At 53.0% G+C, this 125474-nt stretch overlaps 35 protein-coding genes across 35 annotated transcripts; 17 read left to right on the top strand and 18 right to left on the bottom strand.

The window, feature by feature from the left end:
* Nucleotides 1-3971: 3971 nt before the first annotated feature.
* M406DRAFT_47721 (family 27 glycoside hydrolase) lies at nt 3972-5540 on the top strand (the record flags this gene model as incomplete). The annotated part of the gene is made up of 4 exons (XM_040924345.1): nt 3972-4151; nt 4216-4471; nt 4552-4854; nt 4963-5540. 4 exons carry the CDS (start codon nt 3972-3974, stop codon nt 5538-5540), a joined length of 1317 nt encoding a protein of 438 aa, XP_040772192.1.
* A 2992-nt stretch (nt 5541-8532) lies between these two features.
* On the bottom strand, nt 8533-10255 carry M406DRAFT_268155 (MFS general substrate transporter; the record flags this gene model as incomplete). Its single annotated transcript, XM_040917916.1, has 2 exons — nt 8533-9993; nt 10088-10255. 2 exons carry the CDS (start codon nt 10253-10255, stop codon nt 8533-8535), a joined length of 1629 nt encoding a protein of 542 aa, XP_040772020.1.
* Nucleotides 10256-10893: 638 nt separating this feature from the next.
* On the bottom strand, nt 10894-12553 carry M406DRAFT_296579 (uncharacterized protein; the record flags this gene model as incomplete). Its single annotated transcript, XM_040919257.1, has 2 exons — nt 10894-12204; nt 12311-12553. The coding sequence occupies 2 exons, from the start codon at nt 12551-12553 to the stop codon at nt 10894-10896; spliced, it is 1554 nt and encodes a 517-aa protein (XP_040772021.1).
* Nucleotides 12554-13342: 789 nt separating this feature from the next.
* M406DRAFT_296580 (Arginase/deacetylase) lies at nt 13343-15324 on the bottom strand. Its single transcript, XM_040919259.1, has 6 exons — nt 15162-15324; nt 14871-15061; nt 14461-14774; nt 14091-14393; nt 13820-13935; nt 13343-13742 (listed from the first exon to the last, which is right to left on the bottom strand). Exons 1-6 carry the CDS (start codon nt 15297-15299, stop codon nt 13611-13613), a joined length of 1194 nt encoding a protein of 397 aa, XP_040772022.1. The 5' UTR covers nt 15300-15324; the 3' UTR covers nt 13343-13610.
* A 9430-nt stretch (nt 15325-24754) lies between these two features.
* M406DRAFT_334659 (uncharacterized protein) lies at nt 24755-25114 on the bottom strand (the record flags this gene model as incomplete). The annotated part of the gene is made up of 1 exon (XM_040920963.1): nt 24755-25114. One exon carries the CDS (start codon nt 25112-25114, stop codon nt 24755-24757), a length of 360 nt encoding a protein of 119 aa, XP_040772023.1.
* A 682-nt stretch (nt 25115-25796) lies between these two features.
* On the top strand, nt 25797-27184 carry M406DRAFT_358457 (endoplasmic reticulum vesicle protein 25). The gene is made up of 4 exons (XM_040923902.1): nt 25797-26049; nt 26243-26366; nt 26466-26769; nt 26858-27184. Exons 1-4 carry the CDS (start codon nt 25834-25836, stop codon nt 26874-26876), a joined length of 663 nt encoding a protein of 220 aa, XP_040772024.1. The 5' UTR covers nt 25797-25833; the 3' UTR covers nt 26877-27184.
* Nucleotides 27185-27793: 609 nt separating this feature from the next.
* On the top strand, nt 27794-28730 carry M406DRAFT_48358 (uncharacterized protein; the record flags this gene model as incomplete). The annotated part of the gene is made up of 3 exons (XM_040924361.1): nt 27794-28052; nt 28174-28454; nt 28539-28730. The coding sequence occupies 3 exons, from the start codon at nt 27794-27796 to the stop codon at nt 28728-28730; spliced, it is 732 nt and encodes a 243-aa protein (XP_040772025.1).
* A 622-nt stretch (nt 28731-29352) lies between these two features.
* M406DRAFT_267487 (uncharacterized protein) lies at nt 29353-31161 on the bottom strand (the record flags this gene model as incomplete). Its single annotated transcript, XM_040917882.1, has 4 exons — nt 29353-29794; nt 29856-30042; nt 30113-31029; nt 31067-31161. The coding sequence occupies 4 exons, from the start codon at nt 31159-31161 to the stop codon at nt 29353-29355; spliced, it is 1641 nt and encodes a 546-aa protein (XP_040772026.1).
* Nucleotides 31162-31989: 828 nt separating this feature from the next.
* M406DRAFT_83788 (uncharacterized protein) lies at nt 31990-34525 on the bottom strand. Its single transcript, XM_040926038.1, has 3 exons — nt 34247-34525; nt 32965-34141; nt 31990-32900 (listed from the first exon to the last, which is right to left on the bottom strand). The coding sequence occupies exons 1-3, from the start codon at nt 34308-34310 to the stop codon at nt 32588-32590; spliced, it is 1554 nt and encodes a 517-aa protein (XP_040772193.1). The 5' UTR covers nt 34311-34525; the 3' UTR covers nt 31990-32587.
* Nucleotides 34526-37944: 3419 nt separating this feature from the next.
* M406DRAFT_267478 (uncharacterized protein) lies at nt 37945-39050 on the bottom strand (the record flags this gene model as incomplete). Its single annotated transcript, XM_040917881.1, has 2 exons — nt 37945-38856; nt 38946-39050. The coding sequence occupies 2 exons, from the start codon at nt 39048-39050 to the stop codon at nt 37945-37947; spliced, it is 1017 nt and encodes a 338-aa protein (XP_040772027.1).
* Nucleotides 39051-40872: 1822 nt separating this feature from the next.
* Nucleotides 40873-43042, bottom strand: M406DRAFT_93902 (uncharacterized protein). The gene is made up of 3 exons (XM_040926260.1): nt 42388-43042; nt 41781-42291; nt 40873-41673 (listed from the first exon to the last, which is right to left on the bottom strand). The coding sequence occupies exons 1-3, from the start codon at nt 42757-42759 to the stop codon at nt 41003-41005; spliced, it is 1554 nt and encodes a 517-aa protein (XP_040772028.1). The 5' UTR covers nt 42760-43042; the 3' UTR covers nt 40873-41002.
* A 10191-nt stretch (nt 43043-53233) lies between these two features.
* On the top strand, nt 53234-54199 carry M406DRAFT_47618 (uncharacterized protein; the record flags this gene model as incomplete). Its single annotated transcript, XM_040924342.1, has 1 exon — nt 53234-54199. A coding segment is annotated over one exon (966 nt), but the record flags the coding sequence as incomplete, so codon positions are not given.
* A 10-nt stretch (nt 54200-54209) lies between these two features.
* M406DRAFT_64108 (uncharacterized protein) lies at nt 54210-54473 on the bottom strand (the record flags this gene model as incomplete). The annotated part of the gene is made up of 2 exons (XM_040924867.1): nt 54210-54377; nt 54420-54473. The coding sequence occupies 2 exons, from the start codon at nt 54471-54473 to the stop codon at nt 54210-54212; spliced, it is 222 nt and encodes a 73-aa protein (XP_040772030.1).
* Nucleotides 54474-54976: 503 nt separating this feature from the next.
* On the bottom strand, nt 54977-56366 carry M406DRAFT_358459 (MBF1-domain-containing protein). Its single transcript, XM_040923903.1, has 2 exons — nt 55891-56366; nt 54977-55736 (listed from the first exon to the last, which is right to left on the bottom strand). Exons 1-2 carry the CDS (start codon nt 56044-56046, stop codon nt 55425-55427), a joined length of 468 nt encoding a protein of 155 aa, XP_040772031.1. The 5' UTR covers nt 56047-56366; the 3' UTR covers nt 54977-55424.
* A 387-nt stretch (nt 56367-56753) lies between these two features.
* M406DRAFT_267821 (uncharacterized protein) lies at nt 56754-58684 on the top strand (the record flags this gene model as incomplete). The annotated part of the gene is made up of 2 exons (XM_040917893.1): nt 56754-57278; nt 57335-58684. 2 exons carry the CDS (start codon nt 56754-56756, stop codon nt 58682-58684), a joined length of 1875 nt encoding a protein of 624 aa, XP_040772032.1.
* A 1407-nt stretch (nt 58685-60091) lies between these two features.
* On the top strand, nt 60092-61493 carry M406DRAFT_358460 (uncharacterized protein). Its single transcript, XM_040923904.1, has 2 exons — nt 60092-60352; nt 60982-61493. Exons 1-2 carry the CDS (start codon nt 60232-60234, stop codon nt 61269-61271), a joined length of 411 nt encoding a protein of 136 aa, XP_040772033.1. The 5' UTR covers nt 60092-60231; the 3' UTR covers nt 61272-61493.
* A 399-nt stretch (nt 61494-61892) lies between these two features.
* Nucleotides 61893-62128, bottom strand: M406DRAFT_324621 (uncharacterized protein; the record flags this gene model as incomplete). The annotated part of the gene is made up of 1 exon (XM_040919893.1): nt 61893-62128. A coding segment is annotated over one exon (236 nt), but the record flags the coding sequence as incomplete, so codon positions are not given.
* Nucleotides 62129-64055: 1927 nt separating this feature from the next.
* Nucleotides 64056-65727, top strand: M406DRAFT_334671 (FAD binding domain-containing protein; the record flags this gene model as incomplete). The annotated part of the gene is made up of 2 exons (XM_040920964.1): nt 64056-64230; nt 64352-65727. The coding sequence occupies 2 exons, from the start codon at nt 64056-64058 to the stop codon at nt 65725-65727; spliced, it is 1551 nt and encodes a 516-aa protein (XP_040772035.1).
* A 481-nt stretch (nt 65728-66208) lies between these two features.
* On the top strand, nt 66209-66544 carry M406DRAFT_343175 (nucleotide excision repair, TFIIH, subunit; the record flags this gene model as incomplete). Its single annotated transcript, XM_040921846.1, has 2 exons — nt 66209-66227; nt 66345-66544. The coding sequence occupies 2 exons, from the start codon at nt 66209-66211 to the stop codon at nt 66542-66544; spliced, it is 219 nt and encodes a 72-aa protein (XP_040772036.1).
* A 254-nt stretch (nt 66545-66798) lies between these two features.
* M406DRAFT_296604 (ClpP/crotonase) lies at nt 66799-67912 on the bottom strand (the record flags this gene model as incomplete). The annotated part of the gene is made up of 3 exons (XM_040919260.1): nt 66799-66937; nt 67024-67407; nt 67540-67912. The coding sequence occupies 3 exons, from the start codon at nt 67910-67912 to the stop codon at nt 66828-66830; spliced, it is 867 nt and encodes a 288-aa protein (XP_040772037.1). The 3' UTR covers nt 66799-66827.
* Nucleotides 67913-70988: 3076 nt separating this feature from the next.
* M406DRAFT_282987 (uncharacterized protein) lies at nt 70989-73183 on the top strand (the record flags this gene model as incomplete). The annotated part of the gene is made up of 3 exons (XM_040918497.1): nt 70989-71148; nt 71459-71602; nt 71836-73183. Coding segments are annotated over exons 1-3 (1545 nt in total), but the record flags the coding sequence as incomplete, so codon positions are not given.
* Nucleotides 73184-73380: 197 nt separating this feature from the next.
* On the top strand, nt 73381-75107 carry M406DRAFT_358464 (uncharacterized protein). Its single transcript, XM_040923905.1, has one exon. It carries the CDS (start codon nt 73605-73607, stop codon nt 74490-74492), a length of 888 nt encoding a protein of 295 aa, XP_040772039.1. The 5' UTR covers nt 73381-73604; the 3' UTR covers nt 74493-75107.
* A 1285-nt stretch (nt 75108-76392) lies between these two features.
* M406DRAFT_93912 (uncharacterized protein) lies at nt 76393-78946 on the top strand (the record flags this gene model as incomplete). The annotated part of the gene is made up of 3 exons (XM_040926261.1): nt 76393-76992; nt 77056-77352; nt 77555-78946. The coding sequence occupies 3 exons, from the start codon at nt 76393-76395 to the stop codon at nt 78944-78946; spliced, it is 2289 nt and encodes a 762-aa protein (XP_040772040.1).
* A 464-nt stretch (nt 78947-79410) lies between these two features.
* On the bottom strand, nt 79411-80679 carry M406DRAFT_343178 (retinol dehydrogenase 13; the record flags this gene model as incomplete). Its single annotated transcript, XM_040921847.1, has 4 exons — nt 79411-79556; nt 79623-79748; nt 79823-80012; nt 80128-80679. The coding sequence occupies 4 exons, from the start codon at nt 80677-80679 to the stop codon at nt 79411-79413; spliced, it is 1014 nt and encodes a 337-aa protein (XP_040772041.1).
* Nucleotides 80680-83757: 3078 nt separating this feature from the next.
* Nucleotides 83758-84752, bottom strand: M406DRAFT_324625 (alpha-acetolactate decarboxylase). Its single transcript, XM_040919894.1, has one exon. It carries the CDS (start codon nt 84559-84561, stop codon nt 83836-83838), a length of 726 nt encoding a protein of 241 aa, XP_040772042.1. The 5' UTR covers nt 84562-84752; the 3' UTR covers nt 83758-83835.
* Nucleotides 84753-84990: 238 nt separating this feature from the next.
* M406DRAFT_348405 (acetolactate synthase) lies at nt 84991-86789 on the top strand (the record flags this gene model as incomplete). Its single annotated transcript, XM_040922386.1, has 1 exon — nt 84991-86789. One exon carries the CDS (start codon nt 84991-84993, stop codon nt 86680-86682), a length of 1692 nt encoding a protein of 563 aa, XP_040772043.1. The 3' UTR covers nt 86683-86789.
* A 1656-nt stretch (nt 86790-88445) lies between these two features.
* M406DRAFT_334678 (uncharacterized protein) lies at nt 88446-89420 on the top strand (the record flags this gene model as incomplete). Its single annotated transcript, XM_040920965.1, has 3 exons — nt 88446-88448; nt 88493-88501; nt 88539-89420. The coding sequence occupies 3 exons, from the start codon at nt 88446-88448 to the stop codon at nt 89418-89420; spliced, it is 894 nt and encodes a 297-aa protein (XP_040772044.1).
* A 290-nt stretch (nt 89421-89710) lies between these two features.
* Nucleotides 89711-90463, bottom strand: M406DRAFT_268342 (alpha/beta-hydrolase; the record flags this gene model as incomplete). Its single annotated transcript, XM_040917929.1, has 1 exon — nt 89711-90463. The coding sequence occupies one exon, from the start codon at nt 90461-90463 to the stop codon at nt 89711-89713; it is 753 nt and encodes a 250-aa protein (XP_040772045.1).
* A 1023-nt stretch (nt 90464-91486) lies between these two features.
* On the top strand, nt 91487-93322 carry M406DRAFT_334680 (cytochrome P450; the record flags this gene model as incomplete). The annotated part of the gene is made up of 4 exons (XM_040920966.1): nt 91487-92155; nt 92253-92409; nt 92514-92970; nt 93103-93322. The coding sequence occupies 4 exons, from the start codon at nt 91487-91489 to the stop codon at nt 93320-93322; spliced, it is 1503 nt and encodes a 500-aa protein (XP_040772046.1).
* A 4941-nt stretch (nt 93323-98263) lies between these two features.
* Nucleotides 98264-99297, top strand: M406DRAFT_47283 (family 16 glycoside hydrolase; the record flags this gene model as incomplete). The annotated part of the gene is made up of 3 exons (XM_040924327.1): nt 98264-98423; nt 98544-99146; nt 99215-99297. 3 exons carry the CDS (start codon nt 98264-98266, stop codon nt 99295-99297), a joined length of 846 nt encoding a protein of 281 aa, XP_040772047.1.
* Nucleotides 99298-100615: 1318 nt separating this feature from the next.
* Nucleotides 100616-102147, bottom strand: M406DRAFT_24731 (uncharacterized protein; the record flags this gene model as incomplete). The annotated part of the gene is made up of 3 exons (XM_040916460.1): nt 100616-101064; nt 101187-101823; nt 101914-102147. Coding segments are annotated over 3 exons (1320 nt in total), but the record flags the coding sequence as incomplete, so codon positions are not given.
* A 1969-nt stretch (nt 102148-104116) lies between these two features.
* Nucleotides 104117-105006, bottom strand: M406DRAFT_267358 (uncharacterized protein; the record flags this gene model as incomplete). The annotated part of the gene is made up of 2 exons (XM_040917874.1): nt 104117-104616; nt 104697-105006. The coding sequence occupies 2 exons, from the start codon at nt 105004-105006 to the stop codon at nt 104117-104119; spliced, it is 810 nt and encodes a 269-aa protein (XP_040772049.1).
* A 316-nt stretch (nt 105007-105322) lies between these two features.
* Nucleotides 105323-105960, top strand: M406DRAFT_324626 (uncharacterized protein). Its single transcript, XM_040919895.1, has 3 exons — nt 105323-105479; nt 105570-105619; nt 105689-105960. Exons 1-3 carry the CDS (start codon nt 105342-105344, stop codon nt 105693-105695), a joined length of 195 nt encoding a protein of 64 aa, XP_040772050.1. The 5' UTR covers nt 105323-105341; the 3' UTR covers nt 105696-105960.
* A 285-nt stretch (nt 105961-106245) lies between these two features.
* Nucleotides 106246-107390, bottom strand: M406DRAFT_296617 (GroES-like protein; the record flags this gene model as incomplete). Its single annotated transcript, XM_040919261.1, has 2 exons — nt 106246-106700; nt 106779-107390. The coding sequence occupies 2 exons, from the start codon at nt 107388-107390 to the stop codon at nt 106317-106319; spliced, it is 996 nt and encodes a 331-aa protein (XP_040772051.1). The 3' UTR covers nt 106246-106316.
* Nucleotides 107391-119679: 12289 nt separating this feature from the next.
* On the top strand, nt 119680-119919 carry M406DRAFT_225075 (uncharacterized protein; the record flags this gene model as incomplete). Its single annotated transcript, XM_040915716.1, has 1 exon — nt 119680-119919. A coding segment is annotated over one exon (240 nt), but the record flags the coding sequence as incomplete, so codon positions are not given.
* Nucleotides 119920-125474: the final 5555 nt, after the last annotated feature.

Raw genomic sequence — 125474 nt, forward strand, 5'->3', positions numbered from 1 at the left:
GCTGCAGATGTGTGGTGAGGCGTTGAAATGTGTCTCGTCGGCATAAAGACGCCGTGATCAAAGATCTTAGAGCTCTCTTTCATGTTCGGGCCAAGAACGACCTGTCTCAGGATGGCAAGGGGGTGATATCCGAGATCATGTTGCTCAAGGTGTGCGAGACAGTTGCAAAAACAAAGCTCACGCAAGACACTTTTCAGCCACGTGCTGACTGGTGCCCGATACCCTGTGTCTTGCCTGATGTGTCCGTTATATGTAGATGATGCACACTCTCGCCTAATTTCTTGTCTGAGGACAGATGCGGTGTCACGAGCTCAGGATTCGTTCGTATCACGGCACGAGAGAAAGAGACTGAGGAGACATGATATATCTCCCTTCGGTTGGTGTGACAGAACTGTGATCATGGTGTGCATGTCGTGTGAGATTAACTTTGTACATTTTCATATCATGATCAGCCAGAAGGTGAGCAACACTCATGTAATTTCACATTGCGTTCACAGGTTTCAGTCCCTATAGATGAATCGTCATGAGAACGATCAACGATCAGGCCGACATACCAAGCTGAGAAAGGCTGACCGATTGTCATCATCAAGATTCTAATTAACTAGTGTCCCCATATGAAGTACAATCTATCATTATCTTCAGCTTTCCCTCCACATTACGCCTCGATGCCTACTACGCCCCAGCAAAGCCAAATCTCTAATACATTCTAGCTCATTTCCAAGACTGTTCAACGACTTATCCACCACCAAATTAATTACCCAGTCTCCTTCCCTCCAGCACATCTCACCCGAACTTCTCTTTCGAACATCTCCATTAGGGCACCTGCTTTCATTACAGCATGGCAGCGGCTATGAACCCGATCAGACCCAGGCCAGCACCGGCGTGGTTCGCAACAGCACCAGCCGTAGCATAGGCTGGCGTTGTACCGGCAGCACCGGCAGCGGATGTGGCACCCTCGGCACCGGCAGCAGAGGTGGCGCCAACAGCAGCGGCCGCAGAGGTGACGGCAGTGGTGGCTGCTCCCGTGACGACCGACTGGATGCTGCCCTCGGCGGCCTTGGTCACCGTGGTCTGGGCGGATGTGGTCGCGCCTGCCTGGGAAGACGTGGTGATTGTGCAGGGGCAATTGGTGATGGTCAGGGTTTCCTGTTGGATACATGTCAGGTTGTGTGTCCAATATCTGACGAGAGATTCCCTCTGGCGCGATCGGGATTTCAAGACTTACATCATAGCCAGTGGCAGTGTAGAGGACACCCTCCCAAGTAATAACGGTGGGGCTGGGACAAACAGTGATGAATTCGGCGACAATCTCGGTGTACCAGATCCAGGCTGTGAAATATGTGTTAATTACGATGCTCTTTCTGTGTGTGTGAGAGACGGATATATGGGTGGGAGAAGACAAATGTCTTTCCCAAAGGGGTACGGAAACACCAGTGGTATATAGACTTACTGCTGTTGGTAACGGGAGTCACAGTGCTGCTCCAGCTGGAAGTAGAAGACTTGCTGTGCGAATGTGTAGTGCTTGTAGTAGATGTAGAGGTAGAGTTGAGAAGTTGTCGGCGGGCAGGGTTCTCCGCCGAAGCCAGGCCGGCCAAGGCGGCGATAGCAAGTGTAAACTTCATTCTGTTTAATTGGGTGGTGGGGTAGAAAGATATCTTTTCTTTTATATTCTTTGTTTGCTTTGGTTTTTTTTCTTTGCTTTTTCCTGAACGAGTGAATTGAACTTTCTCAAGATACAACGAGAGTATTTTTGGAAGACGAGATGGCTAGAACAAACATGATCATTCCAAAGATGTCTTGGAGGACTGTCAGTCCTTTATAGGCGAACACTAACTGGGCATTCCGTTACTCCGTTTGCAGGAACCTCGTCTAGGAGGCGAAGTCAAGGTGTAGGCAACAAGAGTGTTGTGACGGTGAAAACGTAGCTTGTGGCCGGATGTAGATGCAGCGAGGGCGGATCTATCTCGCACGAAGACGGGTACTATAAAATTTCGTCAACAGGCTTCAGTCAGTTGCCTAATCCGGCATACCTATACCCCAAGGCTACTCAAGTAGGCATGAAGTCACTATTCGCCATGTTAATCACTAATATGCATTCCAGCACAACTAGTAGGCTCCGTGGCAAAGTTTTGGTGAGCCGAGATTCGAAATCCAACACTCGACAAGGTTTAATCTGACGGCTTAGAACCATGCAGGTTGATATCCCACAGTAATCCTTTTCGGTTTCAAACATTAATAGTCGCATATATACATTGTCCAATATGAACCGAGCTGCTCTTATACCCATATTACAATTCTGCGTGAACTGAGCCCTCGAAAGTCTACCCAACAAGACTCACGTGCTTATATACAACCTCAAACCGATGGTGTTATACTCACCAGATAATGTCGAGTCGTTCTTCCAAAGTGATGTCGTGATGAGGTGATGTCTCATGAGGGTCTCCCGCTCTTAGACACCGGTTCCATCCCGCCACCCGCATTCCAGAGTCGACCACCTTTCGCAGCTGCTAGCGAGAAAATAACAATAACAAAGCGCTGAAATTTCTTCAGGCGGCAGCACATGTGCTGATCCAGGAACCCGTGCACGCCATGTCACTAAGAATAGATCATCGTCGTGTGGACTTGTTCCATCACTTAACCAAAAACAAACAAAAGAACGAGTCATCCAGTCCTAGTAGAAAGCGCCCCAAGATGGCTCAGGTCCAAGAAGAAAAATTCTTGAGGAATCTAAGGTTAAAATGGCACGTTTCATCGTCTCCAACCCGCTTCTGGAAACGTCTCGTTGGCTGCCAAGTGCCCACGAGTGATGAAAGCGTCAACATCACAGCCTTGCGTCCCGCTGCTGCTCAGCCACAATCTGGGTGAACTCATCACTGCAGGGAATATCGTAGTTCGAATACAGGGTAAAAATTCTTGTTAAAATTTTGAATGCTTGAACAATGCTCTGTTTTATCCCGGGGATCTTTTACACAAGGTTTTGACTATGGTACCGATGAGAGTTCCCGTTCACCCTACGATCCAATGCTTCGGGTTCCGGCCCCTTGACTGCTTCTTCTGTTAAGTGGCATCATCCTAGTTAATAAACGCTATCCTGGGCTCGTCGCTGCAAAGGAGGAATCCGGGCACGTGCCAAAGGTACATGACAGTAGACTTGGACCACCAGGCACCACGGTTTAATTAGTGTTTTTATGGATACATAGTCTTCGTTGAAACCATAAACACACTGATATTTGTTTGATGATATTATAGCTTTCGAGGAATCTTGGTCTCTACTGGGCATTTTCCAAACTTGAAAAAGTAATTATCAGAAAGACTATGTAGGTCCCTTGAAACCAGATCTCCTCTCTCTCTCCAAGATTCCGTGGGCAGCTAAACATCCAATAATTTGACTGAGAAGAGTATTTCTTTTATCCTTCGAGAAAGCTGGAGCCAGATTTAAGGCATATTATATCTTATTGTCTAGCTCTCAGAAGCCATCAGGCCGCTTTCTAGACTTCATATGTTAAGACCCAGTCTCCTAACATGTCAGTCGGTAGCTCTGACTGGTTGTTAAATTCAAGTCACGTTTAGTTAGACCTTTAGCAAATATAGCATAATTACAATATAAGGGCTTTGTCCGGCCAGGGAGGTATGGAAGAAAGATTTGTACATATAGATCGGGGCTTTGTCATCATATACATAAGTAACTTGCTAGAGGAAGAGGACAATGCATTGTGAGAGAAATAGACTCGGCACCTAAGTCAAGTACGCATCTCGGCCATTCTTTGCCTAAATGGGGAGTGAATACAAACACAAAAGGACATTAGATCATCAAAGGGCAGCAACAGAGTTTTAATCCACCAGGCTGTGTCGGAGGCGAAATTTTACCACGACCTCGTCTTTAACCCACCATGCACGAAGGAAGTTTGTTACCAAGTATGATTGAAACTGATCACTCGGAATTCCCAGTCGGCTTCTGAGCGCACACAAATATGAGACTTATACGAACTACTTTGGCCGTTTTGGTAGCCATAACAGACGCCCTGGTCTGGGAAGATGGAACTGGAAAGCTACCTGCCATGGGGTGGAACTCATGGAACACTTATGAATGCAACATCAGCGCTACGCTTTTCCTCGATCAAGCTCAAGCCATGATTGACCATGGATTCCTGGTAGGAGGGAAATCTTGTGGACCCATTACTTTTCGGGTTTAACAGTGGCTGATCTGAACACTAGGATAGTGGCTACAATTACGTGAACCTCGACGATTGCTGGTCTCTCGTTACCGGCCGCGACAAGGTGACCAAACAGCTGGTTCCAGATCTTGACAAGTTCCCAGATGGGATTTCAGGTCTGGCAGATCAAATTCATGATATGGGCTTCAAGATCGGAATCTACAGCAGCGCAGGAACGGAGACCTGCGCAGGATACCCTGCTAGCATCGGATACGAGAGCATCGACGCAGCATCTTGGGCGGCCTGGGGCATTGATTGTGAGTTTTTGCTTTGAGAATCGCCTTTTGCATGTGATTAAGGAGGAGAATCAACATTGCTGACTCGATGTTAATCCCAGACCTCAAGTACGATAACTGCAATGTACCGGCCGACTGGACAGACGAGTGTCCAGCCTGTGTCGCCAGCATGGCTTATCCCCAGCTCTACGGCAACGGGACGTGTCCTTCTGAAGACGATACATGTCCCTCCGGCTATAACTACACAGCGTCCAAAACGGCCGAGAGATACCGGGTCATGCGCGACGCCCTCACAGCCCAGAATCGCACGATCCAATACAGTATTTGTGTATGGGGCTATCAAGGGGTAGAAGAGTGGGGAAACCAGACAGGTAACTCTTGGAGAATCAGTACCGATATCGAAGGTCAGTCAGCTGTATTGTCTGTTTCTCTTCTTGGCCACTTGTCTAGGAGGTGGGATGCTATCTGAGAATCCATTCGAGAGAAAGCAAGCACAACTAACAACCAAAAAGCGAGATGGTCCTATATCACTTCTATCCTCAACATGAACACCTTCCAGATGGACCGAGTTGATTTCTGGGGCCACAACGACGCAGATATGCTTGAAGTCGGTAACCTTGGACTCACTTACGCAGAGGCTCGCTCACACTTTGCGTTCTGGGCTGCCATGAAGAGTCCTCTGATTATGAGCGCAGACCTCACGACCATGTCCAAGGAATACATCGACGTGCTGAAGAATGAGTACCTGATCGCCTTCAATCAAGACGACGTGTATGGGGCGGCTGCAAAGCCATACAAATGGGGGTATCTGCCGGATTACACCTGGAACGAGACATACCCGGCCCAATACTGGGCTGGCGAGAGCAAACAAGGCACACTCGTCCTCATGCTTAACACGCTAGATGTTACCAAGGATATGACGGTTGACTTCAGCGAGGTGCCGTATCTCGAGGCCAACGGAACCTATCATATTCTTGATGCTTGGTCGGGGGATTGTCTCGGTTCATTTACCAACAGCGCCACGGTCCCTGTTGCCTCACACGACACAGCTGTGTTGGTGTTTCAATACTGTGGCAAATTTTTATTATAATGATGTGATGGTATTTCTACACCGCTTAGGGGTCATAGCTGATTGGGGATCTGATTTTTGTCTATGATCAGATGCTACATCATTTTAGCTGAGTCGAGCTTGTCCCAAATATTTGCACCGTAGCACGGCCCAAGACAGCCTGTTCCTATCCTGTACATAGCTCACCCCGGTGTAGGTATGACAGAAAGCATAGAAGTGTACGAAATAATCAGGGATGTGGTTTCAAAGCATGAGTCAATTCCGAATGCTGTCTGAGGCGTAGTAATGATATCAATCAAAGTCTTCATGCAGTGGTATGTACTTAGACATGAGGCACATGCATCAATAGGAGAGAACCCTCATCCCAAGCAGCCATACGCATATGACAAGACCATCCGATAGAACACACCTCCACTGGCCCCATAGCCAATTCAACCCCAAGGCACATCAACCAGCCATCACACTACGGCCACCATCGGCAGTGACACGGGCACGGATCCGAACCTTGAGCATTCCGTTTCCAAGCTTCTTCGCTTTGCCATTGCGTTGGACATCGAGCACAGCATTCGGGGCAAAAAGCAGTGCTTCTCCGACACCAAGCTCGACAATTTGGCCGATGAGGTCCATCATAGCCTCCTTGTCGCCGCCGCTGCTGCCACACTTAGCCTCGTCTGTGGTCGTCAGTCTCAGCTTCCTGAGGCCCAGTGTCAGCCCGCTAGCGCCCACGCCCTCGCCATCCTCGTCCTCCCACTCCTCGTCGCTGTCAGTGCCACTGGCACCACCGCAGCCCTTCTCCAGCATCTTGGTAGCCTTGCTCACACCAGCCAGGTGCTTCTCCAGCGCCCGCAGCCACTCGGGGCTCGTGAAGCGGTGCACCACCGTCACAGAGCACAGGTCCAACAGCTTAGGGCTGACGGTGGGCTCCTGGGTGGAGATGATGACCCGCGCGCCCAGGTGTCGCTGCAGCCGGATCGTCGAGAGCAGCTGTTCGGTCAAGACGCTGGCCTCTCCGCTGTCGTCCATGTATTTGTGGGCCTCGTCCAGGGCGATGACGCGGCCGACGGCATTGGGGTCCTGCTCGAGGAACAGCGAGAGACAGATGTTGAAGAGCTGACAGGCGCTCTCCGAGTCGACAGTGGGGCAGGACAGGTCGACGATGGTGAGCTGACCTGGGTTGGAGGCCCAGCTGACGCCGGCGGTGGGGACCATGGTTTGCTTGACCTTCGGTTGCGTCATCTGCTGCTGCTGCTGCTGCTGCTGCTGCTTCCGAGCCATAAATGACTCGAGGGTGTCGAGGCGCTGCTCGAGGGGACCTCGCTGGCCGTCCGTCAGATCGGCCATGTCGATCATGGCACGGAAGCTATTGTAGCTAAAATTCCTGCCCGTGGCTTGCTGCTCGAGGCGCAGGTCCCTCAGGATACGCTTGACCACTTGTATGTACAGGGGCATCGTGTTGCCCGCCTTGACAGCCATCATTTCCATCATACGCTTGGTGTTGAGGTCCTTCTCGTCGATGCGCAGCTCCTCGACGGTGACATTGGGGAAGCGGGCATAAGTAGCCTTGATGGTGGCGATGTTGGTAGGCGCGCAGAGCACGCGAACGTTGATCTCGGGCCGGTCGGACAGGAAGGCTGCCTCGCAGGGGCTGCCACCTTCGTCGCCGAAGAAGGTGTCATAGTGGAAGACAATGCCAGTGAGCGGGTGCGGCAGCTCGCTGGCTTCAGAGGGAAGAAGACAGTTCTCCAGGAGACAGGAAAGCGTGTGACTCTTGCCACTGCCTTGACTGCCACAGACGAAGATGCTGGAGGGAGCAGCACTGTTTGAGCCTTTTGTTTCAGTGATGGCTCTTTTCTCATGAAGTGTAAAGGCTGCTCAAGGAGAGCTGTTGTCATAACCTCTGAAAGATGGAGCAGGAGGGATCGATCATGTACTCACACGTTGTAATGAATGATCTCTTCATTGGACTCCGCATCGCCGATGCCAGCAAGGAGACCGAACTGAGAGAATGCAGCATCGTTGGCCTGAGCAAGCTTGGAGCTGTTGACGCGGGCAGCCTCGGTCAGGATGGGGGCACCCTTGATCTCATTGATGTCGTCCTGCTCTCGGTCGCGTGGCTGGAGCAGGTTTGTCCATCGGTTGATACTCTTGCCATTGGCCATGGTGCTTAGTGGGGGTGAAATCACGACGATGTGTTGAGCGATTGGGGATGGACAACAGAAAAAGTGAAAGCTGGATAGAGAGACTGGCACAAGTATTAATGGTAGTCTGGGTAATGGAGTTAAGAAAGCAGTCAAGAATCTGTCTCGATGTACTGACCAAGAGGTTTCTTGAAAAAAAATGAAAAAGCAGATAGAAGTACGCCTTGGACTTTAGCAGGAAGTCTGCGTATTGGCTTTGAGGCTTCTTGAGCTGCAGGACTCAGCCAAGTGTGAATGAGGCGCGTTGTCTATGGGGGAAAGCAACAAAGCGCGGCAGACAGTAAACACGCAGACGCGTTTTCAGTGGTGCTTCCTTTTTGCCTGTCTTTGAAGCTGGCTCTCTGTGATGGAGTGGGCCGGGTATGGGTTCTTGAGTTACAGGTCATAAAGACAAACTGCCCAAATCAACTTGAAGGCAGAACAAATGTTCCAACCAAGGCAGCAAGCAGGTCTTGGGGAGCAGTACAAGAGAAGAAGAAGGTACACGATAGCCTCAGTCCAAAATAATTTCATAAAAGATTGATCCACTTTATTCAGAAGAGGATATCCCAAGTGCATGTTGTAAGGAAGGGATAGGCCAGGCTGGCCATGCTCGAGAGGATGGGGGGGTTTATTGGTAGCTATATGTAGCCACTCCCTTGCTAAAGTGTTCAGGCAGTTCTCCCATCAAGCAGATTATACTATGCATCAAACAGCTGAAGAATATTTCAACTTCCATTGGGATAGCTTCACATGAACAGTAGCATACAGTGGCCACCAGAAAGTGTCTGACTAAGTACTTCCTGAAAGAAATCTGCTTACCAATGGCTACCCGCTTACTGTGCCAGTCCTTGTCTACCCACATCATCATTTTCCATGGACAGCTCTTGAATAGAAAGTGAGACAGCAAACCCAACAACAAAAAACCCCGTAAAGACCAGCCAGACAACTTGAAAGGAGCGCGTGTAGACGGCAATTACCGCACTCATCGTTTCCCAAGACACCACCCCAGACAGTTCCCGCAGGTGCGGGATGAAACCAACAGCCTGGCTTGCGTCTTTAAGAACCTCCAGAGAATCAGGCAGTGTCATGGCCGCGGTAACAGCGTTCATCCTCTGCTGAAAGACGGAGCTGAACACTGTCGACGCCATGGTCAACCCCAGCAGTGCTCCAAAGAGGCGAAAGATGACCAGCATCCCGGCCGCAATACCTACGTCGTCGACATGGCTGACACTAGCTTGTGTAGGGAAGGCCGTGACTGTCAGGACCGTACCGACGCCGACGCCCATGAACGCTTGGTAGATATAGGCCTCCGTGGTGGACGTGGTTTCGCGCACCAGATAGAGCAGGCCGATGAAGATTGTGCTTAAAATCCACCCGACCCAGAGAACCAACCGGTACTGGCGGATCTTGATGACGACGACCCCGGAGATGGCACTGAAAACGATCGTCACGCCACAGTATGGCAGTGTTGCTATGCCTGTTTCCAGTGGTGTGTGGAGATAGACGGCTTCGTAGAAGAGAGGTAGGTACTGGGAGATGGTGTACATGAGCAAGCCGTGGATGGTGCCAGAAATTAGGGCCGCGTTGGCGGTTCTCGTGCTGAATATGCGATAGGGGAAGACTGGCGATGCAGGTCTGCCCTCGTACCAACCCAGGATGCCGAGGAGCAGCAGGCCTATGATCAACGGGAAAAGTGTCTGCCATGCAGACCAAGGGAAAAGGGCATTGGCCCAGGACAATGGCAAGGCCAGGCACGTGCCGCCAGTAGCGAACAGCAGCATGCCGATCCAGTCCAGGCGCTCGAGCTTCTGACGGAGGTCTGAATTGATGGCCTTGATGTTCAGGAAGACAAAGGTGAGCAAGAAGCAGATGGCGAGGAAGGGGAGGTTGAACCAGCCCAGCCAGCGCCAGGTGACATATTCACTAAACGTGCCGCCCAATATGAGACCGAGGACAGCTCCGGTGGCATTGAAGACGGCGTTGACCGCCATGTAGAGCGGGCGTTCCCTGAGGGTTGTCACGTCTGAGAGGATGATGACCTGCAGCACATCCAGGCCTCCGCCGCCGAGACCCATCAGGATCCGACCCAGGATGGCGATACCCATACTTTTGGCTGAGGAGAAGACGATGGAACCGATGGTGAAGAAAAAAAGTCCGGCATATAATGGTATCTTGCGACCAAGCACGTCCGAGACACTCGAGTATACAGGCTGTGTGATGGCCACTGCGAGTGTAAAGGCAATACCGGCCCAGAAAGACTCAATCGTTGTGCCATCCAGCTCGTTTCCTATGACCTAAATAAAGGTTTTCGTGTGGGTTAGAATAGAAAAGGATAATACCATCGTCAGAGTCAAGGAGATTGGTTGACATAATTAGAGCAGAACATACCGGAATCGCTGTGGCTAAAGAGGTGGCATCGAGCGCCACAAGGAATCCAATGAGCCCGAGAAGCAGGATTGAAAAGTGGAATGATGGTGACTTTTTCCGGGCCTGTGCTGCGACACTCCCTGGTTCTTGTTGTTGTTCTTGTTGCTCTTGTTTCTCTTGATCAAGCATCAGGTCGTGTCTGGTTTCGATCTTGTTTCTCTCGGTGATTTCTTCAAGCTCAATGGAGGCCGGCCGTATTCATCTTTACTGAAGTGTCTTGTCTGGAATTTGTGTAGATGTATTTGATATTTTCAAGACAGTCGTCCGCAGGTACACCCTCCTTCAGTTCACATGTATTCAGCATGTGAGCATGAAAATTACTCCTTTGAGATACTCGTTTACCCAAATACGTCAGTAGGACCCGGCACAAGCTGTGGGAAGCCAATGATGACAAATGCGTATAAGAGAATCAACAGTCCTGGCGATTGGCCAGGACATGGGAATACTTATCAGTGTACATTCAACCCCCTGTTTCCTTCTCCTGTCAACTAACACATTACAGCTGCGGAATTGGATTCGTCCATTCTCTCCTCGCTGACGACCGGAGGACTTGCACCGGATAACGAGGATGGCGCCTCACTCTTGCAGGCTGACGAAATAGGTATTCCCCGTTCTGTTACGGAGCCGAGCAATGCAAAGTAGCGGGATATCGTGATCACAGGTTGGATGGCAGTCAAGGCTACAAGAGGCCTTCAAAACTTATCCATCCATCATGAGACTATTAGTTGTAACAAGATTCATTACTGTAAGTAACGTGAGCAAGTAAATCACAGTACAGCGAGCTCCTGTTGGATCATGGGCCACGACTTGGGCGGCAGCATGGCCATGATCCAATAATTACCACCAGCATCCTTACCTAGGATGTTCACCCCCGTCGCCGCACCGACCTGCCTCGACCTGCCCGAGCCCAGCGGCCTGAGGTTGAGCCCATGATAATACACAGGCCTTCCCGACCCAAACTTTGGCTGCCCAAACGATTTCCCCTTCCGGACCACAGCCGGGCTAAAGTCCACAGCGGCGAAGAACTTGGCCTTGCTCCAGTTGGAGCAAGTAATCATCATACTGTCGGGCCTCATGGCACCGATCCGCCTGCCCGCTGCCGTCCGCTCCCGAAACACGCGCAGCAGCCCGCGCACCTGGCCCTCTGTCGTCTGCGCCGCCAGAAATGCCCTGTACCGCCCAGCAATCGCCCCCAGCGGCGCATGCTGGGCATCACGGGCGGTGAGGTGCGCCCAGCAGGCAAAGATGAAGTTGCCAATGTAGACGGCCCGCTCGGGCGGCTGGAACACGGCGGGCAGGCGGCCGCGGAGCTCAAAGAACTGGACAAAGGTGATGCTGCGGTGCGAGGAGCCGGGCGACAGGCTGCGGGCGGCCATGCGCGTTATCCAGGCGGTGAGGATGTCGTTGTCTGTGAGGTAGACGTTCTGCGGGTGCCAGTCGTAGATGATGTTGCTCGAGGTCACGGCCGCCAGGTCTGCCTTGGCGGACTCCCGGAGCCTGGCGAGGGAGGAGGCCGGGAGGTAGATCATGTGCTGCTCGGACGGGCCCAGGCGGATGGCGTCCCAGATCATGGTCAGCACGAAGCGGAACCAGCCGAACCCGCTCATGATGTTGTCCTTGAGAGCCCACTTTTCTTCGTACTTGTGCAAGGGCCCCGTGCCGACGTCAGCGATGGGATCCTCGTGCACGCCGAGGAGAGGGACCACATCGTCTTCCCTGCCCGAGAGGATCTTGACCCAGTTGTCGACGATGGCCTGCAGGCCGAGCAGGTCACACATGGTGTGTGGGAACGTCAGCGAGACCAGCGTGGCGTCGCTGAAGGAAACGACGTGTAGTCCGAGCTGGGACACGTCACGGGCCAGGAAGTCTCCCAGGCATCGTGGTGCGTCCTCGGGCGCAGCCAGTGTCTCGAATTGGTCTGCTCCTTCTTGTATCGATCCGCTTGTGGTTGGTGTTGGCAGTTGAACCGCGAGTGGGTGTTCTGCGATAGCCATGTCTATTATCTCGTGCGAGAAACGAACGGCAGGCCTTTTGGGTGTGAATTCAGCGGGAATATGGATCTCAAGTTGACCATTCCCCTAGATGAAACTCTCATTGTTAGTCTTTGAAGTTTCCTGCGTATGTATTGAACACTTTCACAAGAATTGAAAACCCATCAAAAAAACCACGGGCCTCTGAACTCACATTCTTCCTCAATCTCCCACCAAGCTTCCTCCAGTCACCAATCTCCAGCAACCGAACCAAGGCAACATGCAGCTTGTCGGCGTCGAGGATGTCGTCGAACCGCAATGTCCAGCCGATGATGATGTCGCGAATCTGTGGGCGTGAGTCGAAGTCGTACATGGGAATAACCTCATCCGTCGGCACGCGGGCTGGCCGCTGGGGCTCCCTCCACCCGAAAAGGCTCTTGAAGAAGTCGAGGGCCATGGTGATGAATGCCGATACTAATTATTCGATTTCAAATGCCTACTCTGTCCGTCAAGCAGCTGGAAGCTCACAGATGACTGAATAGTATTCTTGAGCTCCTAGACATGTCAGGTTTCCGATATTCTCTTGAATGAAGGGGTGGAAACAAAAATGAAAACGAGAGCTTTCTCACAATAAACCAACAACTATATGAATCCATGTTTCTCGGTTGCAGCCCTCATCTCTATGTTGAAGTATATCATTTCGATCCACGTAATGCAGGGGGGGGGGGGGTTCCCTTTCGGACCCCGAGACTGGCCTCCATGAGAGGATCACCCAGCCGAGTCACACACAGTCCCATTCCCTCCATGTGATCGCATAAGTAAAACCGAGTCTTTAAAATTGGATAGACAAAGTGAAAGGGCCCGCCTTCGCTCTTGGGGTGTGAGTGAGACAGGAACCTGCAGTGAAAGCTACGCCAAATCTGGGAGGAGGCTTGAGGGCGTGGAGGCGAGCGAGGTCGGGCTCCGGGATTTGATGCCACCGTTACAAAAAAGTGCCCGCAGCGATCGACGTGGAGCTCGGAATGTTCTAAAGGGGTTCCATGCTTTAGAAGTGCCGTGCCGTCGTAAAGTCTGATCCTTCTTGAACTCTATCTGTACTGGTTATTATTTCCATGACTACTCAGTGAGAGGGGCCTTTGGTGAATAGACCAGCAACGACAAGAACTATGCATTGTGAGGATCCTTGTGAAGTACAAGTGTGTAATATCTTGCCTCTGAAGTTTGTCCCATATATGGAACGCTGCTTGGGTGAAATGGCTTAGTTGGCTGTGATTCGATGTGTAGCTAAAAGATGAATATACTAAGTAGCTAAACTAGAGGCTTGCCTCTCATATGCAATAAAAGTGGGCATTGCACTGCTCAAGTTTTGAAGACTAGAACCTCGTTTTTTCCACTCCTTTTTTCTCTTCTTCCCATTTTTGATCCTGGGCTGTAAGACACCGAGGCCACAGCACCTCTATGAGTTTATTCAACTCACACAGCAGGTGGTCGACACAGACTCAGGTAGGTGGGATTTACAGCTCCTGCTCCTCGCCCTGGCCAGTACTGAGGCTCAGAGGTCCCTTTTTCACCATGATGCTCATGATCTCATAGAGGGCGTCGGCAGCCGCCATGGTGGTGTGCTCGGCGTTTGTGTCGTACGCAGGCTGAGACGAAGGGTTAGTTTTCTCTCCTACATCCAGAAAAGGAAAAGGGAAAAGGACAAGAAAGAGGGAAAACTTACAGCAACCTCCACAACATCGGCAGCAATGAGGTTCAGCCCGTCCAAACCTCTGAGAATGGTCCTCAACTCACGAGTCGACCAGCCACCCGTCTCAGGAGTGCCGGTGGCGGGGGCAACTAGATAAACCCAAGTTAGTAAGCAGAGCTCTCATCTTTTTGTTTCATTTGCCCCTCGATAGACTCTCTCTCTCTCTCTCTCTCTCTCTCTCTCTCTCTCTCTCTCTCTCTCTCTCTCTCTCTCTCTCTCTTTGTTCATGCACCGGATGACTTACAGGCTGGATCCAAGGTATCAATATCCAAGCTCAGGTAAACAGGCTCCGTCTCCCCAACCCTCTCCCGGATCTTCTTGATAATACCGTCCGTGCCGATGGTGTCAATCTCCCGCGCCTCAACGATCTCGAAGCCGCAGTAGCCATCGTTCTCATAGTCCGAGGGACCACTGAGCGTGGTGCGGATACCAGCATGGATGTTGGAGTCGTTGGCCAGCAGGCCCTCCTGTGCGGCGTGGTAGAAGTAGGTACCATGGTTAATACTGGCCACCTCGGACGGAGAACCGCCAAAGACCTTGGGACGCCCTAAGGTTTGGGTAGTGTGAGTAAAAACATTGAAAAGTAGAACAAATATACAAATGGACACACTTACAGGTGTCGAGATGGCTGTCAAAGTGGATAACCCGCACAGGGCCGTAGGCACGGTTGATAGACCTCAGCAGAGGCAAGGTGATGGTGTGGTCACCGCCGAGGGTGATGACCCGGGGCAGTGTCTTGCCCTTCTTCGCGGGGCCGACCTTGTGCGCGTCGGTGGCCGGCTCGCGGGAGAGGATGCTGTAGTGGCCTTCCTCGATCTGGTGCAGGGCCCAGCTGTTGTCGTACGAAGTCACGGGGATGTCACCACAGTCCAGCACGGTGGCCCAGCTGTTGAACGGGTTGGTGTCCAGGGGCACATTGTATCCTCCACTGAAGGGCAGCTCTGGGTCAGAACAAAGAAGGTGGAAGAATTGAAGAGATGGGTCACGATCTAGAGTCTTGGGAAGGTTATAGGGACCAACTCACTAGAGGTTCAGCCTTCGTGAGCCCTGACGGATACCCGAGGGGCCAAAGCGGGCACCTGGACGGTAGGAGGTGCCGGTATCAAAGGGGGCACCGATGAAGGCAATATCGTACTTGGCGTCACTGCTGGGTGACAGGCATTGCGAATAGGGCAGACGGCCAAAGGTCGAGATGCCGGAGAATACGGAGTCGGCCTGAAATATTATAGAGAGATAGTTTCAGCCAAACGTCCAACCAACCAGACTCTTTCAGTCCTGTCGCGTCCAATACGCCACACATAAGGGAGAAACCCACCTGAGTGCCACCATCACCTGGCAGAGAGCTGTACCAAAGTGACTGGTGAGGGCCAGAGATAGGACTCTGACGGCCGTGGTCGCCATGGCCAGCCACCAAGGCCGCCCAGAGCAGGGCAAGTGAGGTTTTCGAGAGCATCGCCACGCACAATTATTTTCCTTTCCTCAAAAAGACAGGATTTTTATCAGGTACAAGCCAACGGAATGATTTGATCAACGAGGGTCCAAGAAGGAGGAGGGAGAAGAGGAGGAGCAGAAGTAGGAGGAGGAAAAGCTTGGCCTCCCGACCTTGCAACTTAATTATATAACTCTAGAGAAAGCACACCCCCCGCCCCCGGCCAGCCCAACAGATAGCTACAAGATGATCCCAGACTTCCCACGTTGTGACGATCGATGGGTCCAGGGGGGGCGGGAAGGAGGGGGAGGGAGGGGAAGAAAAGAGAGCGTGCTGTCATCGGGCAGCTTATCACCACCATATCCAGGGGGGAAAGTGACCACTCAGGATGACCAATTGGGCAATTCTTGACTAAGTACAGCGGTGTAAGCAGAACCAGGGCAACGAGAGCAAAAAAAAAAAAAACCAATCGCCGCGCCCAGCCCGCCCTTGGAAAGTAGATCCCGAAGCTGGTCCGTCCTGGGACATGTTGAGCCGTTGTCGGATACAGTACGCGTTAGAGTGTTAGAAGCTACTCAGTTATTACTAGCTGAGAAGTGGCGGGGTGGAAAAGCCCGCCGCCCAGATGCGGGGCAGTCGAGATAATGCGACGGGACGTTGATAATGAATTGCCGGCGACCATGCAAGCTTGACAGTGACAGGTGTTTATTGTGGGCAGCAAAAAGAGCAATGCTTCTTGTGGGTGTGTAAAGTGGGCGTTGTGTGGGCATTGAGTGTCCTTAATTGTCCCTCAATAGGACCCTGACAGCAGCTGTAGAGATGGCCGAGAGATAAAGGTCATTGGCAGTTGGCCAAGTAATTACTTGAAGTTGAAACACACAATCTTGGGCCTCGGTTCCATATCTTTCTTTGGCGTCGATCTAACGTACGACAACGACGGACTGTCTCGCCAGGAGAATAGCTCTTCCTCCTCAGCAGATAAAACAAAAAAGTGTATGACGTCTATGATAAGGCTCGACGGGGAACAGACGTTGTCGAGGAGCTCCTGACAGGACAGGGGCTATCCATAAGCTTATAAAACTAAGGCCCCCCCCCCCCATGTCCCACTTCGGCAGGCCTGTCCGGCACTTTACGAACGGGGTCTGGAGTGAATTGCAATCGAGAGAGAGGACGAACACTCGGCAATACTATCCTATCCTGGAACGTGACCGTGGCCGAAAGCCACATGTCCAAGATTCATGCGCTCTTCAATAAACGCCGTGGGCTTTTGCCCTCGGATGTGTGGATCCGGTCCGGGATCCGGCACGGGGCGGGATGAACGGGAGCCGGTGATGCTCCACTTCACCGGTTGCTTGTCTGGCACCCAAATGATCTTGCTATGCAGATTGTCTTGCAGTAGAAATGCACAGGCCACTTCATCTGCTAGGGTTGGGTGTGGTGTAACTGTGGATCAAGTATTACGCACTCTGTTGACGACGGGTGCGGTAGAGATTACAAGCAGTGAGTGGCCTTGCATGTGGAATGAGTGAGCATGATCTTCTTTCAAGGCCTTGGCCCAACAAGTGAGATGCTTCAGCCATCGTTGCTGAAAAGACAGTTGTGCTCTCGTCTCTGGACAAGAAACTGAGTTATTCTGGAGTAGTACAGATTATCAGTATAGTGACCATCAAATTTAGGTCATGTGTCCCATATACTAGCACATGCAATTTCTAAGATTCATTCAACTGCCCTTCAGTTGCCAGCCGTAAACATGCCTGTGTAGACAGATAGCTTCACAGTGGCATAGTTAAGTGGTTGACAGATAAGTAAGGGTTAGGGTTCTGAGGGTAGTGCGCAATACCCAGAAACTGATACCATGCAAACACTCCTTCGACTGCATTGCGACATGAAGTCAGTTCCTTCACACACTTGAAACTTGCAAAGGGACCAGCACAGCCTTCATGTATACCTCAGTCCATAGGCCAGCGTGCTTCCAAAGAATACGAATGGGGTCGCGAGCAGGGGAAGCTCTGAGCCCCAAGCCATCCGACAATACTCAGCTGGCCGGCCATCTTGGTCGGCAAGGTATGGTAAAAAACAAAGATTCATGGAGGCAAACAATGGCACACGAGAGGACTGTCAGGTTGTGATGATATTTGGATGGGTAGGAGTGGACGGAAATTTGCGGGCCGTTGCGTAGAGAAGCAGTCGAGCATCTTCTTCGGTTGATGCTGGGAGATCTCCAGCAGCGCCCACCAGATGAGTGTCCCATTCGCATTTGTGTTTGGGGGGGGGGGGCTTGGTAGGTGGCTTCCAAGCTACTATGGTTACATATGCAGGTCTTGAAAAACTGGGCTGCAAAAGGTGGGCTCTCGTCGCTGATTTGCTCTGGTGAGACTGGCCAAGATGCAGGGAGGATCCGTTTCCGTGGCTTATGCTCAACCTAGGGCGGCCAACAGCCGCCGAGCGTTCGTCTCCTGAATGCCTTCTGTGGGGTGAGGGGCTAAGATCTCTATTTTTTCATCATCTTAATGAGGCACTTCATTGCGTCCTGTGGCTCAGCAGATTTCGAACTTGTCTTGAACGTCAAGGTGGAGAGAAGAGAAGACGAATGGTCTGTAGTAGAGTCAACAAAGTATGTCTGGACTGGAGGCATCTTGGAGCCTGGCCAAGCTGCATGAAGCTGCAGGGAGATGCAGAAGCGTCGAACGCGTAGAGAGGGAGAAACTGGGGGGAGGGGGAGGATGCAGACCCAGTGAAGCATGAGCATGGGGCCTGGAGCATGGACAGGCGCATGGACCGGCTGCATGTGTGGGTAACAGCAGCTGACCTGGACCCCCTCTTCGAGCAACTGCGAGCGAGAACCTCAACCTATCTCGGCCTCTTGAAGCAGACAGGTGGCGGAATCGAGGTTGGCGATAATGCTGCAAATGACAACAACAAAGAATGGTCAGGAATGCAGACGTGAGCAGAGGAAGCGTATATTGGAATGCTGGCTGGTCGATCTTGTTGGTGGATGGCCCAAGCTCCCTTCCACCTCACGTTCTAGAACACCCTCCAGCCCATCCTTCTCAAGCATTCATTCTGCATAAAACAGTCTCTTTGGAAAGGATCATATTGTTAGGGACAACACTCACCCACATACTCACCCACGCCTTTTTGAAACACGCCGACACGGGGCCTACATACACCATGTGGACGGTGTTATCCCCCCCCCCCCCCCTCTCTTTCAGGTAATCGAACTTGGACATGTGGTCTTGGATCTTGGTCTTGATCAGTTCAAGTTTGGAAGAGATGGGTTAGGTGTCATCGGTCATCCATCGTCATCAACCCTGCAGCAATCCCAGCCCACCCTCTCCAGCCCATTGTAGGTCCCCTATAGGGGGGGTCCCTTGCCAAACTCGAGTACTAAGGTGTGGGCCAGGTTTTTGTCAGTGGCCATAGTACTGTACAGAAAGGCAGGAGCAGGTGTGTGACCTCAACCTTGACGTGAGTTAGTGGGACCGTAGCTCCGCCTTGACCCCAAGTCCCTCCTCCAAGCAATTCTGCATTTGCCTTCCCCCACCACCAGCAGATGCCCCCCCAGGCTGGCATCCTCTCGTTTCTTCTCTCGTCCCTCCAATCTACCACAATGTCAAAGTCATAGCAGCTACCACTGCTGTGCTGTGTGTACCTGTAGTCACTCTCCACTCCTCCTCCAATCGGCACTTTTCTTTCCATCCGACTCTTTTCATTCTTACCAGCCCCCCAACCACCAGCACCACCTGGTTAATGTTCGTCTGAAGTCATCGCATGTCCACCACAATGCTGATGCTAAGCTTCTGAGAGGAAGGAAGGAGGAATAAAAACTGATCCTCTACCAACCCCCAACGCGTCGCAAGCACTGCTCAGCTTAACCCGTCTGACGTACGGCAGCCTGCAGCCTTGTCTTGGGGGGACTCGAGCCAAATTCCGGCTTCTCTCCCCTGTCGTGTGCATCCGGCCTCGCGCATTGTCAGCCATGCTCAGTTCTGTCATCCCATCTTCATTGGTCTGCACCTTCAACCTGGTGAATCCCTGATTGGCGAACTACCTCGATCTCGACCTCCTACCTCCCTTTCCTCCTGCGCCCGCGTTTCATCAGCAGAACTACCTCCATTTTGTCCCGCGATACCATCGCCCGCCACCCCACCCATATTCCTCGTGGTCGAAGCCCATAGGCAGTCTGCGCGAAGCCCCGTCTGGAGGAGACTCTGACCTGCATTCGTGTGTGCCTTGAAGCGCTTTTACCCACTGACTACACCGTTTGGACCTTTGGCATTGTGCCTCTCTCACAACAGAGTCGCACCGGCTCGTTAACCGCCTGGCACAGCATCCATAGACTGCATACCTTACCACTCAGTACCCTGGCTGGCTTTGCTTGTTTCTCGTCGTCCCCCCCCCCCCCTCTCTATTACTGAACGTCACGTTCCATTTCATCTTTTGAACGACCAAGTATCTTTTCCCAGCCCCTCCTCTTGTCCAATATGCACGCACGGGGTCCAACCACCACCCCCCGATTCGAGAAATAGAACGACAAGCGATCCAGTCACAGCTGACTTGGATGCGCCTGGGACCCGTCTGGCCCGCGCATACAATGGCTGGTCCGGCCGAACCCTCGCCGCCTCTGAGCACCATGGCAGTGCCCGACGTCGAATATATTGTTCCTCGACATGATTCTCAGAATGTTCTCGACGACAGTTCTGCGAGCCCGCGCGCCTTGAGAAAACACAAGCCTCTGCCCCGGGCCAGAAACGGAAGCTTGACTGGGAGTTCGTCTGGCACGCCAGACTCGAGAGGGTCTAGCTCTGGGTCACAAAGGTATGCATGCATTGTAGTTCCTATTTGAATCCTCTTCCTGTCTGAGAACGGGTCTGGCTCACACGTGGCAAGTCTTCATACACTGAGGCATCAACGGCGCAAGATCAGCGGGGGTGAGCTGCCACCTACCCCTCCGGCGCACTCCAGAACCTCGTCCGGCAGCCATTCCGTCAACATCTCGAACCTGAGCCCCCTTCAGACGCCAGCACAGAGCTCCGAGGACGTGCTGTCCAACACAAGCCCGACAACTCCCCCGAATCAACGAAGCCCGCCCACGCCCGAGGTGACCCCTCCGAGACCAAAAACCCGGGGCCGGATATCGATTTTGCGACCAACCCTCTACGACAGAGTCCCCTCTAAGAGCACAACAGACTCTCGGGCCGAGTCCTTCAAAACTGCACTAGAAAGCCCCGAGCAGTCGGATGAGGAGGACAACAGATCGACACTGCGTCCCGCCGCATCGTCAGCAGGAGCTTCGCGGACCGCACTCGATCAGGTCAACGGTTCTCACAAGAAGGCGTACACAGGAACAGATTCAGGCTCAGGTGCCGGACCGAGTCCTCTGGGCGAGTTTGATGATCTGACTCCCACACCAAAGGGCGATTTCAACAGCTTTGACGGGGAGTGGCTGGCCAGCAGCGAGGTAGAACAGGAGTGGGATGACAACCTTGCCAGGCATGTGACCGTGAGGAAAAGGCGGCAGGAGAAACCAGTTCAAGAGGAAAGGCGCGAGGTTCTGGACGATCTTACACCAACGAATGCCACCAAGACCACGCGTTCTGTCCCTCTGCAGGGTCGTGTCTTGACCTACGACGCCCGTGAGCCTCCCAGGAGCTTCACAGCACCCCAAGCCGCAATTACGGGTCCAGCCACCGCCGGTGGGGATACCAGGAGGCTGTCAGGAATGTCTTCGAGGTCAGCAACATCTACCATCGTAGAGGCCATCCTGGTCGAGACGACGACCCCTCGTCGTCACAAAACCCTACGCCACGTCAAGCGCATAGACGCCCTGCGCGACTCCGTGTGGCAGCCCTCGCCCCTCAGCTCCGTGCCAAGCCTTCAAGAGAATGTGGCTCGCCGGCGGCCAGCATATCAAGCTCCGCGCGACAGTTATGCGTCAACCTCGACAACCAACTCTGTGTCCAGCCGCAAAACTCGGCGGGAGGTCTGGAAGAACGGAGGCGTACCAGTAGCCGTCGTGCCCCATCGTCAGTCGTCAAATAGGTCCAACAGCCGTGATCGCTCACCTCGATCTGCCAGCAGTCAGAGATCCAAACAAAGCCAAAGTGTCACCTCCATCCCTCTCTCGCAGGCCCCAACGCAACCTGATACGACAGCCTACCTTGACAGACCGTCGAGACGGACCCGGCGATCTTCAGAGTCAGATGGCTCGGTGCAGGGCGACCAACGTGTTATCAAGGATCCACCTCCTGTGCTTCGGAGGACCTCGTCGTCGTCAGCATCCACCAGCCGGAATGGCTCAAGGGGGGCGTCGCGCAATGATTCTCGCGCAGGATCTTTGACGTCAGAGAGCCTGCAAGCACATAATGAGTCTGTCGCCGCGAACGAGACGCCCCGGCCCTCAGATCGTGCACCAGCAGAACCACCAAAGAGCCACCTGGAGCCACCTGTGCCGCGATTGGCGGAGCATTCTGTTGCGTCTCACGATTATTTTGTGCCGGCTCATGGACAGCTGGGGTCTATTGGCAACCACGGAGACACAGATGATCGCCGCCATACTGTCGATACGCAAGTCGGGAGTCCTCTGTTATCAACGCTGGCGACACCATTTTCTCAGACTTCAGTGGAAACAGCTTTGACCGCAGCCGAGATTTCACAGGCCATGGCCGTGAGACTGATGCCGCATAAGAATCGATCTGTGCTGGTGGTTGATCTTCGGCCGTCAGATAGCTTCGACGGAGAACGTCGGACTCGAGAGATGGAAAGGCCGCAGAGACCAATCATCACTACCACCGAGGTCGATGGCGTCACGGAAGAGCAACCTGTCACCCCTCCCCAGGCATATCCTCCCCTCTCTCTGAACGAAGTCGACTCCCCGCTGCGGAATCCACGTGCTCCACCGGAGCCGCCTGTTCTTCATTTCATTCCAGCCACGCCCTCGGGGCTTACACCCGCAGAGGAGAAGCCCAGGCTGCTAGGCAATTTCTATGAGGAGACCAAGGAGAAGCCTTCCCGAGGTCTTGCCATGGTACGGCGGGCTCTGGGCCAAAGAAGGCACTCATCTTCTGGTCCGTCATCAAGTCGTGAAGTGCGGCCGAATTTCCTGACTCGACGGTTGTCTTTGAACAAAACCATCCGAAAGGAGAGCGCCGAGGACCCGGAGCTGGATCATGATGACGATGCAATGCTGGATGGCGAGCCCAAAGACGAATCTCGGCTTCACCCAGACTGGCGGCCGAGTCATTACCCGGGCTTCTACGAGGGCGACGGCGACGGGGTCTATAATACGGACAACAACGAGGAGGAAGTGGTGATGAGGTATCCAATGATCGACAACCGCCCGCGTCCTCCCAAACGGAGCCTCAGCCAGCGTATGAAACGCACTTTTGCGATCATGCCCCTCCAGGATGATGACGGCCTTTATGGTGGCGAAGACGGGCCGGACCGCCGAACGGTCAGAAGATCCCCCAGCGGAAATCTGCGCGTGGTCAGGCACGGAGACAGCATGGGCTCCCTGCGCAAGCCGCAGAGACATCGCGAAGATACTGATCTGGAGAACCGCCGCGTACCTTTCTTCCCTCGATCGTACAACCTGACCAAGGGCTTTCGCGGCCGCCGGCACAGCGAAGAGGACTTGCAGAGCAATGGCTTGAGGCGGACGTGGTCTTTGACTCAGAGCGTACAGGGCATTCCCAGGCGGTTCAGCGAGAAGAGGCGCGAGAAGCGGAGCGATGAGCTGCGGCAGAAAATCAGTGGGCCACGGGACGTCCGCGATGGCGTGGACGACGTGATCCGACGCGACGGCCTTCGCGAGGCATTCAATCACCCACGAAGAGCCGAGGATGTCACGTGCGGCAGGATCTAAATGCGTTTGGTATGGTTTTGACGATTGGATGGAGTTCCTTTCCTGGTCTCATGACACAACGACGACACTCATGAGGTTGGCGGTCCAGAGATGGACTTTTATGACCTCAACTCTGAACGACGAGTTCAGCTTATGACCCACTACATTCTTTTGACGAATGATGACCACGAGTATCTCACTATACTCTCTATCCAACACGCGCGACATCTTTTCGCATTGTGTAACTACATTGATGGCGGGAAAGATTGCACCAGGTTGGATATGCGAGGCGTTTAGGGTTTTTCGATGTTTCCTTTTGCTTTTTTACGATGTATGATTTCAACGACTCTGGGTACCAAGCAGGGAGGGAGAAGTCGCTATTGTTTCTCATGAGTTCTGGCGTGTTTCTTTTTATCTCTCACGTTTCTTCTGCTTTTTTTTTTTTTTTTTTTTCTCTCTGTCTTTCCGACACGTATGGACCGGGGCGATACAGAAAAGAATTTTGCCATCTTGACCTTTTGCGTCTGAAACTCGGGAAGAAGGGGGGAAACTTTGATGAACGAGGGCACTTATTGGCTTGCATATTGTCGACTGTGTGTGTTGGGAGACGTAACGATATGAGATGATGATGATGGGGAATACGTAGTAGTATTTAGGAGGTCTTGTATATTCCGAGGTAGCTTCATGTACCTGTTATGGTGAGCGCGCTTGATATCGAATGGCTTTTGCATGGTCCCGAGAACCGTCTCCTTCTATTGACTTCGCTGTCTGAGACTCTCGTCAAGTGAGGCAAATGTGCCGGTACCAGATGCCGCCTCCCAGGAGTAAACCGATTCGCCTTTGGCCATAGCTCAATACTGTCCACGTTAGCCCCAGCTCTTCGCCAAATGGGCATGATCTCTTCTCTGGTGGCGGATATGCTCTCTTATCTTCTTTCTTTAATTCTGCGCCTTGACGTGAATGGAATGTCCAGTCTCGGCCATTGTCCCAACCCCCAACTTTTGGTATATATCTCGACATGGCCCCAACGCCGTACGCCGTGAAACATACATATACACAGAGAGACACACCCCGTACCCCGGGCCAAGGATATGCGCAACACAACCATCTCCTAACCCCTATAGGCGGATGTCGACCTCTCTAGACCAATCCATCCATCCTCCACAGATGAGGCGCCGAACACGGCCCTTTTCTCTCTCTCCCTCATCTCCTGTCCCCACCAGGAGGCCCGCCAGCATTGAATGGAGGAGGGATGCCAGGGAATCCGCTCGGCGACGGAAGGAAATTTGGAGGGATGCCGCCCTGTGGAGGAGGGAAGGGCAAGCCGCCCGGGGCACCTGGGGGCGGGGGAGGGAAAGGAAGGCCGCCTGCGCTTCCGGGCGGCGGGATCGGGAGGGGCGGGGTGTTCGTCGAGCCACCTGGGGGACCGCCAGCCGCAGCTGCGGTGTTGAGAGGTGGTGGGAAGGGGGGAGGGATGTGGAAATTGGAGCCTGGCCGTGGAGGAGCTAGAGATGTGTGAAGAAAGAAGTGATATCTTGTTAGCTTGGGGATGATGTTGCTTGTATGCTCTTGTGTCTGGTTTTTTTTCTTCTTTTCTTTTTCCTTCATGCACGCTCGCACAGACAAACACGGATGGCTACAGGGAGGATTGCAAGAACTTACGAATCGCAGGAAAGCCACCTGGAGGACCACCAGGAGCACCACCGGGAGGACCAGGCATGCCCGGGAAGCCAGGCGGCGGAACACCACCGGGGAAAGCAAAGGGTGGCATGCCGGCAGGAGGAGGGGGGAACGCGCCTGCACCGCCCATCCCGCCGGCTGCACCAGGCTGGTTCTGGGGAAGCATGGGGTTGTTGTGGGCGAGGCCCTCGGCGGCGTACGAGGAGGTGATGGAGTCGATGACGGACTGGGCCTTCTCGTGACCGATCTGCTGGTAGTAGTCGATGACGTTGCGGAGGTGGTTGCGGCCGCTGTTGTGGGCCTTGCGCACGCTCATGCTGTCGTGCGTGAGGTAGACATCGCAGTAGTCGCAGAAGACTGTTTTGATCTTATGGTGAGAAGGGGGTTCTGGTTTGAGATTTGCGGTGGTGGTGGTCTATAGGAGGGGGGAGGAGGAGGAGGAGGAGATGGCGGAGGAGAGGAAGGCAGGGAAGGAGGAGGACCAGAGAGGTATGGAGGATTGGAAGAGTCAACTTACACTTGGGCATCTTGACTGACTGCGCTGTTCTGAGATCTACTAGATGACAAGAAACAGAAATGATGCGTGTATCGTCGCCTGGGTGGTTTGGCGTCGCGAATGTTTGGAGGAGGATGTCTCGAAAGAGGTCCAAAAAGAACTGGGGTTCTTTCAGTTGACCTTCGCCTGGGAGCAAGGCTGGAGGGGGACCTGGAGCAAGGCTAAGCTAGCCGCTACAGGGGGGTTATGGCGGGAACAAGGTGGCCAGGGATTTAGCCTGCCGCGGGCTTTTTCGGGGTGTATTGGGTGGGAACATGCACAGAAGCTACCCCCGGCACAGACAAACAGTAGCAACTAGCCCCTAGCCCATTCTCAGCTAAGGACACCTTCGGGTTCGCAGGCGGCCATTGTAGCAAAGTAGTAGCAAAGGGTAAACACCACACACTCTCTCTCTCCCTTCCTCACGATCAGCCGGCCTAACAGAGCCAACCCTCCCAAAAACCACACACCGACACGAGCCACCCTCCAATTTCCGAATCATGGCCTTGCCACGCTCCTTGCTGCAGTACATCTGCAGCCTGGTGTTGTTCGTTGCGTGTGCCCAGGCCCTTAAGTTTGACCTGCAGGCCACATCGCAATCACATGACAGCAAGAAGGAGAGGTGTATCCGGAACTTTGTTGCCAAGGACACGCTGGTGGTGGTCACAGCGATTGTGAGCGGTACAAAGGGCGATGGCATGCGTGTGAACATGCATGTGAGTAATATCCTTTTTCTCTTGCGCAAGAAGACCCGGGGGATTTGGGGGGGGGGGGGGGCAATGCAATTTACCTATCTGGTCTTGCGCGCACCTGCTTGAACAAGGAGAAGCGAGACGGAAAGATGAAGAGAGATGATGAGTGTAATTGATTGACTGACTGGTTGCTCGTCTTTCTTCTGCCAATATACAGATTAGAGATGCGGTAGGAAACGAGTACGGAAGACCACAGGATGTCGTTGGCGAGCAGAGGACAGTGTTCACATCGCATGCGGATGCGGCGTTTGACGTCTGCTTCGAGAACCTCTTGACAGGATGTATGTCTTGACCACAGCTTCCCAATTCCCCCCCCCCCCTTCCCCTACCATACAGACAGACCATAGCTAACCCTCTCCCCTTCTCTTATCCTCCCATAGCCCGACAGATCAACGATCCAAACCGTCACATCGAGCTTGATATCGACATCGGTGCCGACGCCAAGGATTGGTCCGCGATCCAGGCCACGGAGAAGCTCAAGCCCGTGGAGGCGGACCTGCGGCGCATGGAGGAGATGGTGGGCGAGATCGTCAGCGAGATGGACTACCTGCGCACGCGCGAGCAGAAGCTACGCGACACCAATGAGAGCACCAACAACCGCGTCAAGTGGTTCGGCTTCACCACCACCTTTCTTCTGATCGGCCTCTGGGTGTGGCAGATTCTGTACTTGCGAGCATACTTCAGGTAAGTCCGGACTCCTCCACCAACCACACTCCCCCCCCCCCCTTCAGGCTCTTGTGTGTGCTGACCATTTTTCCTCCCCACGGTACAGATCCAAGCATCTCATCTAGTTCTAGCGCGAGAGAGAGCGTGTATATGAGTGGAAACAGAGAGAAAGGAAGAGAAGCTATCATCTTGTGTTTTGTTTTCACCGTCAGTGGGCACGGTGGGCATGGGTGACATGGTCGAGAATGATGTGCAGTTCATGACCATCCGGAGTTCAAGAGGCTAAAATTCGCTTGGCTTGTGCGGAAGATGCGCTTGAAAACTGGGGGGGGGGGTTTGGTTGGGAAACTTCTCGGGATTGCGTGTACGCTTTTTCAGGTCTGCAATGAGCACTCGATCGATGATGAGACGTAAAGAAAGAAAGAGTTCACACAAACTTGGAAATGGTTAAAAGAAAGAAGGCCAGGTGAGCAGAGAGCGCAGGCCATCGTAAGTTAAAGGAGACAGAAAGGAAGAGAACGGGAGCACAGCGTGGCATAATGTTTGTCTGCAGACTTGCCGAGTCTGTCTATGGATTTGTATTTTGGCCAGCAGCAGCAGCAGCAGTGGTCACCCACCCTCCCTTTGGCAATATTGAGTGTGTATTTGTGTATATATATATATAAACAAAAACAGAAAGAGGCACTGGCCAGTGCCGTATCGTCCAAGCCAAGAAGCCTCCACCGAATATACTGCATCCCTGCAGCCCAGACAAACCTGACGACGGTCCATGCGCCGCCCCCGATGCCGAGATCGAGACACGCCAGGCGGGATCCCACAGCCGGGACTTACACTATTAGTAAATACCTGACCTCGGTAATCTATGACGGAACCAAATGGACCCTTTTAAGAAATTCTTACCTTCCGGGCCACTGGGCAACTACTTTACCCACCAACAGCAAATCAACACCCACCAATTGGAAACAATTCACCTTTTCTCCTCCCTCCGCTGTTCTTCTTTAACGTCGAGAAAACGAGATACAGTCTATAACAGTCCCTCAACATGAATCCTCTCCAGCGCGCAGTCCGCCCCTCCACCGTCCGGCGCATCCTCAATGCCAACCTCGTGCCCCTCGCCAACACCACTACCACGCCAGCACGATGGCAGAGGAACAGCAGCAGCAGTAACAACCATGGCGCGCCATACGATCCCGTGTCACAAGGCGAGCTGGGTGTTGGCGAGCTCGAGGGCGCAAAGTTCAAGATCGAACCTCTGCGGCGGACTGGCGAGGACGCCGAGACCATGCGCGCAAGATTGACATGTGAGGTCTACCCCCCCCCCTCCTCCCACCCGTCTTGGACCTAGGGTTTGGGGAAGGCGAGAGAGAAAGATAAAGAACAAGAAATGGCTGACAAGAAAAAAATTCGCTTTTCAATATACAGACCAGTCCCGCAAGCGCGGCACCCTCGAGTCCGACCTCCTCCTCTCCACCTTCGCCGCCGCCCACCTGCCCAGCATGACCCTCGCCCAGATGCGCCAGTACGACCTCTTCCTCGACGAGAACGACTGGGACATCTACTACTGGGCCACCCAACCCACCACCGCCCCTTCCTCTTCTTCTTCCTCCTCCTCCTCCTCCTCCTCCTCCTCCGCCACCAACACCCCGGCCGCCGGCCTGCAGAATTCCGAACCCTACCTAGGCACCCAGGGCGCCGCGGAGGAGGTGCAAGGAGGAGACAGCGCTGCGGATTCCACAGCAGCAGCAGGAACAACAGTGAAGGGCCCCGCGGGCCCCGCAAAGGGCGAGTGGGCGCAGACGGTGGGGACCTTCAAGCCCGCCTTCCGGCCTGTGCCTGCGCGGTGGAAGGACAGTGAGATCCTCGGCCTGCTGCGGGCGCACGTGAAGACGCGGAGCGCGGCGGGCGTGCTGGGGAACCGGCGGGAGAGAGAGACGGCCGAGGGCATGGCTTTTATGCCGCCGCTGGGGGCGAGAAAGTAAATAGACGGAAGGAGGGGGGTTTGGTTCTCAGATGTTCTTACAGAGCGTGCTGGATCTTCTGGATTGCGACACAACTTTGATGATGTGTGTGTGTTTTGGTAGGGACATATTCGACAAATCAGCCGGCCATTGGGACAGGTTGGGACTGGGGAAAACAAACAGAAAACACAAAGGCATATATCGTATCATGGGATCTCTTCGTGTTCGGAGAATTGTTAGATAGGACTATCACGTCCAAGCATTGTTTTGTCATTTCTTCCGTTGACGGGGTATCCAGGGGCAGGTATATACTACAGACGCAGCAAAGTAGTAGACCTAATCACTCGGCTTCCCTCACACACCAGACCATCCCTGGAGGTCCCTCCCCCCCTTTTCCATGCTCCGCGTTGCTTCCAAATGCAGGTATATATCCTGATGAGCTTGACTGTGAGAGCCATGGCCGGGGCCTTACTTCTCACGAGACCTTCTACCCAAGCACTTTGTCATATCCGTCGTCACAATCATTCCGAACCAGCTCCTGCTTCTCAAATAAACAAAACGCTGAGATTGGAGACGCGTCGCCTTTCCAAATGTGTGGATGCAACAGGCACGAAAGCCAGCTCGGATTTGTAAAGGGCTGATGTCACCCGCCGTTCTCGGGTAGGATCCTCCCCAAGCTCCTCAGCACTTCCATCACAGGCATCTCCTTCGTCCCTGCAGCCTCCTTTTCCTTCTCTTCCCGCTCCTTGAGCCTCTGAGAACCAAGAGCCAGTACCTTATCCGCTTGCTTCCCTGCCGTCATTACCCTCATGTTCATCTTATGTATGCTGTCCGCGAGATCATCCACTTTGAACTCGACGACAGACTGGATCTCTTGAAGGCGTGACCTTGTGGTGGACTTGAGATGTGCAAAAGATGATGACGACTCCGTTAGAGACTCGAGTATCTTGGCTTCCTCGGTATCGAGAAGCGAGGACTCGGGTAAAGGCGGCGCCTTCTTCAGGTCGACATCTGGTGGGTATAGCGGCGGTACTTGGGGCAAAAGTGTCTGAAGTGCTCGCCACGATTTGCGCGCCTCTTTTAACCTGCAGACTCGTAAGCTACCTTCATTACATGTTTCAAGCCATAGGCGGGATTATGACCAACCGTTTTATCCGGGCTTCTAACGCAGCAATTTTTTGCTCGTGTTCCACGTTGACGGGATTGGGCCTGATCACCACTGGCCTCTTCGCTTTAGCCGCAGCAGAGGGCTCATCATCTTCTCTGCTGAACCAGTCGGAGAACTCCGATTTCGACCCAAAGTCTTTGAGCAGCTGGTCCTCGATCGCACGAGCTGTATCACCACCACTCTTAGCTTAGTTCACTCGAGACAACAGGATTCCTGGTCTAGAAAGATTACTCACCTCCCAAAACAGCATTGGCCCCAGTGGTTCCGTGCTTGGGCTTCTCACTAAGAGCCCTCTCACCACACCATGTGAGCAACTGCTTCATTCGCCGCGGCTCACTAAGACCTTCTGCCTCGATGTGCTTGAAAAACTCAGACGGGTCGACCTCCCGGTGCGGAATAGCGCTGTGCCCGCTCTCGATCAGAGAGCTCGCCCGCCGCCCGCGCATGCTCATACTGCTCCTCCTCCCACCCCCCGCTCCCGCGCCTCCTTTCTTACGGAACTCTTTATTGCGGTTGTTAATGGGCGTGTCGGAGAACGGGAGCGCTATCTTTGTCACGTTCGAGTCCTTGTCGACGTTCTCAGGGGTTGCTTGGACGTCATGCTCGTCGTCTTCCTCGATCCGTTCGGGCTGCTTTTTGCGCGATGTTTTGCGGCTGGTCTTCTTAACCCCTCCATCTTTCGTCGGCTTGGTCCCGTTCGTCTGGCTGACAGTTCGTGGTTCCTCAATCTGCACCTCATCAGCGAGATCCGCCGTAGAACTCCTCGTCCTTCGCATAGGTCGCTTCTTAGACGCATCTAGTGTTTTATCCTGCGTAGGCGGTGACGAGTCAAGTTTCCTGCGCTGTGGTCTTTTCGATGTGGTCACCGGAGCAGCCTCTTCCTGTTGCTGCTGCTGCTGCGGCGGCGGCGGCGGCGGCGGCGATGCGGCGCGTTTCTTTCCCGTGATCGGCCTTCCCCTTGGCTTTTTCACCACAGGCGCGGGTGCAGGTTCCGGTTCTGGCGCAGGCGGAGGTGGCCCTTTGACTGATGATGTCTTCTCCTTTCCCGTTTTTTGCCTCTTCGAACCGCGCGTAAACAAAAAGTCACCATCTTGCTCGTCGTACGTTGCCGCCGCTACAAAGTCGCAAGCCGATGTCAGTCTCCATCGCAAACTTGGATTAGCACATTCCTGTAGGCCTGTTTCTGTACATACCAGCAAGGCGTTTGCTCTTTCGGCGCGACTCAGACTGGTTGCTCATGCTCAATGCTTGTAGGGGTTGGCGGAGCTGTACGACGGTCGTCATTGATAAGTCGTCTCACGAGGGCGCGCGCACGCATTCGAGTCTGACGAGTGGGAGAGGGGGGTTCGAAGTGCGCTACTCCTCCTCGCTACAAGAACAGGAGCAGCTTGGCGGTCGTCGCGTGCCGTTCTCGTTGTTAGCCGATCGGCTGGTCCGTTGCTGGACAAAACACCAGCACGACAAGACAGCAACCTGCCCCTCGCGCCAGCTGCACCCAAGACGCGTCGAACTTGGCGGAGTGGGCCTCGAAATCTGTAGCATGCAGAGGCGGGTTGCTTTTGCGCGTGAATACGTTTTCTAATTGATGCTGAGAATCGCTCACGAGGGGGTCGTGTTTTTTTGCTTCGAGCCTGGGCGCAAGAAGTCGTTGTTGTTTAGGCACGTTGAGGAAAAAGGCGGAGCCCGTCACTGAGAGTCGAAGCAGGTGCTTGCTTGGCTTTGCTTGCCGCGAGAATTGGGGGAGCCCTTGTCTCCCGCGGCCAATTTGTTTACTGAGAGGAACCACGCTAGTCCCTATCGGGGTGGGCATAGCCATTGAGTGCCAGCACTCGAACCCACCTCAACACCATTCACTCTTCGTCACGGCCACTCTTGACAAATTTGGGAGGGGGAAAGAAAAAGGAAAGACAAGAATTTTTAAGAGGTGTAACGAACCACTATTAAGGCCAAAACTTCTTCAGACATAAGTCAGTCAGTACATTTGTGGGGTGTTTACAGCCTTCTAGTTGATTGTCTTCGTCATACAGTAAACAACCAAGGTCAAATTAACCCACCTCCGTACATGGCAATTCAGTGTACGTAGTCAATTCTCATTAAAACAAGCAAAACGATCAGATTCAAAGGTAGATACTCGATTATGTAGTGCTACAAACAAGATAAAACTCACCCCTTGGGACAGACATGCATTCCCTCTAGCGTTGATACGGCATCCTCAGGAACCCCCGATTCGGATTTATGCCTTGCCATCCACTTCGGTGCATCCGTAGCAGTGAACTAGAGAGACTGCACTGAAACGCGCCATCTGAACGAGATCGCGAATTGTGTCTCTCCGTCGTGACCAGTACTGGAAAAATCCAGTCACAATATCCCCAATGACTCCACAACACGGCGCCCCCCCCCCCCCCAGACTCCCACAAAGACCAGTCCAAAACGCCCAAGTTTTTGCCGTATATATGCTCTGATACCGTTTGGAAAAGAAAAGAAAAATACTCCTTGTTTTCCTTGACCCCCTCCCCCATATTGATGACCATAATGTGTACAACCAAAGTTTGAAATCTTAAGTCATGAGCGATGCCACGGGACAATTATTGTACATCCATCAGCCAGTATTCCCATGGCGGGAGCTTGACTGGTCCCAACGGTGCGGCGGCATGACCTTTGCCGGGTCAACAGTATCGTCTTGCTCAGAAAAAGGGCCGGGTTGGCCGTCCTAGGAATAACGCCGGTCGCCTCCCTGAGCGGTAATCATCTGGTGGCTGGACATGGGCGCGCCCATCCCGTAAGGCATTTGTGCGTTGTACGCATCCATACCTGCGATGTAAGGCTGCGGCATACCGCCTTGCGATTGCGTGACGGGACAGTCCTTGTGTGCAAGGAGCAATGTCTTCAGATTGACAACCTCCTCACGAAGCGCAGAAATCTGTTGCGACAATGAGTCGTTCTCTTGTTGGTAGACATCGACCTTGTTTTGCAGATTGGCTAGCCACTGCTTCTTGCGCTGACGACACTTCAGCGCAGCAACCCTATCAAGGAGTCAGTATTTTTTTTCTTCTTTTTCGTTTAGCGGACAAGACCTGTGCTACTCACCGATTGCGCTCCAAAAAGTTCTTGCGCTTCTCTTCCTCAGTCATCTTGTGCTTTGGCTTATCTGAGCCATTCTCGTCGTGGCCGTCCTCGTCGCCCATATCCTCGGATCCATTTGACGAGACAACGCTGCCAGCGGTCTTTGGCTTCTTGCTCGCAGGCGCCTTGACCGGGGGCTCTTCAGCCTTTCGTCTGCCGTTGGTCGTCGGGGCACCAGCAGCTGAGCCACGTTTACCTTTACCGCGTGTGTTTGGTCGAGCGTGCTCGCTGCCCTCGGATTGCTCGCTCGCGGCTTCACTGACGCCACGCAGGTTCCCACCGCCACGGGGCGCGTTGCCATTCACGTGGGCATCGGGATGCTGCACAGCCGGGGCGGGATGACCGTGGCTGGGTGGTTGCGGTGGCAAGGGATACTGACTCTGCTGTGGGACACCATTACGGCCCTGCGCCAGCAAAAACAAACCGTTGGCGGCATCACTGTCGTGGTTGTCAAAAGCGGCGGACTTCATCTCATTCTTGACAGTAGAAGCACCATTCATCTCCTGGGGCTGCGAGGTGGCAGGCAGTTGTTGGCCTGGATGATCCCGCTGCTCGGCCGCAGCTCTCAACGCAGTTCGATGGAAGTCGACCGTGCCGGGTGTCACCCCACCCGCTCCGAGATTAAACAGCGCAGCCGTGTTTGGGCTGGGAACACCAGTAGGAAACATAGAACCACTGCCTCCAGGGGTCAGACCAGTCCTGAGTGAGGACTCATTGGGTGTCGGGAAGCCGCCACGGCTAAACTGGTCACTAAAGTAATCGGCCTGAGGTGCTGACAACATGGCTGGACTAAGAGGGCCGGTCCTCAGGGAACCACCGCCCCAGTTGAACGGCGTAGTGCCGGTACCTGGCAGTAGCGAGGAGGGCGATGTGATGGAGGCAACGGGAGGCAGCTTGGTACCTCCAGGAGTCTCCGGGGCGGCGTTGGCAGCCAGGGACGGGTCACCGCTACCACCGAAAGACCTCTCGAAAGGATTTGGTTCTTGGTTCAGCGACGCAGCATTCGGTAGGGTGAAGTAGTCGGCGGAGGTATCCTTCGCCTGGCCGGGTCGAGGGGGAGGCGCGAGAGGTTTGGTGGCGACGTCGGCGGCTTCTGTCTTCGCGACGATCTCTGACTGCTCCTTATTGGCGGAGTCGGCATCTGCAGGTGCGAGCGGTTGAGTGTTGGCCTGATGTTTGTTTTGGTGGTTTGGAATTGATGACACCAAGGGTACATGCAACGGCAAAAGGGGAATGTATTACTAACCAGGTCGGGGCGCCGCAGCATTGATGGTTTTGGGCGACTGTTTGGTGTCGCTATCGCGAGCCATTGTGACTGGTGGTACGAGCTTAAGGGATGAGAAGGTGGGAGGTAGAAGACGATGACGAAATGGTGCGGGTTGGACGTTGACGTAGGAATGGGGTGTGTTGACTCGCTGGAGAAGCCCAAAGTTTATGGGGGGTCTCGTAGTGTCAGCGATCGAATTCCCCCTTTGCGGGAAACTGCGGAAAAAAAGAACAAAAAGAAAAGAAAAAAACACAGGCAGCGTGGCACAATAGCGATGTGGCAGCAAAAAGTCAATCAATCACGAACTGAACGTGGCGTTGACTCAAAAACGTCCGTCCAAACAGCCTTTGAGTGATGGTCTGGCTAGACGGTGACGACAGAATGTCGGGGGTACGGGTGTTGCGATATGCAGTTGCAGTGGTGCCGTGAGCCTCGATGGAGAGAGTTGAGAGGAAGAAGGAAAAAAACAAGACGTCACGGATTTTGGGGCGATGACGTGGTGTGGGCGGTGGGTGGAATAAATGGGACAAGCCTGACAAGCCCACCCAGAATCTCAGATAGCAGGCACTAACAGCTCGTAGGCAAGATTCAGACGGAGTCACGCTAACACCTCGGTTGAGGAGACGGCACCCTAGCGTCGTACTTACCCCTTGACGGACGAGGCAAAGGTAGAGTGACAAGACAAGTACCGCGGCAGGTGATCCATGTCCTTGACAGCCCAGGAAGAAAAAAAGTTCTTTTCTCATTACAAAGCAGAGATCAGGTGGAGGAAAGGGATATGTCCATTCGCAGGACTGCTTGCATTTATGGATTTTGTTAAAAGTTTCATCAGCATGGGGATGAACATCAGGCTGATTTACTTGTGATATGAGATCTTGTCTTCTATCTAATGATCAACCTCTCACTATTCTGGGCGTGCGTAAAGGGAGAAAAGGGGCAAGACGAGATAGAATATGGCCGGCATACTATGTTACCGCAGTGTCGCCCTTACCGACAAGTGCCAGCAGTCAGTCGAAAGAGTCAGTTAGTTAGTCACCTTTGTCTGAGACCAATCGCATCCATTCCTGTGCCTGCAGAATTTGGTATTTCCTTTCAGGTTTCTAGAAATCTGGTGGCGCGCTGGAGATCAGCCCTCGTTCAAGAGTGGCTGCTTGGAGAAAAGGCTGCGTAAAGTAGTCCTAACCCTCCGTTTTGTGCGTCAAAGTATAGGTACAAGGTCATGTACCCAGACAGTACGAATCACGTCGCAGTCATAACCCCATACGTCTCTGATGTACTCAGGCAAACGGGCCCCATAAACCCCCCCCCCTTCTCTCTTCTTCCCCTCCCGATAATAAATTCCATCAGCCAGACGCAGGCATCCATCGATCCGTCATTCTCTCCTACTTCGAGTGAGTTGTCCGTCCGCCAACCATGTCTTGGTCGCATGACAGATGCGCGAGACCGTTCGAGACCCGTGGCCATTGAGCAGGCGCGCAGGCGCGTCCATCAATCAACGGCGGGCATCCCCCAGCTGATGGATCTTACAGATCAAGGCAAAGGCTGGCCGATCGTCGATGGGCCAGAACTTGGCGCCGTAGGACAATATAGGACCCCCCAGCCCGTACATAGGAGAGGATTACCGCACCGGGGCACTACCTTACAGTCTGCCGGGCTGGTCGAACACGAACAGCCAAGATGGCAGGATGGATGGCAGACCGTTCTGGTATGTCCCGTAGTGAGGAGACCGTGGTATGCTCCGGAACTCTTGGGCCGGCCTGGTTCTTCCCTCATCGAATGATTCGACAGAGCAACCCCACTTTCTGCATCTCACTCCAGCCAACCCAGAGCCTAGCTTGCTCGCGAAGGTACTGCGCAAATTGCGCTAGACGCTAAGACCAGCACGTCTGCGACCTTCCCAGCAGGGGGATCGAGATGACCTGAGGTGATTCTGTCTCCATTTTGTTGAATCTCTCCTCTACCTAAGAACGAACTCTTTGTTTCGCGCTCACTCAATAACCAACCCACTCCCCGTCCCGTTCATCTTGGTTGTCAATGAGGCGTTTCGCGCAATTTCGTTTGTCCTATTTTGGTTGCTGGCTGCGACCTCTTCCTTTTGATGCCTGGATTCGAAGGAAGTTGCGCTGATGTATATGTGAACATTCTTCGATGGTCTTTGATCTCTTGATTTCTTTAGATTCTAGACCACATGTATGTGAGCGTGGTTGAGCACAAAAAATCCATCCGAGATGGAAGGAGGAATGTACTATGGTACACAAAGCCCAAATTCAACCTCGCACTGTATGGAAACTTCCCGAAGCCACATACGCCCGCATCCCTGACTATGACGCAAGCAGTTTCCTACACCCCTGCTCTTCTTGTGCGTATCATCCAAAGTTTAGGGGGGGAGGGGGCGCTAGAATTTTTAGGGGATGAGCCTTCACCCTCAAAGCAGCCACGCCAGAGCAGGCTTTTTCTTGCGATGCACAACGGAAGAGGAAATGGGTCAGAGACATACTAACGGGCTGGGCTCGTTTTGACAGCTCGGGACCTTAGGGCACAGATCTGTAGATTAGCGACTTCATGGAACCCAGTTCTCCGCCTTCGACCTTTTTGAGGTTTCAAGTGGCGGTAGAGACACCGAGAAGGAATGAGGCTATTCACACCGGTCAGCTCCGTGTCTCAATAGTAGTACTGGTCGGGCTGGGCCTCGCGGTGATAGAACGTGGGCCAGAACTGCCTTGCTCTGTACACGAATCCTGCCAGGGTTTCGAGCCATGCTGTAGTCCGGGGAGGCCGAGTAGAAGGTGCTTGAAGAACGTCTAGAATGGGATGGAGACGTCCACTTCCTCGACGTGACTACAGCGGGTGGGTGGTCTTGACAGAGTCTGTCACCCTGTCCAAAACCAACCTCGAGTTCGAACAACTCATCGCCAAGCTGTAGGGCTCAGCCCGTGGAGACAACCTGTGGCCAGCATAGTACAGCATCCAGCCATCCAATGCGTCTCCAAAGATCTGTAGGGCTGAGAGGCAGGTCACACTTGAATCAGAGACCTTTGAAAGAAAGGGCCGAGTAGACGCGAAACGACGCGCTTTCTAGGGTCGACGCACGTGGGAGCCCAGTTGGATTCGCGACGTCATCGCCAGAGCCACATTGCGGCTCTGTTTCTAAGTTGCATGCAGCGCAATTTAGATCCCGTCTCGGACATGTCAGAACCGAGCGGAAATTGTGGGCTGCCTGCTTCCATCATCGTCACGTTTGATGACAACTCAAGGAGGCTGGCTGCATTTGAGCGTCAAGACCACGCATACAATGAAGCAACGGCGGGTTTTTTTCTTTTTGTTTTTTTCTTTTCTTTCTTGCGCCAGCTTGTAATGTTGTCAACCCCAAAGCCATTGCTTGTGGCAGCGATAATAAGCCTAGGAAGGTGGGGGAAGGGGGAACAGTCGCTGGACAGCTTGGCAACGACTCAGATCTAGTCGCCCAGGCGCATTCAGAAATGGACAACTCTCCCGAATTCTTAGTCAACGTGCCTACTGCTGCTCATCGTCTAACAACACATCTCTCGATGCAATACTAAGCATGGAGACAAATCTTATCAGGAAACTACAAGTAAGCCAGACCGCCAACCATGCAGCGGTGAGCGGTTGCTACTCATGCCGTCGGCCCCCTGATTCAAACGAGTCAACCGTAGACCTCACAGGCGAGCAGCCTGGCCCTCTTTCGCAATCCTGAAGCCATGTCTGGGTGCATGAACCCTGATGGCAGGTGAGCCTTGTACCTCAGCCCTAGTCTCGAAAACCACCTCCTTCTCGTCCAAACCAATCAGGACCCCCGAGTCTTTGTGTGTCATGCCGCTGTCTGTCGGGAACACCACAACGCGGTCACCCTTGGAAAGACCTAATGCCTGGACGATAGGGTCCCCTCCTTGGACCTGTCCGTCCTCGTCGAGAAATGGAGAGCTCAAGATAGCCTGCGTGGCCTCGGCGCCTGCAATGGTAGGGACCTTTCCCAGCCTCGCCGCAGCTGCAGAGACGGCCTTGTCAAACCTCTCGATCCATGCAAACACCCTGGGGAACTGCCTCTCGGACAGCTGGTCCGGCGGCAGCGCGACACGCATCCCCCAAAGCCAGTGCAACGGCCAGACAGCCTCGATGTCCGCCAGGCTCGGCCCGTCCGTCTTCAACAGCCACTCCCGCCCGTCCACGAGCAGCGCCGTCTCCAACAGCTCAAACACCCCGCGCAAATTGGCGACGGCTTCTGCCCTGGCCTCTGCCGGCGCGGCGCCGAAGTTTCTACCACCCACAAAGTCCGACCGGTCCTTGAGCCAGGCCTTGTCTTTGAACAGGGGCATCTGTGGCGGGATGAGCGTCGCCGCCCAAAGGAACGGGCCTGCGTCGACCATGAGGGCTTCGAGCAGGCGCTCGATGGCGCGGTGGTCGCCGGCTGCGGCCCCGAGCTTTGGCGCGGGGGCGGGGAGGGTCTCGAGTTTCTGGAGGATGAGGCGGGTGTCGAGGTACACGTCTCGGCCAATGGCGAGGATGGGAATCCGGCGATATTTGATTCCGAGTGCTGCGACGTCCGGACGTGGCATCATATTCGGTTGTTCCTGCGGGGCTGTTTAGCAGGTAGGTCATGGTGAAGAAGAAGAAAAGAATGAAGAAAGCTGCTTGTGACGTTCTGGTTCTTGCCACGCACTGTCTGCTTGTATGGTATGCCACGAAGTTGCAGATACCACTCGATCCTCTTCGCATAGGGGGAGAATTTGTATCGGTATAGGATGATGGGGTGCTCTGACGACATGATGGGCTGTTGTTTGGGCAATCCACAGGACGAGTTCGAATACGTTCGTTGAGTCGAGTCTGTCCCGGCTGTAGCTAACTTTGACAAAGTAGGAGCTCGCAAGTCTCGGTATGTTCCAAGGAAGATATCGCGTTGTAATTGCTTCTCAGAAACACGGTCCGGGGAAACGTGTGGGTTCGGACGCTTTCACGGAGCTAGTCTTCGAAAACAACACACTGCGACAGGATGACCACTCTCGAGTATTTTACTCGAAACGTCCGTTCATCTAGGCTCAGACGTAATGGTTTGATTGAAATTCCATGACGGAGATCAATTGTTTGCAAGAAAATAAGGTAGTCCTAGGGGCCCTTCCTGCGGCACGGCACCTTCCTCTCTCCTCAAGAGATGCCTCGGCATGATATCACGGCTTAGAAGGAGAGGCGCGCGTTAGCTCGTGGAGTTACCTTAACAAGCAACAACTATGCATATGCAGTAGCTCTCGATATAGCGACAGCGATGATCTCGAATGCCATCGTCTACACCCTGGTATGTTGTCAAAGGAATCAAATTATAAACACAAGAATAAGAAAAAGCACCATATTTGTGCTGTGGTTAAAGCGCTTGTCTACCCCTTTCAAGAGCGAACCATTTGCACTGGTCAATTGCCTGTCCTCCAGCGCGGCCCTCCCCCAAAACATGCCTCTACCGCGTCCCCACCCCCGCAGCAGATCTAGCTGCTAAGTTCCCGCTGCCCTGCCCGCATTTTCCCCCTCTCTGCAGCAACCAATCCTCTTTCGTGGTCGTCGTCGGCCAAATCTCAGCCGCGCGACGACAGAGAGCAGCATCGCGGACGAGCTCTACCATACACACGCTCTCTCTCATCCTCGTCACATCTCTGAAGATGAAATAGGTTTCTCTGTTCTCCTTCTTCTTTCTTTCAACCGTACACATCAGAACGGCAACCTGCATTTCATGACAGTGTTGCGTTCCATCTGCCACGAAGTGTGTCGTGGATGGACACAGTTCGCGCTGCTTGGGGCACTCGGACACGTCCGCCTGAGGTTGTATGGAGCGCGAACTTCTCCCGTGTCTTGCGGGAACCCATCAGATGCCAGATGTAATGTGTGCTGCGTGGACTTTGCGACCGAGCACGAGAAGAGATGGAGCATGGGACAACACCAGCAGCCGACATGGCGGTAGGTATTTGTGATCCACCCTACCTTTCCGTCTCAAGTGAGCTCAGGTAGGAAGGAAATTGAGGTGCATGTTGTTTTACGTCAGGCTACTATATAACCTTCCTTTCCATGGCTTACTTGTTCTCTGTGCTTGCCGATGATGAGACCATTGTTACCTTCAACCTAGAGTCATAACACCTTCATTGGCGACGATGACATGGTTCAGGATTTTATAGACTACAACGGTCTGAGGCAGCTGGATGTATCACTCCACCCCCCCCCCCCTCCCCGGCTTTCTCAAACCCAGTGTTGCCCAACTTTCTCCTTTCAATTTCGCTCCTTGTCGTTCCTGATGGTCCTGGCTGGGCATGTAAAAAGAGTCTCCAGAGGATCAGACAGCAGCAGCAGCACACAAGCCTGGTCTTCATTCTTGTGATGCTATTGAGGCTGTCTGAAATCTATATCCACCCAGAGCATATTACAGTCCAGGTCTCAACTCGAAGTGACAACTTCTTGTGATTCACCTAGTAGTGAAGTGGCCAGTGATGGAGATTAAACATGTAAGCAGATATGCTCGGCACGAAGGGGCTCTTCTCTAGCGCTTCATCGTGATGCAAGTTATAATACCGTTTTTGGAGATCCTTGGGGATGCTTGGATCCCATATTATATCGTTTGACCAGGCAGAACGGCCATTATTACTACATATGCATATGTACGTGTCTGTATATGAAACAGGTATACACATATAGAAATGGAAGAAATCGGCGTCATTCAGCTCTCGCAACAACTGCGGATGCTTACTTGCCGGTGTACTTCCTCTCCAGATACCTCGCAGGCACATAGACCACCAGCGTGAAGACCAGCGCCAGCTGGTTACCGATATCACCGCCATAGTCGCCAATCTTAGCGGCCAGGGCGCCGACGTACCAGGTCTCGCTCATACCGACAACGCAACCGGCGATACCAGCGGCAAAAGCAAAGCCGCCGGCCCAGCCAAAAGGCAGGCGGGAGGGGTCGTTCCAGGCCTCAAGATCATAGCCCTGAAAGCCGGAGGCGCCGCCGCGGTAGAGGTAGTGCTCGACGAAGAGGATAACGAAGAAGCTAGTGTTCCAGTAGCCGAGCAGGGAGAGGAAGTTCTGGAGGAAGGTGAGGAGCTTGTCGCGCCCGACGAGGGCGAGCAGGATAATGAGGACGAACATGACGGCGGTCCAGACGAAGCGGGGCACGACGGAGAGGGGGCGGGCGAACTGCTGGACGGAGAGGCCGGCCGAGTAGAGGGCGATGGCGTTCATGGCGATGCCGGAGAAGGCAAGGAGGACGAGGAGAAACTTGGCAAAGCCGACCGGGTGCACCATGGTCTGGATGAAGAAGCCGATGCCGGTATCCCAAGCGTCCAACCAGTCGGTTTTGTAGTTGAGGGCAGAGCCGCAGAGGGCGCCGAGGATCATGCCAAGGCAGGTGGGGAGGCCTAAGGAAAACTGGTAGTCAGTCGACGCTGTACGGTCTTCTTTCTTACCAGTGCTTCTTGGAGGTTCGAAGCACAAGGGAGGAGGGGGTTCTCCATTGTGGACATACCAATTCCAAGGGTGGTGTAGACAAACACCTTGACCTTGCTCGTGTTCACGGGGTACTCGACATAGTAATCACTGACGATGGAGCACCACGAGGCAGACGAGCCGTACAGGACGGCAAAGAGGGTGAGCGACATGCCGGAGAGGGTGGCGCCGGTGACGGTGGGCGGGGTGCTAACGTCTGCAAAGTGGCCGGCATAGCCGTACATGATGACCATGATGACGGCGATGATCATGCCGGCAAACTTCTCGTAGGTGAAGACGGCCTTGAGACCGACAAAAGAGACGATAAAGCCGCACACGGCAGCGATGATGACGCCCAGCTCGGAGCCTAGGGTGCCGTCCGACACGGCAGACAGGGCCTGGCCGCCGGTGATGCAGCCGACCGAGGACCAGCCGATCTGCTCAATCACGTTGAGCAGGGCAATCACCTTGGAGGGCCACCAGCCCATAGAGTAGCGGGAGATGGAGACCTGACGGAGGCCTGTGCCAGGACCCATTGTCGCGCACCAGCCCTGTTGCAAGCAATTATCTCTGAGTCAGCCACGCATGTCTCTTGATAAGACAAAAAAAATACAACAGGCAGACCAATCAGTAAGATGGCAACCCACAGTGACGGCGCTTCCGATCAGCGAGCTGAAGATGATAATGACAATACTCCTCCACAGGTCCAGGCCCAGCTCCCAGCCCAGGAAGCCGGTGGTGAAGCAACTCAGGTTGGTGGTGGCGCTCATCCACATGAGGAACATGACGGCCTGGTTGGAGAAGCTGGCGTAGTTGGGATCACGGTCCTCGGGGCGGCGGCGCTCGATGCCGTGCGTCTCGACGCCGATCTTGCGGTCCATGGCATCCTCCCAGCCACGGAGGGTGGCGAGGATCCCACTGCCGCCGCGACTCGGTCGAGACGAGACATCGTCGTCGCCGGAGCCGTAGGGCGAGGTGGCGATCTTGGACTCGACGGGGTGCTTCTCTTCGTCCTGCATCTTGCTGGGGGTGTGTTGAGAGACACACAGAGAGAGAGAGAGAATGAGAGGGGGGAGGAGGGGATCTCTTCTTCGACCAAAAGAAGAAGAGAGGGGAAGGGGTAAGAAAGTCAGAAGAGGGGGGAGGGGAGGAGAAGAAGGTGTTCAAGAGTAAAGAGGAGAGAAGTCAACACTCTAGCGCTTTGTGGGCTGTGAGGCGATATCTTCAGTTTAACTCATCTGGTGGCGCCGAGAGAGGGGCCGGGGTCGTTATCTTGGAGGGGAGGTAAAATAATCCCGTAACCCTTCGCACGAAATTGGGTTCGAAACGAGGACAAGATGAAAGGGTCTCTCTACCGACCAAGAAGTTAAAAGAAGAAGAGCAATAAAAGAATGAAGCTTTTTGAGGGTCACGCGGTCATCATCTCACTTTCAAATTGCAGTGATAACCGCAAAATACCTTTTAAGGCATTGTCTATTACTTGAAAAGTACTACAGTATGTTATCGAAAAAAAGGGTCTCGACCCTTTCCGGCTTCAACAGAAAAACTATCCTGTTGCCGAATTTTTTTTTTCTTTTTTTCTTACTTGCCCTCCCCTAAGGAATACTAACTAAGTTATCGCCTTATCGAGAGCAGGGAGCACCGTTACCACCACACCACTCACCCTACCGAGCACTAAAATAGGTCAAGGGTATCACCGAGGCACAACCCATTCGTGCCTTCCAGGACTGTTCAAAAACCAAAAACCAAAAACCAAAACAAGTATCCACCCAACAAGCCTCGCCAGCAGGGATAAGCGCAGCTGTCCAGTGTCGACGGCGCCTTGGCTATTGTACAGAACTGGCAGCTGCCCGCGTGGCCCCATGCTGCGGTACCTTATCTTTATGGGAATGTGGGAAAGCAGCATTCCTTCCCGCAGCGAGAGGGATACACGCCCCTCTACCCCTCTGCTTCTCTTCCCCTTGTGCCACTGATAAGCGGCCCGCTAGCGACATTCTAGAAGATCGATGGGGAGGTTGGGGTCCAGGCTCGTGCCTGCTGCGCCGTGCCTGGGCTGCATCGGCGGTACCGCAAAAAGAGGCACTGACTGGTTAGCACTAACCCCATACTTTTCCATTTACGGATTATCCGGGGGGTTAGGGGATTCAATCTCTTCCACTTGTTTGTCACAATTGTGCGTGCGGCAGAGAACATACTATATTGTATGCTTGAAAGTGAAAGAAGAAGGCACCCAATTTGTACATGTACGATAGTAATGCCACGTCGACATGATGGTCGCCCACCAACCAACTATCTTGATAGACGACCCAGCTACATACGAGCCGCCGACACCAAGAGCAACGTACGTGGGAGGGGAAACAAAGCCTTGACGAAAACAAGAGAGGTACTGAGATCGCCCCCATGAGAGATCGTCGTACCAGCACGGTTGGTCAAACTCCCAACACGGTGCTTCTCAGGTATGACCCGTTGTCGCGTGTCACCGTCGCCGCACTGGTGGTAACATGGAGCGAGGAGAGGCATACATGGAGAGATGGATGCCTCTCCACTCTCAATCTCATGAAGCCAGGACCTGGACTGAAGCAGCCATGAGAGAACTCCCAGTTCTCCTCCTTTGGGACGCCTGCCACCAGGCCAGCGCCCCAGCCACACCCACAACAACAGCAGACATCACACACTCAGGCCTCGAACAGTCCAAGGAGAAGGTTGTACGAGGTGGGGAGCCAAGCCAACCGCAACGACGTGCCATGAGAGGCCACCTCCAAGCGAATGAATGGCTCTCCAACGGTGCCCCTGCCCCGTGTGCGATGGAAGTATGCGATGGAGAGGGTAGGAGCAGTAGAGTAACAGTAGCAGAAACGTTGCATTACCCTGTGACACTATCGTGGCTCTGCCCCTTTCATACATAGCCTGTCCCGAGACACGGCGTGTGCTCTCGACGCGCCCGGCCAAGTTGCTTGATTATGTTTCGGGAGCAGGAAGCCAAGCAGCTCTCCCCCGCACGGTGTCGTACAACCGCCGCCTCTCCCTCTCTCTTCCTTCTTTCGGTATCACCGCACGACAGGGAATTCGAGCCCGTAGCGATCGGGAGGGAGAGAATTGGCCCGGCGTCGTGCGAGCCTACGGGGCTTTCGCTGTCTGCTGCTGACCAAGGACCCGGCGAGATTCCTCTCTCATGCCCCAAACCTCATAATCGAGGCATAACGCAAACAGTGAATAACCCCTCAGGTCTCACAACCCTCCCATATGGCTCACCCAAGTGTATTATTTCCTCGCCATGTCAAATATGTATTTGCTGTAGACGTTGAAGTGTGGCGCATCCTTCAGTTGTTACCGTGGTCGCAGTCCTTTTTGTTGTCGTTGTTAAGCCATATCTGCCTCCTGGTTCCGGGTACGTACTCGTAATGTCTCACACGTGCGCTATCCCAAGAACAAACCTCTTCGTCCCCGACTTCTTGTGTCTCACTCCTCGAAATGAAAGGGAAAAAAAAAGAAATTCACCAAAAACAGGGGCACAATCTCTGGATTGTCCAATATCTCTGCCCGTTCCAGAACACAGATGCAGTGTCATGGGGGGAGACCATAACACCAACCCAGACTCGATGATGCTGAGCCAAACAGCAATACTGGTGAGCACGCGTGGCCGACACAAGCGGGCCAGCGCAGACCTTCCTGTCGATAGGAACAGTGCGCGTCCACGTGGTAGGAACGTGACCAGCAGCAATAGACATGCCATGAAATCCCCCTAAAGCCTCGCCAGCCTGGTCTGGAGACCTCGTCCCCCTCAAAAAAAAAAAAAAAAAAAAAAAAAAAGGATGCTTACCCACAGCCTCACCTGGGATAAGTGCCGCGGTGAGCCAGCAGGCCGCAGGCTCTGACCCTGGCCCCCAAAAACACTGACTGACTTGCTTGTCAGACGCAAAGAGTCAAGGGCCTATTCAACGCTGGTTCCTTGGTTCTTCCGGAGCAAATTGCCGAGTTCGTACCTTGAAGGGAAACCAGACTTGGGAACAGCCTTTGCTCCCTGCCAGCTGACAGGATGTCGGCTTGAAGAGGAAAAAGCCATGGGCTGCAGGGGGAAAAGAATGAAAGAAGGAATGGCTCGCGGTCATCCTGTTACAACTTTACCCCCTCTGACGTACAGGAGACAGAGTGATGGCTGTGTGAGCTTGATGACGCTTGTCATCTATACAATGCTACCTATCCAGGCAGGCAGATAGGCAGACAGACAGACGGTGATAACTTGTCTCTTCTTCTTTTTCCTTCTTGAAGAACTGTGTTTCCGAGTTCAAATCATATGTGTACAGAATGGGAAAGAGATGTGCTAACTCAGGACGATCACCACTCATGCCAGGCCAGGCCATGCTCACGGGCCGGTCATGAAACGTCCCAAGAAAAGAAAAGAAAAAGAGATATATTTACAGCGTCCTTTATGGGGGAAGTCTCCAGAGCGGCATGTCTGAAACGTGATTTCCATTAGATGAACTGATGACTGATGATGGTCATCAGTCTCGAAGTGCCACCCCCAAAATGAGGTGTTCCAAGTGGTGGGAACAAAGCCGCCCCCCCAGCTCGCAACGTTCTCCCAGAGGACGGATGGACAGAGCACACACACACACACAAACCCCCCCCCCCCCCCAACGACCCCACGCGGGGTGAGCAAGCGGATAAAGCTGACAATGGCAAGCGACATGACATGCAATCTAACCGGACATGATCCTGCCGACCGCAGCGCATCCTTTTTTTTCTTCTTCCTTTCTGTTTCCCACCCTGGCCTTGTCATGCGAGGAACTATGCACAGTACTACTATATGCTGTGTAGAGCTGAGAAGGTTTGCCGGGAGAAGGGAAGGGGGGTCTGGCGGGTCTCTACCCCGGATTCTGCCCTGACCGATGCTGCTGCAGCTGCAGCTGCATAAGCAGGTTGTCAGTCTGGGTTGGATTGGATGGCTACCGAAATAGAAGCATGCCTCGGGGCGGGATACACATTCATGGTGTGCGCGTGTGGCCTGTTACGGGCACCTGGCAGGATTGGGTCTCCAGACGAGCAACCGTGGTCCGACCTCATCGTCAGCATGTTCAGCCAGTTCTGACGAGGTTCGGTAGATTTATGGTATATCGAAGTACAACTTATTTGGGGGGAGAGTGGGGAGGGGGGGGGGGCGGTTCAAAAAAGTTCATGGGTTTGGAGAAAATAGGTTTGTTTCGCGGCAGAGCGAAGAAGGGGGGGGGGGGGTTGTGTGTTGGTACACCAACTAAAAATGAAGTGAGCTGGCAGAAGCTGGCTGGTTCTGGCTTGCATGGTTCGTTCACCGACGAAAACGTTGGTGTAAGACCAGGCCCGAACCTTACGCGGTGATACCACACCTCTCATTTACGAATCTCGTTAGTGAGAGAGTTGTAATACTCCATGTGGCAGGTAATATATTTGTGTGTCCTACCACAGTATCTCATGTATGTGCGTAAAGGTTTTCCTTCTTTTCGTGTGCTTTTCCGCACCAATAGAAAGAAGAACGTAAGGCAGTCCGAAGCACTGCAGAACAACGGTGAGAGATGGGAGAGGGAAGTCCTAGAAAAAGAACAGAAAAGCTCAGAAGGAAATTGTAAGGCAAGTTGCGCCATGCTGTGTACCGCTCGAGCTTCTTCTTTCTGTTGGTCTGGAATGAGGAAAGAAAGACGACAGGGGGTCCACTGGAGGCTTCTCTTCCCCACGAATGACCAGAATGCCCCTGGCATCCGGGGTGTTGCAGCTGCTGCGGGACCACCCCTCCACCAAGACCCACACTTCAGTGACAAGACCTGGCAGAAGTTTAAAAAAGAAGGAATGAGAGGAGAGAAATAAAAAAGAAAAAGTAAAAAAAAACGAAAAGGAAATTAATAAATAAATAGAATAAGAAACATGGCCAAACATAATCAAGTGTAGTCAGGCAGGGCTGTTCCATCTTGGTTCCTAGATTGGCGAATCCATGCACGCGGTGTGGCCTGGTGTTAAGGCCGACGTTATTCAGCTTGTCTGTCGATCCTAAGGAGGAAAGGAACAAGACGAGGGAGGGGAAAAGGAAGAGTACAGCTAAATTGAGGGATCAGACTTTCAAGATGAGAGAGCCTTAGATCAGACAAGTTAACCAGGGCCACGGAATAGGGCCCCTGTCTTGTCCGTTGTGAGATGATGGGGAGGACGGGATGTTACTGTTGTTGTTGATGTCAGACGGAACAAGGTTTGGGGGGGGGGGGGGATTCATTTCTTAGGCTCCTAGATCACATACAACGCGAAATAAACCTGGCAACCTGGCTGACCTCTTATTTCTTCCACCCGATCCATGCTCCGCGGTGCTTCGTTCAATGCATTGGTAGGGCCGGGGAATACGGGACCGCATAGAAGACGTGCCGCAGGTCACAGACCTTGTTCCCTACACCGACCATCTCGCGCCTTGCGGGATGATAGGTTGCCAAGGGAAGCTTAGAATGGTTGGGAGGGGGAATAGAAAGACGAGGACGAGTCAAAGGGAAGGCAAGGATGAATTATGATGCTCGACAGGCTGCGGCAACATCAAGAAAGCGAATCAGCCGATAGGAGATCCTGGAGGAGAGAGGTGCGTGTGTGTGTGTGTCGAGCTTACAGTACTTGCACCTCACTCGGACCACGAGTGATGTAGTGATCTCACCCTCCTCCTCCTCCTTCTCCTTCTCCTCCTACCCCATGCAGACACTCTGGAGCATGCTAGTTGGCCGCTATTCCCAGGAAGCTGTTCTGACCGAGGTTGTTCTCGTCATCCCAAGGCGTGTGCGTGCGCTCCATGGCATCACCGATCATGGCCAGGTTCCCCTTGCAAAAAGGGGGCCCCCCGGGGATGAGGCGGAATTCTTGGCACGGCTTCCGGATGGCTGCCTCTGGGCGGTCTCAGCAGCGATCGAGCCTTGACCGCACGGATGCTTGGATGGCCTCATCTCTACTCTGTTCTAATGCATGCAGTGTTCTTTTCTTCTTCTTTTCCCGAGCCGCGCTCTGCCGTGTGAGAGAGGAGCTCCAGTCCAAACCACACGAGAAAGCGAACACGTAACAAGAATCACGGCTCGCCACCTCTTTGCCTCCTTGACCACAGGAAAGTGTCCTCGGCATAAGTTATCATGCGACACATAATGAACCGTCGTACTATGTGCTGTAGTTCTACTAGGGCCCTGAAGAGGATCGACAACGTGGAGAAGGCCCTTCCGTGTCGTCTGTGCCGTCTTGCTTTTACGTGTCCCAGTACAATACTTTCACTCAGCTCCGCTCTGCAGCGCCGCATTCCACTACAACTGCAACCCATTCCACCGTGGAAACTACATGCCCAGAGAAACCATCAAACTACACAGAGCTGACGCCTGAAACCTCCACGGTGACCCGTACCCTTCTTTGGTCCTGCGTCTCGGACTCCGGCGTACCTCATCTCCGCCGGTTCCTCAAATAACACGAAACTTACCTGTTGGGCTGAAGAAGGCCGGGGGGTGGGCCAGGTTTGTACACTGTAGGGGTGGAAGAAGTCTTGAGGGAACCCCCACGAATAGATTTGGGGGGGGGGAAGGGGGAAGGAAGAGTCCCACGACATTCAGCCAGCCTGCGAACAGAGGATAAGAGCAGGGGGGGAGGTACCCCAGGTACAGCATAGCCAGGGGGTGGATGAAGAAAAAGAAGACAGAGAGAAAGAAAGGAAACAAGGATTACTAGTAAGAATATATTAATTCTGAGAACAGAGAAGGACAGCTAGGCAGGGGGGGAACTGTACGGGAGCGGCGGGTGAGACCCACCACTGCTCCAGAGCCCAAGCAATACCCCAAGCCCTGGGCTGCTAGAGCCCTCGCTCGACCTTGCCGTGTGCAAACCAACTCATTCGCCTTATTGACTGGACTGATATTTAATATCGTGCCTGCCTCCCTCACTGCTTCTCCCACCTTTTCCTTTTTTTCCCTTCTCCTCGTTCTGTTTTCACCAAACCCAACTTGCCAATGCAGTCAAGACAAATCAAAATCTCAACAGCATCACTTGTTTTCCTGAACTCATAAAAACCCAACCATCACCCACCACCACCACTAGCCAGACACGTCGTCCGCGCTACCATTGCCAACTCAACACCACTTCTCTTTTTAACTATTTTTTTTCTTATCACTACCACCGTCCACATACATAAGGCTGAGAGACCTACGGAACTCCAGTCAGCAGTACATCATCGAAAGAAGAACAAAAAACAAACGGTCAAAACCAGACCAACAACTGTCACCACCCCATCCACATACCGACAAACAAAACAAGAAAGAAAACATGTCTTCCCAGCTGGCGACTCCCCTCCCTATGTCGCCCGCCCGCGGCAAGCTTCAGCTCCTCACCTCTCAGGACTTCGCCAGCCTGAGCGCGACCCTGTCTTCCCAGGGCTCCCAGGACTCGCCCACGCCTATCCACGAGATCTCAGCGCAGGACTACTTCATCCCCGCGCCGCCTCCCCCGAGCCCCGTCAGCTTCCGCCACGAGAAGCTGGGCGGTCGCCGCTGAACAAGAGACAAGATATACGAAACCAGACAAGCCCATCCACCATCCTTCGCAGAGGGCCGGGCACACACAACCGACTTTCCTTCCTTCTTTCTCTTCTTTACTTCTCTCAACAACGTTATTATTCTTTCTCTTCGATTGGCACTTCTTCGGAGTCACACTACATAGGGGTACAAGGATACCAAAAAAAACAAAAAAGCGATGCTGTGGAAGCACGCAAACGGGATACTAAACTTGGTCTGCTTTTAATTCTGCATTTTTCTTCTTTTCTGGTCTTCTTTTTTCTGCCGGTGTTTCACGGACGGATATCGGGGTCATGGAACGGCATGGCATGGCGAATAAGGGAGTCCATCTGTAGCACCGCCATCGTACAAAGTCAACGAAACAGGGGCATCACGGAATTACACAAAAGTGCGCTTTTTCTTCCATTCGACGGATTGAGACTGTTAGGCCCTTTTTTCTTTTTTCTTTTCTCTTCTTCTTTCTTTCTTTTCGTCGCATATTCACATGAAGCTGGACATGGGCAATGTGAAAGAGGGAGCCGATCGTGCAGGGCAATGCGGTGGGGTAGGAGGACGGGAAAGATTGAGGCAGACTTGCTGGCGAGGCCCATAGGTTGAGATCGACTCGGCAAAGTCTCCGAAAGTGGAATTTCCAAGAAGCTCGTTCTCAAAACCTTCTAGAACATCCCTACACGTGGGAACTCTTTTGCGATGCAGTGAAGTGACCCTGTCTATCCCCATGATTTACCGAGATGCGTGCATGGACGTAAGCTGGTCCTCCTGGCTTGTATCTGTCCCTTCTTGGAGGTTTTGATTGTGTTTTTTCTTCTTCTTTTTCTCTCCTTTACTTGTTCTCAAAAAAGAATCTCGACTGTGAACCATGAGTGCGTCGAGACGGATTCGATGAGAACGACAATCGGGCTCTTCGACAGCAATGCCCTTCTCCCCCTGGGGGCCCAAGAGGATTAAACTTGGGCGCTGACGATCGGTGGAGACGAATACGACACGCCGCCTGCTGTATCTTTCCAACAGGTCTCAGAGTTTCTCAAGGTGATAGGTGGATCTTCCTCCTTTCCCCCTTCTCCCTTTGGGAAGAGGGTAGGGCAGAGGAGAAGGCGGAGGGAGAAACAAAAAGAGACAAAAATGAGAAGAAAAAAATGAGTTAAATAAACACAAGGGATCCATCCCACGGAGTCGCCGTTGAGCGTGGGCCACTTGAGAGAGTAGAGATGGGGCCGACCTCATGCTGTCTCTGAGACATGTGGGCGGGGGGAACGTGGTACCCTTGAGCTACTGGGGAGAAGACCTAGAGGAGGGTCTGGGGGATTAACCGAAAGGGGGGAAGGGACAACGAGGATGGGGGAAATATTATTCTTCCTTCAATCCGCCGTGTGGTGTTGTTTGTGTATGTAAAGGCGGCGGTCGGGGAGGAGAAAAGTAGTTCTTACGTTTCCCCTTTCTTCTTCTTTCTTTCTTTCCCCTTCTCTCGCTCCCTGGAGATGTGCCCTAATCGAAATGAATACACGATGGATGCCAGACTGCGGCCTGTGCTTCATGATGTGCAGGACACGGAGCAAGGTCCCCCCTCGGTGTCCTATTTTCCCTTTGGGTAAAGTATGGATGAGGTGTCTAACGGGCAGCTCCGGACCTAAAGAGGTCAAACTGCCGGGTTTGGGAGCATGCTGTACGATGTGCAAAATGCTGTCTTTGTCAATAGGAGGACAGTCTTCCGGGCAGGTAACTCTATAGTTCGCGATGGTGACGGTGGTAGACGTAATAATCGCTTAGACTAAGGACATTTAAGTGCCGATATGGTGCCATGCACTTTACTCTCTCTACAATTCATCATCTAGAAACGGGGACTCGGGGCGGGTGGTGACAAAGCCCGACACGTCTAAACAGGGACCCATTGATTCTTAGGCGGGCCGAAGCGCGGTTGCCAACCCACTAAAAGCGACGCGCCAAGTCGCGTCTCACAGAGACTTTTTGGGCGACGTCCTTCATATACTCACGCGACGCGCCTGCGAAGGCCCACTTTCTTCACAGGTGAAAGCCCCTCCTCCAAAGAAAGGACCATTTCCCAATTGCATGTGCACCTGACTTGTGTTGTTTGTTCTTGACTTTTTTTTTTTTTTTTGGTCTACAGGCCGACCATCATCTTTGTTGTTGCGACTTCCTTGATAGCACCACGTCGTCATCCGCTTTGCATCCAAAACTGAACTTATCAGCATCATCATTAGTACTGATTGTCCGTACGCGCCTGCCTTCCAACCTTGTACATTAGTATCGTCCCCAAAGCAAGCACCATCGCCCATCCCCATCTAAGGTCAAGATGGCAGGCGCCACTGGTCGTCCCCGCGGTCGGCCGCGCAAGACCCAGGTCGTAGGTCCTGCAACTGCAACTGCACACATCAACAGCTTTGCCCGCGTCTCGAAGCAGTCTACCGTGGCTGGGAAGGACCTGACCGACAGAAACACCACCAAGCCATGCCACATCACGCCAGCCACCCCTTCTGCTCGCAAGAGGAAGGCAGCACGGTCACCAGAACCAGAGGAGACATCCTCCACCTGCCCCACGACGCGATGCAAGCTCCTCCCTACCACGAGCAGGTCCACCAAGAAAGCCCGACTCCAAACCACCGCTTCCGAGCCTGCTGTCCGAGCTGAAGAGCAGATCGAGACACCTGCCACCCCCCGCGCCGGGCACATCAGAAAGCGCGCCCTCTCGCCTTCTGTCGAGGAGTCTCCTCGTACCAGGGAGGCGGGCAACCTCTTCAAGCGCCTCCGCATCGACGCATCGCCCTTCCCCGGTGGAGCCACGTGCAGACCCTCGCCGCTCGGTCATACCACCACCCCTGCTGTGACGCGCACCAGCACGCCTGCCACCTCCACCGCGCCGGACTCAGATGACGAGGGCGAGGCCGATACCTCCAACGCCACCACGCCCGAGCCCGATATTCCCCTCGCACCGCTCCCCCAGGAGCTGCTCGACGTCGTCTCCCTCTTCGCGGCCCTGCTCGGGACCTTGTCTGTGCATTATGCCCAGAACGGCACCAGTGCGCCTGTCGACTTGCGCCAGATTTCACAGGCCGTCAGCCTCGCATGGGGCCGCCGGCGAATCACCCTCGCCGATGTCCGGCGCTGCATTGGGGTTATGGACACCACCGGGTCCAGTCCGTTCTCCCTCGTCGACTATGGAAATAAGAAATTCTGCATCGAGCTGGGCGAGGGGTTCCGAGACCGGCCGCTGGACGAGGCCGGGCTGATAGACGTGTTCGAAGGGAACCTGCGCGATGTATGGACGACCGTGGGTGATGCTGCAGAGGGGGAAGACTGCGGTGCTCTTGTGCAGAGTCTGCCAAAGGCCGGCGTGCATAGCTGTGAGAGCGTGGCCAAGGCATCACCACTGTTGGCACGAGGCCAGAGGGCCATGGCAGAACTGAGAAAAGACATCGAGACGAGAAAGGACGAGAAGGAGGCCGCTAAAATCGTGAGCCATCCTGCAGCCAACAGCGACGGCACAGGCCCTGGCCAGAAGCTGTCCCTGCTCGAGCGCCTCCGGGTCAAGGAGGCCCATCTCGCCCAGCTGGCGGCCACAGGACCTACGGCTGCTGAGCTGGAGCGCAGAGCCGCCCTTCAGCGGGCCGGCGATGTCGCCGCGGTCATCGCCATGCTGGCCAAGTCGGCACCCGCCGCCGGCATGGGTGGCAGGGTTTCGTTCACGATGGCCACCGTGCTGCAGAAGCTGAAGGACTCGTTACGCCTGCCCATCTCGAAAGAGGAAGGGGCTGCCTGTGTGCGGCTGCTCTCTAGCGAGGTCGCGCCAGAGTGGCTGAAGATCGTGAAGATCGGGTCCAAGGAAAATGTTGTCATGACGGTGGGCCGGGCGCTCAGCTCCGGGGCAGTAGCTGAGAGGGTCAAGATGTTGTCTACTTGAACCAGCACAATTATTTTCTCTCCTTTTTCTTTTTCTTTACGAGCGTGGACGAGAGAGCACTGTGCGAGGAAGAATGTTGCCTACGATCAAAGGAAGAGTATGCATTATCACGGAGCCTGTTTTTCATATATCGAAAGGGGAAGTCGCTCCAAGAGAGGCCATTCGCAGAGAAGACTACCTCATGTATTACCACATTTGCGCAAGGAGCCCGGTGATGGACATATTGACATTGTCGTTCATTCGTTTGGGTTTTGGCATTGATTGCATAGCTCATATTGGCTCAGAGACTACATAGCCACGAGTAGAACAGGGCGCACGGAAGGCGGCCCTTACATATGAAGAACAAAGAGACACTTTTCGTCATCTACTAGAACTACCTCTCCATAGGCATTCTCCCGTCTGCGTGTGTGGTTGTATACGCTGTAGCGTATGGGATGACACGTGTGTGTGGCACCAGTATAGTGTAAATCATCACCAGGTCCTTGGCTCTGCCTCCCCAAGACGCAAAGGAGAAGAAGGAATGCCGAAGGAAAAAGCGATGTATCACGCCTCGCAGATGCCCGAGCACATCCTGACTTCGGCTAGGAGATTCTCCGTAGGAGATCATCAGAAGTAGTATCTCTCTATCAAGAGAAGCACATTTATTTGCGAGAAAAGAGACGTGGTGACGACCCAGACAGATCTAAGCGTTCTGTGACTTTCTCCGTGTGAGGTTGTCGTACCAGAACCCCCGTCTTAAGTACCAGTTACCAACCATACATTGGATGAAAATAACGTGGGGTTTGGGATGATCAAAATTCTATTCCCAGTCTCTTCTAAAAGACCATTCTAGCCTCGGCACTCCGTTGGAAAAAGAATATGCAACGAGGGTTCTACCTCCGCTGTGCTTCAGACTGACCTCTCCCGAGGCAGGCAGGCAGACCTCAATAGAGATCTCCAACCAAACTTCCTTGAACCACATTTGATCCAAGACCTCCGGTTCAGATCTCTCGTATCTCCGTTCCCAGATCATACGCCAAAAATAAAAATAAAACAGGGCAACTCATAGCCAAGCTCTTTGTTCAGCCAGAAGCAAAGCAACCCTCCATCCGACCAAAAGCAGACCCGCCGGCCGCGGACAACCAGGGGACTGAGCCATACTCTCTTCTCTTGACCCACTCCGCTCGATGTGGATGTAGAAGGGGAGGTTTGGTCTTGCAGACCCAAGCAGAGGGGAAACACTTTTTTATTTCTTGTCACCCTTGGGCTTGAACTTGGGCTCCCCGATAGCGGCGCCCCGCAACTTGACGTTGAGGGCGCGCTCGAGGGCGTCGAGGATCTTCTGGTCGGGCTGGGCGGTGCCGGCCTCGTACTGGCCGAGGATGTTGGAGGTGGTGTTACACTTCTTGGCGAGCTGGTCGCGGGTCATCTTGGGCTCCAGCTCGTTGCGCTTCTCCTGGATCAGCTTGCCGACCTTGATGCCGACGGTCTTGGGCTTGATGATGTCTGGGTTCTCGTCGAGCTTCTTCTGGCGCTGGCCCTCGGTGTTGCCCTTGGCCTGTTGTATCCGAACATCCATCATGTCAGCGTTCATGCAGCTCGAACACTTTTCTCTCTTGGGTGCGTCCTGTTATATCTGGGGATGAAGGTGATGAGGAGGAGGAGGAGGAGGAGGAGGATGATGATGTGGTGATTCATTCGTGTGAACTTACGGCATTGCCGACAGCGAATTTCTTCTCCTGGCCGATGATGGCACCGCTGCGCTGGGCGGCGTTCAGAGCGCCCTTGCCTCGCACGACGGTCTCCTTCTGTGTCGCGCCGCCACGGGCCTTGCTACCAATCTTGACGGCGGGCTCCCAGTCAGACATCTTGACGGTTGTGATTTTTGTGATGAGGACTTGACGAGTGTTGTTGTGTGGGCTGTGGGTCCCTGGAGGAGTTGATGACGTTTCGTCTGTGCTGACGCAAAACGATGTGGGTGTAAGGTGCCTTTGTTTTGCAAGAGAGTCGAGTGAGTCGAGTAGAGGGCTCCTTTAGCGATCGGCTCGATTTGTTTGTCGAGAGATTGTTGTCGTGGGGATGACGAGTTTTGCAGTTGGTGTGTATTTGTGGTTTGAGGTGTGCTAATACGGAGGAGGGCTTCAGGACTGACGTTGGCGGGTTAAATATTGCCAAATGGAAGTCAATGGATGGCGGTGGAGGGCTTGGGCGGCTGCTTAGGCGGCCTGAGTCAATCGGGCAGTAGTCATGAAGAGAGGGTTGTGGGCAGTCACTAACAAATGGACACCACATTGGCAAGACTTTCTGTTAGCATCATACATGGGACTTTTCGGGTGGGTCTGAACAGGTGGTGTGGCGGGGTCCAATCCTCCCGGGAAGGGGAGTGTTAGAGGATTTGTCTAGGAAAGTGGGTGAGGCCTCGACGCTCGGAGCACCCGAGGCCGGCTTTGCTTTCTTTATCATCGTCATCATTATCATTAATCACCACCTCAAAACTTCTGCATTTCGAGAACAAAATTAAAAAATTGATGGATTGACCGAGTGCTTTTTTATTTTTTTTTATTTCTCGCTGGATATGAGTCGTGAAGGCCCCGGGTGGCTCTCCTGCGCTGCTACTCTCTTGTTGTTGCATACGCTGGGGCTCGACTCACGAAATGTGAAACAAGTTGTCTTCGGCTTCATCGTGGCTCTTCAGGTCCAGCCAGGGACTTCCAGAGACAGGCTCGTTTACCACGCTATTGGTGTTCTGCAATGCGCAGTATTTATTGCGGCTGTCTTCCTCTTCTGCAGGAGCGTCCTGGCCACCAAGAATACGCCAGGATGGACTGGCCAGGGTAAGGTCTTGTTGTTCCCATGCAAGACGACACATTCGAGGTTCTTCCCGAAGAAGCACTCGTTTGATTATTCGTACCTCGTCGTTGGCATTCCTGTGGGCTGGGAGGGCATATCGGGAGGGCTAGTTTCTTCGTCATCGAAGAAGCAGTCCTGGTTCTCCTCGCCCAAGAAGGGATGGTATCATGTCAACTCGGAGGATTACCTTTACCGTGGAGATGGGCATCTGAGCTTGCGGGACAAGCTAGATGTGTATTTGAAGTCTCAGGTCTGTGTTGATCATGTGGTACGAATTTCTGTTCAGATTGCTGATGAGATCCTCAGGGTGTCGAACCGGCTCACTATCCCCACGCCTATCTAGTCACGGCAGCAAGGTTTCTGGGGTATCACTTTAATCCTGTTTCCTTCTGGTACCTGTACTCAGCAGACATGTCTCTGCGCTGCATGGTTCTGGAGGTCAACAATACTTTCGATGAACGCCGCATGTACTTGTTGACACCTGAAGAACTTGAGGTCGACGAGCTCGAGGGCTCGAGGCCAGATTCTGTGGCAAGCGTCGGGAGTGATGGCAAACCACCAATGTTCAAGCAGCAGTGGCCCAAGGATTTTCATGTGTCGCCCTTCAACTCACGGAAAGGTCAATATAGCCTGTTGGCTTCCGACCCACTCAGGGCCCTGGCCGAAGGTCAAAGCCCGATTGACACAACGATTACTCTCAAATCGAACAAGGGACACAGCAAACTTGTTGCCCGAATTATCTCGGAGGGTCACGCGGCCGACCCTTCGTTTATGGGTCTGGTGCAAAAGGCCAAGTTCCTGCTGTCGTGGTGGTGGGTTGGCTTCATCACTTTTCCCAGGATCGTCAGAGAGGCTGGTCGTCTCTGGTTCCAAAAGAAACTTCATGTGTGGTACAGGCCTGAGCCTCTAAAGGAGAGCATCGGACGCAATGCCGACTCTGCTGAGCAACAATTGGAAATCGCCTTCAAGAAATACCTGCGATATCTGGTCGATCAATCTCAGGCCGCGATCGCTGTCCACTACATTCCTAGTGGAATACCCGATTCCGGGCGAGAGTTGATGCTGTCACCGTCAGCGAAGAGTGGACCGGACAATACGGAAGAGGTGGAGTTCAAGGTTCTGACACCGGCGTTCTACACGCGATTCATCTCCTATGCCCACGATCTTGAAGCCCTTTTCTCCGAACTCCGCGAGAGTTGTACGGTCTGGGTCTCGCGTCCAGACCTGCTGCCAAAGCTTCTGTTCAAGAAACCGGCAGTGACATTGGAGGCCCAAAGTCCACTGGATTACGTCTGTTTTGAAGCAATTCGGTACCTTCGACGACGGCCAGAGAGGATTGTCCGGCCACTGACTTCAAGTCACACCCCTTCTCCATCATCTGCATCCGCCACCGTGGTCGACATCCGAGAGTTTCGAATATCGTCAATGGATGCCTTTATACTGCATCAGGAGGATGAGCAGCTGAGGAGGCAATACAGAAGCCTCGTACTGAGGCTCTTTATCGCAGAGCGGTTTGCCTTTGGGAGTCTTCTGCTCGTCGATGCGACTCTCATCCTGCTTCGGACCTTGCTGGCTTGGACGTTGGCTTTCGCATGGCAAGGCAAGTGGCGGGTCCTCGGGGTATCTCTCGCCATACTGTTCAATGGATATGTTTAGGCGAGTGAGAGCTCCTGGTGCACAGCGGGATACAAACGACCTGAGGGGACAGGAATGCTGCTGTGGTTTAGGGCCGAAGAGGGCCAGAGCGTCGCTTTGTGCGACGTGTTGATAGTAGCTCGCCAATACTTGCCCGTACATTCATCAATTGATTGGCCGCTATCAATTATGTGCTATGTTTCAGCCACCCGCTCTGTGATCGGTCTGACAGATAGAACCTTGTGCACAAACCTGTTCGACCGACATGTGCATTTCATACACAAATACCAACCCGGTTGAAGAAACGTCGAGAAACTTGACGAAACAGAGCAGAACATGCCTCAGCGGGTGATATCCCAAATAGGACGGCTTGAGCCGTCTGATTGGTTCGGGGTACGTAATCTTGGTGCTGTTGGTAGAGCTTCGGCTCCAGACCGCCGCACAGGGTCCTCTTCAGGGCGTCTCCACACTGACCAAACTGAATTCCAAATACTTACCCTGCAGCTTCTAACCCGATGGGATGGACAGAGAGGGAGGGAGAGAAAAAGAGAAAGACTTGTCATTCTGACAGTGGGACCTCTTACAACGGTGACAAATCGGGTAGCAGGCTGTCTAGACCCGCACGAGGTTTGAAGGCAAAAAAGACAAAAAACTTGGAACACAAATTCCAGGGGCTCTGCTGAGTAACTACTGTAATGGCCCTGCATGCCTATCTCTGGTGCCTCTCTCTATTGATCACTCTCCAGAATACGCTATACGATGTTCGTCAGCTTATACACACTATGACAAGTGCATGGTTCTACATACGGGGTCTCGGGGTACTGCCTGATCCACCCCTCCTGTGGACCCTTTTCTTTTCTTTTTTCCTTCCTTCTCACAATTCCAAATACGTCTGGGACACATTCCCAACCCCGCAACAGGGATCCATTTTTGGGAGGCAAGGTATTCACACAAGCCAAAAAAAAAAAAAAAAAGAAGGAAAAAAGCAAATAGGCTTATCAGCAAAACCAAAACTTGCCTGCGTGTCATGCTGATGGGAACTATGCGAGGGTTGCCCAGGGATGGGATCTCAAATCAACCTGTAATTCATCTCATCCTAGCCCTTGGCAATGTGCGCTGCTCAGTTCAGGGAGGAGTTGGTTATCTGGACCACGTCAGTGGATCGGAGCGCCTGTTGGCTGCTTTTCCTGTATCAGTCGTAGCCCTGCCGGAGTGATACCCGCAGGGACTGAGGGAAAATATGTTGCTCGGAGACGTGTCTCTACTATGTGTGGTGGTCCTGGGAACAGGGCGGGCATGCAGCTCTACGCTTTTTCCAAGTATATTCCGGGGCGGCGGGGGTCCAACGGCAAGAAATATAAAAGGTCTCAAGTGCAATCCCTTTTCTTCAACGTTCCGTGACTTGCCTCCCTCACCTGTTCAACCCCTCCCCTCTTTGCGAATCAACTGCCTCCTATTCTCCCTACCTTCTTCAAATCACCCAAACACCAGCAATAAATAAAATCCCCCTCAAATCAACAATCGAACCCCACCAAACTGTATACTTTTCTCCTCCTCAGCTCTCCAAGATGGTTCTCAAGGGTCACTGCCTCTGCGGCTCCGTCACGTACACCGTCGACGTTGACGCCCCCCTCATTACAGGATACGACCACTGCGATGACTGCCAGCGCCAGTCTGGCTCCACATACTGTGAGTATTCTCGCGAAATTGGGTTCTCTCCTATTTCTCTTTTCTTTTGTGACTTCATTTTCATTCGAGTTCAACCGACATTATGATCGAAAGACTCTCTCTTTTGGGGGCTGTTGTGGTGTGGGTTTTCGGTGTCGTCACTATGATGATTGATTGCCCCTCCCCCGCATTTTGATGGAGCCCGCTCGGAGCTGTGCATCTGCTGTGGGTCACCATCGTCAGACATGGGCCCAGCTCCCTGACACAAGTTTTCAGCGAGTTGCTGGCAAGCTTCAGACCTGGTCTTTTGTTCTTCCCAACTTTTCTCTGAGAGAAACAAAAGAAGAAGAGAGAAAAAGAGATACCAAAGCAATATCAGAGCTGTTTTGTCCTTGGGAGCGTTGGCGACAAGTCAATTGAGAGAATCCACAGTCCATGTGGACCTACGAGGAAACCTGCCTCTGCGGGGTGCTTCCAGCGGGCCAATACGCACTCCCTTGGCGTATGCCATAAACAAATCCCCGAGACTCCTTCTCTCCCCCCTCTCCCACCCTTTTACTCACCTCCAGCCAGAAAAGGGGAAAAAATGAACAATAGAAGAAGAGAGAAAAAAACCGTAGCTGATCAAGTGCCCCATCCTCTTCCTCTAGCTCTCGTGGCCGTGGTCCCCAAGGACAAACTCAAGATCACAGGCGAGACCAAGTCCTGGGCGGGCAAGGGCTCCTCCGGCAAGGACGTCCACCGCATCTTCTGCCCAACCTGCGGCTCCCCCATCGCCCACGACCCGGATGCTGCGCCCGAGATCATTGCCCTCAAGGCCGGCACGCTGGATATCGAGATCAAGAAGACGCTGAAGCCCGACACGGAGATCTGGACCCAGTCCAAGCTGCCCTTCATGACCGAGTCGCTGGCCAAGCCTTTCAAGGGCATGCCGGAGTAGATTTGTTGAAAGGGAGATAGAGAGAGAGTGATGAGCTTTGGGAGCGAGGTTGCATTGTTGTGCCGAGGAGGTTGATTGCGGAGTCAGGAGTGGTGTTGGACGAAGTTTGGTGAGCTGCATGGTTCACCAGAAATAAATTTTTGCAACGGTGTGTGCTACGATGAGCATTATGTATTAAACTATTATGCGACCAGTAGCCGCAGTCAAACATCTACTCCATCTAATCTTCATGTTCACGTGTTGCTTGACTCGTCGCCCGTCATGTGCTTCGTCCAAAACCACAAGTTCATCCTGCGCTCATTCTACAGGCCTGCTGCCACAGCCAGACCAAGTCCCAGCAGCAACCCGCCCGCAGCCCTCGTGGGAGCAGCCCCAGCAGTCGAGCTCGTCGACGGCGCTGCCCCTCCACTGGAGGCTGTACCTGATCCCGACGATCCCGACTCCGCACTGGCCGTCGATCCAGACGCCGACGCAGACCCGGAGCCGCTGGCGCTCGCCGTAGCCCCGGACGTCGTCGTCGCCGTAGCTGTTGCGGCGCTTCCGGTGATGGACCCAGGCCCCTGGCTCCCGCTCAGCGTAAAGTACAAGCTGACAGCCGTCTCACTGGGCGCCTGATCAGAACTGACGGTAGCGCCGGTGGTGGGGTGTGTGAGCGTGGCCTCGACCGCGCTGAAGTAGCCGGCAAAGTCGGTCGTGGGTGTGGCGGCGGCGGTGGACGAGAGGAACGCGCAGAGGCTCTGGCTGGCGGCGCTGGCGACGGCCTCGTAAAAGGCCTCCTCGTTCTGGGTGCGCTGGCCGTGGAAGTAGAGGCAGTTCTGGCAGCCCGTCCACTCGGTGAAGTAGGAGCCCGTGCACATGCACTGGGCGTGGGCGGCGTAGTAGATCGGGGTCGTGCCGTTGGGAGCGCAGGCTTCTTCGATGGCCTCGATCTCTATGCAGGGGGGAATGGTGGTGGAAGAAGAGGTGGTGGTGATGTTGGGGGAACAGACCTCGTCGGCGTAGTCGCGCTTGAGGAGCTGGTATGCGTATTCGCGAGTTGAGGAGGCGAGGGTTGGGGGTAGGGTTGACGTCGCCAAGAGGGCGAGGAGGAGGACGTTATTGTATCCCATGATAATTGGTGGGGGAGGGAGGGGAAGAGAGATGTGATTCAGCCTCAAAAAATTAAAACAAAGTTTGGTTGGGTGGCTGGTATTAATTGATTGGTTGATTAATTGATTTGCTTTGATCTCCTGCAAGATAGTGGATGATGCTGGTGATAATGACAACAACGGCGATGACAAAAAAAAAAAAAAAGCTTCCGTGACTGAGTATTGACGCTTACAAGAAAGGAAGTAAAATGAGGAAACCACCTGAGATCCCCAACTTATGCTTAAAAAAAAAAGGCCAAAGGGAAGAACTTTATGAAGGAGCAGTTGGGACCATGCGGCGCAGCAGACAGGAAGGAAAAGGGTAAGAAGAAAACGCACCGGGAGGCATGGTTCTTTCCTCTTCTTTTCCTTTCCAAGATAGCTTCCCTTCCATAGCTCTCTTTTTTCCCCTTCTGCCTTGTTTCGTTTCGATAGTAGTAAGCATCGTGAGAAGCTTCTTTACCGCATCCGGCTGGAATCATAAGCAACCAACCACGTCTTTTTCCCACCCTCCCCCTCTGGTCCTTTCCAGAAGAAGATGTGGGCGGCGCGCTACTCCGCCCGCGTGCTGGTGCGCCGTCGCTTGCCTCGGTCTTCTACCTGTACACTCGCATGAATATGAAGAAAGGGGAAGGAGGGAATTTGCAGTGCTGACTAGTGAGTTGGTCAAGGATAGAATGAACCTCAACCTTATTGTGCTTATGGAAGCAGCCGAATGTCCGTGCTCATGCACGTCTGATGCTGGAATTTGACGGGTTGAACGGATAGTCTCCCTCTCTTCCTACCCCCTCCCCTATCTCTCTCCCTTTCCCCTTCTTTTCTCTTTGTGAGTAGAGGTTCCTGGGGCCTGGCCCTTGCTTCTGTTGTGTGCTGGTACTTCTGGCTGTCTGGATTGTATGAATTTCCACAAATACTATGAAGTAGTCGGTGTCCGTCTTCGGGGAAATTGTCATCGTCTAGTGATGAAACCAGCAAGACTCATCCATAGAAGCTGATTATCGAAACCAGGAAATAGAGCAAAAAAGAAAAGAAAATGACCAACGGTAGGTGGGATAACTACAGCAATTCTCTCTTTACCTCTCCTTTTCTTGAATTCAAAACACGAGTACGAAATAAAACGGTTATGGCGAGCTCCTCGTAGGTAGACGGGTCCTGGTGCCATCTATAATACGTTGAGTCTTCAACTTCCTCAATAGGTAGTTGTTCCTAACCAGTACCATGCACCACCCTTCCCCAGGACGCCCTGCAGAACGTAGACAATGTCAACGGCAATTCTAGTATTCGTTTAGGCAGCCAGGATGATCGGCGCGACAGCATAGACCCCTGGTTTCGCCTCCGCAATTGTGCTGGGAAACAAAACCACCCTGTCGGGGACGCGAGGACTATCACGTTCCGTAGTGACTATGCATTGTCACATCGAACCGTAGTAGATCCTTTGCTATAGTAGTAATTGGGAAATGCTCCTATAGCGAAGCCGAATACGTGAATGAAGAAGATTACCACTGTCGATCCCCCGTAAGACACGGCATAGAAAACGTATACTGTCTGCCGAGGATATATAGATAATGCAGTCCATTGCCATGCAGATCGGCAACTGGAAATTCGTCAAGGCATTCTTGCAGTCTGCTCCCGCTCAACATTGACAAGTATGCACACCATGATCTCTAACAGGAAGACCAACTCCCTCCTCGCCGCGCTGGTGTTGAGCGGCTTGTCGTTGTCCAATGCCCAGGGCACAGCCAGCGTGGCAGCAGCTTGCCAGACGCTGTACAATGCCTACCCCGAGTTGACTTTGTTTTCCAACGCGACTGAGTACACGACGCTGAATGAAGGTGGGTTTGATGCAATTGCTTTCCTCGAAACCCCCCCCCCCCTTCCCCCCAAAAAACCATGAAAGAACCTGTCACGATGCGGAGGCCTTGACACCACAAGCTGACCTCGCAATTGGTGCAGATTACTTCAGCGCCGTAGAATGGCTTGGACCGGCGTGCATCTTCACCCCGACGAGCGCCGAGCTCGTGTCCTTCGGTGTCAAGACACTTGCCGCATCGGAAGTAACCTATGCGATCCAAGGCGGAGGACACATGCCCATCGCAGGCGCGGCCAACATCAACTCTTCGGGTATCCTGCTCTCGACCACTGGGCTGGATCAGCTCAGCATATCCGAGGATGAATCCGTCCTGTACGTCGGCCCCGGCAACCACTGGGTCAACGTGTATGACTACCTCGTGCCGTATGAGAAACTCATTAGCGGCGGGCGTATGGGCGTCGTGGGCGTGCCGGGTTATCTCCTCGGAGGTGGCATTTCGTTCTTCTCAAACGAGTATGGCTGGGCCTCCGCCATGATTGTCAGCTTCGAGACTGTCCTGGCAGATGGCACCATCGTCAATGCCACCGCGGACAACGAGTACTCGGACCTCTTCTGGGCCCTCCGTGGCGGCGGAAACAACTTCGGCATTGTGACGAGCTTTGGCTTGAAGACCATCGACCTGGGCACCGTGACCGTCGGCCAGGTCGCATACACTGGCAGCGACCTCCGCGACCAGTACCTCCAGACGGTGTATGACTTCGCCTATGATGGAACCCTCGACCAGAAGGCCGCGGTGATACCCACTGTGACGTGGTCCCCGGCCACCGGCAGCAACGACCTGATCTACTCGGCCATGGTCTTCTATGGCGCCAACGACACCAACCCTGCGGCGCTGGGTAACTTCACCGGCGGTGCCGCCACCAGCCTGCCCGTCAACAGCAGCACCTTCTCGGCCCGCACCATGTCCGACTGGAGTGCGGAGGTCGACACAGGAACCAGCGTGCTCAAGGGGTGGTACTTCAGTTTTGCCGTCGTCCCGATTCTAGCTGATCTGGACGCCATGGGGATCGTGTTCGACACCTTCTTCAACAAGTCCCAGGAGCTCCTGGCCAACGTCACCTACGGCTCCGCCACCACCGCCGTGATGCCCATCTCCAAGTCAAGCATCGTCAACAACAGAGGCAACGCCTCGGGAGACCCCTTTGGTATCGACGAGAGCAAGGCGCCCTTTGTCTGGTTGGAGCAGACATACATATACTATCTGGAGTCGGACACCAGCTATGTCAACTCGGCCATCCAGGAGATCAATGCTGCGATCGACGCGGCGCTGCCCGAGGACAAGAAAGCTGATTTCATGTATATTAATGATGCCGGTGGCTGGCAAAAGCCTTTCGATACGTATGCGTCTGACAATTTGCAGAGGCTGCAGGAGATCAGGGCCAAATATGATCCCGAGGGCACGTTTACTTACCAGGTGCCAGGCGGTTTCAAGCTGGCCGACGCTTCCGGAGGGCAGTAAACCAACATTTATCTTCTTCGATCTGTATGTATTTCTTTGTCGCTAGTAAACTGGAATCGTTACTTTCGGCGGAATATCAAGTTGAATCCTGCAATTGAGTTTTCGTGTTTGTGTCTGTACCGTGTGTATGTCGATTGGTGTTGAATCAATGAGACCGCCAAAATGGTAGAGCGCCTACGTACTTAAAGGCTCCCCGCGAATGTCTCCACTGAAGAAGCTTCTGCCGCAGCGGGACGCAGCACTGACCGCCAACAGAATTAGTGCTATAGTCGGCCTTCTGCCAAGCGTGGACAGTGGACCTTTGGATTATCGTGCACCATTGATTGTTCAGACCGTCAATTCTTTCTCCTTTGAACGGCCACAACTATCACATCTGTACCCAACTATTTTTACTCCTACCCATACCACCACGGACGCGACCTTCCTGAAAAGAGATCAAGAGCAACATTAAGACGCCAACCCTCACCGACCCGACATCAAGATGCCACGAGCCATTAGAGGTCAGCAGTGCTTCCTCGCTCCTTCGAGCTAGTCCCTTCCACGAGTTCCTCCTTGTGTGCGTGTGCGTGCGTGTGCGAAACCAGTCGAGTCTAACGATTACCACTCGTGCTCTCCAGGTGTCCTCGTCCAGTGCGACGCGTCCATCAAGTCGATCATCGTCAGCATCGACAACGAGCGCAACAACGAGTACGTCATCGAGGTTCTAGACGACCAGAATATCGTAGTTAAGGAGACGATGGTGCAACAACTCAAGGAGCTGCTCGAGGACAGGCTCAAGAACACTACACAGCGCGAAGATGTGGACGACTCCGACTGAAGGACCCGGCTTTGGGATCTAAGACTCGCCGAACCGAGACATCAAGCTGTCTACGAGTCGCACCGAAGCCGGTTTCACGGCGATAGTACGAGTACGACACCATGTCACCATCCTACTGTCAATCCCAACGCACAGCGAAGGCTTCGAGCGGGGTGGGGACCAAGAACGACCGATACGATCACGAGCATGGGATCTCACAACAAGCGAGCGGGCCAAGATGATGGCGCGAGTGATGGTGCTTTCAGTATGCCGTCGGGGAAGAGCATCATGCAATGGTCTATGTCTAGAGCTTTTCAAACGTCGGCTTCCTCTTTTGGATGCCAGACAGCAGCGCCGCCGAGACATCGTCCGACTGCAGCATGGCAGAGTTCCATATGGAGGTGTATCGCAGACCTGTAGTGGGATCAGGGCAGTCAGCAGCGCGCCCACGTGAGCAGATAGGAAGGAGATAAAAAGGTACAGCGCAAGAGAATACTTACTCTCCTCCACACTGTGATCCCTCGCGTGATTCAAGAGCTCCTTGGTGCCCTGGACGGCCACAGGGCTCTTGCTCGCAATAAAGTCCGCCATCTTCAGGCCGGCCTCGACAGCCTTGGCCTTGGTCTCGTGGACCTGGCTAACAAAACCCACCGTGGAAGCCTCCTTGGCGTCAAAAAACCGTGCCGAAAGGCACACGTCCTTGACCCAGCTGAAACTTCCTACGCACTTAGGCAGGCGGCTGAGCGTACCGATGTCCGCGGCGAGACCAATGTCGACTTCCTTGACGGCAAATCTCGAGTCGGCTGCGCATATCCGCACATCGCAGCAGGTAGAGAGGTCGATCGCCAGGCCTATTGATATGCCGTGGAGGATACAGATCACGGCTGAGCCCTCACATTCGTCTTAGCCTTCGTAGTCCCTCTCTCATATCCAGTTTCATCCTTTGTGCCTGCTGTTTCTTTTCAAGAATAGGCCCCCCGGGGGGGGGGGGGGAAGACAATGGAAGCTCCACTCACGCTTCTCGCATTTGTCCACAGCCGAGATGCACTCCTGAAACTCAACCAGGTCCCTCCTCCTGATGGTCGTCTCCCGCGCGACATCCATCTTAACCGCGCCGCCCCCGCTGCCCTGTAGCGTGGCCTCACTGCTGGCTGCGGCCTGGACGTCCAGCCCCGCCGTGAAGGCTCGGTCCCCGGCGCCCGAGAGCACGATGGCGCGCACGTCCGGGTCGACGGAGAGCTGGCGGAAGATGTCGCGCAGCTCGAGCCACATGGCGCGCAGGAAGGCATTGAGCTTGGCGGGACGGTTGATTTCGACGTGGGCTACATATTGAGACGGAGAGGTTATTAGGAAATAGGTGTATTTGCTATAAGCGGCAAGGGGGGCCATGGTTGTTGTTGCTGCTATTGTTGCAGTCGTCTGTGCCGATGTGGCAATGATTTTGTGACGAGGCTTCTGTTGACTACCGTGAAAGGGGTAAGGCCTAAACTGGGTCAAACTGAGAGGATGAGTTTTTGAAGAGTCACTGCTTAAGATTTTGAAGCTCGTCTGAGAGGGAGGGAGTTTTCAATGGATCGTGAATTGGCAATCTGGTATTTTCGGGTTCTTTGGCTACCCCAAGCATGCCAGAAGAGGTGACGCAGGTGAGGCTTGTGGAAATTGCCGAGGCACATCTTTCTCTACCGTGGGCATAGAGCATGTCTCCACACTCGTGCTAGGTCCATAACCGCAGGTGAAAGGAAACCCGCTCGGCTAACTGACTGAACTGACTGATTGACTGACTGAGTGTTTCCTACAAATATCAGTGTTTCCTGCAAATATTTCTCTTCTCCTCGCTCTCTCTACCTCTCTCTCTTTCCTCATGCAATCATGAACCCACAGGATGAAACAAGCGGCATGATCGTGAGGGTGCGGGTGCAGGCTGGGACCCGCCTCCTGCCATACCAAAAAGCGAGCTCGCCACACACGAACGGCGACAGTTGATGGATAAATGGGAAGCCGTGTCTATGTACTATATAGATTGGATACACCGGGTGATCTATCTGCAGCCCACCAACCATCCTCTACAGGCAGCTCGCTGGAGCCGGGCGGTGGGTGCCGGGGGTCGCATGAGACTTTCGAGGGAACCCATGAGCCGTTGAGACTAGGGTCGTTAAGGGGTGTGTGTGTGTGTGTGTGTGTGTGTGTGTGGCGTACAAGTACGAAAGTATAGCATAGTGCATAATTATATTCAAGAGGATATTATACTTTTTTCTTCACGGTCACACGGGGTTTCAGCATGGCATCTCCAGATCATCTGTCCTGCCTGGGCTGAGTCGTCAATGGTCGGCGCATGCATCGTGAAATCGTACATTGACCCTTGTCCTCCTCCCTTCCTCAATCCGATAATGAACAAAAAATAGTGACGGATGGGCTGACAGTCCTTGGCGATGAGATTATTGTTCTAGAGCCACGTTATTGTTATTCCTTTCACTAATGAATTAGCGGAGACATTCGAGGCCTTGGGGGGGGGGGGGGAGCCACAGAAGCAGGGTCTTCCCACTATGGTGCTATGGTGCTTTGGTGCTGTAGGTACGATGCTAAGTACTTCTGTATGTACTACGTGGTCTAATATGTATGGTACACTACCCTGCCGGCAAGGCACAACCCAAGATCACGAACCCTTCTTGGGTCGCCTGGCGAAGCATGGATCCTCCTTGCCTGGTTGCCCTGCTCTTCTTGAGAAGTCGACCTTCACCATGTATATATTTTACCGTTGTCACATTGTGACGGGGCAGCCTAAAATTCCACCAGCAGTGAGTGTAAGTCACAGTATGAGCCATAACTAAATTATTGTTAGGACCTGTCGGTAGTGCCTTGTTAGGCACACCTGGTTCCTCAGCTGGCCCGGGCCTGGGCCTGGCTAGGCTTATTTTTGGGGTGGGCGGGGGCCTTTCGAGATCCTAGCACTAGGACAGGGCCTCTAGGGACCCTGGGGGATAGTAAGCAATCCAACCTTTAGGACCTCTAACTCACCACTCAAACTCTCTCCCACCTGCATGCGGGCTGGGCAGACTGGGCTAGGCGGGGGCGGCGCCCATACCAACGATTCCACCATTCTCTCCTCCGCCGACGTGCATACGATCCGACAGCAGCGCTACTTTTTACGGAAATGCACCATCACGCGCATTTCCACATGGAGCACGATACCTTGCAACGCTGACTATCGTCCGTCTTGTACATACCGAAAGCGCCAATAAGGACCAGCCGCTGGATACTTCTTACTGTGGATTACTCGTCCCGTCCAACAACGGGAGCTGTCCTTTTTTTCCCCTGTGCGACCTGCTCTCGCTCTGATCTATATTTGCCACTGCCACATCTGCCCCTTCGGCTGTTGCTTTAGGCTAGCTTGTCCTATCTTTTCTCTTTTCTCCTCTGATAACTACTGCGAACCGACCCACGCGTCTATCATTGCTGTTCTAGGGACTGACGACTCAGCCGTTGCTTCAAAAGAATTAACAAAGTGGAGGGGGCAGAAAAAAAAACAAATTTATCCAGCCCTCTAGAGGAAGGTTATTCCAAAGAAGCTCGACACAATTCTTTTCCAAACTTGCTGCTCTGGCATGCCGGGCGACTTGAAGGCTTTTACAGATATTATTCCACCTTCGGTATCCGTAAGAAGACTCACAGACCATCACGAACCCTTTCACTCCTGCGTGCTTCATCAGGGATCTGTCAAGGTCTCCACAGTTTCTATCGCTAAGTGGGAGACGACCTCCTGGAAGCGGAAGGGTCAGTGTGGGACATCACTCATCAGCAGCCGGCCCCGTCATATTTAGCATCAGGAATTGGACCGAGAGAGGCGCCTCAAAGGCACGGCAATTTCTTCATCACCTGTCTTGCTCCGTCCCCCAGCTACCCCCCATCGTTAATTTACGGCGGTTCCTGTTCCGGAGCCTGACCTCAGAAGCCTCTCTTAAAGGGACTGAGACCCTCTCCACTCGACTTTCTTCGCCCTGCCAGTCCCCCAGCTCAGCTCTGACCCCGACTGGGCCCGAGCATCTTCATCTTGATCACAATCTCGTTCCACTCTCGGCTCGTTACCGTCAAACCCGGCTGCCAATGCTCGTGGCTCATCCTTGACGCTGCAGGCGCTTGACGATTTGACCGACCCCCAACCCACCGGATATTTCCCACTCTTTTAGGCCTCGAGGGCCGTCAAACTAAGGGACCGCAAACCCCGAATTGCACCACGCAACAAACAAACTTCGACTGAATACTACTGCTCCTCATCTTGCTCCTCCTCAACACAGGCCCCCCGGCCCCCCTCCCCCCCCCTCATATTCAGCCGGCGTGCTGGTGTGCTCTTCCCCAACCAGCATCAAAACGCAGTCTTCTGTCCCTCCCGTCCTCCATCAATCACATCAACCTCGCCATCTCTATGCCTTGTCGCCACTGAGTGGAACGGTCTCTCCGTGGTGTCCACCCCCCTCCCGGCCCGACCCTCTGCTTATCGACATCTTGCATCGAAGCGTCGCGACTGCGCTGAACAGGTGCAAGACGCATCGCGAGATCACAACACAACTCCAGGATGGCAGCCCCGGGAGCAGCAAGGCCCGAGGTGGGCGACATTTTGTTGGTCATTCGTAAGTCACCACTCCAGACCGCAACTGAGCAATCCCACTTGCTGAGATGAGCTGTGGGTTTTCGGCTCTGGGGGGCCCCTAAATGCCAGCAGGCATTGGCCGCGTTGCCCTTGGTCCTCGTCAGGCCTCTCTCGCGCGCGCGCGCCAGACCAGAAAGACTGTTGAGATTCGGCTTGTCGATTTGATGTGACCTCATCCGTCTACTGCATGCATGCATGACGGTGCACGCGCGTCTGTGGTCGATTGCCGAGATTCGAAAACCTCAAATGACATTCCAGTGGCTAACCTTGCTTGTCACATTTTCTAATAGATGACTTCACTGCCCGAAGTTCCGATGAATTGACCCTGGCAAAGGGGGATCGAGTCGAACTGGTCGAGAGGGATGATGAGTTTGGTGACGGCTGGTTTCTGGGGAAGCACTTGACCAACGGGAACAGCGGCCTCTTTCCAGAAGGTATGTCCAGACTTGTTGGTGCCTTCCCTCTCGTGGGATGGGGCACACAACTTCCAATACTTCCAGATCGTGTGGCCAGCCTACAGTCGATGTCCAAACAAGTTCATCATTGCAGACCCCAGCTTTTGACGGCCATACCTTGTGTCGTTACAGAAGCTTTCAACTCCTCCTGCGGCCTGTGCCAGCTTGGCCACCCTGTTACAATTCGCTGACCTTAAATCATCACACTACAGTCTATACTCGCCCTGCGCCTAAGAACACTACCACCGCAATTCCTTCGAAACCACCTGCTAAAGCCCCAGAACCACAAGCCACTCCAACACAACCTACCCCCGCAGCGGTCTCGTCCGAGCAAGCTCAGCCTTCGTCGTTACCGGCCCAGTCAAGCCCAACCCCGCCACCATTGACATCAGTCAGCGTGCCCAACGTCGCAGCCATAAGTAACCCTCAGGCCACGTCTGGGATCGGGCATCCCGCCCTCCACGAGACACTAAACGTTATTGACGAACATATCGACGACTTGCGTTTGGGCCCGGGCAATGGTAGCTCGCGGACGATTAACGACTCTGGGAGCGAATACAGTTCACACATAGGTCACAGGCTATCCTACATCCAGGGCGAGGAGACGGACGAAGAAGAAGAGGGCACTCATTCTCGTCTCGAGGTGGAATCCTGGAATCCCGACCAGGTTGCCGAGTACCTCTTCACATCGGGCGTCGAAAAGCACCACTGCGAGGTCTTCCGAGACCAGGAGATCTCCGGAGAAGTGCTGCTGGGTATGGACCAGACGTCGCTCTTCATCAAGGCCTTTGATCTTGGCTCTGTCGGGAGGCGCTTGAAGACCTGGCAAAAGATCAAGTCTCTACAGGACGAAGTCAGTGGTCTCGTTGGGCGGAGGGGAACGCTGTCCTACGGCAGTGAAGCGGGCTCTGACGGCGGAGGAAGGAGAACAAGGAGTCGAAATAATACGGTTACTGGCTCGATCGGCTCCATCAGCAAGCTACCGCCTATCGACGATAGGCCTCTGTCGCAGCAGAAGCGCCGGTCCATCGCATCAACGCCCAAGCTCGACCCTACTGCCGTGCCCGGGTCTCCAGCGTCACAGAGGATACTGGACAGCCCGACGAGACCCAATCACGAGAAGCGACCGTCGGCTGCCTCTGTCCGCGACCTTCACCATTCGAGGAGGCATTCGTCTACCGAGTTTCGGATTTCCAGCACAGCCATTGGAAATGTTGCCAGCTCTACCCCGAAGCTGATGTCTAGCGGAACTTTTCCTCTGGCAGAGCAGGCTCATAAGAAGCAACCCTCCTTTGACAGGAATTGGACACTTGGGGGTGCTTCAGTTTCAAATAGACCGGTCTCTGGCTCGAGGCCGCTCTCTGGTACTGGCTTCCTAGCAGCCGACGCCGAGCTGCAGGACTCGGCTGTCGATCTCGACCGGGGCTACTTCTCCAGCACGGAGGGTGGAAAGCCCCGGAACGTACTGAAAAAACGTGATAGTGTGGCTTCACACAGCCGCAATACAAGTTACACAGAAGAGCAGAGGGTGAGGAGCGCAACTGCCATGGCGCGGCACTCGAGGTTTGGCAGCTTCGGTTCGGCTCGAGGGGAGCCACTGTCGACAGCGGCGCAGAAGTACTATGGCACCACGGCGGCAGCGGCTGGGAACCATAGGAGGACATTGTCGACAGCTACGACCGAGTCGCTGCGCCCTGTGCCACCAAGCAAGGATCCGCCCCCGACCGTCACAAAACTCGATAACGTCTCCGCCGACAACCTGACAGTGTCGCCCTTGACACCTGTCTCACCAGGGAAGGGGCAGGGCACGGATTTCAAGAGCCCGCTCAAGGTCCCCGGCTTGAGGGCCATCTCCGACGCAATTACCGGCCAGGAGCGAGCCAAGGTCGCGCCAGGTCTGGACTCACCTCTCAGGGATTCTCCGCTGCAGTCTCCCTCCAGGACAGGGTCCAGCACCCCCAGCGTTGGTCCCAGCTTCGAGATGGATTCGCCTGACACAACCAAGAGCCCCAGTACTATGGCCACCGTGACGAGCAAGGGCAGCAAGAAGAAGTCCAAGAAGGACACTAGTGCGTACACACGTGGACTGCTTAAGGTATCGCCCCGCGAGGCGATGGTGGATGCCGACTACAGCGGCTGGATGAAAAAGAAGAGCAACACACTTATGACGACATGGAAGCCACGACTTTTCGTTCTCAAGGGCAGGCGGCTCGCCTATTATTATTCAGAGGATGATGAGCAGGAGAAGGGCCTCATCGATATTTCATTCCACAGGGTGCTCCCGGCAGACAATGAACGGCTGACGGGCCTTCACGCAACACTCACCGGCGCAGGGAGCACCCCTACAATACCCGCCAACACCACCGTAGCGACACTTGCTGATACACAAGCCAGCATCGACATCACCTCCACACCCGACTCCATCTTCATCTTTAAGCTTGTCCCTCCTCGGGCTGGCCTGTCCCGGGCTGTCAATTTCACAAAGCCCACGGTTCACTACTTTGCCGTCCCGAACATCAAGCAGGGTAGGCTATGGATGGCGGCTCTGATGAAAGCGACCATCGATCGCGACGACACGCAACCCATTGTGACCAGCTATCAGCAGAAAACCATCTCGCTGCAGAAGGCCCGCCAGATGCGCCATAGGCCTCCGGCACTGATGAACCTCGACGAGAAGGTGGAGGGCGACGAGGAAAAGAAGAGTGATGGCAAAGAGACAAACGGTGGCGGCCTGGGTATCTACAATGGCACCGGCGAGGATAGCGCCGTCTCAGGGCTTGAGAAGCTCGGGTTGTCCAGGGTCGGGAGTGAGAGAAGCAAGCAGTTGGAGAATGGCGAGGTCCCAGCGAACCTGCCGATGAGTGCGTAGTGGGAACTCTGACAGCCACTGGCAGGACCTACTTCAACTCCGAGCTGGTGGCTAGATGTGGGCACAGTACTACTAAGCCAGACGGCAATTTCTCTCTCTTTCTTGGAGCATCGATTATAATGCATTCCAATTTTCCTTGTACCCAAACCTGAATACCCCTTTTCCTTCACAGACTACTGGCAATGGAATGCTTCATATACCCCCTTCATTAATTTTCGATTATATTATTACTACTACTGCCACTACCACTGCTTCTTCACTTCTTTTCCGTGTGGCCAAACCAACAAAGACACGTTCGTAACAAGTGGACTCGAAAGGGAGACCAGACGCCCATGGGAACCTCATCAACGCCAGCACGGGGAAGGAGGAGCGATAAGTTTTGTTGCTGCTTGGTTGTGACGATAAAGGTGGACGCGCAACTGACGAACGCTGGTCCTGCTTATCTTGGAGGTGAATGGGCTCCTGGAGCTTTACTATATGAGCGAAACGCCTAGCTTAGGAGTGACGTCGACGCCTGATCCGGGAATAGCTGATTATTACCCGAGGTTGGTTGTGTGCGCGCGCGGATGGGTAGTTGTATCTAGGATGAATAGGACATGGCAGTTTAGTGTCTGCATGAGAAACTCCTTGACACTGAGTTCTTGTTGGTGTATTGTTGACCGTAAGTTGTCATCCTTGGCGATCATGTTAGACTGCCCATGTCTATGGGCTAAGGGTGTAACAGCATCTTCTCGGTCACCCTGTATTATCATCACTTCAGGAACCCCAATGACAGTGCAGAACAGAATGGAGTAAACGTAGATAGACCCTCTTGACTGTCTCTGGGGTCGTAGTGAGAGAGTACATGTATCAGTCTCGGCTTCAGGTACAACCGCGTCGGCTTCTCGATCTCCCCGAACTGCCGAGGTATGTAAATAATTATTTATGAACTCCAGCTGCGTCTCCACGCTGATCATCTGCATTCTAGCAACGAACCTTATACTCATAAACCTCCAGCCTGTATCTATGGTATTACAGAGGCCATGACTGTACTCAACACGCAGCACGCCAAGGACGTCGCGTCCATCAAGTCTCTCATCCAGGCGTTCTTCGACTCGATCAACACAGCAGACACAAAGACCCTCCAGACCCATTTCTTCCCCTCCGCCGGCCTCACCATCGTCCGACAGGACCCCCCACTGCCGCCCGACGAGTACTCCGCCGGCGTCACCGCCACGGGAGGTCCTGATGCGAAGCTCACGGTACAGCTCCGTACAGACATCAAGTCCTTCGTCAAGCTCATCGAGGACGGCCAGAAGCGGCGGGAGGGCCAGCCACCGGGGCCCGTCCTCCACGAGGCGCCGGATCTGGAGGCTACGGAGGTGAGGATCGAGGCGCTGTTCGCGATGGCTTGGAGCCCGTTTCAGGTCACTTTTGATGGGGAGCTGCATCATTATGGCACGTTTGTGTATAATCTGGGCAAGACGGGGGGCGGCGGGGCGGGGGCTTGGAAGATTGTGGGTTTGACGCAGAGTTATAGGAGAACGCCGGGTTGGCCTGAGGGGGGCTTGGATCAGATCTCATGTGGTCATGACGTGTCGTGCTGGGGTTGCGCCTTGTAGATTGCTGAGGTGAACGATGAAGCTGTTGCTTACACAGACGCGAAGGTGATGTTTACGTTCAACAGCGGTTGCAGTAATTGATGATGATAGTAAATGAGGCGTCGTTTTACAGTGCAAATACTTCTATAAGTACTTGTACGTAAGTACTTACTTAACTAGGCTCTGAAGATGCCCCTGTAAACACCATCGACCCTAACCCTGTAGGAGCCGTGCCATAACATATCATCCAGCCTATTTCGGCACTTACCAAAGCTGATGTCCTCCATCTTCTCGCAGACAACGAAGCTCACAAACCCAATATGCCATCAGAAGCTAGTTGCGAACAACCCAAAAAGAAACCGAGACTCGCCAAGTCATGTGAACAATGCCGAAATAGAAAAGTCCGCTGCGATCTACGCTTTCCTTGTGGGCCTTGCTTGAAGTCGAGGGACCGGCTGAACTGCGCGTACCGGAATAACCCCGGCGACCTCGTTGTTCCTCGCACCGATCCACCACCAAACGAGCATACCGCACCCGTCCCTCCTCCTAATCCCCCTGTTCTGTATAATGAAGGCACCTTTGGGGGGTCAACTGGCCGTGGTGAGGATCATGGCTTTGCGCCGCCCGCCATCACAGGCGCTACCGCCGCTCCTCTCAGCAACGGTCCAGGACATGCTGTCACAAGGCCCCAAGTTTCCCTAGGGGATAAGCCTCTAACGTCTCAGAGTGAGTTGATCCTGAGGCTCGCGGAACGCATACGGCGTCTTGAGGACCAAGCGGCCAGTTCTCGTCTGGTGCCTAGTGGTGAGACAGACGCCACGGACGGTCTGCGAGTACAGCCTACCACACCCCGTCTGCGCTGCACACAGGACAAGGTCAGAATGTTTGGCGAGACACATTGGGTCCATACTGCGGAGAAGGTAACTAGAGACATTGTTATCCCAGGTTGCGTTCATGGCTGATGAAAGCCTGCCAACAAAAAGGTCTTCAATTTCGCCTCTTTTGATGCCGACGTGGAGCCGGACTTGGGCCAGCACAGAGTAGACATGACGAAGACGTGGAAAGAGCTCAGAAGTCTGCGTTACTCTTTGAAAGCAAAGCAGCAGGCCGAAGCCCCAATAGACCCGTCAGATCTCAGTCTCTTTCCGCCGCGGAATGTCTGTGATACACTTACAACACATTATCTGCAAAAGTTCGACCGCATGTATCGCATCTTGATTATACCAAAGTTGAGGGAGCAGACCAACCAATTCTGGAGGGACTCTCAATCTGTTCCCAAGGTCAGTGTCACGTTCATTGCCCCCTCCCCCGTTCCTCCCTCCAATAAGTCACACCGCCCTGTCTTCATTGAACCTAGCAGTTGCACAGGAGTTCAACTTGCCTGAATAGCACGTATTCCGACAGTGTTTGTTTTCCCAGTATATTGTTCACCTGCATCCCTATTGGTCATTTCTTGGCTGATGTCGACCTGGCTCTCCACAGTCTTTCGCCATGAAATATGTCCTGATTCTAGCCACCGGAATGCCGTTTGCGTCCTTTGCTGGATGCATGGATCAGTCAACACGTCAAGCCAGACAATGGATCCACACGGCTCAGTTATGGCTGGCCACAAACGAGAAGTCAACAATCAACTTGCAAGGTCTGCAGATTTTTTGCCTGCTCGTCATTGCACGCCAGGTGAATGGTCTCGGACCCTCGCCATATTTCTCTGCCGCTGCTTTGCTCTCGCTTGCCGTGCGGATGGGTCTCCACCGGGACAAGGACTTCTTTCCAAACCTCTCGCGTGCACAAGCCGAGTTTATGGCTCGGCTATGGTCCACCGTGGTAGAGCTGGCACTTGTTTCATCGCTCGAAGACGGCACAGTTCCCCTTGTGCAACTTACGCAATGCGACGTGAAGAGGCCATTGGACATGGATGATTCAGAAATGACGGATGAGCCTGTTCATGGGCAGTCATACTCTCTTGGTGATCGGGTCACGGACACAACAATCCAGCTGGTACTGCTGCAATCGCAACAACTACGGATCCGTGTTTTAGAAGTGGTCAACAGAACTGGGCCTAGAGCTTCATACAATACCATCGTGGACCTCACCAATCAGGTGCGAAAGGCTTGCGCGGAGGTGTCAGCCTTCTTCGCTTCCCACTCAAAAGTACTAGGGCCCGATGCAGATTTTAACCAAAAATACTTGGATATGTATCTTCGCAAGCACATCCTCTTACTTCACCGACCCTTCATGCTCGAAGCTCGACAAGATCCGCGCTTCTACCTATCTCGCAAGATTTGCCTTGAGACAAGCATGATCATGGCCTCTTACACCGACGAGCTGAACCTGCCGTCACCGAATATGAGTGATTTCTCGAGTCTAATGGTTCATGGCTCCGGCCACCTGCGTGGTGGTTTGAGCCTCGATGTCATCATCACTCTTGCGTTCGAGGTCAACGCACAGCTCCAGGAGGAGGAGAGTACTCTAGGTCCACTTTCAGGTGATCCAGCCCAACAGCTTGCGCAGCAGGCTCGACAGCCCATCACGCGCCGACTGGAGCACATCCGGACGCAGCTGTACGAAATCATCGCCAAAGGAAACCCAACCCTCAAAAGGTTCGGCATAACCTCGGCCTTGCTGGCTCAGATCAAGGCATTGGAGGCAGGTGAAAACGTCAAAAACGCATTCTTTGATGCCATCAAGGATGTTCTGCAGAAATGCACTGAAACACTTCAGGCGTACATGGCCAGCCACGAGGCGCTGGCGTTGAGCTCGACTCAGCTATCACCACCGACTTTTGACAATTTTGACTTCGACCTTGGTGACACGGTATGTCTCTTGCATGTCCTGAGCGGCTCGTTGGAGAACTTTTTCTACACTCAGATATAGTGATTGCGCTGATTACCATCCAGCTCGAGGAGTCTATGGATCCTCTGCTTTTCTTCAATCCCGGCGCATACGAAGGGAGCTCAACCGGTTTTTCGTTCTGAGATGGTTGGCTTAATCGAGAAAGTCGAAACAAATTGAAATGCGCGTCGCAAGCATTCAGGCACAGAGGTGATGTACGCACAAGGTAAATGTACAGCGGAGTCTCCATTTATACTGTCCCTGTGGAGAAACTTGTATTGAAAGCACTAATGTACCATGTACTGAGGTCATACTGGCTCGTCTCTGAGCGTAGAAAAGCGGGCTATACTCTTGGAACAATCAAGATTGGTCCCCACCAAGTTTCTGATCTCACCGAACAAGATATTGGTACTCAGATGTATTTGTGCTAGAGGGGATATAACGAGTTATACAATTTTATAACATTCTGGTTCAGACAGCTACTGACCATTGGAACCTTGCTCTGGTCAGTAAACAAACTCTTGTCCCACCAGTCTCTCAGTCAGCTTCCACAACCTCTCAGCCTCAATATCATCCCGAGCCCAGACCTTGACATAGTCCGAAGTCGCCAAATCAGCAAGCTGGCAATCATGTACAAAGCCGCCATTGCTGTCTACTCTCTTCAAGTCAGCTTCTCTCGATCGGAAAAAGTCCACCGGTATGATAGCTGGGCTCTTACGTTTCAAATCGGGGCTGAATGCCGCAAAAACGAGGGTGGAAGCGCCACACTCGATGCTCTTGAAGGTGAATCTGCCTGAGAAGAGTACCCATCCCTCTATATTCCCAAGTGCCTGGTCGACGGCAGCTACACAAAGTCTCAGCACGCTCAAGGTCATATGCAAAGGCGATAAGATTGAGAAAACCAGGACGAGCACTCACTCATCTCCGCATAGTCCACCGCCGGGTCAAGATGCGCGCCGAGCAGGGTGCCGCCGACAAGCCCAGGGCAGAGGCTGTACGCCTGCAACCCGTGCTTCTCACCGAGCTTTGTTGCCAGGCTGCGGGCGAAGAGCATGTTGGCCGTCTTGGACTGTCCATAAGCACGCCATCTATCGTACGTCTCGCCGTTCTACGAGGCCATATGTGAGTAACGCGGGTTTCCTGATTCGTGGGTCAAGTAACAATCACGTGCAGAAAGTGAGATCTTTGGAAAATCTTCTCGCCCACAAAGAATTTGGACATACGCTGAAATTATAGTCGCCCCACCGGATGCCCCCGAGGCGGTGGCCATTACTGCTCACGGGCACGATCCGCGGCGCTTCGGACTTGAGGATCTTGGGCATGATTAGGTTGGTGAAGAGGAAGGGCCCCAGGTGGTTGGTGGCGAGCTGGCTCTCGAATCCGTCCGGCGAGACTGCGTACTCGGTGCCCATGATGCCAGCGTTCAGCATGACGACGTCCACACGGGGGACATCTTCATAGGCCAGGAGGGCAGAGGCCGCCTCGCGGACGGAGGCGAGAGAGCTGAGGTCGACCTGGAGAACACGTGTCTCGGCGGTTGTGATGGCGTCCGCCGTCTGTTGCGTCTTCTCGAGGCTGCGGCCGGCCAGAATGAGCAGACGGGGCTGGGCGCTGGCGATGCTCACGGCAAACGTGCCGCCGATGCTGGTCAGAGATGCCCCTACGACGAGGACAATCTTGTCCCTGATCTGGCTGCTGTACTTTTCGGCCAGCTCAGTTGCGGTTGTCGTCGCGTCATAGGGCGCAGCATTGAAGGCGGGACGTTCCGAGGCCATGATGTTAGGCACAATCTGGCGAAAGAAATGTTTGTTTGGGTTGAGGAGTCAGGGCTCGAAGGGAAGCTGAGTGGATCTTGTTATTGTTTCTCGAGTATGAGGAGGGCAAAAACAGGCGATGATCTGGATTAAATAGACGCCTGCAAGAACATCCCCTTCAGGGCTTCCGTATTAATACTCGCTCTCTAGGCGTGCCTCAAGGGAAGATCGGCGATAACACCTGTCACAACTATGCGGCGCAGCGCCTCGCAATGCCCGATGGGAATGATTGTTGCACCGAGCCATGGAGTTCATGAGGTCCATCGGCCTTCTTCCTGCACGGCAAAAGGCCGTTGGCTTGACTTGGCTTACAGTTGATTGCCTTCTAGATTCGGCTTCATAATACTGCGTCCTTGGCATCTTCTCCTACGCCGGCAGGCTAATAGAAGGTAAAGCTGTCAAGCCCGGATTTAAGTGGGCAGTAAATTCTACTCCTTATCGTATAATCTCCTGTACTACCATGTATTTGGGAGGGGATTAATATTACGGGGCTTCGGATTTAGGCCTGGCGAGATCGGTCTAGCTGGCGTCAGCCATATGTCAGCAGGACGAATTCCAGCCAACGCTGACTTTGGCAGAGAAGGAGAAGTCGGTCACATGTGAAGTTTCCCTATGTTCTTGACAACATGCACAAGAAATGATTTCATGCTTACTCTAAATGAGAGCTACTGACCATTGTTCTCCGCGATATTAGAGATAATATGTCTGCTAATCGAGACAATTCAATGCATTTGTAGATATTCATCCACTAGTTCCTATTCTTACCTCAGTAGGTACTATGGAAGCATTATAGTCAGAATGCAAAATGGCTAATTATCATTGCGTTCTGCAGGAGTTTCATTGCACACCGTCAAAGACCCTATGGAGACAGACAAGAAGTGTAGAGTATGGATTGTATTATCGACAAAGAGGCAAAGACAGTGAGTGAGTGATAGCGTTGTGAGGACTTGGAACATTGCAAAGGCTTTGCTAGGTGTATCTTAGTCTCCATTGGACGGAAGTGCTGGATACCATTTCAGGTTATATGTATTGAAGCTTTCTCGTTTCCCCTCCTCTTTTCTTCCCTTTCCTTCCTTTTCTTCTTTTTCGCCTACTGCCTCCCTTCATTTTTTTTAATCTCACATAAGTCTCATCTGCTGATCCCGATTTGTAGCGTGCAACGAGCCTATGCTTCTGAAGTGCCATTACCAGATTCCCCTAGACCTAGGACTGCTTCTCTACAGCACCCTTCTCCGAGTAAGACGACTAGATTATTCCGGGTAAAGAGAAATACTCTGGTCAGAGGTGATAGATATTAAAATATTACCAAGTCATCATGGTAGTGGATATTTATTGTCTGAAATGACTAAATTTGTCTCACAATCAAGTCATAGCGGATAGACCATTTGCTTGATGATCCAGATGGCTACACCCACTGCAATAATTCTTCCGACACAGCATGGTCTCGATGACTTGGCCCCCGAATCTGGGTAAGCAGACTTGGCACTTGCCATACCTGGGAAGCGACAGGAATGTCAGCAGATGCAGATTGACGGAACAAGCACTTACACACCACCATCGGGCACTCAGGTCTCGCTTATTTCCCTCTATTTCTGAGGAGGTGCCCAAAAAAGCCCAAGTCGAGAAAGAGCACCACTTGACCCGGAAGGACCTCCACCGAATATTAGATACGTCCCTATTCGGGGAGCTCTCAAGCTGTAGGCCAAGACTTGCAGATGGACGGCAACAGGTCTCAGCAAAAGGTCTCAGTACCCAAGGTTTCAAACTCTGTGGCTTGAGAGTGTGGGTGAGCTCGTATTTGTCCCAATTGTAGTACACGTGACTCCTCGTTTTGTAACATTGACGGCCCGATTCTCACATAGTGGTCTGACTGGGAGGACGAGCCCGACGGCTGAGACACAGTCCAATTCCAGTATAGAGCATTTGGAGCCTCTCGTGTATTGCTATTAAAGTATGGTCGTCTGCTCTGTAATTCCAGAGCATACTTTCAGTATTGGAGCAGGTCTTTTGGTAGAAAACGGTCATACCTTGTTGTCAACATACTTTATCCAAATCGAAGGCAGCCATGCTCTCGAAGTCGTACCTCATTACCCTCGTGTAAGTTCTCGAGTAGTGATAAGGGATCGTGATTGATGACTGACAAGAGGGTAAGCGGCGCGCTGGCCACCCTGGGCGAGGCGGGACGTCCACCTAAGCCCACAAAGCACCACCACGAGAGCATTACAACAACGACAAAAACAACAACGGCAGTTCCGAACAGTGCATGCCCGACTGTGACGGCCACGGGTACGGTCTGCTCGACCTGCATATTCCCGGATTGTGTCGAGCTTTTGACCATCACTAATCCTTGTGATTGCCCGACGTCCGTGGCGACGATCTTGCAAGACTTTCCGTGCACCAGTGGAGGCTGTCATGGAGGCTGCGGCACCTTGTACACAGTTCTCCCGACTTGTGTAAGTACTCCCAAGACCCGTTCCTCCGATCATGGGATTGTTGGCGCAGCACCCAACGGCATAGACATGGCTTCGTATTCTGACCATGCGAGAAGGGCTACTAAATATGCTATAATCCTTGGGAATCAACTTTCGTTTCTGTGACGGTAGGTCTTTATTTCCGTTCAAAAAAGATCCTCAGGACCATCGATAACACGACTGGCAATGGTTCCGCCCGAGTTACGATCCTAATTCCGAGTTTCAACGTCACTAACAGAAAAGCACTAGTAATCAAAGCAGATCTTTTCCAGGGCTCCAGTGAACATGACGGGCTACGTACAGGGGAAATGGTAGAGAGACCCAGACGTTGACGCCGACCAATCAAAGTAGCAATTGAGAAACATTCTTGGAGAATTTATACGTAATTACTTAGCGGGTAGCTTAAAGAAGATTCACCAATAACGACTGCCCAAGCCCAATTTGCTTGAATACAGCACATGCTTAGCTATGTGTCCGACTGAGAGATCTTGTGTGGACTCTGTAGTGGAGTTGATGGAATCAAAACGAGCCTCATATCAGCCGAATTCATGACAATGGAAAGTTTGGACGCATCAGGGAATGGAACATGGCATAGTCCTCAACTGGGCTATGGGAAAGCTGAATTTTAAGGGTACATATCCAGAATCTATCCTTCCACAGCGGCAACAGCCGCAGCATCACCTTTCAGCTCAGCTTCGTTGAATTCCGGGTCATGTGCCGGCAGTTCAAGATGGAACTTGTACGCCGGCGCCACCTCCACCTTGACTTCGCCATCTGAAACCAGAGCAAGGAGATGGCCTCCCCGCTTCTTGTCTGCACTGATGAAGTGCAGGTGGTCGCCGGCCACGCTCACGTTCTGCATGTACGCGGGTGAACGAAATCCGATGATCGTTCCCTCAACTGGCTCCTCGAAAGTCTTGGACGTCTGGTGGGCCCCGACCTCGGTGAGACCTTCGTGAGGCTTGCTCTGTCCACCCACTGTCCGGACTGTGATGCTCTTGAAGACGCCCTGTATGCGTATGGCAAGATAAATGTTATGGGCGTCCGGGAGGAGAAAATGTAGTAAGCCAAAGAGATCGGCCTTATCTGATAGTACGGCGCCGGTGGTCTGTTCTGGCTGGAAATGCGTGACCATGGCGAAAGGCGCCACGACCTTGGACGCCGGGCTCACGTCGACCGACGCCACGGTGCCGTCGGACTTCATCTGGTAAGCCACGCCGTCTAGGACGATCATCTCGCCCACCATGTGCCGAAACGTGCCTAGGCCATGGTCGCCGTGGCTGAGGAGGGTCGAGATTGGCAGGCCTTGGTCAGCCACGCCATCCATCAACGCGGATACTATGGAGTATTGGAAGATTTCATTTGGTGCCATAGTGAAAGGATCGAGAGCAGTCACCAGTCGAGGAAAAGAGTTGCTGTCGTCGAAACAAAGGGCTGGCCCGTGCACCAAGAACGTATGGAGAGCTTTGATGAAACAAAGAATCCAAGAGGCTATTATGAAGTGGTAAAGCTGGAGGGACAGATGAGATCTTGTTGGGCAAACGAGGCAGGTGGAGGAGGCAGATGGCGACGTTGTTGAAGGAAGGTGTTGAGAGCATGCTACGATCCTACGATGGGAAAGTCGCCGGCAGAGGTTTGCTTAGTCATTTCCGCCCAGCCTTGCCTACTACTCGACGACGTCACGAAAGTTAATTTTTATATCTCACTACAGCATAGTTTACACAATTCACGACGCTTCAGCTCCAAACAAAAATCTTCTTCTTTTTGGACCAGTGGGAAAACAGACAAATTAACCATCAGGATGTCCTCAGAAGTGGAAACCGTGGACATCGTGATCGACTCTCTGCGGGCTGCCGGGGTCAAATACGTTTTTGGAGTTCCTGGAGCAAAGATCGACTCGGTCTTCAACGCCCTCGTCGACCATCCCGAGATCAAACTTATCGTCTGCCGCCATGAGCAGAATGCAGCCTTCATCGCAGGGGCCATTGGCAAGATTACAGGTCGGCCAGGGGTCTGCATTGCGACCTCAGGTCCTGGCACGAGCAACCTTGTCACGGGCCTGGTGACGGCCAACGACGAGGGAGCTCCCGTGGTCGCCATCGTGGGCAGTGTCCAGCGGTCGCAGGCTGCGAAGCGCACCCACCAGAGCCTGCAGGCTGTCGCCCTGTTGAGGCCCGTCACCAAGAAGGTCACCGCTGCCGTGGTCGAGGACCAGGTGTCGGAAATCATGCTAGATGCCTTCCGCGTGGCTGCTGCCATCCCGCAGGGAGCTACTGTTGTGAGCCTGCCAATCGATATCATGACGGCAGGCCACAAGTCCTCGATGCCTGCTGCGCCGGCTCACGCGTTTATCCCGCCTGCGTATGGACCATCCTCCGAAGCAGCCCTGGCTGAAGCGGCTAAGCTGATCAGCCAGGCCAAGTTCCCAGTGCTCTTTCTGGGCATGCGAGGTGCAGATCAGAACGTGGTCGATGCAGTCCATGGATTTCTAAGAAAATACCCCATCCCAGTCGTAGAGACCTTCCAGGCAGCGGGTGCCATCTCTCAGGAACTGGTTCATCTCTTCTACGGACGTATTGGGCTCTTCCGCAACCAGCCGGGCGACCAGATGATCAGGCACTCGGACCTTGTGATCACTGTGGGGTACGACCAGGCAGAATACGACGCCAACCAGTGGAATATCGAGGGACATAGCTTGCCCATTATTCACATGGACACTAACCAGGCCGCTATGAGCGTGTCCTACAGCCCCAAGCTGGAGCTTATCGGCTCAATGGCTGACAACCTGGCCGCGCTTACCGACAGAGTCACCACGGTAACGCGCCCCCAAGACACCCAAGTTGGCCAGTCTATCTACAAGACCTTCCACGAGTGGGAGACCGGCGCGAAAGCCCAGGGAACCGTCAATCCGAAGGGCCCTGTACATCCTCTCCACTTCATCAGGTTGCTACAGGGAATGATTACCACTAGCACAACCGTGACCAGCGACGTGGGAAGTCTATACATATGGCTCTCTCGCTTCTTTTACTCGTACGCACCAAAGACATTCCTGGTCAGCAACGCGCAGCAGACACTAGGTGTCGCCCTGCCGTGGGCCATCGGCGCATCATTGGTCCACGGCCCCGAGCAGAAGGTAGTAAGCGTAAGCGGCGACGGCGGCTTTCTGTTTAGCGGACAGGAGCTGGTAACAGCCGTGCAGCAGGGCTGCAATATCACACACTTCATATGGAACGACGGCAAGTATAACATGGTCGAGTTCCAGGAGGTTGACAAGTATGGTCGGAGTGCAGGCGTCGACCTGGGCGGTGTGGATTTTGTCAAGTACGCAGAGGCCTTCGGGGCAAAGGGTCTAAGGGCAACCTCATCCGAAGAGATTGAGAGTGTGATGAAGGAGGCATTGGCATACAAGGGGGTCTGCGTGGTGGACATCGTGATTGACTACTCGGACAATCATGAACTCATGGCGAATGTGATAGCGGGCAGTATATCATGAGTGTAAGAGAGGAGCTCATATCATAGACCGTTTTCTTTGGATCTAGACTGTTGGTATGAATCACCATAGGCGGAGTGGGAGAAATGGGAGGGTGACTTTGTGTCCTTGCTGTGTCTGCTCCCTCCTCGCGTATTTTTATTTATGACTTACTGCTGCTGCTCAGGGACCCCGAGGAAGGCCCTCTAGCTTCTGCTGTAGACCTCCTCCCGAACTCCTCCCCTCCCCTCCATCCTTGCACCGACAGCTCTAGGGAAACAACATTATCCAAGAAAGGGTCAGAGGAGCTGCATCTATGGAACGCTCCAGTACATCTGTGATAGTAAAGAAAAGAGCTAGTCATGCATGATTGCTGTATGGGTAAAATAAAAAGTAATGTGTTACACGGCTGGGGTGCGTCCAGCAGGACGGCACCCGGGTTAAGCGCCCGGGCGGGTCAACACTATCTCAGCAACGATAAGTTGGCTACGATCCTTCGTGAACACGTCGACCAACGTGCAGGGACCTAGAGCAGTTGGGCGTCAAGGCATCACTACCAATGTAACCCTCGCCGTCTATAAGAAGGCGAGGTCAGGACGACCGGACAGAAGGAAAAAGAAAAACCTCAAGCACTCCTTAGACTCCCTTAGCAATTATCGTTGAAACTGAAGCTACTTCCAAGCCCTCCACTAGAGCCCTTGTAACATAATGAGCAAGCCGGGGAAACTTTGTAGCCTTTCCCAGAATGAAGCAATATCGAGAGGCTGGAGGGTGAAGGACACACTTGTTGATGATGCGAGCTAGAGGTACTTTTTCTCCCTTGCTTAGCCATTACAGCATGTGAAAATCATGGCATGATGGCATCTGCAATGAGTTTCTTGTCTTTAGAGCCAATAGCTTTGGGAAATTCCTTTTCCGTTAAAGCTGGTAGTCCCTACACAGCAACGTGGACCAATGTACTATGGTTAGATGGGTAATATTGGTCATCCCAGGCAGGTTCTGTGGAGCTTCTTTCGCAGCGACCCACTAGTATTTGAGTGACAAGATACCATCGAGGAGGTACCATAGTATATGACTACTTCCTTCTCGCTCAAGAAAGGCGAAGATTGCCAGTGAGGGGATCTCGAGCCTCTGTAGCTCCTTGTAATGAGCGGTGGTGGAAGGTGCCACTGTACTACATAGATCAAAAGATCAGCCAATATTCGAACTCTCTGTTCGAATATTCCTTCCAACCGTACATATAGCTGCTACACCTGGACCAAGGGCTGTAACAAAACATCGGAGAAGGAGATCAACCGCTTACTGGACTTAGCTCAATCCACTCGCAAAAATATTCAGAAGGAAGCGGCTGACTTAGAGCAAAAACGCCATGACACAAGGACTGCAACCGAAGCAGAGTATAAGAGGTGCCTAGATGCACATTACCGGGCACAGGAGAAGTGGAAGGCATGTAGACTGTTTTCTTTTGGTCGTACTGCTAGTCAATCTGGGATAAAGAAGGGGAGGAGGGCAAGACAGGTGAATCAATCAGGGATACTGACTTGAAACAGTTACCAGAATCTCATATGCGACTGACACCCTCCTCTGAGGAAACGCATCCTGACGCGTCCGAAGCGTCCCCTCAGAAACGTGGGCATGAATGTCAAGGAGATGACTCGAGAGACAACGCCAAGAAGCTACGGCGCTCATCGATTGGTTCACAGAGGCCCAGGTCTCCCCGTCAAGAAACATCTGTAGATCGACAGTCTGATGACGAATGGTTCCGAGACTTGGACCGTCCTTCAACGATGGTCAGTATCGAAATTGCTACATATACAGATATACATATATACAGCTCTTGATGGTGAGATGTGTGGCTGACGGTTGAGATTCACTTGCAGCCTCATCAAGAAGCGAACCCGCAGACTCTCGAGACCAGCGACGGCCAGAATGAAGGTCAGAACCAAGTCCCTACGCTCAGCGTGGACGTTGAACTCAATGATAGAGAAGGCCTCGCACCACCTGAGGAGCTGGGCGATGAAGACTCGGTCTCGCTCATTGAAACCAACATCCAAGCACCCATGTCATCACCAAAGGCTCCAGGCAAGCAACCCAGGACAAAAGGCACTAGTACGCCAGGCCCTCAAGGTCCCAGTTCCAGCGCGGATGAGCGAACCGCAACAAAGAGTCGAACCACGATCACCTTCTATGAGGTATATAATGATACATGCTGCAACAACGTCAAGCAGAAGCAGAAGCTGATTGAATGGCCTGACGGTTCGGGAGCGTGGTACATCTTCTCCTGTGACCCGTGCCATCTACGCTGGCTGGATGACCCTCTCCTCGAGGCGAGGCAGCATCTATCGGCACCTCAGCACAAGGGTGCCGGATCTGACTATGATGATGCGATCAGGGAGTTTGGATGTCTCGTCTCTGACTGCACTCATGAGGACGCCGTCAAGAACAATAACCAGATCGACGCATACATCAACGACGGTCTGCACAGTGCTCCCAGCTCTCCACAGAGCTTTGCCCCTCAGGGAAGCGAATCTACCATTGTGGTTATCACGAACCAAATGTTACAATCCGGCAACGGCACTGCTAAAGATGCTTCTGGGGCTACTCCAGAGAGCCCCCAGGCCAATGGTGCGGATGCTGAAGGCAATGAGGCCACAAGGAATTCCGAGGACGAGAACTCATATGGAGGGAACTCCAAGGATAAATCGAACGTGTCTAAGTCCATTACCAGAAGAGAAATCCGAAAACGAAGAGCAAAGAAGTAGATAAGATGCTACACCCACCACAACACCGGCCAGGGGAGAGGCGCATAATGTCTGAGGGAGAGGGTCCGAGCAATGCATGTCAGAGTGTTGTTACCTTAAAAAATAAATAAAAAAGAACTTCTTTCATTGTCGTTGGAAGGGAGACTGTAAAAGTTTGTGGACAAATTATAAACAAGACCATGACAGACTGCTTTCAAATAGTAATGGTTCATTCCTAGTTCATTCCTCTTTTTATCCTTCTTCTTCTCTCTGTGAAATTAATCTCTGCTTACTGCTGCCACTCCCTTCCGTCAAACCCCCTCAGAAATCTCCACAATAATATTCGCCAGCTGTTCCGGCTTCGAGAGCATGGGCGAGTGTCCCGCCGCGATGTTCTTCACCTCCGAACCAGCAGCCTGGGCAAACCGTTCCTGCACAGGCGGGGGCAGAGCCGGGTCGGCCGTGCAGACCACATACGTCGACGGCACATAAGAGTAGGCACAGCGCGTGAGCACGGTATCGAGGACCCCAGCGCTCTGCACGGTCATCCTGTCCACCAGAGACGCAGCCTCTTCAGGCGGCAGGTCGTTGTAGATGAGCGCGCGCGGGTCTAGCATCCTGATGCGCCCGTCCTCGATCGTGTGGTTGGGACTGTCCCTCATCGCGGCGCCGATGGACTGGCCTGGCGGCATTACGAACGCCGCGACGTAGATGAAATGCGCGACGCCGCCCGCGAGGAGGCCGCGGTGCTCACGGCTGCTCAGTGTCAGCTCCTCCGGCACGGCCTCTGCGCCCACGAGGCCGCCGTAGGAGTGCATGACCACGACTACCTTCTTAGCCTCGTCCTGGACGAGTCTTTGGAGGGCGGCCTCGATGACTGCGCTGTCGTCTGCCAGGGTCTTTTGCGGGAAGTCGGGTTGGTCTTGGCCTGTGAGGCTGGGTAGTTCTGGCTGGACGACCCCGAAGCCGCGGGACTCTAGCAGTTTGACGAATGGGCTGTAGACGTCGGGTCGCTGGAATGAGCCCTGGATTAGGAGGATGGTTGGGTGAGCAGGGGGACTCATGGTGAGTAGTTATGTGGTAAGTGGAGATAGGCGACTTGTAGAAGCTGAGAGGAGATGGAGGTTTGGGAATGATATCTGTCTGCTGTTGCGAGATCACGAACAACGGTTTGCTCAATGTATGACAGATCAAGGAGATGTTTACAAAGCGGTGATACTCATGCATTATTAATGAATTGTAGGCTGTGTACAGCACCCCTAGCCAGGAACTGTTGGATCGAAGGATTTCTGGTGTCGGCATGCTAGGCATAGTCTTTATTGGATAATAGTGGTTATACTGGGGACCCATAAGCACTAAAGAGCCAGCATTCATAATTCTCATCGGTTATCATAGCAAGGGCCTGAATCCAAGCACTGGCAGCATTGAGAAGGAGGTTGTAAGGAATAGAACATATTCCCGCTTTCTTTCTTAGGTAACCAGTGCAAGTGCTACTGTGAAATATACAATCTAGTTGGAGATAAATAATTGCTAAGGATTGTCGAAAGCGAGAGCAGATGCCAGCTGGTGAATTCCTTGTAATTACTGTAATCAAGTGTGTGTAAGTAGGCAGAGCACACTTGCTGGCTGGCACGATGCTGGCCTCTATTGTCCACCAATCACGCGGGACCACCACAACACTCAATCCATAAGTTGCTTTACAGGCCACAGCGTTGTCGTCCCTCCCTAATTCAGATGGACCCATATAGGTTTAAGTAAAGATAGCGTCAATGTACTATATGAACTAAACACTAACCCCTACTGGGAAGTTAATACGACCTGAGACGGACCAGCGTATATGTACTATGATACCATGATAGGTTGAGAACGCCACTGTCCATCTCTCGTTCGTCTATAGTGGCCCAAACCCCGCGAATCTCTAGATTCATGATATCACATTCTAAACCCACAAAGAGAGAGAGAGAGAGAGAGAGAAAACGTTTGCTTCGAAGTGACTATCACCAGAGAAATATTGTGGACTGCCGTTGCTGTGTTGTCTGCCTTGTCAGTGACAAGATTGAAGGAAGTCATATATACACAGTTACACCATGTGGACTGAAAACATGCCTGGCTGGCTGGAAAACCAGCAGCGCAACCCCACGACACCTGCTACACTCACCGTCCTCCTTCTCCTCTCCTTCCTCACCCTCGCCATCGGCAGCACCCTCCTCACAGCCTTCACCTGCCCCGTCCGCTCCCTACCTGGACCATGGTACACAGCCTTCACCCACCTCGTGCTCAAATACCACATCATCGCAGGCCGCCGTATCTACTACGTCGACGCCCTCCACGCTAGATACGGCCCCATCGTCCGCATCACCCCCTCCGAAGCCTCCATAGCTGACCCAGCTGCCGCGCAGGCCATCCACAAGCCCGGCAGCGGTTTTACCAAGTCCGCCTGGTACGAGATGCTCGTGACAGCCGGCCGACCCGAACTCGCGGCGCGCATCGGCGTGTTTGCGCTACGCGACCCAGCACGCCATGCCGTACGGCGTAAGTTATTTGCGCGGCCGTTCAGCCTGTCGAGCCTGCGGGAGAATATGGAGGGTGTGGTGAGGGAGAGGGGGGAGCTTGCAGTGCGGCGGATCCGGGAGGAGGCTGCCGGTAGTGGTGCCGGTGGGGTGGCGGATGCGCTGAAGTGGTGGACGCTCATGGCGACGGATGTTATTGCGCAGTTTTGCTTTGGGGAGAACTTTGCGTCGTTGGATGTTGGCAAGGTGAGTCGCTCCTTGGTCTATGAGAAGGAGGAGGAGGAAAGATCAATTGCTTGATAATGCAGAAACCTCGAGTTGAGATGTTGACGTGGGAATCTAGCAAACGCCTTTTATCGATGCCCTCCAAAGGATGCTCATCTGCAACTTGCTGCTGGGCGAGTTCCCTCTGCTGAACTGGGTCGGCCCGTATCTGCCCATTCGATCTATCCAGCGCCTCTTCGAAGCAGATCGCATTGTGTTCGACCATGGATCTATAGGTTGGTCTTTGCTTCCTCTTCTGCTTCTTCTTCTTCTTCTGTGCTTGTGAGCGATTCCAGATCATGTAAGCATGACAGACTGACCACTTCCAATAATCATCAAGCCATCAAAAACATGCGCAGCGCTTCTGGAAACATGCGCAGCCTCTTCGGCCAGGCCCTCGTCCAAGCCGACAGCGCCGAACAGAGCCAACTCACCGACGACACGGTGCGCCACGAGGCGGCCAACCTCATTCTGGCCGGCGCAGACACGACGGCATTGACACTGACGTACCTCCTCTGGTCTGTGCTCAAGCGCCCCGACCTGCGGGCTGCGCTCGAGGAGGAGGTCGCGGGGCTCAGCGGAGGGTTGACCCACGAGGAGCTGGTAGATGCCAGGCTGCTGAACAGCATCATCGACGAGACTCTGCGTCTGTACACCCCTGCACCCAGCGGGCTGCAGCGTGATGTCCCGGCTGGGGGCCAGACGCTTTGTGGCATGTACATTCCGGCGGGCGTTGTGGTGTCCACGCAGGCGTACACGCTACATCGAGACCCAAAGGTCTTTGAAGATCCGCTCGAGTAAGTTCTGAGGATGGATGATGGTGACAGGGGCCATTTTCCCAAGCTGCCAGCAGCAGCTCATCGGCTGGGATGACTTGTGCTGACCAGACACAAAAAACAAGGTTCGATGGCTGGCGGTTCGTGAAGCAGCCAGCGACAGAAGGCTTCCCTTATGCCCTTTGGCGCGGGGACGCGTCTCTGTCTTGGCATCCACCTCTCCATGATGGAGCTCCGCATCGCCACAGCTCTGTTCTTCAGGAAGTGCCGCGGTGCGCGGTTGGCTGCCGACATGACGGACGAGAAGATGGTGATGGTCGAACACTTTCTCGTTGCGCCGAAGGGGCATTGTTGTCATATTGTCCTTTCCTGAGGAGAAAAGTGGAAGAAGCAATTGCTATGTTTGGGCGCAGCATAAACGAAGTCGAGTGCGTTCCGAGGCCGAACACTCTGTCTGCAGAGCAATACCAACAGGAGACACTGAGATCATTGGAAGGCGTTGGAATGCTGAAGATGACACATAAAGCAGGATATTTCAGCTATACTTCAGTTACAAAGATGGACGCGAAGAGGGAAAGAAAGAGATTATACGAGGGACCTTTTAAAGATAGAAATTGAAGCCGCGACGGTAAGGGCAGACGAACACATCCAGAACGTAATCAGGGGGCCCATACTGCACCACCTGTGGCGTCAGCCTCGCGCCCAAATGTCGTCAGCTGGTTCGTCTAGAACCACGCGTTCCTGTTTGGGAAGCTGGCAGCCTCGTCACAATAACGAGGTCATGGCGCCCAAGGTGGTGTAAATAAGCAATAGTATCTCATATCAACTGGCCAGAGCCTCGAGCGATCACAGGCAGGCTCTCATTGTGAATAATCGTAACGGTCCAGAGCAAGTAGGCATAGTGCAACATTCGTCTGGCTTCTGTACATGTCCAACGGTGGTCAACCCGCGAGCGAAACTACAAACTACCGCGGTGCCCTCCCCTCCTGTCGTGGCAGAAGAGAGCATGGCGAGCCTCACGGCCCATAGTAGCCATTCCGCTCTGACGCGTGGATCTGACTCCGATGAAGGAAGCATGAACTTTTGACCATTCCAACTCTGTGAGGAATGAGTGGCCACCGTTGTCGCGACTTGAAGACGCAGGGGGATGGATTTCGACCAACGGGTTGCCGACTCTTGGAGGGTTGCACGGTGGCGGAACGATGCTATGATTCCTTCCTTGCTATATTTTCAGCACCAACCTGGCCCAGGCGTGCGCCAAAGATTGGTACGGCTCCAGTGCACAACTGGCAGCTGGGGGTTCCCGGTACGACCGGACAAGACAATAGAGCGGGGTGGGTGAGTGCATGAACAAGTGTCAGTCACCGCTCCCGTGTCATGAGAGGACAGAAGAACCAGCTTGGTACAAAAATTTGCCACACTCCAGTGTGTACACCATGATCAGTGTGGCACCAATGGCGAGGTGTCCAGGGGAACATGGTTTCTAGTGGTCCGGATGCCAGCATGCCGGTGTGTTCGTCGAGGTCAGTGACCGACTCCAGGGATAGGTTGGTAGCGAGAGCGGTCCTCTTCCCAACCTCGCTCATCCACCCTCAAACCAAGTTGGCGAGCGTGAAGAAGAGCAGGCTCATTCATCTCTGACGTGGCAGTTCAGATTACTCAGGTCTTTCTCTCTGGTGAGGCCATGGTGGAGGCGAATCCGACCGGAAAGAACTGTCCAGGTGTTTTGTTTGGTAAAACATGGAACAGATTCGGAAGCCAGCAGGGCACTGACCCGATGGTTTTAACGTGAAAGAAGTTCTGGCCGATGAGAGGGTGGATTGTGGGCGCCAGAGATGGGATGGAACCAAAGTTGTTGCAACATGATTTGATGTGTCCCAGGGCACGCTCTCGCTCATGTTCTTCCGGGCGCTAATGAGACGAAAGAATGTCTGCGCTTCAAGGGCGTCGCAGGCGCGCCTCATGTGTGGTATCGACTCAACCTGGCTCTGGCTAGTTGGATGGCCATTCATGCTTGTTTTTCTTCTTGAAAAATAATCGGAAAAGATGGAGATTGACAACTCAGCAGGTGGTGCAGGATCAGTGGATCTGGGCCTGGTGGTTCAGGTTCCTTTAGGCGCATTGCCATGAGGCCGAAGGTGTAGCCCCAGGTATTACTGCTGTACCAAATACGGTAGCACTACCGTACCGCCAGCAACGATGACACCCAACGGCGGTCATCTGGTGATTGGATGCTGAGATAGGACGATTTGGTCCACCTGAGGCAGTGGCTCGTGCCTCACGCTACGGGAGGGTCGGAGACAAGGGGGTTCACAAGCTGCTTGAGATTTTCTCCTTGTGGTCCCCAAAATGCAACACCAGTGCTCGTTAGGCTAGGCTGGGCATAGGCTGAGCAGGGCAGGGGCTAAGTTGCATGTGGGGGTACAACCTGATAAACAGCAACGGCGCTGGAGAATACGTACATAGGATTCATAACATGGTGCTATAGACTGTTATGGACTACGTATTAGTGGTGCTATAGTACGAATATGCATAGGCAGGAAACAGGAGATGGGGAGAAGAGAGAGAGAGAGAGAGAGAGAGAGAGCATGAGAGGCGAAGAGCCCACCCCCCTCCCCTCCAACAGGGGAACAGCACTGAAAATAGGAAACAAATTAAACTGCAGTTTATGCCGAGAGTGTGCGGGTCTTGGCGAGGACCCGTTCATCTGATCAACTTGGTTGAGTGGTTCAAGGATGATTCAATTCAATGTGCCGATCTTCTTGGGTCTCGACTGGAGTGGAGATAGAGAGAGAGAGAGAGAGGCAGACAGGAGAGGGATTTCGCGATAAACAAATGATCGTCGCTGGCCGACGTTAGGGCCAGGATAAAACATGCCCAGCGCAGAAAAGACGCAAGCAGTTCACAAAGCACTATATAGAATTTGCAAGAAAGGAAATAGGAGATTTGGCATGCGCCTGCCAAATCGGAAATTATCGTCGACCCGATGCTCTGTCTGCGTGCAAAATATGGAATGGTCATCTGGATTTCCATTCCTCGTGTGACAGGGAAGATGTCAACGTCAAAGCATAAAGACGGTGGAGATGCTCAAAGAGGCAGTGCTGGAATGCTCCTTTCTCCTCTTGGCTCCCTCAAAATGAAGTTCGCTTCATTGAGAGGAGAGAGAGACTGGGAGTTGGGCGGTATCGAGTGGGAATTTGCCTTGTTTCACCTGGCCAGAAATGGCAATGGCTCGGCTAGTGCAAGGTACCAACTTAAAATCCTAGCGGCAGACGGCACGAAGGGGAGCCAGTCCCGTCGAGGCAAGGTTGAGGGGGTACCATAGCAATGTCGAGGGGTGAGTCCCCTTCATCAATCGAGCCGCAACAACGGTGCTCTGTCCTCGACGTCTAAGCCTCATGTCGACTCCATCCACTTTGGCCCTCCCCTGTCTCCTTCCTTTCCCCTCTCTCCTTCACCTTCAATTCTATGTCAAACCATGTCTCTTGCACCTTTGACCGTCTCTAGAACGTTGAATCAGGGCCAGCCTTGTGCGATCGGGTTCGGTGGGGTATGGTCAAGTTCTCTCGATCTTATAAGACTGAGCTCGGCTGGAGCTCTAGCTTATGCATGCCTCAGCTTCTGCGGCTTCTTGCTGCCATGGATTGAGTCCTGGTGTCCATTTCCTTTACTCTTGAAAAAAGAAAGAAAGAACGGGCCCCTACACAAGCAAAAGAGAAGGGGAAAAAAACCGGCAATCTATTGTGGTTGGGTTGCCAAGTCTTCAACACCACTCAAAAGCCGCGATGCTTTCTCACTAAGATCTACAATGCAATATCGGTTTTATCAAGTTCCGACCGAGATAACTAACCGTACAGGCTAGGCTCGCAGGACTAGCTTGGCTACCTGCCTCCTATGGATAGAGCTTACGTGCGCCTACAGAGTATCATTATCATTATCCGCTTGGTCGTCGTTCTCTTTCTTTTGCTTCTGTCTTCTTGCCATGCACGGTGGAGGATGGGGCTGTTGAGGTGCCAGCCAGTATGCGGTCTGAACCCAAGGCGGTCAGGCAAGACACGTCACTGCAGATATCGCACCCATGCAGTGGGAAAGATGTGGTGGCACTGGTCTACTGCTCTGGATTGATCCGGCTTCAAAGTACTGCAGTATCGCCCAGAAGCATTCCGATATCAGACGTGATCATATTTGAGATCTTCTCTTTTGTGCCCCAGATCATCGCATCTCCATATTGTATCTCCGATCACGCACACAGATCAGAGAGGAAGATCATCGCAACAGCCTTGGGTTGGGAAGAGTCTGCTTTTTTTGGAGGTGGGGTGGACCTCTGGCTCTGTTTGCGCTTCCAGACTTGATTCCCTGTTTTCATTGACTCTTGTCCATGCACGATCCGGTTAACCGTTTGGTCTTGCTGGCCTTGGAGCCCACTTACTGAGGCTCCCAATCACGACATGCCACAGGCGCAGTTTCCCCCCCAGCTACCTTGGTACAGCGAGCATTGGGCAGGCACACTGGCAAGCAGTCGTGGCTGCCATGTATGTACATGGTATCTAGCACTCTGGCTTTTTCCTGCAGGCGCTTCCCACCCCTGCTGTGTATGCACTGGAACCACAGTCGTCAAAGCTCCACCACCAGACGTTCGGAATATTCATCCATAGCCACTACGACTGCATCCCGGCAAGGCAAGGTCTGGGTCAGGGGTTTTCGTGATACATGGTCCTCCTTGTCCTCCCACGCTGGCATTCCTCCCACCACTGTGGTGACCCCCTGCGTTTCTCCTATCCTACAATATATATCCTAGTGGGTCGACATGTGGTAACGTTTTTTTATGTCTTCTTCTCCCTGGTTTTTTTTGGATCTGCCTGTAATAGTAGAGTCACTTCTGTTCTGGTATTCTCTCTTTCATGCTGCTGTATCGGTTGCATTGCTGAGCAATTACTTCCGATATACGGTCGTTTTCATTCTTTCGTTTCCACACTCGCTCCATTCCTTCCTTCCTTGACTCTTTCTTCGTCCGCGCTGGACCTGACTTTGACTACAAATCTCTTCTTTCTCCCTCTTTCTTTCTCTTCACGATAACTCAGGTCAAGAATTCAGCAGGAGGCACGTCGCCCCATGATAGCCAGTCTATCAAGTCGAACTCCAACCAATTTCTCCTGACTTCTCATCAAACTCTTCCCCCCCGCGACCAGTCTTTTTCTACAACTGGTTTTTGCAGGACCACTCCCTTTTTGTGCTGTGTCCCTGGCACATATTAAGAGGACAACAACCACATCGCCCCCCTCAGAGCATCCCCCTGTCCGAAACCACGTCAAAGATGCGTACACGGACATCTGCTCTTGCGGCGGCGGCGCTGCCGGCCCTGGTTGCTGCCGGCACAGTCCCTACCTACTCTGGAATGTCTGTCGTATGGTCTGCAGATTTTGAGGGTGACGCAGGGGACTCAGTAAATACCGATGTTTGGAATATTGCCACATGTGAGTCAGGAAAGAGATAGGCGCTTTAAACATCCCTCCCCCCCCCCCCCCAAAAAAAAAAAAACCCAAAAAAAACCCCCCCAAGGATCTCTTCTAGATTTCTGACCGTCTCCCAAATAGCGATCGATACGAACGCCGAGGTGCAGAGCTACACTACTGCAGCTGCCAACCTGCAGCTCTCTGGAGGAGGTACTGTGCAGTTCGTGCCCTGGAAATCGAATTCCGGGTCCTGGACCTCTGGGCGCATTGAGACCAAGACGACATGGACGCCATCGGCCGGGGCCATCATGCGGGTCGAGGCCTCTGCACGTACAGGCGGCGATGCCTCGGCAAATGCCCAGGGGATGTGGCCGGCGATCTGGATGTTGGGCGACAGTATCAGACATGGCACGGGTTGGCCACAATGTGGCGAGATCGACATCATGGAGATGGTCAACGGAATCGACACTGCGTACGGCACAATTCACTGCACAGCTGCGATCTGTGACCCAGATACGAGTGCAGGCTATCAAGGCAGCACGACCACGGACGATAACTGGCACACTTACAGCGTGACGATCGACCGGACGAGCAATGACTGGGAGACGGAGTCTATCAACTTCATGAAGGACAACACCACATATTTCACGGCGACGGGTGCGGAAATCGGTGACGAGGCTGTATGGGGTGCGTTGGCTCACTCACCACTGTACATGATCATCAACCTAGCCGTCGGCGGCTCGTGTAAGTTTAACTTTCTGGGTGGGAGAGGGGAAAGGGCTGTCGGAATCAAGGCTAAAGTTATCCTACAGGGCCTGGCGATCCCAACTCTTCGACGCTTGATGGCTATGGGAACATGCTCGAGGTTGAATACGCTGCCGTATACTCCAGTTGACTCGCGGACTCCCCGTCCGACGATCCCGCTGCCCCGACAAGCACGGGCTCCGACTCGAGCTCCACCAGTGCTGTTAGCAGTACCGTCGACACCGCCACCACCACTGTGGCCACCACGGCCACTACGGTCGTTAGCGCCACGGCATCTTCATCTTCAGTTGCTTCCGCATCTGTCACGGTGTTGACCTCGTCGCAGTACTCTACCACACTCTTGTCTACAACAACATCAGCGGCCGCAACCTCGTCGGTCGGGGGGACATCTATAGCCTCAGCAGCCTCTTCCGAGTCCACCATGACGCTACCAGGAGACTCCTCATCCAACAGCACTACTTTTAACCCCTACGAATGTCTATGCAGTGGCGCCAGCTCTCTTCGATTAGACTTTGGACTGGGTTCATTCCTCTCACACGTCAGACTGTTCGATCTCGGCCTTCTACTTGGGACAGCCGAACACGACGACAGCAACCATCCAACAGCCAAGCAGTCAGCACCATATGAGCGAAAATCTGGTCGGCCTGGTCAAAGGCAACATACAACTCAATCTCGCGGCTCACGTGAGCCAAGGCCTCGAAATACGACGATATGGAACGGCTTTTTTTCTGCAGCCTACAGGCTGCTAGACGACGTACGCCTGGTCATAGCCATGACCATCACGGCGTCGCCTATTTTATTTACCATTCTGGTACAACTTTTATGAGCGATGATCATCATAACTTGCTCTGCATTTGAGAGCACATTTGTTTCTGCGGGATACCTGGGGGTTTATACATTGGCAAACTAGATACCACTTCTTAACACTTTAAAGTTACTATTTTGAGAATAGGATATTCTACCGTTCTCGCTCTTACAACACATCTTCACGTCTTTTGAAACCAAAGGGCCAATTTGACTCCTCGTAGGGTCTATTATAAATGTGAATGGCTTGCAAACCAAGTGCAGTTGTGGCTGGCTGTCAGCAGTTTTATATTGAGTTCGAAGTAACGAGATGACTTGCAGGAAGCAGGGGGCCCATTGGCCGGGTGAGGCGGCGCCACTCCCGCAGTGCCCCCTGAAAGTGCCAACAGTAGCTTACACGAGGCTGCAAGGGTTGTTGCTTCCCAAATTGCAAGAGATGGAATAAACTTTGATGCTTCTAAGGAAAGTCTCTTTATCCTGTTACCACCAGAGAACTCCTATCTGTATGCAAGGTATTGTTACAGCAACGAATAAAAAGAGATGACAGAAAGAACAAAGACAAAGAAATATCCTACAAACCACCTCGTTCAACATGTCCTCGCTATTGCTCATCATGCCTTGACCTCCGTCTCCTCCTCAAAACCACCCTCACAGTACTCCAAAAAGTCCACCTCGGGTGTCCTGGCCCTGCACAACAACATCTGCCTCGAGTCCGGCATCATCTGGAAGTTCATGTACAGCTCGGGCAGGGGCTCGCCCTTGGCCTCCTCAGGCAGAGCAAAGTCGTAGTTGAGCAGCATGTAGGCAAACATGAGCTTCATGCTGTTGGAGGCAAAGAAGCGGCCGGGGCAGGCGTGCAGGCCGTGGCCGAACATGGTCATCTCGGGCGAGGTGGTGACGGTCTGGTACTTGTTCTCGTTGCTAGGGCTGGAGGCGCGCAGGCGGAAGAACCGGAGGCCGTCGAACTTGTCGGGGTCGGCGTGGACGGCCGGGTTGAGCATGGGCGGGGGGGACATCATCAGGTAGGCGCCCTTGGGGATTTGCGTGCCGTCGCTGAAGGTGATGTCCTGCTGGGCTACACGAGGCATGTTTGCTGGTTTGGTTGGGTTTCAAAGGTCAGTCAAATCGTCCCCAAACTTAAAAGTACATACTTTACTGCCGTTGAGCCTTCTTGATGTTTGAAGGAGGGGTTTGCTCGCAGCCAATGGAACTCACCATTCAGCCCTGGGTGGATCCTCAGGCTCTCCCGGATGAAGCTATCCATCTTCTTCAGCTTGAAGAGCATATTCTTGTCGATCTGGCCCGTCTCGGCCAGCACCGCCACCACCTCGTCCCGCAGCTCCTGCACATACTCGGGGTAGCACGCCGCGTCCAGCAGCAGGTAGCCCACAGCGCGCGACGTGGAGTTCATGCTGGCCATGGCGAGCGCGATCTCCATGACGCCCACGTCAGGCAGCGGCTGGCGCTTTGCCGAGGCCGCCGCGACAAGCCAGTCCACCGAGTCCAGGACCTTTCTGCGCGGGGCGCCGAACCGCCGGATCTCGTCGAGCCGCCTCTCGACCTCTGGGTTGATGAGCGCGCGCGCCTGCCGGACCTCGTCGCGGATGCGGCGGCACTCGGGCAGGACCCAGTGGAGCAGCGGCCGCAGCAGGGCCGGGAGGGCGTTGAGCCTCTGCACGGCGCGGAAGACGTCGGTCGCGTACGAGGTCGAGATGGCCTGCCACTCTGGGTCGTCGGCCAGCTTGGGCCCCAGGAAGATGCGCGACGTCTGGCGGGCCACGCAGTGCTGCACCGCAGTCTTGAGGTTGATCTTGGTCCACTCCTTGGGCCGGCCTATGTATAGGTCGCATGTCTGAGGGAGGGCACGCGCCAGAGGGTCGATTGTGAGGGCTGTTTTATGTTGGAGGGGGTGGGTGTGCAGTGTCAGCAGAGGAATATTAACAACTTTTGTTAATTGGTGAGTTGGAGGGAAGGGAGAAGAAGCCTTACCTAGAACTCCAGGGAGCTGTTTCTTGAGGGCGTTCTGGAGGATCTCGCCGTTACTTGCAGGGCTGAACCCCTCGAAGCCGGGATAGGTTGCGTAGAAGTCCTTGACGATGAAGGCACTGAAATCAAGCGCGGGCAGGTTCTTGTACTCGTCCAGGTACCGTGGAGGTACAATCACCTTGGCACCAGACTGGGTGAAATCATTGACCCGGAAAATGCGGTCCTTGTACTACCAGCACAGTGAAAATGAAGAGAGAGTGTGTGTTAGCAATGATATCCAGGTGCCGTGCCAGAATGTTGAATGATTTGTCCTCGCCAAGCATCAACTCAGAAGGTCTGGAATGATGATGAAAGACTAACCAACTCATAGCCCTTCTCCAACAGTCTGCTCGCGTTCGTCCTGAACTCCGCCTGGGCCTTGGGACCGCCGCCGGGGTTGACAATGGGGAACTTTCTGAGTCTCCATGCCAGCATCTGTTGTCGGATCCAGTCGCTAGCCAGTACCAATATCAGGACCACGACAGCGACCACGGCGGCTCTAATATGCCAGTCGGGAGATAGAATTGTCTGAAAGCTATCGAGATGCATCATGTCGAATGTAGGTGAAGAAGGCGAGAATAATCAATTTGTGTTGTGTACACCCAAAAAATCAGTGTAGCTTATTGTTTAAACATGGGCTGAACAAATTCTTGTTTGAAATCCAAAGAGAAAAGTTACTGCCGCGTGGATTCTTTCTTCAATATATATATATATTATATATACGAAGAAGACAATACAAAAGAGTGAAGAACGGATTGCTAGAAGAGTCCGTTCGAATTGAAGCATGAAGTAGGTGAGTCCTGAGAGACATGACAGAATGAGTAAAACCGAATACGAAACAACAAGTCTCGCTATTCAAGAAGATGCCCCAAAAAAGTCAAATACCATAGTAGACGGTCTAGTGGCGGCAGTGTTGAGGTGTCTAAAAACACCAAAAAAGGCCAGATTCTACAAGTCAACCACGTCACATTTCTCTACTTGAGAGTTATCTTTGGAACGAATACTGTCAATTCCCAGAATGCATTGCAATATACCGTACTTGAAATTCAAAAATAAGGAAAGGCAAAACCATGAGAGAAGAAAGGAATTAAGAACGGCGTCAGGGCCACAGCAACACCGGTGCTTACAGTAAGTATGGGGGATGAAGTGAAGCTACAGGGCGCAGGACAACTTCAAGCCAGCAGTCTCTACTACCCAATGAGGTTCTGTAAACTAGTTATCAGCCACCTCAAGGCCCCAAAGTGGGAGAGGAGGTTCGGCTGACCCAAGCTGCCGGGTAGTTCCCAGTTAGGACATCAGCCCCGGCACTCTCCAGATTACTGCTTCCATAGAGAGCGATTCCGAGTGCGAAGTTTATACCGAGCAGTTCACCTCCCTTACTGCCAGTTCGTCCACGTTGATTTTAGGTTTTGGTCGCCTCTGGAATATTTACACAGCCTCGGGGCGAGAAGAACACGTGTGGGGCTTTTCAAATATGGATGAAGCGAGGCAATCGAATCAACCTCCAAGCTTACACGACAACCAGCATGAGGGAGGGAGTAATCCGATTGCGAGAGCTCTACCGACGGACACTATCATCACGGAACCTATTCGCTCAGCGTTATAAAAGACATTCCAAGAAGTGACCAATGGCATGAACCCAATCCTACAGTTGCTGGCATCGTGGGTGACCTGACTCAATAATCAGTGATCTCATTGGGCCAAAAGCTGCTCAAGCTGGCCTGATTGGTGGATAACATGCCTCCCTCTTGAGTGAGCAAGGTACGGGATCGCAAAAGGCTCTCTACCATGCCTGCAACTCGATTGGTTTTGTCAAGGGGCGCCACTGCGATGATAGAAATCAGGAACGACTGGGGCCCCGCATGCAGCTAAATGATGTTCCGAGGCATTAGCGGGGTGTAGTCTGCACGAGCAAGCGAGAGACGACTGGTGGTGGAGCATGAGACCGTCGCCAGGTTCTCAGGAGCACGTCCGCCTTGCCGCACGATAATTTAGCAATGTATAGCCCATCGCAAGGCATCTGGAACCCCCAACGCCTCTTCACACACACACCACCGACTTTGCTCCATCCTAGCTTTGCGCCCGCGAAACTAACACAGAAATATGGGTTTATCTACCGACTAAGGGAGGTTCGAGTCCTGCAAAAGCTCTCCCAGCTGAACAAGGGTCCTCTCATAGATCCTAGCAACATCCATGTAGAGGTCTTCATCTTCATCTTCCCAGTTGGGGTCAACGAAACCTCTGTCCTCAGTAGCACTGTCTGTGATGTCGGCATCGGTGTCGGCTTCCGTGTCCGTATTCATGTTATCGGAATCGTCCTCGTCCATGTCGACCAGGGGCGCACTCTGTTGGTTCATGAACTCAACGACGAGAACCCTCGTCTGTTCAACTATGCTCTTGCACCGCACCATGTGCGTCTTAGTCATGACGCCCCGGACACTGTTCTCGAAGCCCGGCAGCGTCTCTCCGGTATCGATATCTCGTCCCGAGAGGAGACTAGCAAAGCAAAAATCGAGCTTTCGGAATGTTGAAAACATCGCTGTGGGCTGTGGAGGAAAGCGTGTGATCCATTCGGTGAAGTCGTTGGCGACGTTAAGGAGGTAAGGTATCTGCAGGTTTGCTACAAAAAGGGCATCTATATCAGCAAGTCGACCTTCTGCTGCAAAAGAAGAGTTTCAAGTTCAACCAGGTCTGTCTTACGGGTGCCAGAAAGCCATAATACGTCGAGAAGCCCCTCGACGTCCTTGCACAGCTCACCCAGATTCTTATACCCCACCACGTCGTCGCCAGCGCCGGGTGTCTCGAACTTCTTGACAAATCGCCGGTTGATTGACATAAGCTGGTTCTCAACGTAGCTTCTGACCTTTTCTTCCTTGGCTGAGCCTGCGCGCAATGGGTGCGATCGAGGATGTGGCAGTCCAGACGTCGGGCGCGTCGAGGCTCCGCTGGGCGCAGGCGATGGTAGGGACTTGTGCGGCAGAAAGCCGCCAGGCAGAGATGCGTCAGCCATTCTCAATGTTGCATGTGGAGCTTCTGAAGGTATTATTGAATTCCCATAGCATCTTCGAGAAGCAATGGCGCAAGATACTTGCGTGGAAGCGCAAAGGAACGAAAAGGGAAGAAAGAGGTCAGCTCGGGGAATGACGTTCAGTGGCTAAGCATGCTTCCCCAATGAAATGGATGGACCCCTGCAGCGAAAAGAACCCCCCCCCTCTTCACACCCCGGCCCTCTCGGCGAAGCTAAGCAAAAGCCCAGCACGCGCCAAATCTGACGTCGGATCCGTTGAACTTTTTGCGACTCCCAGACAACCTCCGACATCTTCATCACACACCACACAAGTCAAAATGCCACCCAAGAGAGTCATCGTCGAGCGCGGCTACGGTTCCGGCAAGCGTATTCAGAAGGGTTACTTCGCCTCTACCTACGAGACCCTCACGTCGCCCGAGAATTCAGCGATGGTCAAGGCTATTGCTTCCTTTGGTGTATGTTGTGCTGCCTCCTCGAGCTGCGCCGCCTGCGTTTCGCGACTGCTACCCAGGCTATGAACGTCACGGACTGACTTGCTTCTACAGGTTGGCGTCGCTTTCCTCTCAACTTCGTGGGGCGAGTTCCTGCTTCCTCCGTAAGACTGCACCCAGGCTCGCGACGAGCTCCGACCGCCACAACGAGCGAAATTCTAACCGATGCGCAGGCAATAAAATAACCGCTCGATGTCTGTCGATTGCTCGAAAAAAAAAAAAAGGGAAAAAAAAAAAGGCGCTTCTGTGACAGCGCATCGAGGATAATGGGTTGCATAAGCTCAACACGACCGGATGTTGCGATTGTACGATAGAGAAAGGTCGGGAACATCACTTGCGACGATGAGGAAACGGCGTGAAGAGCCGCCATCAGATCAGATTTATTGGGGCTCACCTGGAATAGGATACAGGCGCACATAGCCTGTCAACACGCATCTCAATTCTCTGATCCCACATGTCCCATTGCTTGACAAGATACATTCTTGAGTGTGAGCGTGATCTCTCAGATATAACTCGTGCAGGATCTACCGACGAATACAAGGAATTTATTTCTGAAACCAGTGACATTCTATGGCCGCATTCTTCTTCTGGATCCTTGGGTATTTCTGGAAGAAGAGAAAGTGGTGGGCAACGATGTTCCCGTGGATCTCGTTCGCCAGAATCGATAAGATGGCCTTGAAGCTTACTCGTCAAAACTTTACTACATGAAGTGGGATGCAAAAAGAAGCTTGGTTGGGACTGCTAGGAAGTAAAGAACCTCGTTTAGCTCATACAGGGCAGTTATGTGGCAAACGCTGGACATCACCATTCTAACACACCACGATATCTCATCTGTCCATTTTCAATCTTGGAGAATGCCTGCTCCAGGCCCTCCTCTGTCATGGGGAATCTCTCCACCCAGGGCTTGATCCTGTTCTGAGCTGCAAAGTTGAGCATATCGATATGATTGCGCCTTGATGCTTCGGTAGAGGAGATGATGCGGTGCCCAGGCAAGATGAACGGCATGTACGGGATGCTCAGTGGCTGCTCCTGGATCGTCATGAGCACAATCCGTGCCATTCTGTTCAGGAGAGGCAGAATACTATCCCAATTCGGCAGCACGTTGGATGTGACAAGAAGAACATCGACAGGTTTGCACCACTCCGGACCAGCCTGAGGGGGCGCTCTCACGATATCGCCTCCCAGCTTTCGAAACAAGGCCTCCTCATCCTCACCCGCGATGCAGTAGGCTTCGTCAGCGCCCAGCGCAAAGGCGTCTCGGACCTTCTGTGCGCCGTCCTCTTGTTGGCTCGACGCGAGCAGCGCAGTCACGCCACAGCCCATAGCCCGAGCGAACAAAACAGCCATGTGGCCGAGGCCGCCTACGCCGACGACGCCGACCCTGTCGTGCGGCCTCGTCTGCGCAGCATGCAGCGCCTCGTATACCGAAGCTCCGGCGCACATAAGGGGGCCCGCATCCACGGACGAGATCTCGTCCGGTATCGGGTAGGCGAACTCGGCGTCGATCACCCGGTAATCACCAAAGGCCCCTTGCTCCAGCTCCGAGTACGCGAAACCGCGCGCTTCTGCGCAGTACTGTCGGTACCCGGACAGACAGGTCGTGCAGTGGCCGCACGAGCTGTGCAGCCAGCCCCAGCCGACGCGGTCGCCCGCCTTGATGCCGAGGACGGCAGACCCAACCTTCTCGACATGGCCGACGCCCTCGTGGCCCAGGCCGCAGCCCTTCCCCTTGGCGTGTACGTCGGTGTAGCAGAGCCCAGAGTGCGTCGTCTTGATCAGGATCTCGCGAGCGCCCACTGCGCGCTGTGTGGTCTTCTTGACGAATCGTCGCTCGTCGGCCGAGTAGGTGAAGATGGTGAGGGTCTGGGCGGCCATTTTTGGTGAAACACAATGAAATTAATAGGAATCTGTTTTAAAAGAAGCAATGAAGAGAGATGAGTGAGTGAGTAAGGTGCAGTGAGATGCCGGAGTACGGACAGAGATAGTAATAAGATCCAATTAAGCATAACGTAATGGGGATCGGAGTCTGTACAGGCCCCACCAGCACCTGGGCAGTAAATCCAAATGCCGGGGAAAGCATTGGCTCTACGAAGTATGCTGGATTACCACTCAAACACCTTGACACTCATTCATTGTCTCAAGTAGCTGTGGTGGGCTTAAGGAAATTGGTGTATATTTGGCTAGGTTACTTACTACCTGAACGAATGCTTCTGGTTTGCGTACTGGATATCATGGTGAGGTTGTCAAGATGGCTTTTCCTGCAAGGTCTATCCTGGGCTTCACGACTGAGCTGGTAATCTGCTAGATGTGGGAATGAAACTCCAAGAGTGAACACAAGTGTCTGCATAAACTTGCAACAGTGATAAGAGAAGCTAGAGTTTGTGAGACAATGTTCATGTTCTGTCAGATGAATACTTAATAGTTAAGCAGGAAATGACATGCAACTAGGAAGGGTTGACCCCATGAAACACCCATTATATAGTTTAATACCCAAGCGAGGAACTCTTCTTCAGGGTGATGGCAACTTGGAAGTCTTCTTGATTTTCTGTTTGATACATGTAGACTTCTTACTAGGGTTGATAGCAAATGCAGTTTTGTATGTCTTTGTATATTCAGATGAACACTCCAGAGCCACATCTCTGCTGCAGACAATGTGGGTAATATGCACTGTGAGCAATACACAGACAAAAGCTGCAGCCGCCTTTTCGTCTACATAGGCTGTAACATAGACGCTGAATTCTATGAACACATATATAATCTACAAGTCCACCTAAAGGATATTATTGACATGCCTCAAACAATGTCCCAGCTTTGGTGTCTTACTTCATGAAGTGGTCTGATGGAGTTGGGAAAATCAAACATCTAGTGTCTTATATTTTACTTCAGGATCCCAAATGAGACTCATCCTGAACTCACGGCTCACTCATTTACTTCTGAGCATTGCAGACGTGGACTCGTTGATCATGTTCATTATGCCGGAAATGGAGATATGTTGGTTGATAGACAAAGATTTCTCTTGAACGCTTTTCAGCATATGAATCAGACTATAAGCAGACTCGTTTCAAGTAAAAATATTTACAGTCTTATTTCCCTACAATACATTCTATAACGAGCTTCCAGTCTGAGAGAAACAGTGCTGTTGCCACGAGTTGGGCCCAAATGATGAACGGATCACGTTCCTAAGACTTATGGATCCTCTCAATCGATATGCCAACAAGAGTCTCGCATCTTTAAAGACAGCTACAACACACAGTTTAACCAAGCTTATTTGTTTGTCCATCCTCCATCTGTCTTTCCACTTTGCAAGTGCTCAAAATCTCGAGTCATCACTTCAAACGTTGTCATGGAATCTCAAGCAACTCCAGCAATCTTCAACCTGAAGACAAGGCCAGCATTGGAGAACGAGGCAGAGGGCTACTGATCATAGGACTATGACCATGTATCATTTATATCATGAGCATGGCACTCCAGCTCACTGGGCGATATCCGCACGCGCTGAGTGGTAGAGGCTGACCGTCGAGACACACCAGAAGAGGTATTACGTCTTGGACGAAAGTATCATCACATGACTCCTTCCCGGCGTCCCTCCCTCCTTTTGCCCCTTCCACACGCGCCGCAGCCTTATCATCACGCAAGCCCACCTAGGTGTCAAGGCTGGCTCATGGCAGCAAGCCTACTCCCAATGCCTGGAGAATAAGTCTATCAGCAACCATCCACCGCTGAGAGATGAGAATCGCAGGACAACAAGGCGACATCGGTACTGTATCACTTCCTTGGGGAGCTCTCGCACCTATAGCTTTGTTTCTTAGGCGCCAGATTGTTCCCATCTCCTGTGCCCATTCTACGATGGCTTAGATCTTTCATGAGATCTCGGAAGTAGCGATTTCAGATCTACGCGGTTGGTCTGCTCCTTGACATCTATAATAGATGATGACCATCATCTACAAATCGTCTTCTCTCGACCATGCGCAGGAACGAAATCAGTATTGGTCCGGACGAAGCTGGTGCATGAATGCTAGCTGATGTGGCCCCAACCAACATTGCCGAGTCACGCACGCACAGTGCACTGTTGGTTGAAGCGCGCACCTTCGTGCTCTGAAACGATATTTATAAGATCGTAACAGCCCAGGGAAACACAGGCTTTCCACTGGCCTCAATATATTAGTCCTCAGTTCGCTCTTTGCATGGCTTCTGTTCATTGTTTGCTTTTTAGGATAGGGAACATGTATCCTTTTTTTCATCTCCATATAGCTGCGTTGCCGCTTCTAGATGTCATGATATTCGAACTAAGGTATGGCGGACCCATCGTTCTTCACGAAGAGCTCGTCAGAGAGCCAAGACGACCCTGCAGCAAGATAGACGTAGACAAGAGCCCAGGCTCATTGTGCACCCAGACTAGACCAAGACATTGAGGAACTCGCCTGATAGGCTCACTAACGCTAAAGGTACATTCAGATCTCGGCGAGACAACCCCTGCGTTAGACCTGGCAGGAGAGACGAAGGGGCTGGTCAAGAGAGACATTTCCCGCAGGGCACTCGCGAACAGGAATCGATTGGAGGATTGGTATCGAGACGCTAAGTTTTCTCGTCTGCCTAGCTCCCTGAGACGGATGGATCGAAGAGAAATGCACAGCAACTGCTGTGCCGATTTTTAGGTTACCCAGCGTCTTAGCCGCGTAATAATTGCCCATGCATAGCCTGCAGTGGTGAGACTTAGAGGTCGGCTAGTCAGGGGCAAACTTTGATCATCAAGCGAGCGCAAGAAAATAGGACGAAGAAGCATTCGGGCGCTCGTCCTACGCAGCGTGCTGGGCAAGGAAGAAAGAGGTAGCCACAACGACGTGTAGGATAAGTTGAGAAAAGCGCAGATCTCGGCGGGCGTGTATCCCATAGTAGCCGTGATTGCATGGTTACAACTGTCCGTTGGGTGGACAAACTGGTGAAATCTTTCGCCTTCTCGCCTTACTAGCAGGGCGCACCGCGCTTATTTTTTCCAGGCAACATCACCTACCGACAGCCCAGAAAGAGGTGCATGTTTCTTCTTCGACGTGACCAGGAGCGGCGACATGAAGGCTGCATATCCAAAAATAAAACACCTCAGGATGAAATGAGTTACTTGACCCGTCATGTTAAATCGCGCGAATGAATTTCGCCATTGGAGGAAAATGCGCCGCCAATAGGATTTCGAGAAACTAAGGGAAATTGTTCACACATTCTCCGGTTCGTCGCGGGTCCTTAGGCTTCCCTAGCAGGCAAGGCATACTCATACGCGGGGCACTCTAGCAGCATTGCTGCTGCAGGTGAGCCGCATTGGAATATCGTGGCTTATTGCACCACACCACTTACTTGTGCATGCAGCCTAGAGACGCAAGCCCAAGTGATCAACGGACCTGCGGCACAGAGACCGCGGCAAAGGATCTGAACACACAGTGTCCATGTTTTGGGGGCGAATCTAGCTGCAGAAATCCATCTGGATGGGAAGCCGATGCAACACGGCGATTAGGCATGCAAGATTTCACCAGCGGCCTGACAGAGGGCCAGTCTGCCCACGTCGCATCACTGCTGCCATGTGAGATTTCCGCAAAGCAAGGTCTAGAAGGATCAAGAACCGACTTTCTAGGATATGGCACATTCGTCTTGTGTAGTGTGGCACAGCCTCGGGACCATCTGTGCTCTCGGTCCCCAAAAACAACCAGAAGAAGAAAAGAAAAAGCACAAAAAAAACAACGTCTTTCTTTGGAGAACGCTCGAGGCTTGAGACATTCCTGGACTAGGCAACTGAGCATGCTTGGTCCGTCAAGGGAAATCTTTGACGTCGCTTATCGAGTTTCCCAGGTGAGGAGAGCCAGCACACTTGAGAAGACCAGCGACCTTGCACCTGTGTCATCTGGAGTCATATTCATGTAACGTCACTGCTGGCTGGTTCTTTGACTGCCATCGCCCAGATTTCGTCCGAATGATGCATCGACTCGTATTAAGATAGAAAAGGAAAACGCCAAATTGACAATCCTGCTGCGCTGACTAAACAAAGGCTTGGTCGGCAGCCAGCGACATGATGTCGCCAGTCTGAAAGTCGTCCCGATCACGAACAAGAGAACACGAGTGATAGGAATCTGGGCCGGAAGGCGCTCGACGGAGCCACTTGACCAAGCCACTATTCTGCACGGAGGTGGCGATGACAGCACAGTCAGCCCGTTTATGATAGCGTAAGGAGTCTCAGACTTCTGAGTATGGCACCAGCGCGGCAGCGCTGGAAGCGCCGGCCGAAGACGCGGGCTCGGTGACCACTTTGGTCACCCTTGAACCTGGTCAACCACGAGGACTCGCCGCCCCAGCAGCAATGGTAGAAATGAATCAAGGCACTTCGATGATGTAGCGTTGTACATCCTCGCTGTGCTTTCACATGGAAAACGGGATCAAGAACGGGCCAGATTAGGCCAGACCAGGTTCAATGGACACGGATACAATCCAGGTTGCAGTAGAGGCGAAGCGGCCGCTGAGGTCTCGAGGGTAGCACCGAAGAATCCGTCGGTCAGGGTGAAGCTGGGTGGACAATCCTTGAAAGCAGCCGCTTCAGGCCATCAATTGGCTGGGCCCAGGAAATACCATGATGAGAACGACGGTGGAGCATCTGTCTCCTTTGGCCCTGATGGCGTGATATTCAATGACAGCGCCCTGAGAGGACTCACCAAAGCCACGTGCTCCTGTGCCATAATAATCTCTCACCCTGAGATAGTAAAGATGCCAGTTGATAGTTCCCCCGTCTTCCAACGGAAGATTTTGGGGGCCGAACCTAAGGCACTTGCCTCGGAGTCACGACGGTGTGTACCAGATACCGCAGTGTCGGGTCAAAAAATGAGCTTCGATCAGGTGGCAAAAACTAGATTCTTCGAGGTACTGTCGTCTTCTGTGTCCCCCATGCCACGCATGTTTAGAAATCATCACCGTGGGAGCCATAAGAGTCATTATTGACTACCTGGCTTGGGGGCTAGTATCTTGATCAAGCTCGAGGATGGGAGGCTGAGTGCCGAATCGAAGCAGCCGTCGTTGGTGGCTGCCTCGGCAAAGTCCCTGCCAACACAGTGAGATAGACTGCTTAGAGGTCAGCGGACAGATGCATCGACCATGGAGCTTGAACGAGAAGCGAGAGAGGGAGAGAGAAGGAGAGGGTGAGAGAGTAGTGAGATAGTGAGAGGTGAGAATGAGAAAGTGAGTGAGAGAAGGGGCCAGGGGATGCTGTGATAGGGGTTGGGGGCCAAGAGGAGCATGCGATTAGGAACCGAGGGATTTGTGGGGTTCCGCAGGCTGACGTTGATGACGAGACTTTGAGTACGGAAAAAGCTACTCAGCTGCTATCCATAGATGATGAGCTCAAGAAGCCAGAGCTCTTGTTGCGAATGATGCTAGGCACCAAAGTCCGAAGATTCAACGTCTCAACAGAACGGTGGGGAGAGAAGAAGAAGGATAGGGTCTAGCGCTGATTATTGAAGTTGTACGTCGTAGGAAAAAGAAATGCCCCCAGATGGAGAAGGCCAAACTGTCATCACGGGCGCCGTGCTCCAGATCTGGAATATCCTCTACCAAGATGAACAATCAAACTCGACCTCATCTGGGCACAAGGTGTCGTTGTCATCCTGGACACGATGTCGTTGCGGTTCTCGTGATCAACCGGCGTGCATGAGACTAGCGTGGTTTCTGCCTGAAAATGAGAGGTGCGAGATCATATGATCCAGAGTGGAGGGTGATCATTAAGCAACTTATCCATGAGATCTTGCAGTAGTTCCATGCCCTCCTGGGCAAGAGTGCTTTTATCGACAAGGGACATCCGGATCTGGTCGTATAGGAGTGTCTGAGGTTGGAGTGTCGTATTGTCCAGGACACAGAAAAAGAGAAATTAAAAATCTAAAAAAATTAAGCACCGGCAACCTTCGGGGCATATGAGATCAGGATGGGCCCGTGCAGTCAGTCGTTGGTTGGCTGGTGGTGCTGCTGCACTGCACAGCCACCAACAAGACTAAACAACTCCCCTGTGAGCCCCGGAGCCACTTCTGCGACTAGCGGCTGGAGCCGTTCGTCCAGGGCAACGGCGATCTGCAGCAGACTCTGAAGCCCAGTAATTGGACCGTGTCCGAGACAAAGGCACCAAAGCCCCACCAAATCCCAAAGACTTGGGTGTCGAGAGTCGGAACGGGGGAGGATTTGTATCCGCATGAGATCTTGAGCAGGAGTCGAACCATTGATTGGCTAATGACAGAATTGCATACCCTTGGTGCAAGTGCTGCTTGTGAGCTTCTGTGGATCGTTGGATCCGGAGTGGCGGCCGAAGATACAAATTGATATCTGTACGTTGGGACATCGGCAAAGTCATGCCGGGGAGGCCGCTTCGTCCTCGAGCTAGCAACCATGGTGATATGTGCTGCACAATGCCCCCACCAGAAATCCGTGACAAGCGAGAGATGGAGGGAGAGAAGGGGAATAACAAAGGGATGTGATTGGGGAAAAGCTCAGCTACCAGGGCAATTGAGCATCCGGATTCGTGCGACGTTACCCATAACAAAAAGGCGGTGGCGATTTAGGGCTGACCCGAGAACACAGTCCCTGCACCACAACCTCCAACCGTGAGTCTAAGACCTTGCAACCGGGAGAGTGCATGAAGGTATACTATCTGCGGGGCCTTCTCACAAGAGGCCTCTTTATCGTCTTTATCTTGCTGTATAGCTTCAGTATGTATTTTAGGTAAAACCAACGGCGAAACGGCAGGCGAAGACTATCAGCTTGAGGTTGTGATCGGGAAGACAAGCGCGTCAGTGAGGGTCATGTAGGTCTCGTGTTCACGATCGTATGAATAAGCCGAGCATGAGGTAGCGTCGGCCGTACATGACAGATGGACCCGGGTAAGCTTGGAAAGAATGAATTCAGGGTCCAGTCAGCAGCACGGCAGCAAGATATTGGGATTTCACTGTCAGTTCTCAGAGAAGCCACACCTACGTCATCAATCCTGATTGAGAGTCTGGAAAACGATGTGACGCTGTTGATGTCGTCCCCAAAAACATCACTCGTAGCAAGGAGGTTCGCACTCGACATTCTGGCCATATGCTGAGCATGATGGTTGAGAGTTGGCGATTATTGCTGGACATGCCGAGATTTCAGGCAACAATATACAGCACATGCGGGAATTGAGTCACTAATTACTCTCAAATGTCACGCGCAAACAGTGGGCAGTGCTGCTGGCTGGTGCGTTGCTGCTAGATCTGGCCTGGTTTGAACGGAGCACTGGAGTTAAACAAGATGAGAGATCTAGATGGAGATTCAATTTAGCCAGTCCGTCTGCTTCGAGAATATACCCCCCAGTGGTCGGTGACGTACTTGAGGGGAAATCTGCGTAAGTTTCCCTAACGTGGAGGCCACTCAACGAGTGTGCATCTCTTTCTCGGCTGGAACTGGTGGAACTGTGCGTATGGACAATGTATGTGTATTAATAGGCCTCGTAAAAATTCTCAACAGAGCAGTGCCTGCGACAGCATAGGGTGTTACATTCGCAATGCAATGCAGCTGTAGCCTGTTGAAGTTTGAAGGTGCATCCTTGAGCTGTTTAGGTATGGGGTAGGTCCCTTCCACATTTGGCGTGGCTTGAGCTGGTGGGTCAATTTGGGCGGTTTGTGCACCACTCTAGCACCTTCCACTGACGTTTCCAAAACATGACACAGCGGCGGCAAGTACCGTTTCCAATGTCTCTGGAAGCTGCGACACACTGACAAGTTATTCTCTAGCAGAAACCCCCGAGCCCCCCCCCCCAACCATCCCAACCGCAGCCGATACTCATAGGAGACACAACAATCTCTACTATGTGTGAACTTGGTCTAAGTCTGCCACAATACAGAGGGCGAAGACGTCAATGATGTCTACCCAACAATCAATATCAACCAACACCACCGACGTGTCCTGTTCGGCTCCAACAGACCGATCCTTGACCCATAAATCTTTTCAGCAGCCACACAATGTGCTCAAGAAGGGGTCCAGGTTCCAGTATCCAGAGACGGATGACTGTCTTCTTGCAGTAGAAGAATTTGGACGCCTGGATGATCGCGCTTAATCACCAGTGGACTGATGCCTCCCCCAAGATCGGTTGTGCTAGCTTTGCACTGGGCGTAAGCCGGCCAATGCGGTGTTGAAGCGCACCATTGCGGAGCACCTCGCGCATGATGTAGCCGACTCTGTGACACCACCACTCAACCACCACTCGATGTTCCCGGCCAGTCGGTACTAGAACTACTGCACGCTGCATAGATCCTCACTTGGCATCTCCCTGCTGCCTTCAGCCTTATGCAGTCAGCAAACTCCACCGCACAACACTAACACACCAGCACGAGAGAGAAAGAGGGGGGGGGGGGGGAGAACTCATGACAGTCTGTCTCTCTCTCTCTCTCTCTCTTTCTCAGGGGCCTTTCGCCACCACTTCCGCTTTGGCGTGCTCCCAAACTACCACGGGCCGTCATCGTCCCTAGCCACAAACGTAGACACAAACGCGAGCCGACCAACGCATTGCTGATGACATCTGAACCCACCTTCCTGGCCGACCCTTGTGGTGGACCATATGGCGTGTCCGGGGTGAAAAGAACTGCCATTCGAGGAGACGAGTTTCCAGGGGAAGAAATTTGATCTCGATAAATCCCTGGCAGTGGAGAAAACCATAAGATGTCTGGTCCAGTTGGTCCCCTGCCATAGGCCATGCCTGCCGCAGCCCCCGTCCCGGACGAGCAATCCTCCTGGCACAGCAATCCATGATCACCACGATGACCGCCAAACGGACAATGCTGCAAGAACTCCTCCATCCTACTGGATTGCAAACGGTTGGTGAGGGGTCTTCATGTGATTTCGCCTACCACAATTCGCACAAAATTCGCTGGCTTCTCTGGCCACACCTGCACAGTGATGGCTCATCGTAAGCGTGCTCCTCGCTGCACTCTTGATCCGCAATATTCGCTCAGCCACGAGCGCTAGCACATCTATGGATAGGTTTTTCCCAGCAAACAGCAAATCCTTGGTCTCCATCTGGAGCCAAACAAGCTATCTTATCGATATTGCAGATCTGGCAATACATGGTGAGCTAAGACGAATTCGCCCTGCTGTAGAAGTCTTGTTACGCTGGGAGCCATTGTCCTCTGTGGCGAAGTTGTCACCCCGGGGTGTCACCAAGATAGCCCTTCACGTCGCAACCCTATTGTCGGTCGAGGCACCAGCGTGACAGTGACACCAGTTCGCGCAGAACATTTCCTTCAGCTCCAGGGCGATTAGCCTTCATGTGCTGGTGGTATGAACCTTTCATTACACACCATCAGTCCTGGAATGTGCCTTACCCAAGTCGGCTGTTGTCATGATTTGGCTGAAGTAGGATGCGCAGTCCAAGGCATTTCAAACCTCGATACGAACACCTGCCTGGCCATTGCTCTTCTTGCATCGATCCTTTATGAGCCAGGGCCGAGTATTCTATGCATCTCCCGCGGCACTGCGACCAAGCCATGTCAGATTTTGGGTGTCGTGGCGTCGCACGGTGCATTAACCGCTATGGTTTCTATGCTACCGTATCTGATAGGCCCTGGCAGCGCGTTGTCGCACAAGGTCTTCGGGGCCGGCTCCCATGCCCGGCTCGGGACCGTCCTACTGGGACCTCTTACTCCCTCGCCTAATCGGGACGGAATGGCAGGAATGGGGAAGGTTCAGATCAATGAAACACCTGTTAAGGACATTTATCAACTGAGTGGCTGCGACACCCATTCTTACTTTGTTTTGAGGGCTGCCTGATCTTTGAGGAGACCGAGAGATCGACCGAGTGAGTGTGTTAGTTCTTTAGACGCGCAGTAGTCTGATTAACTTCTGGTCACCGAGACAGGGCACAGCAGTGAAACGGGAACACAGCGCAGGGCTGAAGTTGTAATTCGCTGTACTTTCCAGAATTACAAATTACACGCTCGAGACCCCGTCCCTCCTCTCTCTCTCTCTCTCTCTCTCTCTCTGTCTGTGTGTGTGTGTGTGTGTGTGTCCGTGAGAATCAACGCCTACCTGTCAGCCATACTTACGTTGCAGCATGGGGCCAGACTTATAACTAGCCAGAACCACTTTATTGAGTAGTAAGTGCTGTGCGTTTTCTAGGCGAATGGAGTCGTGTTGGGTGAGACCAGGGGGTAGCAAAGGAAAAGAAGATGAAGAGCGAATGGATTGAATGTCCGTAGCCGAAACGGTCGACCCAAAACGGTGCTGGCTCGAAAACACTGCTTCTTTAGGCTAGCGACACAGGTCAGCTACGACGCACCGCATCCTCTCGCCCAGTGGATGGGGTGTACTACGGTACCTGGCTAGGGTGTGGGATGAGGGTACCTTGGGACTGCGGTACGTACCTTTTCCCGACTAGATCCCAAATCTGTCTATAGCCCTGGCCCTGCAGCTGCAGGGGTCGAGGATCGGTTCTTGTCATTCAGTCACTGGACAATTAGGATCGAATCCCAGTTCTTGTTCCTTTTTCACCCCGCCCCAGCACCCCACGTTTGTTTCCTCCTCGCAAAGACCAGCTCACCAAAACACCCTCCTCTCATCATCACCATGATTATGACTGTCCAGTGTGAGAATCAGCGCGCAACCCCCAAATTCGAGCTCACGACTTCCTCCTCAATCTCCCCCCCCTTTACCCTCCATCCATCCCCCCAATCGCCCGGCTGCGCCTTCGCCGAAGCTGCTCGGCATATGGCCCTGGGGTGGGGGGGGGGGGGGGGTTGAACATCAGGCTGGAGTTTGGGGGTGTCTGTGTGCTTGTGGTGTGTCGTGGGTTTCGTAATCCGCTGCTGAGGTGCGATGCCTTGTGGGTACAAGCAGATTTATGGTTGATGCTGTGTATGTATCCTTGGGTGGGTTAAACGAGATCTGGGTGTAACAGGTACGTACAGGAAGTATCGCCGCCCTGTTTCCTAACGAGAGATGTTCGCCCAGAAACGGCGCGCATAGCGTTGCAGTCCAGGGCGGCGCGACCCAAGGGCGCGACAGAGGGGAGAGAGACATATCCGGTACGTACAGATGACACCTGCAGCAGTAGCACCGGCAACCCAACATCACCTGCAAAAAAGACCCAACGCAAGGTGAGGAGAGGAGGAGGAACAACACAAAGAAGAAAAAGTCTCGCTCGTATCTCATACCTCAGGCTCAAAACGATCATCGTACTCTTCCAACGTACCACTCTCGTACAGCTGCCCTGGCTTCCAGCAAGATCCCATGTCACCCTTCCTCTTCCTCATACCTGCAAGGCACCTGTGCCCTGCGCCTCACTCTACACCGGCCGGCACCTGCATCTTCCTGCAGTCTTAGTACCTGGCCAGGTATAGACATACAAAGAACAGACTGAAGGAGGGGGGGAACAGAGAAAAGAGGCACAGACAGACAAAACAGCCAGCCCAGCCAGACACTCGCTGCGCATCTCTGGATCAGTCATCCGGGAGTCAGACGTGTGTACTGCCGTTACCTTGTCACTCTTGTCACTCGCCGACTCTCTCCCTCCTCCTTACCCGGCAAGACTTGTATGGCTGCGGGTGCTGCTGCTGCCTTAGTGGGTCAGGCAGTCCTCCTTGACCTTGGACAACCACCTGCTGGCTGTCTTCTTCCTTTCCCTTCTCTTTCCTCCCACACGCACATCCCTCCCCCCCCCCCCTCTTCTTCCTGACCAACTTCAGGTCACCAGGCCACAAATTTATAAGGCTGCGATGCCTTCCTGCTTTCGTGGCTCTCTGATCTGCCTCAGTCCCTACCATCTCTTCCCTTTTCTTCTACATCAGGTCATATGAACTGCGTCCACTCGCTAGTTTTCCTAGTCTGGATCTTTTTCTTGTCGCCTGTTCCTGTTTTGACTCATCCCTGTGCTATATTCGTCTCATTGCCTGGCGTTGTCTTCCTCATACGCGTTGCTTCCAACCTATATACGACGACATCTGCCTGAACTCTCGGTCATCAGGCCACACGACCCTATCAACAACCTCTCAGAGCATCACCAAACCTTACACATACACACGCGTGTGCACACATATACACGCTCACTTTCTTTCTCTCTGTGTATCTGTCTCACATATATACACACATACTCTCTCCTTCTCTTTCTCTTCATCCCTTCTCGCCACCCATCACCATGTGCTTCCAGCTGGTTGAGCTGTACGCGGCATGCCGCTGCCCGTACTACACGCATGCCGTCGATCGATGCAGCCTCTACCCGAACCACAACATAACGCAGAGGATCATCCTGGTCGGCTATGCCTGCACGGCCCACGGACAGAGTCGAGGCTCCCGTCAAGACCGTGCCTACTATGATCAACAGAACTACTCGGATTCGGGATACGCGAGCGGACACTCTCACAAGAGCAGCCACCGTCACCGGTGAAGTGTTTTGTCTTCGAGGATGGGCTGCTGTGCATGGCCCGCACCTTCATTGAGCAAGTTCGTCATGGCAGACTGGGTTCAATACCTCTATTCGTTCAGGCAGAGGTCACTATCAAGCACACACCCGCCGTCACAGCTTTCCTACCTGATGGTGGGCCACGACCGTCTCATGTCGACATCCGCACCACCGGGACTTGGGTAACAACGATCTCACCACTGGGTCACTACCCACGGCAAGTCTGTTGTCGAAGACAGCACCACGGATTCCATCTTCTGCATTGGCCAATGGGGTTGTTTCTCATCGTTGATGGACCCCAACAACCAGACAACTTGTAAAGGACAACCTCGACACGACTATCAACAACTATACACACCTTGGCTACTTGTTTTTGGCAGCACCCAAAGCCTCGTCCTCGGCCTTGTGTACTCGCTCAGGATCTTTCTCTCTGCCTTACCTTTCGTTGCGACTCGTCGAATTCCACACTGCTTTTCCCTGCTTGGTTTTGAATTTGTTTTCTGCATCGATTGAGCGAGCATAGCGACTGCCTTGGGCAATTTCTTACACTTATGCGTGGGCGTTTCAGTGGTGAACCTTACTGGTTTGGTTTGGTGTCTGGGTACAACTCGGCCTCACGGCTGCCTTTTCTGCTTTCCATTTCGATTCTCTTGTTGTTTTCCTCTTCTCCTTTCCCTTTTCCCTTTTTCATTATGTGATTGATTTTCTTTGTTTGGTCGCTGCTCCTTTTGGCGAGTGTTTCTTCTGTACTATCTTGCTGTCTCATTTTGCGATGTGTCATTATGTTGGTGGGATGGATTTCTGCGATAAAGACCAGGTATTTGCATTGGATGGACACAGGGGAAATACCAGGCGTTTTTGGAACAAGGTTTGGCAGGAAGGCGTCTAGATGCACGCACATCTCGGATTTGGTTTTCTGGATCTTGTTCTCAACTCTATATCGATTCTCGTTATTTTCTGTTGTTTTTCTCTGTCTTTTTCCGTTTTTATTGCTTTTTTTTCTTGCCCACAATTTCATTTATCTCTCTCTCTCTGCGCATGCCGCATTTCTGATTTCTCTATTTCTCTATGTTGTGACTTTCCAAGTCTATTTTCCCTAAATGAACTCCTGCTCTGAGAGCAGACGGCAAGTATTTGTACCAGCCCAGGGCTGAAGGAGTCAAGAGCTGGTCTTCACCACGATTTCTGAGCGGGCTTACTTGGTCGAGGCTATGAGTAGAGCTCGCCTCTCTGTTTTTTCTAATGATTCTATACAACTCTAGGCTCTGGTAGCTAAATGGCTCGTGCGTTTGGGAAGTGCGAAAGGGAGAGCGAGATGGACAAAGACGGAGGAGGAGGGGCACAAACTGAACGCACCGACCACGTCGAGATCCCAGAGCCCAAGGACATCAGACCGTGTCTGGCAGTTCAGACGACAGGATGACGATCCTCTTACCAGCGGGAGGAGTTCCTTCGCGGGGGGCGAAAGGATCTTAGATGACCCGAACTCAAGAGATAATGGGTGGACAACTTGGAAGGTTTGTGAAGACCCACTTTGGAGGGGGGCGGGGACGAAAGAAACGAACAGGACCATTTACCTTTTCTTACCATGGAATATCTACGCCACAGCAGGCTGAGCAAGAAGGTCGTTGACGACTACCAGTCACCGTACCGCGCCGTAGCTGGGCTGGAGATGGCCTGGCCTTGTGGCCTCTAGCCTGCATGGTCTGTGCCCCCCTTTCCACAATGGGGACATGGACGGGGCAGGGCCACCCACTGATACGTGCGCGGCACTGGGAAGGCTTGGACAAGAGCAGGCAGGGGCGCAACACTAAGAACAGGCTGACTGGCTCGCCTTGTATGTTTCTTGGGAACAAAATGGCCAGGAACGGTTCGGCGCCACGGGTTGGATGCCTATGGGATAGACTCTCTTCTAGAGGCCACTGCATGTATCTAACTACGCACGTAGCAATAAAGTACAAAGAGGCGATGTCGCCTTCTGTCCGATAGCCAGGGACAAGGGGAACTCCTCTCTACCCCTCGTAGCTCCCCCGTCTTTAGTCCTAGAAGGCTCGAAAGAGCTCACTAACCATGTTTACATATTCAATATGGCCCAACACCCAGACCGCCCAAGACGCATCTCCGACCCGTTCCGTCATGGCAAAGTTACCTCATCATTTTATCATCACCCTGGCCCGCACGGCAATCCCAACGGATCCCACGAGACGCCCAGAGGTGGGGTAGGAGGGGGGTGACGATAATGATGGGCCCCGCGGCGGTCATCATTTTTTTTTCTCTCAAGAAAAAAACAGGAATAAAAAAGACCCTTTAAAAGAAGGGGGGGGGGGAGCTCAAAAGCTGAGCAAGCGCAGGCGAGCTGAGCGTAGGCGAGCCGAGCCCACTTCCGATGGCGTGATGTTCCGGCGTGGCTGTTGATCAGATGGGCGAAGGAAAGAATTGATAATAATAATAATAATAACAATAACAATATTAAACAGAAAGAGGAAGAAGAGAAAAAGAGAAAGAAGAAAACAAAGCCATGCAGCCCCAGGTGGGTGGAGAAAAAGTGGTATCACCACTCGTTTCTTCTGGTCTTTTGCCTGTTTTTACAAAGAGGGTGTGTAAGTAGGTTTGTAGAGGTGTGTGTGTGTGTGTGCGCGTCGGGTCGATAGCATCATATCCCTCCATCCCTCCCATTTTCCATCCACCTGAATCTTGTGTAGCCCCGTACTAAGTAGTTCACCCACCGTCGTTGACCACCCTTCACCCGGGAGGGCGTCCCTGTACAACCCGGCTGGCTGGGCCTCCTTGCGGGGATGGGTGGTACGGATCCGCACATGGGATCGGATGGGTGGACAGGGAACAAGATACAGTAGTATGGTACATGGTCTCTTTCCTCCTCCCCCTCCCCCCCCCTCTCCTGTTAATCCTTTCCACACCCCTGGTCTTCCAGATTGGTAAGTGGCTGAGGATTTTGAAGCAAGGTTGTTTTTTCCTACTCGTGACCAAAGGTGGAAGAAAAAAAAGAAGGAGAGAAAAGGAGAAAGATAGAGAAAGAAAGGTATAATTGGGGGCTGAAATTCAGTCTTGGTAAGGTGGATACTGGACTAAACTGAGGGTCATAAAATAGGCCGGGGGGAGGGCACAGAGATGGGTGGGTGTGTGAGTGAGTTTGTGGATTGGATGGGTTTGGAAGGATTCGGCTGTTAGTAGGGGCTTTGTAGAGGGAGAGGATGGTCGAGTTCAGCGGGTGTACAAGGGTGTCGAGACCGAGATACAAGAAAGAAAGGAAAAGAATGAAGAAAAAAATAAAAATAAAAAAGATTCAGAAATCCGAAAGGAGAAGAAAACGGTCTTTAAACCCAAACGGAAGAATAAAACGGTAGCTTGTCTGCCCTGTGCAAGGTATCCGCTGAGGAAAGTGGACACATATGTAAACACCCTGTGGTACCTCCAGCAGGCTCCAGTAAAACAAAAGAATACACAGGAAGGCACTGCAACTGTCTTGCATATCTGAGATTCCTACATCAGACGATGACATACCTTGCGTGCTGACTTGTTCTTTTCTTTTCTCTCTGTCTCTTCTCTGCTGACCGCGCCAAGTCTTACCCGAGCCTCAAGGGGAATGATAAGATCAAGAGACAAAAATTCTAGAAGTATTCCCCATCTGGAAAACCCATGTCGATCAGGTTCCTTCGTCTCTCCCCCCCCCCAGCTCTTGTGCATTTTCTGTCCACTCATATCGTTGTGCCTTGTGCTGTTCAATGAAACCTTGGAGAATAAGCGCGCAAGCGCCCCAGTTGCGCAGAGAGGGGAAACAAAAAATAGAAAGAAACGATCAATTGGAATAAAAATACTCCATTATGTGAACCAAAGTATCTGCGATGCGCCATCAGCTGTGTCACCACCGTTCAGCCAGGGCTCTTCCCCCTCCCCTCCCCCTTCGCTCGTGATGGAAGATGGAGGCACATTGTGTTGTTTCTTTTTGTGGCTTCCAAAAAAAAAAAAAAAAAAAAAAAAGAAGAAAAAAAATAAAAGATTGTTCTATGAGTCTTCTGCGCCGCTTTGGGTCACGCTGCCGCAGAAAAGGGGGAAGGGAGGGGGGGGGGGCGCTGAATGAGACCTGCCTGATCGATAGCTGCATGTCCTGCATGTCTTGGGCGCCCCCCCCCCCTTCCCTCCATGCCGGGCCCGAGTATTGGGAACTACGGTAGAGCAAAGAGAGTTGCCTTGCATCAAGTGATTGCTCATCTCCGAAGGACACATACATTTCTGGGTAGCACTGAGACCAGCACACACACTGTACTGCATCGAGATGCAGCCCTACGGTGAAAATTGTCGGTCTCTTCTGAGACCTGCCAGGCAGAGAGGGGCTTCTGGTTGCATCCTGCTGACGACATGACCACACCCCCTTCTGTTCCCCCTGTCCCTTATCCAGACTCCCATACATAACTCTTTTCACAGCAATGACCCGGCTCTCTTACTTACCTCCAGGGGCTCTGTGGGAGCGGTGTGAGGGTTCCGCGGCTGGTTCGCGAATCGGAAAAAAGAAGGAAAAGGAAAGAAAACAAAAACGTACAAGGCCTGTCATGATTGTCATTATTTTTGTCTCCTGGGTCCAACGATCCGAGCACGACTACTTGACCATCGTCGTCATCATCATCATCATCATCATCATAACCATCATCATTGCAAAAACTCTTCTCTCTCTCTGGATCCTGAAACGTTACCGCCGTTGCGGCTGTTGCTGCTGCTGTGGTCATCGTTCACGCAGTCATGCTCATCGCCTTTCTTTCGTCATTCTGCCATGTGCTGGCGTTGGTCGTGATGCCGATGACAAGGTACTACATCAGCGCCACACCCGCAGATGACCAGACGTTCCAGAAAAGGAACAAAAAGAATGATTATAATTAAATACTGTGTGTAGGTCAGACCAGTGGAGAGGGAAGGTCAGCCGAAGGCCCTCCTCCTTTCTTTCGCTCTGTGTGGGTATGGATGTGAAGAATGTGGCGCAAAAAATAATCCCAAAAAAGGGTATGACGGTTGAGAATTCTGATTCGCTGGGAGGGAGCGAGCCGTGTCGTGCCGTGGACACCTCCTTCCCGTAAGGCGCGGGCCGCAGTAATGGAAGGAGGAATATGGGAGGAGCCTCAATCCGCCTGGGCCCCTTCCTGCTTTCTGTCTCTCTGCCTTCTGTCTCTCTGCCTTTTGTCTGGACTTCTCTCTCTTACTTCCTCATCATACCCCTGTACTGCTGTGCCGAAAACCCCAAAGCGAGGACATGACACACCCAGTCATAAAAAAGAATGGGGCTCTTTTTTATCCATGGGTGGGATTGATGGGTGAGTGGGAATTATCTGACCGAGACATGAACCGGATAGAGAGCAGTAGCAGAAGCAGGGGGGAAAGGGAAATAGTATCAGCCCCAGCGCCTTGGAGCCGACTTGTACTTTGGCATGTATGTAGTGTTGGTGATGCGCAGTCGCGGCAGTAAGTGACTCAAGAAACGTCGTCGTGTGCAACCTTGAAAAAGTGCCCTGGATCAATAAGCT

This window comes from Cryphonectria parasitica (assembly GCF_011745365.1).
Source record: "Cryphonectria parasitica EP155 unplaced genomic scaffold M406scaffold_9, whole genome shotgun sequence".
Classification (NCBI taxonomy): domain Eukaryota; kingdom Fungi; phylum Ascomycota; class Sordariomycetes; order Diaporthales; family Cryphonectriaceae; genus Cryphonectria; species Cryphonectria parasitica.

What these genes read in the sequence shown, in the direction of transcription:
- M406DRAFT_296580 (XM_040919259.1), bottom strand. Translation starts at nt 15,299, where the DNA reads ATGCTCTCGAAAACCTCACTTGCCCTGCTCTGGGCGGCCTTGGTGGCT. An exon ending in TGACAGCCATCTCGACACCT is followed by an intron (nt 14,394 to 14,460) that starts GTAAGTGTGTCC and finishes CCCAAACCTTAG; the next exon opens with GGCGTCCCAAGGTCTTTGGC. An exon ending in CCGATGTTGTGGAGGTTGCT is followed by an intron (nt 13,743 to 13,819) that starts GTAAGTTTTCCC and finishes CCTTCGTCTCAG; the next exon opens with CCTGCGTACGACACAAACGC.
- M406DRAFT_358457 (XM_040923902.1), top strand. Translation starts at nt 25,834, where the DNA reads ATGGCCTTGCCACGCTCCTTGCTGCAGTACATCTGCAGCCTGGTGTTG. An exon ending in GCATGCGTGTGAACATGCAT is followed by an intron (nt 26,050 to 26,242) that starts GTGAGTAATATC and finishes GCCAATATACAG; the next exon opens with ATTAGAGATGCGGTAGGAAA. An exon ending in CGAGAACCTCTTGACAGGAT is followed by an intron (nt 26,367 to 26,465) that starts GTATGTCTTGAC and finishes ATCCTCCCATAG; the next exon opens with CCCGACAGATCAACGATCCA.
- M406DRAFT_83788 (XM_040926038.1), bottom strand. Translation starts at nt 34,310, where the DNA reads ATGGCTCGCGATAGCGACACCAAACAGTCGCCCAAAACCATCAATGCT. An exon ending in TGCTGCGGCGCCCCGACCTG is followed by an intron (nt 34,142 to 34,246) that starts GTTAGTAATACA and finishes TCGCACCTGCAG; the next exon opens with ATGCCGACTCCGCCAATAAG. An exon ending in AACTTTTTGGAGCGCAATCG is followed by an intron (nt 32,901 to 32,964) that starts GTGAGTAGCACA and finishes ACTCCTTGATAG; the next exon opens with GGTTGCTGCGCTGAAGTGTC.
- M406DRAFT_93902 (XM_040926260.1), bottom strand. Translation starts at nt 42,759, where the DNA reads ATGCAGGACGAAGAGAAGCACCCCGTCGAGTCCAAGATCGCCACCTCG. An exon ending in TGATCGGAAGCGCCGTCACT is followed by an intron (nt 42,292 to 42,387) that starts GTGGGTTGCCAT and finishes TGCTTGCAACAG; the next exon opens with GGCTGGTGCGCGACAATGGG. An exon ending in CTACACCACCCTTGGAATTG is followed by an intron (nt 41,674 to 41,780) that starts GTATGTCCACAA and finishes AGTTTTCCTTAG; the next exon opens with GCCTCCCCACCTGCCTTGGC.
- M406DRAFT_358459 (XM_040923903.1), bottom strand. Translation starts at nt 56,046, where the DNA reads ATGTCTGACTGGGAGCCCGCCGTCAAGATTGGTAGCAAGGCCCGTGGC. An exon ending in AATTCGCTGTCGGCAATGCC is followed by an intron (nt 55,737 to 55,890) that starts GTAAGTTCACAC and finishes CGGATACAACAG; the next exon opens with GCCAAGGGCAACACCGAGGG.
- M406DRAFT_358460 (XM_040923904.1), top strand. Translation starts at nt 60,232, where the DNA reads ATGGTTCTCAAGGGTCACTGCCTCTGCGGCTCCGTCACGTACACCGTC. An exon ending in CCAGTCTGGCTCCACATACT is followed by an intron (nt 60,353 to 60,981) that starts GTGAGTATTCTC and finishes CTCTTCCTCTAG; the next exon opens with CTCTCGTGGCCGTGGTCCCC.
- M406DRAFT_358464 (XM_040923905.1), top strand. Translation starts at nt 73,605, where the DNA reads ATGGATTCGCCTGACACAACCAAGAGCCCCAGTACTATGGCCACCGTG.
- M406DRAFT_324625 (XM_040919894.1), bottom strand. Translation starts at nt 84,561, where the DNA reads ATGGCACCAAATGAAATCTTCCAATACTCCATAGTATCCGCGTTGATG.
- M406DRAFT_324626 (XM_040919895.1), top strand. Translation starts at nt 105,342, where the DNA reads ATGCCACCCAAGAGAGTCATCGTCGAGCGCGGCTACGGTTCCGGCAAG. An exon ending in AGGCTATTGCTTCCTTTGGT is followed by an intron (nt 105,480 to 105,569) that starts GTATGTTGTGCT and finishes TTGCTTCTACAG; the next exon opens with GTTGGCGTCGCTTTCCTCTC.